General features: G+C 43.8%; 3 protein-coding genes across 5 annotated transcripts; all 3 read right to left on the bottom strand.

The window, feature by feature from the left end:
* Positions 1-48,114: 48,114 nt before the first annotated feature.
* Positions 48,115-65,785, bottom strand: slc6a5 (solute carrier family 6 member 5). Its single transcript, XM_070959801.1, has 15 exons — positions 65,717-65,785; positions 63,882-64,029; positions 63,056-63,187; positions 62,769-62,942; positions 61,111-61,261; positions 60,298-60,430; positions 59,281-59,415; positions 59,075-59,178; positions 58,431-58,555; positions 58,136-58,248; positions 54,605-54,736; positions 54,172-54,271; positions 51,361-51,461; positions 49,835-50,002; positions 48,115-48,460 (listed from the first exon to the last, which is right to left on the bottom strand). Exons 1-15 carry the CDS (start codon positions 65,783-65,785, stop codon positions 48,305-48,307), a joined length of 1,941 nt encoding a protein of 646 aa, XP_070815902.1. The 3' UTR covers positions 48,115-48,304.
* A 5,490-nt stretch (positions 65,786-71,275) lies between these two features.
* Positions 71,276-121,440, bottom strand: prmt3 (protein arginine methyltransferase 3). Its single transcript, XM_070962074.1, has 16 exons — positions 121,396-121,440; positions 121,019-121,145; positions 120,510-120,592; positions 120,374-120,423; positions 120,103-120,208; positions 119,506-119,671; positions 118,869-119,010; positions 116,531-116,596; positions 115,215-115,336; positions 111,700-111,799; positions 98,416-98,494; positions 92,211-92,398; positions 89,153-89,239; positions 81,081-81,131; positions 80,198-80,285; positions 71,276-71,535 (listed from the first exon to the last, which is right to left on the bottom strand). The coding sequence occupies exons 1-16, from the start codon at positions 121,415-121,417 to the stop codon at positions 71,426-71,428; spliced, it is 1,587 nt and encodes a 528-aa protein (XP_070818175.1). The 5' UTR covers positions 121,418-121,440; the 3' UTR covers positions 71,276-71,425.
* Positions 121,441-122,710: 1,270 nt separating this feature from the next.
* Positions 122,711-129,414, bottom strand: htatip2 (HIV-1 Tat interactive protein 2). 3 transcript variants are annotated; one of them, XR_011602124.1, is made up of 9 exons: positions 129,185-129,414; positions 128,583-128,772; positions 128,383-128,490; positions 128,021-128,158; positions 127,836-127,897; positions 126,572-126,811; positions 124,447-126,398; positions 124,294-124,355; positions 122,711-124,172 (listed from the first exon to the last, which is right to left on the bottom strand). XR_011602124.1 is itself a non-coding variant. In XM_070960971.1 (7 exons), exons 1-6 carry the CDS (start codon positions 129,307-129,309, stop codon positions 126,595-126,597), a joined length of 840 nt encoding a protein of 279 aa, XP_070817072.1. In that variant the 5' UTR covers positions 129,310-129,413; the 3' UTR covers positions 125,180-126,398; positions 126,572-126,594. The 3 variants fall into 3 exon arrangements, 2 of the variants coding, with proteins under 2 accessions (XP_070817064.1, XP_070817072.1); XM_070960971.1 differs by lacking the exons at positions 122,711-124,172; positions 124,294-124,355 and having other exon boundaries at positions 125,180-126,398; positions 129,185-129,413; XM_070960963.1 differs by lacking the exons at positions 126,572-126,811; positions 127,836-127,897; positions 128,021-128,158; ... (1 more) ...; positions 128,583-128,772; positions 129,185-129,414.
* Between the last annotated feature and the right edge of the window lie 14,765 nt (positions 129,415-144,179).

Here is a 144,179-nt window from a genome sequence, read left to right as displayed (position 1 = left end):
GAACAACCATCATCTCTGAGCTTTTTAGCCTCGTTTGGATCACTGTTTTGGTTTTACAGTACATTTATTTTAGGTTTTAGTCTCTAAAAGTCGATGGAGCATCTTGACTAGTTTTCATTTTTGGCACATTCATCTGACATTTACTCTTTGGCTTTACTTTTAGCAGCACTTTCTGTCTTCCTGTCTACTATGATTACATCCTCTGCTGTGCACAAACAATACACTTTTTGACAAGAAGGGGTAATGAATAACCATTTAACGCAGATAGCGTCAGACTCCATATTTCTTTCGCGATGCCACAAGATTCCATACAATGTTACACCTCTAATCCAGATTCATTTTTACGCCATCAAATAAATCAGTTAGTAAGTTAGCTGCCCAGGCAGTAGGTGCCTAGAGCCCAGAGAGCATTTCCAGTCCAAAAGTTATATAAAACTGGCTATGGTCAACGGTTAAAAGACACTAGTTTAATATTCAACGCGTTTTTTTTTTTTTTTGCTGATCTATTTGAAATGAAATATGGTCTAAATGTGAAAGTTCAATAAAAGTCTGTGAAACACCTGTCTGGTCACTGTTGACCTTTGCTGATTTCTAAGAGGAAAAGGAGTTAATACAACTTCAAAAACCATATTCTTTATCTACAGAGACCCAGCAATTCCCTCATGAGCAACAGGCAGAAACCTCAGGCAAAGCCAGGCTCTGGGTGGGCGGCCATCTGCCTCCACCGGTTGGGTTAGAGCGAGAGAGAGAGAGAGAGCGAGAGAGAGAGAGAGAGAGAGAGAGAGAGAGAGAGAGAGAGAGAGAGAAATGCAATTACAGGTAACAGTGACAGTTCTAATAATAGACTCTTAATGACTGTATATGCAGTATATCATGCATAGTATATACAAATTATATATTTATGTATGTGATGTATGCACGTATTGGGAACAGATAGTATATGTGCAGAAAACAGCACTGTGGATGTAATAATAATGGAAGTATGACTAATAGCAGTAGCAGTTGCAGTGGATGTCCTATACATTCTGCTTAAAACATCTGTCAACTGACTGTATGCAGTAACTCATGCAAGTAGATCCTACACTGATACAGTATGTATTTCCACAGATTTCCCTTGTTACATTGAAGTGTTTCAACATTATGTCTGTTTTTACTGAAGCACATAGAGAACTTTCCCACCGTAAGCAGCACTCGACACAAAATAGCACATTCAGGTAAGATTTTCTCTCATAGCACAGTGAAGTGAATAATTCACTGAAGTGCCCTGCGTGTATGCCAGCCGCAGTAAAGGCAGGTTTAAATTCAAGGACTCGCGATGTGATTAAGTGCCATCTTTCGCATTTTTGACTTTTATTCCGCCTGAATTGAATCACCTGCTTCTTCTTCAGTTTGTGACCTTTCCCACAATTCCAAGAGAAATGCTGGTGTGAACACAAACGCTGAGAGCTATGAGTGATGTAGAGAGAGAGTGTGAGACGTGATTCTGCATGAGAAAAAAAAACAAATGAAACTCATTTGGACTTTGCATTTGACTCGGTGTCCTGCCTCTCTGCTTTTAGCCCGGCGACTCGGTCGGTAACTCGCATCCCCGTCCTCCAATCGCTGAGTCAAAGAATTTCTTTCACCAGAGAAAAACAAACAAGGTTAGCCTGCGAGAAAGCACACTTTGATTCAATGGGATTGATCAAAAATCCTTTCGACTCCTGTTGATGTATTGTGGTCATTTTGTGGTATAGGGCAATAAAAAACTTCCTTGTGGCCAGAGGTTACTTTGGGATTAGTGATCTGGGGGAGCCCTGATTCACAGAGACCTGCAGGTGGGCTGATGCTCGTGTGCAGGGGCAGCGGTGTGGCTTTAAACTGAAAAGACAGTTTGTAATACCTGATTCGATCTGTAGTAAATTCTAAAAGATATCAATGACTGGCTCCTGACAATCATTTGAGGTCAAGAATTCTGGCAGCTAATGCTTTAGCTTTGGCTACAGTATTTCTTTTGACCTTGATTTTATTCAATGGACACTTTCAGTCAATGTCTGCTGTTACTCAGTAGGACATGATTTCACAGAATGCTTTTACATGTATGCAAAATATGTCAACACTTTAAAAGTTTGTATTTTAAAGCAACAACAAACTTTCATTTTGAGTTGATTTTGGCGCCCTCTGTGGACAAAAGCAGCAGTTTTTCTACTGCCTCATCACATAAAGAGCTTGATCTTGCACATGCGTGTGTTTTAGAAAGGAGTGAAAAACGATTCATTTTTGATAATATTTCTTTTTTAAACACAGCTGTTTGCTTGATGAGGTAATGTTTCTATTCGTGGCTGTGTGAGATCAAAATCTGTAATACGACCATACCGCTCATCACACATAGACTATATGTAAGAGCACAACTAACAGGTTCAGTCAGCGGGTATAAGAATAATTTTGTTGTTGTCACCATTCACCATATTACATACAGTAGAAAACAGCCAGTTCAGGATTAGTATTGACAAATCCTGCAGTTCTCTCCATCCACTTCTTTTTGTTCTTTGGTCAATTCTTTTCTTTTTCTGCTCCAGAATCAGCCATAGCCACAAAATTAAACCTCATGAACTACATTGTTTAAGGAAAAATGTCCTCCTGCTTCCTTTTAACTGGCAAACTGTGAAACTTTGCAAGGGAAAATGTAAACATAAGCTCTCCTGGTTTGTGTGCTGTAAATCGTTGCATCTTATTTTGCAGGGATCAGACCCTGAGACAGGTATCAACCAGTTAATAATAACTATATAGAAACAGCCAATCCTCTCATTGATGGTCTCATTTGCTAATGGACTGAAGTCATATAGAGGCATTACTATTAAACTGAGACTATTGTGGAACAGAATAGTGGTTAATGTTGGGGAAAGCATCCATAAAGTGCTGGACAGTGATGTTGAAGGGCAGCGTGTGACCATGTTTATACTCCGTGTCTATTGTTCCAGCCCAGTGAAACCTCTATTTGAGATGAACCATGACACTCCCAGCACACAAGAGGCTTAATGTTTACGTAGCGAGGCTAAATGTTTGCTCTCTGTTCCATTTCAGCTGCCTGTGTGATTGAGGCTTGAAGCATAACAAGCGAAGGGGATAATTATCCATACGAGGAGAAGTTGGGTTTCAAACCTACCACCCCCAAGGGTGCCCACTGAGCGAAGCCAAAATACAGGCAGTGTGCAGTAATGAAGAACAAAATATCAAGCTGCAACACAGTGCAACAACCTCAAAGGCAGAAATATGCGTATTACACTGTGAATGAATGAATAGTTGTTTTGGTAATCTTCACCAACAGTGGTGGGGTTGTAATCACATGTCTAACACACTGCTATTTCACTTTTTTAATGGATTTTAAGGTCAAAGTTAAAACAGACTTAGTGAGTTTCACATCAGTTTCGACAGAATTATGCTATAATCTGTTGGTATGTATTAAGGATACTGTGCCCTCCGGTGTCAGAACATGCATGAGTGCAATGGTCTCTAACAGTGTGTTGGAAAAAGGACAGAAAGTAAAGCACGTTAGCGTCTGAAGGTATGCCATGTGTGTATACCGCAGGCTGTGTCCAGGTCAGACGCACCTGTCCACAGCAGCAACCTCCACAAGTAATTTGTCAAAGCACCTGATTAGACAACGTGATGGTGTTACAGATAATGGCCAGAATGTCTCAACCTCTCAAACAGGCTGCAGCAAGACAAGGTCCTGACACAGCAAGCTGACCACATAAAGCAGGCTGACACTTCCCATAGCGGCACATTTTCCATTATAACTCGCACTGGAGCCGACCACAGAGGCTACAGCGAACGGCCAGCTGACTGCTAGAATGTGTGTATGCTCTGCATCTGTGTGAGAAGAAAAATCTAGTAAGCAGTCTGTTTTCATAATCCAAATAAACAGCACAGAGGGGCAAACAAAGCAAACTAGCCAACCGTTCAACCATTCAGACAATATGTTTTAACAGTCTTTCTATATGCTTTGAATACAAATAGTGAATCCATCTGCTGAGAAGTCGCAGTTGGCACTGAACCATTTTGTTTTTGCTCATCATTATCTGCTCTTTTGTTCGTGTTAGAAGACAAGACAAGCAAAAACTAAGGAGAAACTTCACTAAATGGATGAAAGTTAACCCTAACAGCCAGAGTGCTGCAACCAGTTCAATGTGCGCAAGTGGATGAATGCCGGCCAATCAGAGCCCACAGCACAAGCAGTGTTGATGGTCGGCCACAGACACTCAACAACAGCCGACATGTTTGTCTTTTGGTCTGTGTGTGTGTGTGTGTGTGTGTGTGTGTGTGTGTGTGTGTGTGTGTGTGTGTGTGTGTGTGTGTGTGTGTGTGTGTGTGTGCTTTTGTTGGTATGCATCAGAAGCATTAATAAATATTCGCACAACATGCAAATTAGGAGCTGGTAACTGGTAACAATCTGTGGCATAATCTGAGGTTTGTGCTACATTTCAGTGGCCTGTCATCTGACTCATTTAAACCTGCATTCATCTGGGGTTTTGTTGTTGTTGTTGTTGTTAGTTTTCTGGCCACTTGGGGGCAGCACAACAAGCTGTAAACACAACATTGGCATATTATTACCATATAAAGATGCTATTGGCACGATGTCAGTGAAGAGTGGGTTATGTCCACAGAGCAGACCTGGAGCAATGCTTCACTATTTCCCTAGCTAATTACGAACTTCTGATATTTGGTGCAGGGAAGGTGGCGTACAGTGGCTTTCCAGCGGTGTGCTGCATCTGAAAATGATCTTGATGATCAAAACTGTGAACCTGCAGACCATAAAACAATGGGTTAAAAGGCAGAAAAAGCTCCATCCTGATAAGGGTAACTGCAGAGTCAGTTGTTAATTCTTTGAGCGTTTATCGCTGAAACCCACCCCTTTTCACTTTGCATTTAGTAATTTAATCTATTGCTAATATTAAACTATCGGTTAGAGCGACTTTAAGCTACCATGTTTGCATATATTCAGGGGCGGATCTACCGGGGTGGCATAGGGTGGCAAATGCCACCCTAAAACAAACCCTTGCCACCCCTGCTGCCACCCCAGTTGGCGGCAATGAATTGATAGAAAAGTCACAGCAAATTTAACGTTTACGAACGCGAAGCTCCGATGTCCGACAACAGTGCATGCAGCACGAGAGAACACGAGAGCGGCACGAGACTCCTTTGATCGGAGGGGCGCGAAGCAAGAGAGCCAGGAGTCAAGGACGAAGACACCAGGAAAGAGGTTAAAAACTGATTATCTATCAAATAACGAAAGAATAAGGAAAGCCCAATATGAGTACACGTGTGATTGTGGTTTTGAGATGACAAAAATCCAATTTAAGAACGTTATTATAGGGCTCAGGTCACGTCTTTTCATAGAATATTGGCTCAGACGTGGCTTGGGGTTAAAAGACAGGCCGGCACGCCGAGTCCATTTTTTTGTCTGAAAGTTAAAGTTAAATTCGACCTCATGTTGTGTCATTCATGTTTAACCAATGTAGTTTTCACGCATAATTCAAGCATAACACAAGTATGTCCAGGCGCTCATATGGGCGTGTCTGGGCAGTGTACCGTTATCTCGTCCAAGCATACGGAGAAACTCCTCTGTTGGAAGCACTTTCAGCCTTATTTCTGCTTGCTATTGTTCTTAGCTCTCGTAAAAGGACGAAATGCAAATAAAACAGTAAAATAACACTTCGGGCTGCTCAGCAGAGTCCTCTGTGGGCGCTCTGCTCCTTCATGAGACGGAGCGGTGAAACTAACTGTGGTTACGCGGGACGCTCAGCGACCTGCCCACATTCACCATAGAAACACCAATGATGATCCAGAAGGAAGTAAGCCCAGAGATAGATTATTGCATGAAGAGCGCTCCCTCTCCATTCGAGAAACCCCCTCCTCTTTATGTAAACAAGAAGGACCTTCGTGATTGATCTCAAACTAACGCAGAGTCATAGGAGGAGACGTTAGCAACGGTTTTTCGGGCTGGAATATAACTTTTGACTACAAAAAAGTAAAGCTAAAAAATACTTTATAATTTAGCCAAGTTTTTTTTCCTGCTACTCTTTGGCTGCTAGCTCGCCGAGTTTTTGTCGCACAGTGAGGAGGCAGACATCTTCGTGGTCAACACACTCTCTGCTTTCATATGATACCGGGCTTTTGTGGTCTGCGTGAAGTGGTGAAATCAGCAGATGCAGTGCCATTGACGTGCGCTATTTTCGTGCTTTCGTTACATGCACATATAATTACACATATTGCATATTGCACATATTTCGTGGGGTATGAATTGTGTTTCGTTTGTGTGGCAATGCTTGGTAGAGGCTTTTAGCTGAGTTTCTCCCCGTCATTCTGGTATGCTACAAGTTAGGACTGGTGCTTCTTCACGTGAGCATTGACCGTCTGAACTGCACGCATGTCACGCTGCCCTGCAAAGTGATTTTTAATTAGTCACGGTAATACCGTATACCCCGGGAAAATGTGGGGAAAGTTTGACGGTATCCAAATTTGGATACCACCCAACTCTACTTTGCAGGTATGTATTTTTGAGTATTTATACCCTTAAGCTTTAAATAACATTTTGTGATTTGTTGTGTGTGTGCTGTGAAAACATTTAAAGGCATTTCGAGCGTTTCGCGAACATTTTTGGGGGGATTAAGTGTTTAATTAGTATATTGCCGCACCAGCTAGCTTAATTTCGTCCTCTCAGCAAGCGGCACTGGATAGCACCTCCTATTTTGATTTTGAACAGTCATGGACGACAGTGAAACCTTTGTTTTCCTATGTACATGTGCATCTTAAGGAGCCCCTAAAGTTCCATAAAAAAAGCTATATACTGTGCTCAGCGCAGGAGATACCAAAACGTTCCCTCATTTAAGCTAGATGGATAAAAGTACTATACCACTGTGAAAACAGTCCACAAGTCCTGCACTGAAAAACTTAAGCAAAATGTACTTGAAAGTATCAAAAGTAAAAGCACTCATTGTACAATAAAATGCTCCCTCTCTGTGTTTTACTATTATACAGGATTAATATTATTGCTGCTTTAACACTAGAACTGCCTTTATAATCCAAATTAGTTTGTTTTATAAACTACAAGCCTGTCATTCTCTGACTTTTCCTAAATATGTATTTTGTAGGGTTTTTTTTAAGTTTATAAGGTGCTTAAATAAAGCACAAAAGATTTCTGAGCATATACCTCTGACCGCCACAGCCGTAAGACCGCAGTTGAAAGATTATAGATTTTGCAGGGTTGTTTTCAATGGCTATGATTTTTTTTCCCACATGAAAATTAAATCTTAAGAATAATATAGCACATGCTATGATATGATGATGATATAGTAGAATAAATGTTACATATTATCTATTATTATAGAGTGTATTTCAGCAAATTATTCTTTTTAATGGGGGATGTGAAGCAGCGGCAAAAAAATAAAATAAAATGAACAATTAAAAAAGCCTACTACTAAATTGACATTAGACATTGAAAAGTTTGTGATCCTGCTCTAGGCTGTGATATTTTGTTGATTTATCATAATTTCTGGTATGACAAAATGCAGTCTTGGTGTGCTGAGCACAAACAATGGAATTACGTATAATGGTCTGGCTGACGCGCGGCGCTTGGAGGGGGTGCTGTAATGCTGGCAGTCCTAGTTTTAATGTGCATGTTTTGTTTTACTATTGTAGATGTTTAAGGTTGAGATAATTTTAACTACTTTATATACTGTTGTGTAGGCTAATCTGTAAGATCATATTATTGTATTGTTTGATTAAACATGCACAAAATGAGCTATGCTGTGTCTTATGTCTTCCCATCATGTATGCGGCAAAATTTTGGTTGGCTCAACCAAATCTCACTCCAAGGTTTTTTGAAAAGTTGGCAGCCCTGGTTATAGCTGATGATTTTTTGTTGTTGTTGTTAAGTGACAGCCCTACTAACTATACATAGCCTATAACGTTAATGTTAGCTTGGACTGACATTTTGATTCATTGATTCAGTGTCTGTAAAGGGAAATCTAGTAAATTTACTATTTAGCTGTTATAAGCATGACAATGTCACATGCTCTCTGGGATCACCATCACATATGAACACTCTGCTGCTCTGAGATGAATATCTCAACATCTGGTGACTCTTTTTTGTATTGTTTTTCTCATTCATTTCTAGCATACACTGCATGGATTGGTGATTAATCCATGCAATGTATGCTGTCTTTAATTTCTTTTGTATTTAAATTTGTATTATGTATTAAATCTGTAAATTTTGGTATGTTTAAAATGTGACACTAGTGTAAATAGTGTAAATACTACTGAACATGAAGCAGTGTTGTTGCTGTTGTTTTTTTTAAATATATATCCTATCTCTTATATATTGTGTTCTATGAATATCAATAAAAGCAATGTTCAGTGCCTCGCTTAAGTGCCATGACCAATTTATTTCCATTGTGTATGTATGCTGACCTTAGTACAGTCCATTGATCATGGGTAAGATTTTCTTTAGATTTTTTTTTCTTGTAATGCTGCTTACATTCTGCAAGCAGGAATACTTCAGTGTAAATTATCAATTACAAACTACGATAACTTAAATATATTTACATCAAAATAGGTTGCCACCCCTCAAAAATTCCTGCCCCCCTCTTGCCACCCTATAAATATTTTTCTAGATCCGCCCCTGCATATATTCATCCTTACTTTTTTTAGCTAAGCGCCACCGACAGAAACTCAATTTCATCAATAGAAAATCTAACGAAAGTGAAGCTGCACTCCATGCCCACACGGTCTGATTGACGGGACATTTCTGCAGACTCACCATGCACAGAGAGCTTCACACCAAAGATGAAGGCATGCCAGATAAAACAAGAACGTCTTGCAGCACAGCTCGGAATAGGCAACCAAATTAATATTGACAAAACAGCTCGTGTGATTTCACCAAAATGTGTCGAGACAGACGATGCATATTTATGCTAATAATTATGCTGCGCTTTCTGCAAGTGTTGCAAGTAATGAGAGCATGAGTTTATTACAGATGCAAAAAATCAGTCCGACGGACTCTTACTGACATTTTACCGCCTCGGGCAGCACACAGAAGCACTGCTGCTGTGTGGAAATCAATACAAGTCATTACCATTACTCTAATGAGTGCTTGAAATGATGCAGTGAGTTGGTATTTTAACCCACAAACTGTGGTAGTGCTTATGCAACCGCATCTGTAGCTGCATATAAAAAAACACGATACAATATTCAATAAAATATTGTTGCGGGTGCAGCTGGTTTCATTCACATCCCTTGCTGGTAAGGAAAAAAAAAAGTGATAAAATGCAAACATAAAATTGTAGTAGACATTTCTTTGAAAACGCAAACTGCAACGTTCTGAGGAGAACAGCAGCAGCAACAATTGTCCACCCATCAGGAGGTTTCGGAGAGATTACCTCGCCCTCGAGAAGCAACTGCAGTACATTTTGCACACCAAACTCTGCTGGTTCTTTGCCTCTTACAATGTAAAATGTCCTCTTGATATGTTAAGCATTCCCAATCCCACACAACATGGCTGACAATTTCCGGTCGTGTGCACGGGGCATGCTGTACTCAATCAAATGAAAAGAAAAAGCCAGCATTCTGGCTTTACATGCTAACTGTAGATGTAGATGTCAGATAGACAGACCGTCCATCTCTGCAGTGGGACGAGCACTGCGTATTAGTCTTTGGACAACCGCAGAACATGCGGTTCACTGGTTAATATAACCCTTGAAGTGACCTTCAATATGTTTGAAAAGTCAGAGAGACGGCAGGAACGCAATTTAAAGAATGACATTTCTCATTAGCAGACACAAAAGATGCATCAAGAACAGGGAGAGGACAGCCAGTGACGGCCCACAGGACCAGCCAGTTCCCCCAAATGGACCCAGAAGGACATCTTTACACTTGAAAACCCCGTGCTGAAAGAAGCCACAGTGGTTACCATTTCCTATTTTAGCCATCAGCAAGGCTCTTACAGATAAGCAGTGGGGGATCTGATGTGGCCAGGTCGGATCTCGAGGCAGAATTCAATCAAATCTCAGTAGTAAACATCTTGGTACAACTCTACAGTTGGATATTAGCATTTGTATTGTGCAGCTCTGTTGTTGACCAAAGCTGCTCTGGCTTATCTGTCAACGCAGGCTTGTCAGGTCTGCACCTCGCAGCGAGTGGCTGCTGGTGCTTCCCATTCAGGGCTGCAGCGCTGGGAGCGCACACTGGCCTGGTTGGGAGCTCAAATCTCAGAGCAAAAGGAAGAACAGCATCCGCTCCACTCTTCTATCGCAGCGCACACACACAAACACACGGATTCACCTCCGAATGCTGCAACAAATACTCAAAGAAACACATTTCCCTCCAAGCTAGTCAACCCCAGCACTAAGTTAACAGCTTTGTACCCTTCAGCTACAGTAAGGAGAATGTCAGCTCAAACCCTGCACAGTCCTGCACAGTGCTTGGCTGTTTCTTCTACTCCCAGTGTGTGTTTAATGGACTGGATGTGTAGTTACTTAAAGCTTTAGTATGAAAACTGTTGTGATGGCATAAGTTTTTGTTTGTAGAAAATGAGACAATCCCTTTGAAATTTGGTGTTGCTTCACGCCGTCATCTCTGCTGGTCAGAGCTGCATTTTTGATGCAACTATTAGCAGCCACTAAAGTCTGCAATTTCCAAATCGTAAGCACAGGAGCTTCAATATAAAGCACATAGAACTGAGTCTTGTTTGCCTTGCCTTATTCACTGCAGAGTTTATTTTTCCCATGGAGAACCGGAGCCATCCTTTTACAGGCAACATTATTTTTCTACACTTTTTGTATATAATGTACATATTTGTACGTAGTTGATTCTATTTTGTATCTCTTTCTATTGTCTATTTATTCTAATTTCTGCATTTCCTTCTTTATTCTTGCTATTTTTGCTGTATAAAACAATGTAATTTCCCTGGTGTGGCATTAATAAAGTTTTATCTTATCATACATCTTATCACACATGGATTCAAAGCAGGTGTTTTTCTTACTCAGGTCCTGGTAGCTGGGTAAAGTTAATCAACTTTTCCTCTACTTTCTTTAAAGGTTGATTAATCAGGGACTGGTTTTGGTTCTTCACATAGGTGAACATCCGTATTTCTCAGCTTCACTGTATCGCGCTGCTGGGGGCCTTTTGCGTCTTTGAGTCGTGGTGTGTAGTTTTTGAGGTTCGATTCAAAAGGAAATGCGTTATGTCTCGTCTCCAGTGTGAGCATGAAGGCGAGAACAAGCAGCACCCAGCACTACAGGAGAGCATTAAGACTAAGAAGTGACGGTGTTAAGATACAGCTATTGTAATAAGAGCTGTGTCCGTAAGGCTGTTTCGCCGCTTCGGCTGTGACTTGCTCGTCCCACCATTAAAAACAGAGACCAGACAAGAGTCAAGTCAAGACAAGAGTCAAAATATTTCTTCCAAAAATCGATGAGTTTTCATTTTCTGCCTTGTGCTGATTGGACAGATTCAGTTTTCTTGACTGACTTTTAGCTTTACTCTGTAAAAATGTTGCGATGCTTTTCTCAAAATACCAAGAACAGATCGCTGACATTATTGACCTGCTAAGTGCGGGAAGCAGAGAACACACTTCCATTGTTTCTGTCTGGAGGGTTACTGCAGGAAGAAAGCTCATAAATACCGAAGACAGGCAAATCGATTATCTTCGGGGCAATTCAAACCCAAATACTGAAAGAGATCTCGTCAAACTGAAAAGTCTCACCAAGAAAGTGAAACAGCTGTTAAAATGATGCATCATTTCAGGTGAAACCGCAAGGACGTTTTTGTGGAGGCTGTGACTTTAAGATCTGATTAAAACTCTCCAGAAAGTGCTTCTTTAAAGAATACACCTTACAGTTTTCACTATCACACATAAAGATGGATATGGAGAGTAATCTTCACCCAAGTTATTGTTCAGTTTCTGTCCACTGGAGGGTAATTTCATAAAGCATGCTAAAGGCCATGATTCAGCTTGAGAGTACTTGAAATGTCAACAGAACCCATGTAATGACAGTACAAATCAGGTTCAGCATAACCTTGAGTGATAGCAGCATAAAACAAGCCATTGAGCAGGGCCGGCTGAATAGGTAATAGCCTCATACAACCTGGCAGCTGTGGCTTCTGATTAAAAGCAACGTCCACAGATGATCTGCTGCGCTTTACGATTGAGATGTGAGTGAAAGTTTGCCTCCCTGAACTTTTTTTAGTTAACAGCTGAACATAAAACTTGCAGAGAAAAAAAACCTAAAGGCCAAATGCAAGGAGTGATCAGCCTTCCAGATCAGAGGCTGGATACTGGTGCAGAGGAGTGTGCACTTTTCAGCCAAACATTTGCTGCAATTATCTCAATTTTACTTTAATGGGCTTTAAAAAACCCCAACAGCACACCGCTAATTAATAATCTGTAGTATTGAAGGTTGGGCCAAGGAAATGCACACACACATGATGAAAAACAACAACAGCACATTGTTGCCGCTCATGGACCTCCCTCTGTGCACTGCTGCACACTGCAGAAATTATAGGAAGAATGATTATAAATTACAGCAATCAACATCCTTAATTAATAGTCAGGTTCTCCTGAAACGAACACAACAAAAACTTGAGGGCTCCCAGCCTGCAGTTGGATGAGGATGATAACGGCTGGCTGACATGTATGAGTCATGGCAGGTAATTCCGCGGGGCCATTGTTTGTTTGACAGCAGCATGCTCCCTCCAACTGCTCCTCTGATAATGGTGTTTATGTACTTTGGCTCCACAAAGCAAAGCAAAATGGCCACACTAACAATCGAGGCAGTGGACAGAGCCAGCCAGCGAAATGGCACCAATTCATCCCCAGAGGACTGAGAAATCAACAGAATTCAGCACAATGGTAATCACTTATCTTGATTAGGAGCTACCGTAAGAAGACAGCCAGGTTGCATCATTATTTGTGAGGACTTCTGCTCCAAACACGCGTGGCTCTTAAAACTGAGGTTCTGCAAGGTGTAGATAACGTCTGCTTGAATGATAATGTGTTCCCATTCATGCAGGCAGGAATGTTTGTGAGTGAAACTTGTTTACTAAATGAAATCTACTATTCAGACAAATTTATGGGCCCTTTGGGCGGCACAACGACAAGCACAAGCCGCACTCAGAGGGTTATTTTCCTGACCTTGAAATTTGTTTTACCCGTCAGAGTGATGCCCAGCACAAGGTGCACGGGGAGAGGCGCAAACAGCTGAGAGGTTCAAAGAGCAAAGAGAGTTCTTTGGAATTTGGCGTCTAACACAACATCAATCTGCTTAACACTTCACTGAAATGAGGCAACGATGCTTAAAATGTAAATAAATGATTAAACACTTTCCAGCCAGATTCAGTCAGTGTAAGAAAATAAGATGTAATACAATTAAAGGAACGTCGGTAAATCAGTCTGCATTGATCTATTAATTACTAAGAGGGATTCTTAGGGAATGTGTTATCCACAGCTGCTTCATATGGTATGAGAAGTTTCTCCTTCAGTTCATTAAATCTCTGTGGCCATCTGAGGCCAGCAGGACTCATATGTTAATAAATCTGCAGCCTCTGATTGGACCTGTGCAGCACCAGAGTGCAGTGATATTTAAGCAGGGCCATCCACTGTGCTTACCTTGATTAAATTACATGCAAATGACACGAGGCTGCTGCACCTCCACACACATCACACGAGTCCATCGTGACTTGATATTCTGCCCATTTGTGCGGGAGACCAGAGCTCATTAGTCTTATGTTTCCTCCTTTCCAGCTTAAAAAGAAAACTATCAGCGGCTTATTTTTGAAACACATCATGCAGCAAATGCTGTTGTGACACATTTTAAGATATGATGTAACCATTCATCATGCAAAATACAGAATCAGAAGAGAATTAAAGCTAAATTAGCCTTGGACTGATGTGATTATACATATAACCGGCTTCACCTTCTTACTGTTTATTTCTATCATAGCTGTGCAAATTAACGAGGTAACGTTGTATTTGGTGGGTTGTGCATCTGACTGGCAGAACTATGACACAACACCAGTCATGAACATGAAGGAGTCTTTATGAATGTTTATGAAAGAGGTGGAATGCTCAAAAAACACCTGTTTGGATCATTCCACAGGTAAACAGGCTCAGTGGTAACAGGTGAGAGTATCATGATTGGGTATGAAAGGGGCATCCTGTAAAGGCTCAGTCATTCACCAGCGAGGATGGAGCGAGGTTCACCACTTTGTGAACACATGATTGGATGAAGGATGTTACTGCATGGGCTCAGAAAACTGTTTTCTGCTCATTTGTAAATGATTGCATTAGGTTTTAATTACCTTTTACACAGTGTCCCAACTTCTTTGGAATCGGGTTGCAGGTGACATCGAGGAAAATATTCATGACACAGTTATACTGGTCTCACGTCAGCCATTGCCAAAACCAACCACACGGACGTGACAGTTAAATGTAATGTTGACACAAAGCTAATCAGTTTGGGTTTGATAATTAGACCTGTGATGGCATGTTTATGACAGGTCCTGTTGTCTTGGTTAATATCAGGATGGCACAACAAAGATGTTCAAACAATGTCAGCTTATCATTAAAAATCACATAATCGACCGAATGACACTGATTGATTTAGCAGTTTAAACAGTCCTAGATGACATAGAGACTTCTCCCTGTTCCTGCCAGGTGTCATGTCCTGCACATCCCTTCAAACAAAGTGTTAAAATGAACTATTTGCCTTTGGCTGCAGCTCTGAATCATCCAGACAACATGATTTCCTGGAGAAGTGATTTTAAACTGCATGATATACCTTTATGATTTTGGAGCATTAATGCTGTGGAATAAATGTTCAGGGTTAAGAAACAGTAATTGTATCAATAGCCTAAATAATTTGCCTGATAAAACAGCAACAAGTAGGTTGAGTGATGTTGGAACATGTTCCACTCGACATTTGGTCCATTGGAAGTGAATTACTAGTTTCTTTGTGACTCAACCTTGTGATCTTTTTCTCTGTGGAAGAAGAGCTCTTGCTTTTGCAAGAAAAGGTCTCATCCTGAAAGAACCAAACCCTCCATTCGATGGGTTTGACTAAATGAATCCCTCCTTTGTGCACAGAGTGTGATAAAAGTTCCACACATGAAACTAAAAGTTACTGAAATGTTGCTGAGGTAATTGACATCACCTGGTTTCATTCAGACATCTGAAAAGTTCACCGTTCCAACAGCCCGTCTCAGGTCTTTTCACTTCCAAAATTTCAAAATAAAGTCTCACAATGACTTTGAACTTTACCAAGTAGAGCCAGAGCCACAGTGACACAAGGCTCATCGTTAATAGTGGATCTAACGATGCAGTTTCTGGGAGATCAGAAAGAGACAAAAAGTCGCTACGGTCGCTTTAGGATAAATATCGAAGTGTCGCTCTAATCAATGCATGCAGGAACTTCAAACAAGCAGGACTTAAGACCTTACGTCTGTGCTTCATGTGTCTGATGCTGAGTCAGCAGGCTGGCAGGAACCCTTTTCAGAAGACTTTGAAGCCACTGTTTTCTCCAGATTAGGAGGCATTTCCAAGCCAAGAAGAGCGATTTCTTTCTCATTATCTCTTACCTGAAAGGATCCGTTACACTCAGGGGGGCGGTAACGTCTCTCTGAAGGCACCATCAGTCATGTAAATGTAAACAGAAGGGGAAGCCAATTGACTGATTGGCAGGAGACCCAAGTTTTGGCATCACTGCTGAGACTTAAGCTTGTCCTGTTTATGGCTGCGGAGCTGGCATTGACATTTTAAACAATGTCACGCAAAAGCAACTGCATGTGGCTTCGTTACTTCAGAGAGGCAACAGGAGGGTTGACCACAGTTACCAAAGTGCCTCACCAGCAAACCAGTGCCTGTGTTCCAGTCAAGTCGCCATTTTCGAGCATAATGCACAGGAGCAGCAGTTATTTTACATTTGGATACGAGTTGACAAACCAGCTCTTAACGATTCAAATCAAAAGTTTGAATATAATAAAACAGCAGGAGGGAAACGCTGGACAATTTGATGGGAAGACCACAGCGCAATTAATGCCCATTTTGTTAAAAAATGAATTTCTCTTTGCAGCAGCTGTAATAGTGCATCTGGTTTGCCGCAATTTGTAATATATTCAAGGCAATTATCTATGAAAGTGCTTTGAGGTCAGGCAGTACAAGGTCTGGGCTGAATGAGGACACGACTGTCTGAAAGTTCCAGATCAACTTTCCTGTGAAAGTTGAATTAGCAGGATTATCGCCTGAGCTGTGGGCACAGTTTTAAAGTATTAAATTCGGTCTTCTCATCCATCTCCTCCATGTGGATAAGACTGAAATGCTTCAGCATTTCAGTATTTCTCATGACAGCCTGACTCCCAGAGCATGCACTTAGAATAAAAGGTGCTCTTAACATTCATAAACGTGCACTCACAGTGGACAATCCATCATAATCACAGGGGCGTACTGTACATAGCTCAGTGGGCACAGCAGTCTCTTTCTATCTCAGCTGCTGACATTCAAACAAAGCACTGGCTCCTTTACTCCTCTGCAGGATCCCAATGAAAAACAACAACAAATGAATCACAGGCAACAGCAGCCCACTTTGCTCCCTTCACAGCATATAAAATGTCAATGCGCACAACAATCCCTTACAGTGATGGATGGGCTGGAGTCACTGCTCTGTTCAGAGCACAAAGCACCGACTCCACCTCGCACTACCTACACTTTTCACACTTCTTTGTAAATGTCACACGCAGGTTTCATAAACAGATGTGGTTTCATTGTTTAAAAAGATGACCCAAGCTGAAGGTAACTGCAGCAGCCAAACAGAACGATGCAGAAAGCTCCATCGTAATTTTATGTATATATTGAATTTACGGATCGACAAAGCTGCACCTTTTGCCGATGTGCGCCCATTTTTCCAGTATTATTTGCCTTTTTTGTTTTTATTGTAGTAGTTACTGGTTAGAATTCTGTGCTTTCTCTTTCACTTCTTCTTTTCTTATTTCCTTGTGGGATTTTAAACCACACAGCCCTCCAAATGCAAACAAGGAACGCTGCACACGGCAATGTGAAAAAGCTCCACTTCTACTTTGTAGACTTTAATGAAGAAAAGTAATATAAAAGGCATAAATCAGAGTACATTGCAAAGTTATTTGCAAAGATTTGGCCGCTGGATCATTTTTACAGTCTCAATCTGCCCTAAACTGCCAATGATGCCACTCACTTTGCAGAGATAATCTGTTGCTTTCTACTAATTTACGTACTGATCATGTGAGTGTCGAGTGTATTTCTGAAAATCCTCCTTCATACGATGAACACGTTATATCTCATTTGTGCAGGCACAGGGATTTTCTGACCTCTGGATGGAGCCAGGCTAGCTGTTACCCTGTTCCCAGTCTTAATGCTAAGCTAAGATAACCACATGTCTCTGCAGCTTTATATACATATCAGAGAGTGGTTATCTAACTCTCAGCAATAACGTGAATAAGCACATTTTCCAAAATATAAAACTGCATCTTTATTGTTTTGCTTGGCTCTCAAATGTGTCAGAGCACATTGATTTAATGGTCGTCCTGAAGAGACACAGAGCTGCTGTCGGTTATACTGTTCTAACCTATTTCGTCATGCATGCTTATGATGGTTGCAAAGCATGTGCGACGATTTTTACTAAATTTTCAAAGTTTTGTTGCTATAGAGCGACCTTAAGGAGAATTGATACTCTACTTGAAGGGCTAGTTCACCTAAAGTCAAACAATTCTATAAAGTCCAGTTGCTTTGACTCTGTTGGCATCTATGAAGACGCTTCAAAGCTGGAGATCTGAAAACCTTTGTACATAAAACTGTAGCTATCTGGAAGGCTACACACCACATGGTGTGTTTCCTTTTTTTGTGACTGTAATCATTTTCTTCTTTTGGCTGCACATTACTGTAACTCTCAGTAAGTCTGTTTAACTCCTGTTCTTCAACTTAGTACCAAGGAAATTAATGGTATGGATGGTCAACAAGCTCACCCTCGATGGAAATCTACCAATGCCAATGTTCTGCAGTCAAACAGATGACCACACTTCCACTTCTGCTTTATTTCCCATCATTGCTTTGAAGACGGACAATTACAAAGTGAGACTGACTAACTAACCCTGCACTGTGTGTAATATGTCGTGAATTATCAAGACACATTATCGAGGAAGCCACACCAGAGAAAGAACATTAGGCATATGGTAGGAGGTCCTGCTATTCCTATTTCAGCAATGTGGAGATTGTAATTAGGTGTTTGGCAGGCTTCTCTCTGGTGTGTTCAGCAGGACATCATTGTCAGAGCCGGCTACTAATGCAAACCATCTCCGGTGTGATTTCCTATTGAGGACAGACTCAATAGGAAATCACACCGCTGCTCAGTTTTGTCAGTCCAAAGTGTTTTTTGACACATGAATTTGGATCATCATGCAACAGGAAGCTTTTTAATAGAACTGCTTTTAGGAGGTCAGTCACAAACTCCAAAACGGATGAAGCACTTTACCCGATCCAAGTCAGAACAGTTGCTGCAGAGCGTGTCTGAGAAACTGGTGTCCAGTTGATGCACACTGGAGTTCTCTGGCCTGAATGGCATGAAAAGAATTTGCTGGCATGGCTCTTAAAGGCTTTTCAAGGTTTATTGGACCTAATGATAAACAAATAGTTAGTGTGTGTGTGTGTGTGTGTGTGTGTTTCTGTAACAATTAGACATATGAGTTCACTGTTGTACAGCCAATTTTTGTAATGGTGGTGTATGCGGGTAAAAAAGTTATATCGGCCAGTGTATCACACCTCTGGCAGCTATGCCAAAAAAACAACACCTCACAGCCCAGCGCTGTTTCTGGTTGCTTGGTTTCCAAAATACACCGTTCTGGTACCAGAAGTCCATGTGAGCAGGGTCTTGCAAATATATACCCACCAAATTTGGCTATGTTACAGTGGTCTGGATTATTGCTGATTCCTGCTAAGTATCAGCTCCAATTAGCAGCTTTCAAGCTGGCTTTGGATGAGGCGCCGATTTCGCTGATTATGCCGCATCAGCCATCACACGTCTGGCATGAGTCCAGTTTATGGCAGTCTTAGGCCAAGCCTTTTTCATTACATGGGTCCTAACCTGGTCAGCTGACGAATGGACAAGACTTCAACTTGAAATTTTCTTGTAATGTTTTTTTTTTTTTTTATCAGCAGGAAATTAGGAGACATGTAGTGGGGCAGCAGGGCATCGGCTATCATTGTGTAGGAAATTAAAAAAGAAGAAAAAAACAAACTCTTGTGAGTCTGTAAAACTCATTTACACAAAACAAGCACCCTCTGAGGGCATGTCACTGCCAAAAAGAAATATATATATATATACATATGGAGGATCTTGTAGCAGCCACATATAGCTCTTGTAGTCTGGAATGAATGGTGACCCAAGGTTACTTTCCAACATTGACAGTCTGAGCAGTGATACTTAGCTTCACAGGATGCTACGTGGCTTTCTTGAGTTTAAACAAACACACACACACACACGCAGACATGCACATAAACATTCACAGCTACCCATAATATTTAAGATGTGGGAGACGTGAAAGGCACACAAAGGTAAGAGTTGGAGGCAACTCCTGCATACTTTCAACAACTCCTTTGCAAATGTGTGATGAATTAAAATGAGTAAAGGCAGAGGTGGTCCTGACCTTTAGAAAATGTATGGACACACAGCTAAGGCATTTATCATTTTCTAATTAAGTTATGTGGCAAAGGCATATCTTGTGTGTCCAAAGTCTGTAGTGAAATGGGTCTCTATCAGTACGAAATGATTACACAGCCATGTTTAATTAATGAAAATATGACCCAAGTGTCAGAGCTAATATATCAAAAAGAACATGCTATAGTCTCAGACTAGTCCATGGCCAAGGATGAGGAGGCATTAGCTCGAAAATTTTATAAGAGCTGTATTTTTCTGCTATGTCTGAATTTCTCTAATTGAATTTTAAGTGGCTGTATCAGGTTTTACTATTTAAAGGCTCTTGGGATTTTCTGTTTTATGAAACTATATAGAAAACTGTTTAGAGGGTAAAGATTGAGGGAAAGTAGAAAAAGAAAAAAATCACATGCACTGACTGCGATAAACAGAAATAACTTCCATATTTCAATTCTAACCAACTGGAAAGTGTTTTCTGTTGCAAATGATTTTTTGTGTGCAGTATGGAACAACTTTTAAATGTGCAACAAATCACAAGTCACTGATGCTAATAATGAAACAAATAGATATGTCATTTTGGGTTTGTTTGAGCGTTGGATGTTTCTCTGACTGACTGGTGAAGGATGCAGCAGCTGGACACATCAGAATTAATGATGACATTTATTTGTATGCTGTTGTTGAAAATGCTGTGTCTGCTCAGCCATGTTGTCCACATCATCTTTTCATTTCAAACCCCCAACAGCAGTTCTGCATGTAAATAACACCCACATCTTGTACTGTATGCCCACTCCTGTCAACGACTCGCATTGCCATTCTTCCCTCAAGTCTAAGCAATAAATCTGTCCTTTTACTAGATTCGGATCCATCGCACTGCTGTTTAACCAACATCAAATTAATCTCCTTGACTTAGACACAAAGATTAAAATAGCCCCTCAGTTAATATAAGTTGTTTGGATGCAGATTCGGTGTGTTGCTGGCGAGTGAACGTACAGAATCCCAAACAAAAATCACTAGAAATCAGACAAATCTTCAACATTATAGTCAGCTTTCAGTTAATAGGTTGCTTTGATTCAACTCTGGCTGTTAATTCTGTGCAGTTATGCTCATCTGTAGGGAAAATCCTGCCTGTAGTTGATTTCCATGCTTAGCTTGCTAAGAAACACCTGAAAGTATCTGAGCTTTTTTTAGTGAATGTACAAATCATTTGCAGGTTTTATTGGCGGCACACACCGACAGCTTACGACATAAAAACACCTGCACCTGTTTTTTTCTATGCAAGCCCACACACCAGAGGCGTGAAGAGGCAGGCAGGCATGGGCAGTCATGCTGTAATACACAGTAAATTGCACAGACTGGATAGCTTTCTGTTTCTAGCTTGCTATACACTCACCAGATTCCAATTCGTTTGAAAGCTATTGCTGATTTCTTCTGTCCCACCAAAGTAGCTGCTCAATCAGATCTCAGAAATTACAGGGTGAAGCTTGATTGGTAACTGGCACAGACCTCAGGTTGCGGGCCAGTGTTTGCTTGAACAAATGGATTGTGGGAATGGGCTAGAGAGGCAGAAAACCCTGCAGGTGCAGGAGACACTGTAGTAGTTTTTGATAGAAAGAAGCTCATGATGCTGCTGAGGTCAAGCCAGGTAAAAGCCAGCTGTTCCTTTAAGATCCCATTACATTTTTACTGACCCTTGAAGAAGAGTACACGCTGTGTTGGAAAACAATCCTAAACTGGGTGGTAGGAGACAGTTTAAAGGGGATTTTAGCCGTGGCGATACCTGTCTCTGTCTGTCTTTTGGTGTGTCCAGACCAAAACGTCCATTTGATTTGATTTGATTGCCATGGAATTTTGAATCCAGGTGATTTTGGTGATCACCTTATTTTTAATCGTGTTGATGACTAAATACCTGCAAAAGCAATTTCCATCTGCCTCATCTGTACATTTTAGCACTAATTAGCGAATGTTTACATGCTAACATGCTATATGAACTTGGTAAACATACCTGCTAAATCTCAATGTGCTAGAATTGGAATTGCAAATATTATAGCATGCTAAAGTTAGCTATTAGCTCCGAGCACCACTGTCCCCAACTGCAGCATCACAGAGGCCCTTGTGCGTCTGTACACTCAGTCTTGCTTAACCTGTAGAAACATCACATATGCATCCAGCATGTCTGTAAGCTGTGAAAGAAAAAACACAGCTGTGTCTGCATAGTAGCACCAAAACTGGCTAAAATGAGACCTGTGATTTCACACCTCTGAATATCACACCAAACTCATAATTAAGCACAATCAGATGAGTAATGGACCAGAGGGGGAGTGGCTCTGCACTGAGAACAGCCTGGTGATTCTGTTAACACAGAGGTCAGAGTCTACGACCTCTTTTCCACACGGAGAGCGCTGACACGCAGCACAAGTGGCAGTTAATGGAGAGCACAAAGTGTACTAGAATCACCTAATTTTCCCTGCAGTAGTCTGTAATCAGTATAGCATCATCTCAAGCACACAGAATTATTTAGCCATCGTAAATGATAGGTTACATGGGAAGAGAACAAAGAAAAGACAACAAAGGAAACTAAACACAGAATGGAAATACCTGATTATCCAAAAGGGTACTCTAAGTTATTTAACAATGAGCTTTTAGTTTTACATCTGTTCCTGCATTGTAGCACACACACACACAGGAGTACCATGTATGAATGGTAATGTTAGTTATGTATCGTAACCTCGGATTCTCTGAGTAGGCTTGCCACTTTAAGAGATGTCACTGTACATGAGAGGACATGAAGATTTTCTTTCACGCCCTTGTACCCTGCATGGGCCCCTCAGGTCCACTCCTAACTGCATGACCTGAGCTCTGCTCCCAAAAGTCAGCAATTTCTTCAGCTAATGCTGGATCTGAACCTCTCTCCACACACCAGCACTGGAAAAGCAGACTATCTCTCCTCATAACACACTGTTGAAGAAGGACTATCATGCCCTGGAACTACTGCATTAAGCAGGTCTAACCTTTCTAAGTGCTCACATTCAGCATATAGGCCCACAGCCACTGGCCTATCACCCGGAGGTAGAGGATCGCGTCATCCAGACACTTTACCCACGAGCAGCTGAACCGTGGTCGGGAACCGAGACATGCTCGTGTGTTCTGGTGCAATCAGAATGATCGCTAAATTCTCCTCCTAAATGTGTTCTTCTCAAAGCAAGGAATGGGAGGAGCAGCAGACGCATGTTGAGGTGCAGGAGCAGCAGTGTTTGCAGGACGCCTCTTCTTCGAGGGAGCATCTCAGCACTTCTGATGCCAAGATGAACATTTGAGAGAGACGAGATGTGTCCTCCTGCAGACTTACAGCCACAATAAATGTCCTTACATTGATATCGCTGCTAGTCATTCCACAGGATGTCATAAAAAGGCTAAAGTCTGGCCAGCATGGAGCTTGGAGCTGCTGGAAATTGTTTTGTTGTAAACATGCAGGAGAGGCAATTTTTCTAATCCAGCCATTTATCCGTCCATTGTTACACTTTAAATATGAGCCATGGTGTTCAGATCTAGAGTTTGCTCTTCTGCTGCAATCATGAAACTGTTATTGCTCTCTCCACAGACACATAAAACCAATATCTAACTTGGAATGGATTTTTGTTGTGCTCGGTACAAATAACTAATGTTTCCCTATGAGGACACTTTAGCCAATCTAAAAAAAAAATAATAATACTAAAAGCCGATTTTTACTGATGTAAACAAAAACACGTCTCTAATATTTGTGGCTTTTTCCCCAAAAGCTTTGATACAGAAGATACATCATTTGACTATAACTGAGGCCAAAAAAAAAACAATTTGATTCAACAGTCCCTGTCACAGCTCAGTTAATGAATAACTTAAACTTGATCCAAAGCAGCCGAGCACCACAGTCAACAGCCGACCAGAAAATACTGTTTACCTTTACTGTGTCTGCTCTTATTCTTCAATTCTATGGGAAACAGACTGAAGTAAAGCTTGTGGACGTGATATCTGCTTCATGGCCGAGTACTGTTCACATCTCAGGGCTAAAATGAAGCAGCATCCTAATTTAAAATTACTGCCAAACTATAATGCATTGAGGCAATTTCCCCAACTCTCCCCTTCTGATTACACCATATCAAACAGACCAATGGCACTTAGTTTCATGACTGGGTATGAAAGGGGGGTCCTCGAGTGGGAGAATTTTGCACCAAGATAAAATTTGGAGGAGCTGCCGTCATTCACGTGGCAAAGCAACATGTCTATTAATGGTAAGGATCTCAAACTGCAAAGCAAATGTCAGTTTTTCTTTTAATAAGACAGTGAACTGGTGTGTGTGTGTGTGTGTGTGTGTGTGTGTGTGTGTGTGTGTGTGTGTGTGTGTGTGTGTGTGTGTGTGTGTGTGTGTGTGTGTGTGTGGTTGAAAAAAGTTAAGTTGCTTTAGACAAAAAGTCTAGAAATTAATTTGTTGAAAAAAAATGGATACAGCGCATTTTATGAGGTCGTTATGGCCAGCAGATTAGCAAACAGTTAGTTAGTAACACAGCCAGCAGACCCTGGGCAAGACAGTCTTTCAGAACCAGTTTCTGGACACCTGATTAATGTAAGTCCAACATTCAGTCTCCTTTTAGCTCTAGTTTGATGCCCATCAACCAGAAAAATATCTGGCTCTTCAGCAGCTACAGGCTCCAGTTTCTTCACAAGCTAGTCAATAAGTGGTGCTGTGCAGGTTGCATACAGTGGATTTATCAGAGCTGCTGGACACGGGCTTGATGAGAGGTGAGGCTGAACCTTGAAGTGAATTTGCCGTAAAAACAGTACAATGAGCTGAAAGAGGCTAAAAAGCTAAGCAGAGCTGCAGAGCTGCAGAGCTGCAGAGCTGCAGAGCTGCAGAGCTGTTAATTCTCTGTGGGTTTATTACTGCGAGCGTCCCATTTCTCTTTTAATTAATGTCATCCATATGCACCTATAGATCTGTTTTTCCACACTTTTAATTTAACACCAATAAACTGAAAGTTTCTTTCAGGTAAATAGGCAACTAACCTTGAAAGCCTGGTCGAAGTCATCAAATTTCCATTCCTCTCCTCTCGTCAGGAAACCAAGCATGCAGATCAGGAGTTGCCTACGGTGTGTATGCAGCTAAATATGAATTTTGTATCCCATGTGTGTGTTTGTGTGTCATTGTTTGTGCATGCTAGCTGTGTGCATCTGTGTGTGGAGAATGACAGCCTGAGAAGAGAAAGGGACATTCCTCCTCACTGCTCGGCTCAGTTTAGATGTGGGTCCTCCAAATTACTGTCCTCGCCGCTGCATCTCAGCCCTCATCCCGGCTCTCGGCTTTGAAAAGGAGGGCTAACGGTGCGCCAATTAGGCTGGTAATCTAGCTGACATTTGTGTTCACTGTTCTGGGGCCCAGACAGAATCAAGAGCTCAATTTGGTGTGTTTGAGGTGTTGTGGCAGGGTGGGGGTGTTCACTTACACATCGATAAATGAGAGGGGGAAAAAAGGAAAAACTACCAGCAATGATGAAACCAGCATTAATAACACTTTCAAAGAGGGAAAAGTAGCTGGCCAATGCTGCTTTTTCTCTTCTCTGTGTGATTTATGTTGATGACTCAAGATAAGAAAACAGCAGCACAATGGAGGACTGATTTCTTGTTTTCCCCGCTCGTGCCCTGTTCGATAACTGCACAGCGAATATGATTTTCTGAAATAATTTAGAGGAGTCCTGCATAATGAGACGGAGAAGAACTTTAAAGGAATATTCTGATATTTTGGGAAATTCAATTCTGTAATATCATCTCTGTTCTGTAGAGATTGATCAAAGATACGTGACGTCCACGATGGCACCTCATTCACTCTTATGAAAGTTGCCCACTGGGCCCTGGAAAAGCTTCTGCAGTCTGTGTTTTCACGTTTTTGGGCCCATAGGACGTGCACACTGGAGTGCTTCCTGCTGCCTTCCCACACATGAATGGCATCAACATTACAGTTGTTATGATTGTGTGTGGAAAAGCTTTGGGGCCAGCGTGCATTCACATGATGCTGCTACGCACCTAAGTCACCTCACAGCACAGCGCCATAACTGGGGGGCCAAGTTAGCACTGAGGCTAGCGAGCTAATCTGCTCATATTGTAACATCCAGCTGACCAGCATTGTGGGAACTAATTACATGGCCTAGATGAGCCTGTTGGCACACTGCTGCATTATCCTAGTGTGTTACCACCACTTGTTGGTCAGTGGAATAGCATCAAACCATTTGCAGGTCTGTGTCACCCCTGCAGGAGCGCATGTGCATCCAAAGGTGCGTGCATGACATCGAATCCTCCACAGGAAACCTTGAAGTGTTCAAAGCAGCACAAGGTTTGCTGTGCATGTGGCCCAGCCAGCCAGAGCGCGACCAACACCCTCAGTCTCCATCAGTACGTGACCATGAGAGTCTCCAAGCCATCATACTGTGTGCTAAGCTAGGTTAAACACTGCCTGCATGTCTCCCTGTGCTGATTGAGCTGAGATATAAATCAATAGCTTGATTTGTATCATCTAACGCACACGCTCACACGCTTATTTCCCAAAATATTGGTTTATCCTTTGACTGCTGAAAGGGTAACACTGCAGAAGGAGACATTTGCAATCATAATGTTTGGTTGATTGACTGTTGGACAAATGAAGGCTTAGAAAATCTGCCTTAATGGATTCAATTAAAGCGTGACAGCTTCAGGTGCAGGAGATGGAAAATCTAACTTTTCTCACTGAGGCAAACCAATTTAAGTTTGGCATCTGATATTAAAAATCTGAAATGCAGCTAATTGGATAAAAAAAACACTCATGATCATAATTAATGGACAGAGGGACAGGATTTATCGGTATCATCACTTGTGCTTCATGTGTTTAAAGTAATTTTACACCCACATGGCATACAGCAAGTATTTCTTCTTTTCATAACAACAAAGCGTGGAAAGCTTTCCGAAGACATCTAATCAAACGTAACATCCAAGAAAGAAAAGAAGAACTTTGGTTTAAATGATGATCAGGTCTTATAAAGATCACCAGCTGGAAATCAAACATTTTCTATGTTTTCAGTTCTTCTGCCTGTTTCCACCGATTCTGCCAAGTACAGTACATCATGAAACATGCTTTAAAAGACTGTATGCATTTCTTAAGGAGGCCAAAAGATAAGACACAACTTGATTGATTCATTACTGAAAAAGGAGAGATAGAAAACAGACCAAGGAGTACAAATTGATGGAAAAGATACAAAATAAAATCAACTACAGGGGGCTATGCATATTCTATATAAAGAGTAGAAAGAAATATTGCCAAAATACAGTGTCTATGTAAGTCAGGCTGAAAAACCTCACTCTTTTCGTCACTGAAGGGGGAAAAAAATTCATTCTCATACCAACAGAAAAAGATTTGATTGACAAAACAAAGGAAATGCTTCTCAGTTTGGTCCAAGAGTCAAAAGAGGAAACAAAACGAGGCGGAAAAGAAGTAAAAAGTGATGAATATTCCAGAGCCAGGAAGCGAAAAGTCATCAAACAGGAGACAAGCATCAGAAACAAGTGACACAAGCGAAAAAGGAAATGAAGATCTCCGCTGGAGCAAAGCCACGACAGGCAGTTTGAAACATGACAATGGCCCACATGCGCAGTGGCACTGATCAACCTCCAGCTGAGGATAAGACACCAAATGGATTCACATGTCTCCATCCAAGCCTGATAATGTATCAGCACATCTCATGAATAAAATAATAAAGTCCCAGAATGGGATTCATAGGCTCATCCTCATGGATATACGAATAAAGAGGGCTGTCCTGCACACCGCAAGTTCAAACACACATAATGCCTACCAGATGATGCTGATCGTCATGATAATTAAGTATTTCATCTGACAGAATAATCGAGTGAACATTGGCATTTTGTGTGGCCTGTATTCATGTGTAAATTAGTTTTACATGGCACCATCACCCCACCCCCGAGTATGTTTGTAGAATTTAATTTTGCAAACAATATGACTGATGAAATTGCTTTCCATTTTACAACATTGTAGCCGGTATAATTGGAAGAATATACAAGTGTATCAGATGCTTTCTCTTGCCTGAAGATGTACATCAGTCCCAGACGGAGGAGCTGGAGCATTTCTGATCTGAGGAGCTCCTCCCAGGCCTCCTCCTGCTACCATCAAGCTGGGGCTGCTGGTGGTGGGCTGAACAAAGTGCTGGGAGGCTATAGCAACAACCCACTCCATAACAACTGGCACAGCAATTCAACACAGAAGGAGCTATTGTAGTGAAGGCCAAGAAACGGGGGCCTATGCATTCTGCAGTGTGAGCCATAAAGCATTGCAAGGTTTTCATTTTTCCCATGTACTGTGAAGATTAGCAGATATCCATCAGGACACAAACACAAGAAATATGGTTATTATGGCCGGGCAAGCTGGCATTTAATCGTAATCACATTCCACAATCTAAAAAATGTGGTCTTTTGTCTACATTTTGAAACACCCTGCAGACTGGAGCCAGACTTGAAACCACCTGTACATTTCTCCATTTGCACCATTAAAACACAATATTGCATTAAAGATAGTTCTTTTTTGGCCAAGCTCTTCATCCATCCTGCTGCTGGCTATAAGTGATGCTGCATTATTTACGTCACCCGAGGAAGAGCCAGGTCAAGCAACAATAGCCACCTGGATGGTTACATCACTCTGCTGTTATGCTAGTCAGTGAGATTATGCAAGTAAAAGGACATTTAATCCCCGTAATTTGCCTGGAAAGTAGATTGTGGACACCTTCAAGATTGATCTAAATCTAAAAATCACCAGTTCATCCTTCTCTAACAGGCATATTGATACACAACCACAAATCCAGACCCAGTTGTGTTCAATTTACCAAAAGCTGCTACATTAGCTACTTGACTTTGTACCCCGGCTAGTTTACATTAAAGGAGACTCATTACTGCAGATTTGTTTTCATGCACTGGACCCCCTCTGACTGCGGCTCCATGCATATCATCACACGGCTGAAGGTGTAAGTTCAGCAAACATGGATAATGGAATGGTGACTTTTGCTGCTTTCATATTTCAGAACAGAAATGAGTGTTGACCATTTGCGTTTCGATACGTTCTTCTCATCTGCAGACATCATCTTTCCCTCGCCGCCATGATTACCATCGCACTAATAACACTATTTGTTCAAAGAGGACCTGGTTTTCACATCTGAAGCGCTCTGTGGGACCACACAGTGTTTTGTGACGGGCCTGAGGACTGTTTCCTGGACCACGCTCAAGTTCAGTATTTGGGGTCAGAGAATAATCTCACCCAAAAATCACTTGTAATTCATTGAAACAGTGTGCATGAGGCACAGTCATCATCATCCTTTATACCTGCTTCAACAGCTATGGTGTGACTGGAGGGTTTTTAAGGTCCAGCTTACTGTATGAACAGCACATCTGATTTTATTTAATACTTTATAAAGAATAACTGTGATCTCAAATATATCAACTCAGGGTCTATCAATAATCGGCCTGTGCTTTAGTACTCTGTCATCGCTCGGTGTGCATGTTTCATTTTTTCTGACATTTAAAGTTTTCCGTCGTCAGGCTTCATAGGACAGGAGGGACAATCTACCACTGCAGTGACACTGCAGCCGCAGATGCCCATTCATCTGGCCTTTTGTTTGTCCTAGTGAAAGTCCGCGTCATTGGATCGCAGCCCGAGTCATTTGTTACTGTAGCGTTTGCTGTGTGAAACCACGAAGCGTGACAGCCCATCTGGACCGGGCACAAATCAAAGAGCCCATAATACAGCAGACAGATGTTGTCCTCTGTCTGCCCACACGCCTTTCTGTGCTGATGCAGACAAATATTTGATTCCATTCACACGTTCGGGCTGTGATGGCGAGAAATAATGTTCCAAGACAAGGTAACAAATTACAGTGTAATTAGCACATTTCACACAGTACGCTCAGAGCGCATGATGTTTACTTCTACAATTTCCCTTCAGGGATGCAGCAATCAAATTCAATATATGCATAATCCAAACTCCACAGAGGGCTTTCAGGTGAAAACAAACTGCCTGGTAGACGTAGTGGAGGTCTTCTATTCATGGTAATCTGCACGTGAGCGGCTGATTCCACATCTAACACTGCACCCTGCCTTCCTTAACGAAAAACATATGGTCAACATTTATGTACTTTTTTGAGTGGGAACTAATTATTTTTCCATCTGCTGGATTTGTGTTTTGACAGCAAGATGTTGTACTTCTCAAGCTTCATAGAGTGTTGGCACAGAGATGAGGTGGTAAAGACAACGCAGTTTTCTTGTCACAACTTTTATCTTATTTCAGGAGCTGCTGCGTGCCCTCCAGCTGGCGTTATGCAGTGGATCGCAGCAGACACACTTTCCAGCAAGTGTCAGGACTGTTTAAGTATGGCGGAACGTAAACAGAACAGGCAAACACGGGTTCAAATTTTAAGCCAACTGCTCTCACGCTTTTCCATTTTATATTCACGAACCTGAGCGTCTGTTAAAGGCAGAACATGATGCTTATGGCTTCTGACTGATATGGGACAGAGCAGGTCTTTCTTGTTAGTTTGATTTATGCCACATTTTCTGCATTAGTCCCTCCGCCTGGCTGGTGAGTGGACAAAATGTTTGTTAAAACATGCTGCATGGTGCCCTGAAACAAAACTAATTGGATTTTTAATGCAAGTTCATTTGAGAGCGATTAAACGTCGGGACTCCGTGCTGCTCAGATCATTGGTGCCCTGCGCCTCACACGCCAGTCAAGTAAGCGCAATTAGCAATTCAAACTCTTAAAAGTGATCCCTGAGACCTCTACTGTTTATGTGATTTGTCTTTTTTTGGACCCGTTTTTGAAGGCGCTCTGATCACTATTTGTTCTTCAGTGTAATATACTGAATACATCTGTGCAAAATTCATTGTAAACCAAACAATGAAGTCGTGTTCTGTTGTTTTGAGTCCTGGATGCTGTTTCCTGTTTGCAGTCATTGTTCAGCTGAAGTTAGCCGGCTGCTGGCGGGAGCTTCATATTTTCCACACAGATATGAGAGTCACATCAATCTTCTCATCTCGCTGGCGGCAAGACAGTGAGTTAGTGTCCAAGAATTTCCTAAACTGTCAAACTTTTGCTTTAACCCCGGCAGTAAGTGTTCGCAGCCCAGTCAGACGACTTGAGGCATAACTTTAAGTCCTACTCTGACATGATTGTTTTTAGTACACAATCTAAAAGAGTTATCACAAGAAACTTTGTTTTAAAGAAGGGCTGCTCCATCTATGTTCTTTCACCACAATAGGAAAGTCACCTGCACACCTGAACCTGATGAAATCTATAACATAATGACATCATGTGACCAGAGAGTCCATGTCTGTGGGCGAGTCAGCTTTCCTTAAGAAGCTTTCCTCTTTACATGGAATTGATTTACTGGTTCCTTCTGTCCATTTCAAGCCCCTGTGGATTACAGACAACTGACAATCAATAAGATGAAAGCAACATGTAGACTGTTTCTATCAGGATGGTCTCATTTGTCAACAAACAGAATCTTTTGCCTGCAGAATTACTGGAAAGATGTTGTCATGTTAATGCCGCCGCAGGTGTTGTTAGATTTTAGTATAAAGGTTTATTATCAAAGGCATCGTGGCTCCATGTTTATTTCAAACAACAGAGAATCACTGTTCTGATATTTCCTTGCCTGGCCTGTCCCTGTAAAGCTTGTGCTGTCTGAATAGAGCATCAGTGTGAGACCACATGAACCCGGGTTCAAAGGTCTGCTGCTGCATCCAAAGAAACCACCACCATGTTTGGAGCCACAGCTGTAATTCCACTTGATCCACCTCTGTGATCTGACGAACGCCTTCACTCACCCATGTCTTTCACGAGGGCAAGGTCATCGATTTCTCCTGCTCTGTTGTTGCTGCTCAGTACCAGACCATAATACACAGCAGCTAATTCTAAGGAAAGACACACACTTCAGTAAAGCCCCAGGCTGGAGGGAATTGGATATTGGATGTTATCTCCCTAAGTTCTGGACCACACTGTGACAAATTAAGGCTTTCACTGTGCAGCAGCGATGAATTCAAGTGTTCCATCAGGACATGTGACATCATATTGACTTCCAGTGATGAACAGGAGTAAAAATTGTTTTACTGTAGCTGCATCTCTCACCAAACAATGTCTGAATCCACTGCGGTGTCGCTTTCATGGTGGTACATGCGAGGTTGCAGGGAAATTGATGAAGAAGTCGAATAACAAAAGAAAAGCCGACACAAACAGAAAACAACTTTGTTTTCAAGTGATTTTCTACCGCGAGGTTAATGGCGTATAGCACAAAGTGAAATAATGACTTGGTCTTGGTTAATTAGTTTCCTACACGCCTTCCTAACAGTTATTCAGCTCATCTGTCACTGATTCCTCTTACTGACTGCTGTGAGATACTCAGTGCAAACACAGATGGGCGTGTTGACGTGCACATGTGCTTACTCTTCTCACCTCCAGATTATTATTAAACTGTCGCTTGCATGTTAGCATAGTGTTGATTTCCTCTTCGCTCCCTCCTCCTCTATGACACAGGTCACGCAAACAGCATTCTCCATTTGGATAATCCCAATTAAGCCCTATTCCAAATGGAGCATTTTCCAATCAAGACATGAGATTATGGTCATATTATTCTCAGTTTGGGTTTTTTTAACCACAGTTTGCAACACATGGCTTCTTGTTGGTTTACAGGCAGCTCTGTGCGGCGCCTGTCCAGCAGTTTGCAAGACCAGGGTAAAGACGCATGCACAAAGAAACCCACCAGTCAGAAGGAGAAACAGACCTACTTGGATTTCAACAGGTTCCTAAACCTGAATATTTTGTGCATGTAAATGTAATCATTGTCACTGTACCGCCATCACTACATCAACTATAACAACCATTTCCTCCTTTGTAATATCGCCTTCCCTCTGCATTGCCATCGATATCTCTGTGCTTTTCCTGTGGAGGATTACAGACAAACAGTTGCGACAGCTACGATATGCAGCCTTGCTTCTTTTTATCTTCCCTGACTGCCCCGACCAACCGGCAGTCACCAGTGCAACAACAAGAACATGATCCCTCGCTTACAGTTCTGCTCGGACCACTGACCAATCCATCAACAGCAATCGCACCATCACCACCTCAAAACGTTCAGGTGAACCTTTTCGTTCAGCGTTCTCCTGCTGTTTATTTACCAGTGCATCTTCCTCAGGTGACATGCAAGTGATGTCATCTGTCGCTGATGTCAGTCAAAAATATCAAATAAATAATCTTTGTGAAGAAGAGACATGATCCGCAGACAAACCCGTGGATCTCATGGGCATCGTCATCGCCAAATAATCCTTAAATTACCGGAAAAGGTAAACAAATAATGTTACTCCAGCGTTTTTTAATATGTAGCATCTAGCCATTGCTGTTGTCATCAATGCCTGTGCACTGCATTGTGGGATATTTGTGCCAGTAGTACCCAGTGTTTTCATGCTGAATTATTCACCAGAAATAGTCTGCACCTCACATACTATTTTTTTCAAACTGCAGCTTTGGATGTACGAAAAAATCTCTCATACCAGTTAAACCAGCAGACCCAGACTGGAACAGACCCAGTCCAGCTTGGTCCCATCAGTCATGGTGATGCCAAAATCTTATTCATAATCGGCTCAACAGCTCATGTGTCCCCGCCTTAAGAATGGATTCTTTAGTCACAGCAGACATTTTGCATTGCTGATGGGAGTGAGGAATCCCTCCGTTTCCTCTCAATCAATACTGCTTTGCATTGAAAACAAACAGTACGGCAGCCCAAACATCACATGGCAGCCTATAGTGCGCCTGCTTATTGAGCTGTCTAGATTGCAGATGGCGGCACCATAAAACTAAAAGGCTGCTCTTGAACACAGCATCAAATAATCATCCTGCTGAGGCCATTCTGTGGATGGAGAAACTGATTGAAGTGATTTGCAGTCAGATTATTATTTCCACTATCATGGTTATTTCTCAGTATGTCCTCTGGCTGTGGTGGGAACGGGTGCAATGCTGACCAGTACAGAATATTACATTGTTTGTTTTAATTCCTCGCACAGATTAAAAATAGTGGAGGCGCCGTCATCAGACCATTGTGTATTAATTAACCGTTGTTTACTTTCAAACACACGTACTCGTGAGCACGCTGCCAAGGCTTTTCAAGTAGTGACAAAATTGCCAGTTCCTGTTCCAGAGAGGGAATGCTCTTGTTTTGCCAAAGCAATTTATTTTGAAAGGCTCATTAAAAAAGGATAACGTTGTTATTTTCTCAGGCACTTTTTTTTTTTTTTTTCTCCCCCAAACACTCCCGCCTTGGCCTTGGAACAAGCACGTGAATTTCCACGTCTAGTTAAACTGACCAGCAGAACGTCAAGCAGCCACCGTTATGTTGTGTTCTGTAGGCGCAGACGGAATAACGGCTTTTGGAAATATGAAAAATGATTCATTGATTTGTTCACAATATGAAAACAGTCATGTGGAAAAACAAATTTGCAAAAATACTCCGTGTAAGCAGAGCTCATTGTTAGCAACAATGTGCTGCAAGTCCTTGTGTCAAGCACTCAGACTGTTACTGTAATTACTGCAGTTTGCAGCAAAGCAGAAAGCCTTAGGTGGCACTTCTTTTATTTTCAGCAGCTCGTGCCATTCTACTGACAAAACCACTTTATGATCAGCACAGCTGAGATTAAATGTCCCCTGCTGTCGGCAGCCACGGGACAAGTTCAAACGCTTCCTCTCAGACAAAATGACAGTGGAAACATTTAGATAGAGTCATATTTCAGCGGAATCATCCTGTAAATGTAATGATGTTTTACAGCTGCCTGTTCTCGATCTGCACCTGCATGAATACATCCTCATAAAACACACCTATATAAAATGTAAGCACAGGGTTTCATCTTAACATGATATAGCGCTACGGTCCAAATTACAGCATCACGCTGCACATTCTAGTCTGGTTTCAAACGTCTCAATCGCTGCCCACATGAGATTTTTCAGCGATTCAAATCAGAACTTTGTAGGCAGGATTCAGAATGGGAACGCCATGAATAAACACATGAATAAACATCAGCTGCTCCTATCAGGCTGTATTCTGCTGCTCCGGGATATTTAACTCCCAGTTGGACTTCATCTTACATATGTCATTTTGATACAATTAGCTCATTCTGCTGCACATATAACATGTTTTCACATGTGCTGTATTTCAGATGTGATGTTGCAACGTTATGCAAGTGTTACTGATTTTGCAGAGACGGAGGCAGGAAGCCCTTTGTGGTAACACTGCACATCATTTTAAGCATTTTAACACCAAAGGATTCACAAAACCTTCCAAATATTCCCCATCTGCCCACTAGACTTTATTCTTGTCATGACGCTTGTCGAAAGCCTCTCAGAGACAAACCTGGACTACTTCACAAGTAATTATTGTAAACTTTATGAAACCTAAATGCTTCAAAGCTGAGAACATTTTTCACCGTCACTGCCGATGATTGCAGCTCTGCCAGTCAATTTCAGGTTGGAAGGACGCCTCAGATCGCATAATTTGGTTTTGGTGGGGGAGCAATCTTTTAATTTGCATTTGGATTAAGGACACCTTCTTCAATTTTCAAGATATTGCAGGAAAATGCTAATGCATTAGCTACCAAGTAGCTATGTGCTCTGGTTTGACGTGTCTGAAGCTGCCTCAGATTAAGACACACTAGACTTTCTTTATCTTTGCACACAGTTCAGAAAACAACAGCAGTGTAAAGACAGCGCTGACCTCCACAACCGCTTCGCACACGGCATGCCGCGATGGGCACATCTGCACACTCTGTTCTTATTACTAAAGGAGACTCTATTTGGGATTTAATATCCTCTTGTCAGCAGAGCAGGTGCAGTCTGTTGAAGGGCTGTATTACACACAGAGACAGACCTCAGATGTCTGTCTCTCTATAGTTGGATGAGTAGCAAACATATTTTTAGATATCTGAGGTGCTCTGCTTTCTTTAGGTCTCTTTAAGCAGCTCACAGGTGGAACAAAATATGGATGATGGAAGTCAGCCCTGAGAGTATTTTGAAATGCTGAACTGGTTGCCTGCATTAGTCATCAAGCTATTTGCAATGCAACAAGAACACAATCTAATGCAGCTTTAATGCTCGTTTCAGCCTTTGCAGCTCACCGTCCGCACAGTTCTGCACTTCCATGACCGTCACGTCCTGTCAGTCCTCGAATGAATTACCAGCTCGTGTTTCAGTGGTAACAGGAAGGTTAATCCTGCAGTAGTCACAGTTTCAAGCATACTACAGCAGTATCAGAAAAAAGTACTACAAATGTGTACACCTTAAATAATTTGAAAGATAAAGAAGAAATAAGATGTAAATATTGCAGTGAATCTCCACAGAAAATGGATTATCTGCGGTTAGTTCAAGTATCAGTTCAACCAAATTACAAAGATATTCCACAGCAGCGTAGTGAAAGCAAAGATTTTACAAACTGTGTGCAGACCTGATTAGTTATAGTCCGTAACTTCAAGTGAATTACATCGTTTGAACCATCTCATAATAGTTTTTAGTTTTAATTTAGCTATTTATCTACTATTTTTCCTCTCCGTCTTATCATTTTAATGAGCATTTCTATTTCCAGGATAATCTTTCTGGGGACCAACGAACGTAATTAAATTATGGTATATTATTTAAATTGCATCTATCCCTCAGGTGTCGTGGCCTTCACTGCTGTGTTTCTGGTCAGAGGTTGCTTGTAAGTCTGTTGATTCTAAAAACTTTCAGGCTTCCATACTGTTGAGTTTATGGCAAGATGATCTATGCAGTAATGCAGAATAACAAATACATGAATATATAAATACCAAACGTGAAAATATGTAAAGTTATCTTAGGGATAAACAAAGACAAAGCATGGAGGAAGATCCCACCAAGGCAACACAACGGCACTACCTTAGATTTGCTACGAGGAAGCACAAAAACCTCATTCAGAAATCACCGATATCTGTAGTAATGCACTAAAAATCCAGACATACAACATATTCATGTAGTCAATGCACATCATACCATTCATACCATTCATACCATTCATCTAGACGGAGGCGGTAAATATTTGAAAGACAATTTGTCTTTGCGTAAAACTTCTTTTAACAAACACCATTTTCCACAAGTGCATTACCTTTGAAGGTGAAACACCGGCAGTTTAGGCCCGTCGAGCGGCTGTGGCTGGCTCAGACACGACTTTAACAACAGCAAGAGGAGGGTGAACAGCAGAGACCTGAAGGGATAAGGGAGAAAACACAGTGATGTATTACACATGCTAAAACTTCACGGTAGCTGTAATTTTTCTCAAAGCTAACGCATGAATCATTGTGTGAAATGATTGATGGGTTCAAATCCTGATGCTGCAGATACTCATTTATCTTAAATCCCCAAAACACGCTTCACTTTTTCAGAAAGACCAATGAGAAAAAAATCCCAATGAGAGACTGTGTTGAGTTGCAGAAGCTAGCAGATTAGCGGCTAACCCAAACATAGCATTACCACAAAACACTCTTGTGTTGGTAGCCATCCTATCTTTGCCAAACTAGTTTGTGGCTTCAAAGCACAGCAGAGGTCATTATATCTTGATTAAGAGACAGATGAACTAGGAGAGGTTGAATATGAAGTTGCTATGAACTGTAGCTTCCCCCTCATGCTGTATTAGCATGCTATGTTAGCATGCTATGCCAGCAATAAACCTTCACCTGGTGGTTAGCATGATAGCTACTGGGCTACTGCAGCTGCTGCTTCATTTCCATGTGCTTCATGATGTTACTGACAGATTTAAGCCATTCTTGTACATTAGTTCACCTCACACAGTTTGCAGCTCCATTAGGTGAAAGCAGCAGCTATATATACACCACAAGATGGCTGACTCTTTATCATTCATCCAATGGGGGTTAAGCACCTCCCACCTGACCTACTTCACCTGGAATGCTCCACCTCCATCAAAGAGTTTTCAAAATAAAGTTCACAACAACATGTTTTCACCATAAATGCAGCCAGTCACAGAATTTTCTCACAAAAACAAGGAAATCACCTAAAATCTAAGCAAAGAAAACATAAATATTGAATACAATTAAATTCTGCAGCTGTGTAGAAACAAATTAAAGCTCCCTGAGAGAAGGCATTTAATTGGACATGGTCAAATAAGAAGGCTACTTTTTCAACTAGGCTGCTTGCTCAGTTTATTTGTAACTTTAATTTAAGAGCCTCTACCGATACTATTGATCCAATCTAGTCGTTAAACATACATTTCAGAATGTTTCCCAACACTGTGAGGATACAAAAATGGATTTAATATGCAGTATGGTGTTACAACATGATGCTCATGTTCCACTAAGTAAATGTCACTCATTGATTTCCGATGCACATAAAACAGACAGAGAATTTGTTTGCATGATACTGCAGCTTCTACGCAATAGGATCCCGTCTTGCATTTGATCTTGAACACCCACTCTGTCAATTCACAGATATGTTTCATTTGTTTGTTTATCCTGATGCTTCTTAATATTGCACTATCCCCTCTGCTGCTCTAACACTGCAGATTTCCCTGCTGTGGGATTAATTTTATCCAAGAAGAAAAATCATCTGTCTGATGCTCTTGCACTGTTCATTTTCTGATGCTCTCAGTTATTTTGTGAGTCTTTTTTGCCCACTTTTCCTCAATCTGCCCTGTCAACTTTTACTTCAGGTGATGATTTCTTACATGTTGACTCAAGAAAGAACATAGTGTGTTTCAGACTTTGTGGAAATTGCTTGGTCCTTTTCTTGAAGACATGTTTTAATGTGGAATGGCGTGACTAGTCTGCACAGAACCCCAAACTCAGCCCCATCCAACACTTTCAGGATTTCAGGACTGGAACTGCAAGCCAGGTCTTATCAGTCAGTGTCAGTGCCCAACTTTGGGACTTGTGACCAAAGTCTCTGCAGCTAGAATCCAAAATCTTGTATAAAAGCGTACACAGAAAAGTGGAGGCTGCAAAAGCCCACAGTTTTGGGGTGCAATGTTTTGATGTCCGTCTGATATTTAAGTGGTGATGGAGACAGGAGGGAATGCAGCTGCCTCTTAATATTGGTAAGCCCTTTGCTTTGGTTTTTCCTTTAGCTTCAAAAGTGAGAACCACCCCTTTTCCATTGTTTCCAAATATCAAGAAAGCCTTTAACCCCTTAGCAGGATAGACCATCTTATGTTATCAGACATAAAGGACTGCATTAGATAATGTGATCATACGGTAGATTAAATGGAGGCTGGAGGCTGCCATGAGAAGTAGGTGACCTTGGAAAAATACCAAACATTTTTCTGAGTAAAAGAAGTGCATAAGTGGCTCATGATGATGTGGAATCACTGTTGACAAGGCAGTTAAGGAAAGCTCAGAAGTGAGGCTTTTCTGTTTTGTACTGTTTTGTTTATGTGGATTAGCCTTGGGGTGTCCAATGACTAATTGCTACTGGGAGCACATTTCTTTCAAAGCAAGAAGCAGAGATCAGAGACTGTGGTGTCCTTTCGATGAGTAGGTTGCATTATTTTTCAAGCTTCTGCAGTAAAATGTAAAATATCTTTTCCAGACCTTGATTATTAAGAAATCAAAGGATAACTACGTGTGAATTGAACGCAGCTGCAGCGACGAGCTAACAGCAGCTCTGATGAGCTTTTTAGCCTCTGTGAGCTCATGTTGACGAGGAGCTGTGGACCACAACAGAGCATTCGCTGCTAAAATGACAGGTATTTTTCCCAGGAGATGGTGAAGACCAAACCAGAACTACGAGGAGATTAAATATTGCACTTTAATTCATCAGATGGAAAGAAACACAAATCCAGATGATTCTAAATGATGCTTCATGTCTGTTAGCAAGTCATATCAACTTTACATACGAGGATATGTCAGTGTTGTGTTTGTTGACCTGCCCTCAAGTGGCCAATAAGAGTTCATGTGCTATAGCGTACTCTTATGATTGGCTGGTAGGTGACTGTTAAAACTGTATATTCTGTAACATTACATAACAGGACACCTCATACGTACAAATGGCTGATGGTTTTGGACAAGTGCCATAACGCAATCCACGGTGTGCTTCAAAAGTAGACCATGCTGTGTGTCACTATGGCTTAAAGGTTTGCAGCTCAAACAGCCAAACAAAAGACAGAAAGGGAAGGAAATGTTTGCCTGGCTGTCGATGAATCTGACAGTAGTGCAAATTAAAGCAATGTTTCCAGAGTGTCTCTCATAAATGATGCCCTCAAGTCAAGGAGAAACACTTAACACAACACTGGCTTTAAAATGTGTTTAGACGGGGCAGCTTTCTCTAACTCACTGCTATTTAATTACTGAGCTCATGTTTTAGGAGCAGAACGTCAAATAAATACGCAAATGAAGAAAAAAGCACATAGATTAGCAGCACTCTACTATCTGCAACAGTGGAAGGGGGTGGATAATAGAGCTATAATGTTAAAATTTCCTCTTTTTTTGTCGTTTGTCATGTTTTGACAGTCAGCCAAAATTCGACGCTTTAAATTTCAGCAGTAATGAAAGCAGAGTTCACAGCGAGAGGCAGGAGAAACAGGTATAATTTAATCATTATGTTGCTGTCAACAGCGTTCCTATTTGTCATTATAACACAGAATGGGAAATTTAAAAGCGTACCATCATATTTTGCTTGGCCAGCTTGTGAGTTCTGTGCTCGTCAAGGTCGGCTCACTTCCTGCCGTATCTCATCAGCTTTCGTCAGCTGATGAGATAAATCATGAAAGAGTTTCTTGTCAGCTGAATACAGGCAGGAAACCGTGTGCCGGGTCTTGTGTCTTCGAGCCGAGGGCCAGGCAACTTTTAACTGATGGTGAAGTAAACAAACAGGCCGTCGGCGGAGAGACTGCCGCGGTCAGAATGATAAATGTCTGAATGTCACCACCTGCAAAAAGGAGACAAAGTGTTCTTGAACGCATCAAACTTTATTTTTCCTTCCCGCTGAGATCTTTGATCTTACATTCGCAGGTTGAGGAGAGAAGGACAGAGCTGACAGTACAGATGGCAGCACTTTTCCTCAACCAAACTTCCAGGTCTAAGTGCTTTCAACAGACGGTAAATGATGCTGTAGCTTCAAACAAAGAGACTTCCCCCTCTGGTTCGTAATAATTGCGCAGTTCTTCTGTTTTCTGAAGCTTTTGAGAGTATCCCCCTGGAAAGCAAAGCACAAATTCCTCTGCAAATTACCACCTGATAATTTCAGTCCCACGTTAATGTGTTTAGATTAAGGTGAACTGCATCCCTTTGGTAAATAATGGAAGTTTGTGTAATTTAGATTTGCAGCTTTTTTATCTTTTAGCAAAAAAAAAATCCTCCATACTCTGTTCAGCCTCTGGGTGGACTGTCAAACAGTCAATACTAATTGTAGCCAAAGTGGAAAGAGCTGGAGGTATTTTGTGTAAATTCAAGAGGCTCATCTAGCTACTCAGAGTGAACACCCCCAGGGCCGGCAAGTGGTGTATGCTGAATGCACAATTGCACCCCCATGACTTTTTTTTTTTTCTTTTAAATAAAGGAAGTTGCTGGGAGCCATAAAGCCAATCAATGGCTCTGGCCCAGTCCAGGGGGCCCTCCTCAACAGTCCAAGCCAGTCAACACCTCTCTGACCCGGGGGGCCCCATGTCAATGGTGGGGTCACTCATGTGAGCACACCCTGCGAAAATGCTAGCAGCTAGCTGTCGCTGCTACTTTGTTCAGTCTAAAGTTAGTGAGCAGAATTGGTTATTTAAGTAAGTTGGGAAATAGATTTGTTGTAAATGTCAGAGATGTTGAGTAACAGCTTTTCACCAACAGGCAGATTGAAAACAGCGAGGGTGAGTTTGAGTATGTTTTTAATAAAAGGGTCGATTTGGAAGCTGTGCTGACTTTGTGTGGCTTCGGCGTCTGTTTCGTGCTTTCGCTCACTGTGGTCGTCTAAGTCGCATATTGGATCTGCAGCTGATGCGTTCTGACTCTTAAGCTGTAGGGTGTAGAACTCAGGAAAAGACGCAGTGCTTTCGGTGTTCCATGTTTCAAGCTTGCCTTTGCTCAGTGTGATCATATATCAGCCTCATCGCCGTCTGTATCTGCTGTACTTGGACCCACCTGCTGTGCTCTGCTAACCAGCTCTCTCTTGTTCTGTGTGTGTGAGTGTGACACTGAGTGTGCAATGCGTGGGGTTAGTAGTGGACATGGTGCCTGACAACATGAACAGTTTAGTCTAAACTCTGTCGTCGTCCGCTCTTGTAATTCTGCATCTGAAAAAAGAAGTCAGTGCAATCATCTAACCCATAGTAACTTCATGCACGGTGTTCAAAACTGTGTGTTTGCTTTCACACACAATCCTGACATAAACCTTACTGATCGCGGGAATGTTCTTGCTACATTGGGCTACAAAGTGTTGCCATGTTGTCCATAGTTATGAACAGTATATAGATACAATTTGTAGTTCTTCATCGTTCTTGGCTCCAGGCAAAGCAAGCTGGGCCCCCAAAGAAGACCTCGCTCGGGGCCCCCTGTTGTCTAGAGCTGAACCTGAATACATATTTGGTGAATAGTCTACGGCAGCTAGAGCTAGGCAGGAAATATCAACAGATAATGAGACGGATAATACAGCATAGTCAGAGTGTTCTGTTGTAAAGCAACTCCGCTGAGGGTGCAGAAGTCCCACATTTACCTCTTTAATTCAGAGGATCCCCTCACGCTCTGAGGAAGAGTCTCTCCGCTCCTGTTGGGGATTTCTGAAGCTGAGGATGGTCAGAGAAGAGAGAAAATGAGCTAAATGTTGGGGGTTTTCTGCTTGATGCTGGACTGCAGCATCACAACTCCAGCACAGAAAAGCAAATGATTCTTAATGCTTTGTATGGATGTGCAGTAAAAAGAGAGTCACTCTGATTACCGCAGCAGTTTGGAAGAAGGGTGACGTGAAACTATTAACTCCTGGTGTGTTCAGAGTGCTGACAGACATGGATGTGAACTGCACTGATCCTCTTTTTGCTATGAATCATTCTTTTACACGGCCAGATGTTCCACATCAGTCTGAAGGCTTTAATGTCAACCAAAGGCTAAACAAGGAGACTTCAGTGATCATACACAGATACCTGCACAACCCATGACAGTGACATGATCCTCAGCTGTGTTTAGTGCTAATTAGCAATGCTAACAGGCAAATTTAGATGATGGACTTGGCAAATATAAATGTAAGATTTACAAGTTAATTTATGTTCAAGGTTTACAAGTTGAGTTAATTCATGTATTTTAGTAAATTGTTAAAATATATTTACAATGTTTGCGCAGTTAACTATTTACACATTTCCGTTTAAAAGTATTATTTACATATTTACAAGTTACTATATTTACAGCAGCATTGTTAAAAACAGTTAAATAACTTACTGGATCTGCCTTTTTAAGTCTCACACATTTACCTCAGCCATGTCCTTTAGCTTCTCATTGGTTGGTAACAGACATGTGACTGCTAACAAGGAAGTGTGACCGGAAAAATGTAGTTGTGAATCTGCTGTGGTGTGGATATCAGTAAAGTGCTGCTTAAGAAAATATCCATCTCCATCCTGCTTTTTATTTCCAGCAAGAGTGATCCAACCACCTCACATCGAACCCTCATGTTACATAAACATTAGCATGTTAGCGTTTATCTAGTGCACCTTCTGAAAGCTTTTTCTTTGTTGCTGAACGCCCAGTGTTAGTTTGTACTGATAGTATTGAATTATATTCTGTAATAAGACAGAATTAAGGTATTCAACACATCAGTTACACTCATTTATTATTTTTCTTCCTTTTCCTAACAACTCAATAAGCCTTGACGCCGTCGAGGCATTGAATTCAATAAATCTTGTCTTTCTGCTTCCCAGTATTGTTAAGGGACTTCTCACTGTAGTCTATGATATACTGTACTAACCAGCGTGCTGCATGCAAATGAATTTAAATTGCAAATTAGTTTGACATGAAATATGCAAGCTCGTCTGCCACAGTTGGTGGTGTTCAGCAGCACGTGCTTTGTACCAACAAACAACACGCCTGCAGGAGCATTCAAATTGTCTTTTTTTTTCCAATCGCTTCCTCTTTGATCGTGAATTTCCAGCAAACAACAAACAGTATGTATCGTTTCACAAAGCCATGACGCCGTCAGTTACTTTGCAGCCGAATATAAAAGCTGATTGACAGGCCACAGAGGGGACTGATTGTCTTAACCTAATTTCCTTGTCGTTATTGTTTATAGCTCCACTTACAGCGGGGGACCTCTCCCAAAGAAGCCAGACACCAAAGAAAACAATAACATTTATTTATTGATTCATAGGTTATACATTTCATGATATAATAGCGATATATTATTATTGGCAAAGATACTATAATCCAATTGCATTTCTATACATAAATACAAAATCTGAGGTAGAGCCTCAAAGATTGATGACAGTGAAAATAAATAAATGCATTTCACATATATGATATATATATATTTTCTTTTTCTTTTTCTTTTTTTTTTTTACATCTCACACCGATTTTAAAACATATTTGTTATATATCTAGTCTCTACTTTCAAATCAAAGGATGTCATGGGCTGTTGGAGGCACATATCTATATCCATAGGCAGCAGTACCTCACATGGGACACACAGAAATATATGACATTACTCAAGTAATTAGAAATTTAACCTATGCATTCATAGGTCGGACGATAAAGTGCCCAAAAGACACAACAGACATAACAATAGGAATACTGTTACCATATGGGACAGACGATAAGCTATTCTGTGATGTTATTTTCGAAATACATACAATATTCTACCATTAGAGGACATCTATAAGGCCAATGGTTACCTGAAGATGTTTTGTAACGTATTGGCAAACATCAAGGAGCACTACATGGGATATGAATGGCAGTATCTCAACCTCCTATACGCAGATGACACGCTCCGTTTTTCCTCTCACGCTTGTTTTGTGTTTCCACTCCAGCCTTCGTGTAAGTACTCTTTCTTTGGTTACCTATACTGCCCAAGGTTGACTTGCAGGCAAAGCGAATTGACAGTTACTTTTTCTGTTTGTTTTTTTTTCTTCTTCCTCCTCTGTAAGAAGGACAACAGCAACCCACTGTTTCGTAACATTATGTAGAACGAAAAGCTCCCTAAAGTAAACATGCACGGACTTATATTATTGAGAGAGAAAAGACAAGGATTACTATACATGGACATTGAGTTACAGCAACACAAACTGCACATGCAAGCTCTTCAGTGTTATATTTATGAAGCAGCGTGGTTTTAACTAAACCCTAATCTATCTTTTTTCATCAAAACAAAAGCAGAGAAGCGCAGTAGAAATGGAAACACAGGGACACAAAATGCTATTCGTCTGTAGCCCTAAAGGAAATCATTAAAATCAATCTCAGGGAATAAAAGGCTCTCATCGTTTAAGTCTGACCACAAAGCGCACCGTCCGCCGCCTCCAACACGTGATTCAAAACGCCAACCTGCTCCTTCAGCCAGTCCTGCACTCAACTGAGCGGTTGGCACTGGATTGAATTTTTTTTTTTGGAGCTTATCAGGGTCAAGTTTGTTTTACCCAGCTCAAGTTCACAACCGGTGGTCTGATATCCTCACGTCTGTCAGAAAAGAGAAAGAGGACCATCAGGCCGAGGCATCCTAGGAAAAAAAAGTCCTGTAAATCTCCTCTGCTTTTTCCAGCGACCTACGCTGAGACGGGCCATGCAAACATCTGATTGACAGTTAAGTGGAGTGAAACGGATACAGAGACAAACACACACACAGGCACACACAGACATACGTTATCATCACATTTGAACAAAGAGAGCTAGATACACTAAGTCTCAACGAAAGCAACACTGTGGAGCAAGCAAACTAGTTAACAGCAGGGTTTTTGTGCTCATTAATTGATTATGTGTCGTTTTCAAACCTCTGAAATCACATCTGTGCTATCTTCATGTCAAGATTATGAAAATACATGGCTTAGAGAACAAGTAAGGGAGACCCTTAAACCTCTGAGCAACTGTTATTGCATCCATACCTGCAGCCTCCATTTAAAACACTCACCAAGTCAATGCATGCGGTGTTAAAAGCGCAATAAAGCCAATCAGGAGAGGCGTCAACATGAAAATGCACATCCAACCAGTCAAAGTGTGGACAGGGATAATTGTTTTTGAGCAGATACATGGTGTTACTTTGTAGGTAATTGGTTGGCAGCCCACGAAGTAAAGGTTGGCTGCCTGTCAGGTCACATTTAAAGAGGCTGCAAAGCCAGTCGGCCGCCTGCTGAGCTGCGCCGGACTGTTGCTGCAGCGTAACATCTGCCGATGACTTTTACGGCCCCAGAAACATGCTCACTGCAGTTCATTTGCACTGATGGCGTCTTAACAGCTCTCCTAAAGGATATACGTTCTAAGTCACAGTAATCTGACTGATTCAGATGCACCGCAGCGTGAGCACGGTGGCCAGAGAGAATTTTCTGCATGTGCAAATAAAACTGATCGATCGATGCATCGACGGTGGCAAACCTAATTGAAATAACTACATTTCACGTTGATTAAAAGGCATTCAATATTAGATTTTTTCAACCTTGACTAATTGTTCTCATCTATGTTTTAATGAAAAGCGAGATACTTGATTTGGCGCTGCGCACAGTTGGTCAAACGAGGTTAAACCAGTGAAACGTCCTGCATAATCATCACGAGGCGCATTTAAGCAACAGCGAGCAAAAAGCAAAGTGAAGCTGCGTCGAGGTCATCAGGAAGTAGCATCTGATTCTGATCCCTTGCGCCACACTTCCAGACTGCTTCCAATAGCGTTAGGATGGCTCTACTCTCTGTTTCCTATGCACTGAATGCTGTTATTCCCACAGCTACCGGAGTAGTCTGATGGAATCGAGTATACCTGAGACCCTGTTTTCATGAGGACACACAGAGAAGCAAGAGGCATAAGCCTGAAATGGCAAAGAGGTCTCCGGAGCTCTACCACAAACATCAAGAGACAAAGTACACTTCCTGGAAAGGAGGAGGCCTTTTTTTTTTTTTTACTCTAATCCTTATCTACTCACACGTAGCAGCGGCTCCTAACATGGTGTGGATGCGACAACACACACACACACACACACACACACATGACTTGAGTGTAGTTTTTTTTTTTTTAAAGAAGTGACCACTTTGTAAAAGATCTTACACAACTAGCAAGAGAAACATGAAAACACACGCACACACTCTCAATCTCTGTCTTGCTAACTCTCTCCTCTGCCGGAGGCTATACATATATTACTGTATATGTATATATATATATATATATATATATTTATATATTTTATACTCTTACTCTACTGATGTGATGATGCACATTGTAAAGATGGTTTTCACAGATGGCTTGACAAGTTCACAACACATACAGCGATAAATGCACCATCTAAACTATAAGCACAGAGTGACTATCAGGGCAGGTTTTCAGGACTTAAAAGGGTTAAATGGCGACATTATCACCTACTAAAGGAAGGAGAGACTACTCTAGTGGCTTCCTATGTTAAGGAATGTGCTACATTCTAGGATAATACAATAGAGGAGAACAGGAATACGACTCAATAAATAGACAAAGAGAGAGGGCAATACAGATGGTCCCTCAGATTCAGAGAAGAGTTGACTGAGCTTCTGTCACACCGCAGAGTCATCCAGGCCAAAGTGAATCTACTGCAAGTGGTAATCAGGATGCATTTGCTACTCTACAGGGACGTAGGAGGCACAAATTGCAGATCGTGTAATCTATTTTTGACAAAGCAAGAGCGAGAGTGAATATACATATAGACTGCTGGATAGGAACAAAATGTGATACCGGTGCATACTGTGTTTATTTCTCTTTTTTTCTTCCAGAGGCAGTTGATATTATTTGTATTGCAGATGGAATTTTGTACACAGATGGAACAAAACACAGATCCCCGTCGAGCTCATCGAACCGTTGTTTCTCTGTCGCTCAATTTTCTTTTTGTTTTCTTGCGTCTGCTTGCACCAAGATGATTCATTATCTCTACACACAAATATGGTGGCACGCGCACACACAAACGCACAAACGCACGTACACACAGGACTCCATAGGGAGCAGCTACGGTGAGTCTAATATTGCGAGTGCAGTCTGAGCTGTGTCATTTTATGACACAATTTTTCTCTTGGAATAAAGATCCCTGGAAAGGGTTCTGGAGTAATCAGTGGTCATGTGTAGGAGGCAATGATAGGCCATTTACCGAGTACAAAGCAGCAGCGGCGGAGGAGGAGACTCCACCTGGGCAGCCACTCCTCCCTGACAGAGGAGAGGGAGTGGTGCAGAGGAAACCGAGGAAGAGGAGAGGGAGCCCGTTTCCTCACGAAACAGGGAGGAAGACGGGAAGCAAAGAGGATGGCGTACAGACAGGAGAAAAAGGGAAAGAGGAGGAGGAGGGAGAGGAAGAGGTGGAGGTCGCCCAACTCCGGGTGCCCCCTGTAGGGGGTTGGAGATGGCGGGCGAGGTGCTGCCCGAGAGGCTGCTACTGGTAGGAGCCGAGCTGGAAGTCCTTGGGGGGCAGTTTGAGGCCCAGGGAGTTGGTTCCCAGAGGGTCGATCATGTTCTTGTAGCGTTCTCCGCGGTGCTTCATCAGGAAAGGACCCCAGTCGGGCTGAGGGGAGCAGACCAGCTTCAGACGCTGCAAGAGGACAAGCAACACTGTAAACACTGCGTTTATACAGGCCGAGGTGATACGTCCAGTCACATCCGTGGTGCAGGACTGTTCCCTCCCACAGTATCTGGCTTGTTACTGCTCTTACAGTATGTGTGGGATTTTGAACTGAAGGAAGAGGAAGCAAGAGGGAAGTTTAGACAATACAAGATATGTGTGGACAGAAATGAACGTGCAAGTGGATGAAAACAGCAGCATGCACGTGGACTGCATTTATAGAGCAATTTTATCCAAAGAGCTTCGCGATAGGCATCTCATTTCCCCAAACACACACATACTCACCCACCGACAGCTACCATGCAAAGCAGAGGCCTAACCATCAGGGTCAACTGGGGTTCGCTTAAAGACACGTGGACATGCGATGGACCACCAATCATACGATGACCTCTTGCAGATGTTTTGCTTTAAGTGACTTCTGTGTGGTTTGTTGTCGTGTTTCGTAGCAAACCAGCCTCAAATATCGAATATATACGGATCCCCAGCACCTTCAGTCCACGTGTCCACCCCAAGAACAGAAAACCGACCCCCTGTCTGACAACCCCAACTGGCTTGAACGCATTGATGTGAGAAAAAGAGCGTGTGACTGAGGAGCACAGTTTAGTCTCTTTATACCAAAGCAGTATATACTGTAAATGTACCTGACTATAAATCTTAAGGCAGCTTGCTGATGTTCCTGCTTATATTCTATTTACTGCTGAGTGCTCTTTACAATCCTCCTGTTTCCTCCTGTTTGTGCTTCATTTTTTTTCCTTGCATTGCCAACTGTGTCCTCCAGTTGTCTAAGTTTGTTCCTCATCAGAGTCAGAAATGAAAAAACGTCAAATTTTACAAAATGCAAAGAGTTACGGGGCTTTTTCTTGTAAAACATCATCAAAAAATGTGGGCTGTTTTGCAGGAGCGCCACACAGTAACGCCCTAATGTGAGTGGAAACTGTGATGATTATGCATTTATTAGAGCCGGGCAAAGAAAAGAAATGAAAATGTAAAGTTGGAGGACGAGCTGTGATGGAGGCTGCTGTCAGACCTGCTGAAGGAACTGAGACGTTAAGGAGAGAAAGCCACGATCATCATCATCCATTAATCTGAGCATTTAAAAGGGAGCCGCTGGACTCCGAGAAAAATGTCCAAATTAATACTCAGCCAGCAGTCCGCCTTCCCCTGCTAATGAGCAAAGGATGGCACGACTGATCTCTGACTGTGCCTGTGTGTGTGTGTGTGTGTGTGTGTGTGTGTGTGTGTGTGTGTGTGTGTGTGTGTGTGTGTGTGTGTGTGTGTGTGTGAAGCAGACAAAACCTAAACACACGTGAGAGTGTCTCATCACGGCTTTGTCTCAATGACTACCTCGATTAGGGTGCCGGGGGCGAGGTGCATCTTAATGACGAACATGATGGGGATCCAGATGACGGAGCAGATGACCATGAGCCAGCCCAGAACCATGGACCAGGTGGGGTAGGTGTAGTCCTCGTACGTCATCACCTTCCACTGGTACAGACTCAGCCCCAGGATGCCCTGCGCAGACCAGTGAAAGAAAGAAAGACGTCCCTTTATTCGCCACACCACATAGTACATGCACACACGCCATGCTTGGTGAAATTCTTCTCTGCCTTTAACCCATCCTGGTAAGTCCTTCCTCCGCGGCAGACCAGGAGCGGTGGGCTGCCAGCCAACAGCGGCGCCCGGGGACCCAGTTCTTTTCCGTCACCATTGGTCAGGTGGTGATCTTCAGAGGGAGGTTTCATTTAATGGAGGATACCCCAGGTGAACACGGGGAGAACATGCAAACTCCACACAGAAAGGCCCCTTTTTCCTCTCGAGATAAGGTCATGATGGAGGACGCCCTCAGTTCGCCAGGTGGGAATTGAACCCGGGACATTCTAGCTGTGAGGCGACAGTGTTGCCACTGCCCCACCGTGCCACCATGAGCAGTGAGTACAAAAAAAGGGACAGTGAAGCAAGGAAACGTACGTTAAAGAGATGCATTCTGTGTTAAATTCAGATGAAATCCTTACTGGTGGGGATAAAAACAACGGTAATTCTTAATGGCCCAAATCTGTGTTCCCAACTGTGCAATGCCTTTATGCAGTAAAGTCTCGGCTCACGTAGCCAAATCCCCCGCTCCATGCAGAGAAGGCGGTGGATGACAGCGAAAACGAGAGCTTCCCTCTCACCACATGAGCAGTGAGCACAAAAAAGGGACAGAGGTGAAAAAATTCTCCCTCCTCTCTGCAGCGATGGGAAACAAGCAGAATAAAAAGAAGGCAGACAGAAATAGATTAGCCTGAGGTTGCGCATCAATGAGCTCCCACAGGAAATGTGATCTCCCTGGAGAGCAGCAGGATGACCAGCCGGCCCGACCGCGGCTCCATTTGTCATCGTCACCTCTGTTTTGGAGCTACAGTGGCTTCCATTACAATTACTAACATTAATGCCGGCCGGTGTCCCACAGTGACACGCAGGTAAACACTGCAGAGAGGAAATTACGGCTTCTGCTGCGCAACATGTGACAAATAAGCGGCTGTGATAGAGGAAATGCATATGTGCGCTTGCAGCAGCCGAACTGATGTTGCGCTAACCGTTCGGTTGTTGCTGTTTTGAAAAACACAAACAACTTGAGACTCTGTGACATGACGGGAATTAGGAGGAAGAAATGATTTTCGATTTCAGTGTAACAGGAGCAATTTCTTCCCTGTTCCTTCCCAACTGCAAATCAATGAACTTGAAAGGCGGCGGTGGCGGAAATGGAAGCATTTTAAGCTGCACATGTCAGTGTGTGTGTGTGTGTGTGTGTGTGTGTGTGTGTGTGTGTGTGTGTGTGTGTGTGTGTGTGTGAGAGAGAGAGAAAATGAGATGAGCAAAAACAAATATACCGTCAGAATGGTTGGAGTCACAAAGGCCCAGCAGAGTCTCCAGAATCGGTTTGGCTGGAAACCAATCATCATTTCAATGTCCTCGCAAAACCTCTGCAGACCTGCCGACAGGAGGAAGACAAGAGAGGAGAAATAAGGAGGAGAAGTGAGAGAAAGTCAGAAAGAGGAGGCGCAGAGAGTGACCTGGGTTTAATAAGGTTCTTTAAAAAAAAAAGAAAAAGAGGGGGGCGGCAGATTCAATCCATCCTTACGAGTGTGTGTGTGTGTGTGAGAGATAGAGAGAGAGCGAGGGGGTGAGAGAGTATCAGTTTCTGTCGTCCCCGGGAAAAGCGAGGGAGCAGATGGCTTCATTCCTCTGCTGTTATTGACGGATAACAGTGAGTGACATGAAGAGGCAGAGTCACACAATCATTTCAATGTGTCACCTGTACTGATGCTCCGACAAACCGGAGGAGAGCAGTTTGCTCTGCTCCTTGCTAACAGGCCCCTGACACACACCTGAGGTCTCTGCCTGTGTGTGTGTGGGGGGGGAGGTGGGGGACATGTACATTACAACAGAGACATCTAGTGGCCACATCTGGAATGACACACAGCAGAGGAATGAAGGACTTTTTACACTCCAAAAGACAAGAATTCAGTGTTTTGTCCACATTGTTTTCATGTCAGAATAGAAAAGTACAGTGGCCGACAAGGGCAAACGCGCCGCAAACGGCAAAACGCTGCAAACACAGGAATGATGCAAAGCCAAAAACACATGAACACATAAAACAAATGCAACGCTGCAAAAAAAAAAAAATGTTGCAATCACAGAAACGAAGCAGAAGCAAAAACTTACAAACACACGAAACAAATGGGAAAGAAAAATGCTGCAAATATCAAAACACACACAACCCCAAAACAACTGCAAGAGACAAACGCTGCAAATTCACTCCACAAAACGGAAGTGCGCCAGGCCACTAGGGGGACTCGACCGGAGGGATGGACCGGTCCTGTAGGACCAGACCACAGAGATATAAAGAGTAGACGCCGCATCGACCGCTACTGCCTATCGGCGCTGACGAGCCGTGGGGCCGCCATCTTGGACCGGTCACCCGCTCCACTCAGTGCTGTTTCGTTTCTGTGATTGCAGCATTTTTCTCTTGCAGCATTTTTCTCTTGCATTTGTTTTATGTGTTTTTGGCTTTGCGTCGTTCCTGTGTTTGCAGCGTTTTGCCATTTGGGGCGCGTTTGCCCTTGTCAGCCACCGTAGAAAAGCCTCTGAAATTATTAATTATACACTTGTTAGTATTCAAAGTACTATTAAAAAAAATTCTACAATCAGATTTTTAACCCATCATGGCACAGGTGAAACAACTGGGAAGAGACTCTGCAGCAGCACTGTTTGCAGGTTGTTAAGAAAATTAAAATAATCCTATTTTGTGCACCTATGACTTTTTTTCTTTCTGCCGTGGTGTCAAAAGAGGTATCGAGTCACAGTTTTTATACTAGTCGTGTATCAAAATGTAAAATCCTGATATCATGAAACAGCATTAAATCCTCATGTGACCATAAAACTCTGCTCAGATCCAGACTGAGCTCCTTTTTAAAGAGCCGCTCATTAGTCATGATTTGCTTTATGAAGCCTGTAAAAGTGATTCTATACTGTTATCTGTGGCTCTGGAGGAGCTTTGTCGCGTGTCTCATTTTTGAGTTTTCACCGAAAGCCAGCGTCACAGTTCTGATGGCTTTTTATCAGTTTTTCTCATTTTATAACTGTTTTCTTTTATAACTTAGTGATTTTATGATCTGTTTATTATTTAGCTGCCTTCATGAAGCATTTTTGTAACATATTATTATTATTATTATGGCTCTCTGACTTTTCCTTTAGTGTCACCAGCATTTAAAATACATAAAGACGTCCGTGCTTCCTGCAGGATGAACTTGAATTGGAAATTCTTTTTTCATTTAAGTTTTTAATATTTGTCTATTTTTATATTTTGTACTTTTATGTTTTTCACTATCACTGCATTTCTGTCATTAACTGTATGTGTTTTAGCTCACCTGCAAGCCAGATTTCTATTATTTTGGGATAATAGTGATGCTGAAGTTGATATTTGAGAGAGCTAATTTTACTGAGGTTGTTCATGCTGCTCAGAGACATAAAGAGTGACTTCCTCACAGTCTTGTCTTTGCTGACCTCCAGTGGTTTAACTTTCCACTTGCTGCAGTGATGAACAGGTGGACTCAGGACATGAATTTATGAATCCTACAATACTCTGCTGCTGATTGGCTTACCCTGATATTCTTAACCTACTCCTAACCAATCATCACTCCTCATGTCTAAATCTAACCAACCCAACAATGAAGGCAATTGACACTAGCCAATCAGATTCTCAGTACAGCAGGTCAACAGTGAAACGCTGCTTTTCAGCTTCATATTAAGCTGTTTGTTTACCTCGTGATCCCTCTAATGTCTCCTATAAGAACAAAACCATCAGCATGTTGCGCTTATTGACTATTGAACTTTAACTCTGCACATTCAACTTTAATCTGCATCTTAATTCTAATCTATTTTTCATCCCGTTTTACTTATTTTTTATTTAATACAGCAGCTTCTATGCACATTTTTAGAACAGTGTTTTTGTTATCTACCTCAGCTTACTCAGCTTTGTGTAAATTATGTGTATTTTATGATGCATGAATTGCTGCTGCGACGCTACAATTTCCCTTAGGCCAGTGATCAAGTGCTCTAGTGACCTCTAGTGGCCACTAGCAGGGTTTCAGGCTTTCAGCCTAATTGTTTGAAGGTCGAGCGATAGAGCAGGATCTCACCGTAGAGGTAGGAAATCCCCACCAGCTCGAAGATGGCAATGATGACCAAAGAGTAGGAGGCTGCGTATGTGTCCACCAGCTGCAGCATGAACATCCCACTCTGTCACAAACACACACACAAACAAAATATTACACAGTTCAAGGCTTTTTCCTGCAGTGACACCCCTCCTCCTGCACGTTTCTACACCTCCGACTCGTCCACGGTCTTTAACTTTCGCACTGACTTATACCAGATCATAAGAAATGAAATGAATCCTGCTCTGAAGCTCCCTGGTGGGATTTTAATAAGCCTCAGCCTCTTGTTCCACTCGCTGGGCCTGTCGTCTGAAGGCCGCAACATGCAGAAATCTGTCGGCTTATTCAAAGACAGAGTCCCACGGTGCGGCGAGAAAGCCAAGCGTCCCCCCTGTGCGGCACCAGCGTGTGTTTTTACCTCTGTGATCATGGGAAATCCCAGGATGAAGAAGGAGACGCAGCAGACGAGGGTGAAGAGAGGTTTGTGTTTCCTCAAGTATTTGGGGAACTCGTCGGACACAGAGGTTACGATGGTCTCAATGGTGGCAAACTGGAAAAGAGGTGAGTGGGAGGAAGGAGGGAGGAAATGAGAGGCGGTGTGAGGAGAGGGAAAAGCCATGTTTAATGATGAAAGATATTGAATCACGACACTGTTCAAATCTGATTTTGCTTGCAAAAATATCAGGAATCATATTAGATTCTGTTAAATTATAATAAAAAACCTGCATGTAAGGCTTCAGGCTAACTGGAGACACATCCCAGCAGATTCTGACTGACTGTCTGAAAATTGTTCAGTCAGGCCAGTTTGCAGCAGCTGAACGGCCTCCAGTCAGCAGGTTCGCCTCGTTTGCATCCGAGCAGCAGCGGCTGTCAGAATTCACCATCCACTGTTCGTCTCCAATTCACCCAACGAACACATTTTCACTGTTACTTCATTTATGTCCAAAACAAAGAAACAACATTATCCTAATCCCGAGCAGGAGAAGATTTGTAAACAAATCAGTGTTAAGGATTTCGATTACGATGGAGCCTGCTGACAGGTGAAGTCTGTCCGCAGATTAGAAAATGTAGCATGGCGGTAAAAGGGGTTGAGAGCCCAGAGGACGGCGTGGATGAAAACACAAACAGGCAAAGTGAGGGAGGTTGGTAAACTCTGTGTGTGTGTGCTGTGGAGACACATTGGCAGTGAGCTATCTGCCACTTCCCCGCTCCTCGCCTTCCTCCTGAGCTCCCAAAACTAATTTCCCGTCAACATCCCAAGCCCATTACCGCCGCGCTGCCTTCTACAACAAAGCCACCAGGCCTCTCCTCTGAGCCGCCGCTGCCAAGGCAAAGCAACATCATCATTTACTGTTACTGTTGACTCGTGTCTTAATGTGCCACTGTGCCCTCTGCTCCTCTGCTCGCCTCAGAAGCGTCACGGTGCACTTGAAGGAGCTGGTGTTTTAGCTGGAGCTGTTTGCCCGGGATTGTACCTGGAGGCGCTCGGGACCTCGAGAACGTCCCGGAGACTGAAGTGTTTGTTCGCCCACGTTACAGGAGGAATGAATCAGTGCGGCAACTGACAGAATTAGACTTTTGTAAAGTGGGTTCTACTGAAAAGGGCTCACGTTAAAGCTGCTTTCATCGATTCTTTTGGCATCTTGGGGACGGCAGAGCAAAGCAAAGGCACAAAGCTGACACGCCGGGAAGCGAGTATGGTGATATTAGCACAAACAGCTTATTTACACACCCAGCAGACACATTATCACTCATTTCGTGTTTGTGGCGACCTGATCGATGGCAGCTCAATATTCTCTCTCTTATTAGCTTTGGTGTCCACCAGCTCCTGAGGGAAATCTCTTTAGCTGCTAAATGCTCCATGTTATTCATTAGCTAATTGCTAACTCCGCCTGTTTGCTGTGTGGTTGTTAATAAGAGCGTCTTTCCTGAATGCAGCCCGCGTGCCGCCGAAAACCAGGTTTACGAGAGCAACTAACTTTCTGATAATTCACTCTGGGTTTGTCTCCATGAGCGAAACCTCTCACATTACGCTCATCTGATTCAATGTTAGTGTAAAAACATTTCTTGTTGCAGCTTTAAAAGTGTGTAAAATGATGGTTTGCAATATATTTCTCTTAATCAAAAGAATTTAGAGCGTAAACAAGATTCAAATAGATGCTTTTGTTTTTAAAAGGAGTCTGGTGTGTTTGGATTTAGCAGTCAGAGATCATATTTATCGCCTGTAAAAGCTTTGTAATGGTACTCCTAGTGGGTGAAATAGCATAATTTGAGCAACCTATTGAGAGGTGGCAGACGGTGTAACGTCAAATTCAGGACAGACTGCGATGTTGACTGTATTTTATTCTGAAGGGTCTTTCGTCTTGTCCTTTTGGTTTATTAGGAATTAAGATGAACAACTGCTCCAAAACTGAGATGATCTGCAGGAGAGTGTGCCACTGCAATTATTATTGATTTTAATAATATTAAATTACAACAGATTCATAAATTGAGTGATGAAAACAATTTGAAAATGTAAATGTTAAAGCATAAACTCACTCTGAGTTTATGAATGGATCATTTAAATCAAATTTTAATCTGTACCTGCTTCACAGAAACCAAAAACTGTGACTAAAGCAACGTATTTAGACAGAAAACAGTCAAAAACGTCCTCACCCACAGTCTGATGATGCCTTCAAACACTCATTTGGAGCTTGGAAGCTGGAACCGCCGCACATAAATGTAACGTAGGCCTGCTTTAACCACACTTAAACTTAGATTTACTTCAGTCTTGTTCCAAAACTTTAAGGTCAACTTAATCTCCCTCACTCCAATCACAGACCCCCCTCTGCTCAAGTACCCGGAGAGCCCGAGCACTTCAGCTGAAATCAGTCGCAGTGGGTGGCGTGTACGGGTAATTATGTTAATTGGGTCAATGTGCGCAGCGTTTATACATAGCTGGATGGTGCTACTAAAGTTCAGTGTTTACTTTGGAGCAAACAAAAGTCAAGAGACTCTAGATACTGACACACAGACTGTTGTGAAACACAGAGATCTTCAACAGAAACATTATTTTCCTACAAACCATTATCTGAAAAGTGGCAGGTAGAAATGCAAACTGAGCGGTGACACTCGTGTGTATGATTTCACTGACTGTATTCAGTGTATTGATCTAAGACTAATCCAACCCTTAAAAACTCAAAACTTAGAGCTCTGCGTATGAATGTTTCTTGACTTTAGCACTGAATCAAATGAGTATGCATCATGTGAAAGTAGGTTGTTTGCAGCGGCAGACCCACAGAGAATTGTTCGCAGCTCTGCAGCTCTACTGAGCCCTTTAGCCTCTGTTAGCTCATTGTTTTGGTTTGTTGTTGTTTGCTCTGTCTGCCGGATGTGCAAAGGTGGGTAGGTTCGGAAATCATCTGCCCCCGAGTGGCCAAAAGAAATCACTTTTAAGAAGCAGGTTTGTTTTCTTGCCCAGATCTAGATGACAGACTTCACATCACTTTCATCCTTATATCCATTAAAGAGTGATCAAATCTGTGGTTTGCTTAGCTCAGATCTGACAAGCAGGAGGTAAACAAGATCAACAACTGCAGCACCGTCGTACATGTTGTTCATTCCTCTTTTAACATGCGCTGGAAGGTGGAGTTCTGGATTTAGGAACAGTTAGCGTTAGCACAGAAGCTATTTCTGGACAAACTGAACAAAACAAGACACAATGTGTCACTTAGAAAAACTAGAGTTGTTGAAGCTAAGCTAACAGTTTCCCTCTGCTTCCAGTCTTTGTGCTAGGCTAAGCTAATCACATCCTGGAATCATGTGGTACAGTGAAGAACTGTAAAATATCCTTACTTAAGACTTCCTCATTTTTATTATGGGGACATATGATAGTTATAGATATACAGCAACGCGCGCGCACACACACACACACACACACACACACACACATTGAAGGAGCAGTGGTTACCATGGTATCCAGGCCAAGAGTCAGGAGCATGAGGAAGAAGATGATCGCCCAGAAAGGTGACAGGGGGAGTCTGGTCAGAGCTTCTGGATACACCACGAACGCTATGCCTGGACCTGACACACACACACACACACACACACACACACACACACACACACACACACACACACACACACACACATATGAGGGTGCGCACACAGCATCTCCACAGCAGGTAAAACCTTTTAACTTGCTCAGGTGTGTTTCAGTGAGCAGCGCCGGCCCGATGCTGCTGCCTGCTGGTTCGGTATCTTACCTTCGTCTGCCACCTTCTCTATCGGCACTTTCAACTCATGTGCCATGAAACCAATGACCGAGAAGATGACAAAACCAGCAAATATACTGGTGGCACTGTTTGTACATGTCACTATAACAGTATCCCTGCAGGGGAAAAGAGGAAAGAGAGAAACAGAGGATGAATGAGCAAATATTTGCTTTAGTTACTGAAATAATGCAGCAATAGTAAAAACATGCTACATATAACACGTGATATATAAAACGATGAAGCTCTTTTATTTGAGACAGGTCATCAGTCTTGTGTACACACAGATAAGAGATGCAATGGCGCCCTCTGGTGGCAGGAATATATACTCTGCAAATAGGGGAATTTATATACCACATATTTGAACAAATTTCACCACACAAGCCCAAATATTTTGTGTTTTGCAGGAGTTTCCAATAAAAATACTTTTATAGGTTTTGAACTTAGTGAGAGTGTGATAAATAAAATATGTTTCCATGATTTTAAACAGAGGGGGAACACTTTGAGAGAAAATGAAAGAAACACTGAACTGCTGGCTGCAAAGAGTGCCATTTATTACTGACATTTCTACCAGACATACAGATACAGTGTCATGTGTCCACGGTGCCAGAAGCATGGTTTACCTTTTGTGTGTTTACCTGTAGCAGTTATTGTGGAACTTATTGTAGGAAGAGAGAGTGATGAGGCCTCCCCAAGCAGCCGACAGAGAGAAGAAGATCTGAGTGGCTGCATCTTTCCACACCTGACGGAGAAAGAGAGGAAGAGCTGCAGGGTAAAGAGCCGGAAAAGACAAACAGGGCAAAAAGCGCATTGCGGTTGAATTAAACCAAGGGCCGTCAGCTACCTTTGCATCATTCAGCTTCTCCCACTTTGGTGTGATAAAGTAGAGGATGCCGTCGAAGGCGCCGGGGAGGGTCACTCCTCTGATCAACAGGATGACCAGCACCACGTAGGGAAATGTGGCGGTGAAATAAACCACCTGAGCAGAGAGGAGACAGGTGTATGCATGACATATTCATTGGACTTTTAGACATTTTCCCAGTCATTATAGCATCAAACCTAAATTTAATCCAGCAGCTCCAGCTTTGACATTTAGATCATGATCACAAAGCAAATGTGAGGTTCCAGAATAAGAGGTGCCAAAACATTTCTGTAGCAGCGTCATGAAATAAAGTAAATACATGACAAATGATGCAAATCTATTGGTGTAATCTAAACAGTTTTAGGCCAAAGGAGGTCTCTAAATGTTAACAGTGTATGTCACATCTACGTCCACAAGAGGGCAACATTATACAAGGATTCACTCTGAATGAGCTCTCAGCCCTCGGTGCAATAAGTGTGAGGAAGCCTCCATCAAGCACAGATGAAACAGTTCTATACAGTATAAAGTTATTGCATCCAGCATGAAGTCTATCCCACAATCCACTGCAATGCAAAATCATTGTGGTTAGATGGTGCAGGCGGGCAAGCTAAGGCTAGAACTCCTGTCCACAAAGTCTGTTAATTATCTGCTTTCAGTGCCTTTCATTGGCACAGCTGCACTGTGGACAGCTTGCAGTAAAAAAGGTTTCCATTATCACACCATTCAGGCTATTGTGAAGTGATAAATAACTGTACGTCTAAGGGTAAAAAACAAAAGCTGACATTCAATGAAATACAACTTGATATACACACACGTCAATTTACAGATTAAAAAAATCTCATTCAGAGATGAGTGAATCTGCACATTTGACTAACTTAGCGGTGGATGCAGAGTGGAACAGATCATGAGACCCGACCCAGGAAACACCACAGTTTTTCCTCCACAGCTGGCCAAAGGTGCACACTGTAGACGCCATCAGAGGAGTCTGTGCTTTCTTACCTTTCCTGATGACTTGATTCCTTTGGCTAAAGAGGCATAAACGATGAGCCAGGCCAGGAGCAGACAGCCTGCCAGAGGCCAGCGGATGTCTCCTGGATATTCAATCCCTTTAGAGATGTGCAACACATTGTACCTGCAGGTGTGATTCAAACAGCAAAACTCAGCCTGAAAACAGTCAAGTAACAATGATGTAATGTAGACCAAATCATCTGCAAACTGCAAATTCTTCATTTCATCAAGATCTTTTTGTTTATTGTTGAATCCTGCACGTCTTCATTTTCTCACTGAGATTATCTTCCAAGGCAATAAGATGATTTCAGCCCGTCTCAGCATAAATCATCTTAATTCAAGAGATTGACTTATTCTGCCTCAAGATTTTATTGAATGTAACTGAAACAAGTCGCATTTGTTTTGTAGTCTGTACAAGAGTTGTAGCTGTAGCACCTACTGGTAATAGTTTCACTGCAGTAGCAGATTGTTTTAAGAAAAGGTGATTTTTAGCAGAATGTATTTTGCAGTAAATTGTGTTGTAAAAGTCCAGTTTTGGGGGATTTCGGGAGAATTTTGGTTCACACGTGTGCTCTGTGAAACCCTTTCAAGAGCAACAGGGCTGATAAATTTAAAAGTAAAAATGAAATTATGACCAAGCCTGGTCTTAGTGCCTGTGCACCTTTAGCTGCAGCCAGATAAAGCTTTTTGAAAGGCCTTAAAAAGCCAAACATCTCCACGAGAAGGCTGAGAGTCATATCAGGTCTAACTTTGTTTTCTACGAAGCTTAAATTCTCCTTCAGCTGTTTTTCATGACGCACTCACTTGAAGTACTCCTCACTGGGGCTGACGTAGGTCTTGTTGCCGTCCACAGTCATGTTTATCAGTTTGGTCAGGTTTCCCACAGCGTTTGCGGACAGACAGAAAGTGGAGTTCTTGATGGAGGTGATATTTCTGTCCCGCAGGATGCACGTGTCTGTTCCAATCAGAAACCAACACACGTCAGCTGGGAGAGACTGGCAGAGTGCTGCTGTGGGACAGAGCTTACTGTGGGCTCAGGCTTTCGCACTGAAAGCGAAGCTGGAGCGAACAGATGGATCTGATTCGGAGAGAGGAGGACTGACAGGAGGCTGCAGTGTGGATCCTCACTGAGAGTCAGATCCAGCTGTGCTACATTCAGATTTTTGTTCTTTTTGATGTGTAGCCACACATTAATAATCTACGTCTCATTTCATATATGTTGGGAAATGAATGATAAGAAAACCTGCTTTGCTTTTGGCACTTTTTAGTGAAGACACACCAAACAAAATGTGGAGATAAATTAGCTTTTTTTTTTAGAATAGGACATTTTTTTTTTATAAATCCTGCATAATAAATGCAGATACAGAATGTATGTACAATTTCTTCCTCCAAATTCAAGACAAAATACTGACTAAAACTCTCTCCAAACAAAACAATTACTCAACCAATCAGAGACAGTTTTCTGTAAATAAACAGCATTGTGAAAATAAATAACACAAACCATTGATCCTAATGTGATAGCACCACAAAACATGGCCTCAAAAACTGCTTTTTTAAATGCAAAAATATGAAAACTACAGTTTCTAAACATAAGTTTTGCAGGGCTTTTGTGTCCAGTTATAAAAACATTTGTACTATTTCGTCCACCTGCTCCATGAACACATACGATGTGACCATATTAATATATTACAGGTCACATAATTCAAATATTAATTACTTTATGGATGATTTGATTATAATTTTAAGTTACCTTCTAATGCTTTTCTTATTGACAGTATCTGTCCTTTTTCTTGGGATGAGAGAGTGGTCGAGAGGCCACAGTGTTGAATGGGCCTGTAGTTCACGCAGCAGCCGGCAGGGGTCAGTCTCGGGCTCACTGCAGCACTGCAGCAGCTCAGCCAGTACAGTAAATTTGTCAAGCAAGCAGTTTTTGTGCTGAATTCACAGAATTGCTAAAGGCAAATATTTCACGAAACGAAGGGAGTTTCGATATTTATTCGACGCAGATCGGCATCAGACACCTCCGTGACTCTGCACGCACATTTTCCCACAGTCAAAACCCGCAGTTTCATTAAAAATCAGACTAAGACAGACTGCTTCCCCTGAATACTGCAGCTTCATCGGATTAAAAACGCAATCATCTGACGTTATCACAGAGAAGAAGAGCGGAACAAACGGAAAATGCGTGTTTCTGCGCGCGCGGGCCCTCCTTTCATATTACCGGCCTGTCTCATTGAAGATGGAGCAAACAGATGGAGTGAAGTGCTCTGAATTTCAAGTGTTTTTGGGAGTGAGAACACTGCAGAGATCACAGGTCAGGATTCATTATACTGCAGGACACCTCGGCTGAGGCAGTCATGACGCATTGCGCATTGAGGAGAGAGGTGCTTCTAGTGTGTGTGTGTGTGTGTGCGTGCGTGTGTGTCTGTGTGTGAGTGAGTGTGTGTGTGTGTGTGTCTTACCTAACAGCAGCATGTCTTTGTCCTTACATTCCACCGTGTTCCACTCATTCCTACAGTTAGCCCATGGCAGTGAGCCCTTCAACGAAGCGAACAGGTAGTACAGTGTCCAGCACATTATAATATTATAGTATATGGCTATCAAGACAGATATTATCAACATGGCAATCCCGCAACCTAAAATAAATAAATGAGACGAAATATATAAATTACTCTTAAGAAAAGTAGAGAACCGGTAATGATAAGAATTATTTTTGAATTGTTCTAGTGGATCAGCTGTGGCAGGTTACCTTGCAGAGCTGGGATGCATTTCCACACTGACACGGGCCCCTGGCTGGCAAACTGGCCCAGGGACACCTCCAGCAAAAAGATCGGGATCCCGGCAATGCCCAGCATTGTCAGGTAGGGGATCAAAAAAGCTCCTGCAAGGAAAGAGACAGCAGGCTACAGAGCGCAGCTACAGAGGCAGCACAGCCCGAAACTAAGCTTTAAAAACAATAATAATGATGAGAAGAAATGGAAATTAAGATACATGTAGCCTGCACGTGTCTGCGTGTCACCTGCTCATATGTAAACAACACACAGTATGGATCATTACATTGATTAATGAATTAAAATCATCAATTATCTGTCAATGTCAACTGAACAAATTCTTATTATTATTATTATTATTATTATTATTATTAGCAGTAGTAGTTGTACAGTTAAATAACAATAATAATAATAATAATAACAACGATAATAATTGGTTATTATTGTTACTATTTATATCAATAGTATTATGGTGGGTCCATATTATTATTATTATTATTATTATTATTATTACTACTACTACTACTATTATTATTATTATTATTATTATTATTATGTGGCAGTTTTCACGTCTATCGAAATTATGTAAGAATATTATTTTGTCTTTTTTCGCTTTTTTCTATGAGATTAATCACTGAAAATAATCTTCTTTTTTTTAAAAATCACAGTATTTGTCAGACACACTGGAATACACATATCAAGCAATAAGATTATATAAGAAATAATTCAAAGCCGACTTGAAAAACGAGGCAAAATTCGATTTTCTGAGCACACTTTTCGTTTGTCTCTGTTAAAAACTCTTACCTCCACCATTCTGGAAGGCAAGATAAGGGAACCTCCACACGTTCCCCAGTCCCACCGCATAGCCAACCATGGACAGAATAAAATCCAGTTTATTGGACCAGTTTCCTCTGGCCTTATTCTCATCTCCCCCTTCGTCATCATCTTCAGTCTAAGAGGGAAAAAATAATATAAATTCATCCTCTAAGATAAAAACTCCACTTTAGTCCCACCAGACTCCAAGTTAAAGCACCAGAAAAATAATAATAATACAGCTCTGATTCTGGGCCTGATTTAATAATCAGTCAACAACCACCAACGAGATCCATCCATCCTCTCTTTAGAAAAGCACACACACATTTTACTGACACAAAGAAATCCTGATACATTCATTTTAAAATAAAAATAAAGGCCATTTGCTGAATAAATACCCGATTACTGGACTCCCTCGCGTTAATTTCATTCACGATTACAGATGAGGTTAATAATCAGAGTTCAGCCTGTGTTTTAAACTCATCTTCACATTCAAGGGCCCTTTATTACCACAAAGCCGCTTGAAAAGATCCAAAATCTCACACGCAATGATAGAAATGAAACCTTGATGGCCAACTGATAAAACGACAGAACGCTGCCAAAAATGCGTAATTACAGCTGCGCCGCAGGATCTGAGCAAATTCATAAAGGGAGCTGCGTGAACGTGCATGGGAATGTGTGTGTGTGTGTGTGTGTGTGTGTGTGTGTGTGTGTGTGTGTGTGTGTGTGTGTGTGTGTGTGTGTGTGTGTGTGTGTGTGTGTGTGTGTGTGTGTGTGTGTGAGGGGTGGGGGTTCCCTCGCGGGGATTGGAAACAGTCCGCAGTCTCATGTGATACAGTGCTGCCCATCAGCCGGATAACACCTGGGCTTCTGGGCCGTACCAAGTGCGTCTGCTGGGAGCAGGGAGCACCGAAAATACCGCGAGAGCGTGATTTAATCCTCGTTATCGTTAATCGAGGTAACGTTGGAGGCTGGGAGCAGAAATGGGTTCATATGTGAAAAAGACTAACAGTTTGGTTCAGGACTAATGTTCCCTCTGCTCATCTGATAATTCACCACGCTGTTTCCTAAATAATGCTCCCGTTTTGTTTCAGAGATGTTTAGCTGACATAAGCGGTGCCATCAAAAAGTTTTGATGGCACCTCAGATTGGTGCAGAGGGCTCGGGACGGGACGCTGCGCAGACCAGGATCCACCCACAAAACTGGTCCTGTAAAGGAACGCGTCCATGCTAACATCTATGTGAATGGGTGGGCTGGTTCTTTACATGCAAGAATGCACAATTTATAGCCACATTTTCTGTCCAAGCTTAAGGTAAATGAACCACTGTCACGTGGCTTTGTGGCAATATTAATATAAGAGATGAGACAACAATCATCAAATCACTCACTCCGCGGTCTTTTCGGGGTTTAAAATAAAAACGATTCTCAAAGCATTTGGATAATGAACTATTGGTCAATGTTAAGGCCTCATAATGATTAGACTCTTATCTGACTGTCAAGCCACAAGCATCCACTGATTCAGCCCGAAGTTGTCGGGCTGCAATCGAACACTTTTTACGCACAAACCAGCTTCTACAGAATCACGTCGCTTCAGCTCAGCATCACAGACTCTCCATCACACATCAGCAGATCTACTAAAGCTCTGCATGAAGGTAAGAGCATCCAGAGGTTTGCACCTTCCCTGTTTGAAGGCAGCAGGTTAATCCAGGCAGCTTTCTTATCAGCGCCACGCGGAAACATCCACACCGCACCTGCAGCCTGCCTCTCCGCTCTCAGACCAGCCGCCCGCGCTCCGTTAAGGAAACGGTTCATTTAGCTGACTTACCCCCGTCACGGTGCCGGGCTGAACAGACGTGTTCCCATCTGTTCCCAGTATGATGGTGGTCTGACTCATAGCCGTCCAGTTGGCCGCGGTGTTGTTCTGCTCCGCGGTGGCCCGGAGCGGGTCGCCATACTGGACGGACCCCGCGCGGGCCGAACCAGCGGAATCCTTCCTGAAGGCCGAGTTGGCGGCCACGGATCCAGGGACCGCCGGTGGAGTGCTTTTAAACGTCCCATACGCTTTATTGCTGTCCAGTTCTCCCGGTTTATTTTCCGTGGGACAAAAAGTTTTGCTCTCATTGCACGGAGCTGGCGGCTGAGGCGCCGGGTGATGGTGAGGGGCGGCCGGCGGGCACGAAGCCGTGTTGTCCGGTTTGTTTGTTGTAAGTCCCGCAGCTCCGTCGGGCTGCTGCGTCGGGATGTAGCCGGTAGGAGCGCTGGCCGGCTGTTTGGCCATTTCTCTCTGGTCAGAGAAATCCTGGAACATGAGTGACAGATCAGCAAGACAAAAGGCAGCAGGACGGCAGAAAGCGTGAAGCTGTGAGGCTGCTGCAGCCCATCTCTGCTCTGGGACTAAAAATGCTCACTCGTCTTTCTGCACCGGTTTTCTGCAGCATGTTCTGGCTCTGGCTGCTCTGTATTTTCAGCTCACAGTCCACCGGGTGTGTTGGTGTCTGTGTGTGTGCGAGTGTGCGTGTGTGTGTTGGAGGGAGGGGGTTGCTTTGCTTCTCCAGTTCTCGCTTTCTGCAAGATTCTTTAATTTTACGCCCCATTTCCCCCTCATGTCATTCAGCCACACACATCCACTGATTTTTATGGGCAATAGACAAGCTGCTGCGGGTCTCTCGGTAGCTCCGCTTTCCCCGGCAGGCATGCAAGATCACCGGCGTTACAGCAGTGAGCGGACCCGGGGCGGCGGAATTGCAAATGACTCCCTGAAATTTAGCTTCGAGGGGGGCGGGAAAGCAACCGGAAAAACCTCCAGCTTCCAAAAGAAAGGGTGGAGGTTTGTTAAAAACAAAAACGGATTGATTAATGCTCAGTTGTGTTGTTAATTAATGAGAAGAAATAACTGCACCTGGCTGCAATCGTTTCCGTTTTAAAAGAAAACGAAAATATTAAAAAAAAATAAAAAATAAAAAATAAAAAAGGAAAGATGGATTAGCATTTAACTTTTGGTCAATTTTAACTTTTAAAAAGTCAGAGCACAGTCTTCCACAAGATGCAAAAACAGGCGGATCGGTGACCAAATGAAGTAAAAAAAAAAAAAAAAGTTTTTCATGTGGAGCCGCGGCTGCATTTCAGCACCGTGGACAGCGCGAGCACCTCAACGCGCCAAAGTGCTTTAAATAAAGTGTCAAATTTCCACGAAAACAGCTCAGAAATACTTCATAACAGAGTCGAAACCGCAGGTGGAAAGGTAAAGAAAGTGTTTTGGGATACTTACCATTTTTTGCAGGTCCCTGCTGGCAGGATGGAGAGAGCTGTAAAAAGACGTAGAGAGGACTGGAAGCGGACTGGCTGTAGCCGCGCAAAGCACCAAGTGCAAAGCTTTTCTACAGCTCCGTGGGAAAGACCGGAGTTTGCGTCAGTGCAGAGCAAGGTGCCCTTCGCGTGACATTTTCTTGATAATAGGAGTTTGATAAATCATTGGCCTTGGATTCGGATTTTTAAAGGGACAACCGGTGCCAAGAGGACGGGGGCGCGTGTGTGCGTGCGTGAATTGTGTGCGCTCTGGTTACGCAAGGTGCACGCGTGAGCTCTGGACGTACCCTTTCAAAGCTGATTAATACACTTGTCTCCAGGGATGTGCAGGATGCTTCCACACAAACACAAAATACATGGACGCATCCCACACGAGCACACACAGCTCGTTTGGGACAAAGATTTTTACGTCTGGGCTATAATTAGGAAAGATTTAACACATCAGAATGCGTGCGGGTCTAAATACTGTTTGCAGTCTGCTGAGTCTGGTTGCTTTGGTACAGTTAAAATTACAGTAGCCACTGATGCACTTGCAGTCCAAAAGATTCTTGGTTTTATTAAAGAAAAAAATAAAAATCCTGTCTTTTCCGTCATCAACATTTAGGCCTGCGAATGCGAATCAGTTGTCGAAGTGTTTATTTAAGCTGTTAAGTATCGAGGAGGGCTGCTATTCTTTATTATACACACATATACCACAAATGTAATTTTGACAAGTTGTAAAAGTCAGACTGTTAAAGACTAAGTGCTACAAATGGTCTGAACTATAAATAGTTTTTTCCACTTGACGGGTTTTACGCACGGCGCGCTCCAGGCTCTATACGTTCCTTCGTGCGTCACCGATAGAAGCATTGATCAAGTTAAAAAAAAAAAAAAAAAAAAGTGGGCGAGGTCTTTATAAAGCTACTCATTTGTTAAAGTCTTACGCAAGAAGGAGGCTTCTTTTTTCTGAAATCACGTGCGTCAGGAGGAACCGGAGCCAACCACTGGAGCCTGGGCTGGAAGCGGTGACAGCGGAGGGGAGAGAAAGGTGCCATACTGGAGATTTTGAAACACTGCATTGCGCATTGTCCAAGGCTCCCTTTGCACGGATAATGCACGTGGAAGTCCTGTGTGTGGTGATTTATCCAAAAGCTGAATCACACGGGCGACCTCCTCTGAGTCAACAGTTAATGAGACCTGATCAATTAGAAACAGTTGTATCATGAGGCCTCCGTACAGACGCAGTGAGCGGAGGAGGAGCTGAAGACAAAGCACACACACGCACGAACACACACAGACACACACACACACACGGGAGGGGATTTAATTTTTAATTTCGCATAAAACGTTTAATCTTGACGCATCGCAGCCTCATGAACATATTTTTTGCTAAATAAAGCGAATAGCTTCGGCCCTCTCCTCAGACCGCTCCTACGTTGGACTCTTTGGTCAGAGCTGACAGTCCAATTAGAAACGCGTTAATGAAAATAACCAGGTGGGTGTGTGCGTCGTTGCTTAGGAACCACGTTGTTTAGGTAGCCAGGCTACTGCTTCAGAACAGAAGATGAAGAAAGACAGGACATAGGCCTGTAATAATAATACAAATAATGCTAAACTATAATGCTAACAATAATAGGAATAATAATCTCAATGAACCGTTGTCTGGCGGAATGTCTAAAATCTCACAACCATTAGCCTATTTAATGGACGTTTTCATTTGAACAAACCGTTAGGATAATAACACGCAACTGTTCAGCCATAGGCTAACATTAAATAACTATCATTCTGAAATATGTTTATCATATTGTTGTATTTTAACGCATTCACCCAGAATAAGCCCAATAACAGTAATAATAATAATCAGTAATAATAAATAATAATAATTCTGAATGTGATTCTTATCCACAGGCTCATTAAAATCATGTGTTCACGGCGGGTTTGTACTGGATTTCCTGTTTTAACCTGCGCTAAGATGGGGGGGGGGGGGGGGGGGGGGGGGGGGGGCAGTGTCCCAGCTGGGATCCTGTGGATACTGCGGGACACGCGCAGTCCCAGTCGCGGCCCTTCGCTTGCTATGCGCGCGGCGCTCCTCCGCTTGTAAATCTCCGTCCGTTCCAGATAAGAGGCTGAGGCGCTGCATTAGCCGCCGCCTTGAGTTTAATTACATTGTCAACAGAGAATAATTGTAATTGATTTCTGCTCGTCTTCTGACTGCCCGTGCAACGCGCGCGCACGGGCACGCACGCAGGCACACATACACACATCTAGTTTTGATCTCACGACAATGTTTGACTCAAAGTAAAGTGAACAACACGGTTTGCAGAGCTTTACACACATGCGGCAACACAAGGACAACTTCCTTCAGAGACAAAAGGCACAACAGCTGCTAATTATTCTCAAAAAGGTTTTAGTTTCTTGATTTTAGTTTCCAACTTTTTATCCTTTTTGGACAAGAACCGAAAAAGCGTCGTTTGTCTGTGGTAAATATTGGCTGGACTCTAATGTTTGTATTTTTTTTATTTGGACCAGACTAAGTCCTGATGGAGGAGCTGAACAAACCGCCTCGCGCTGGGGTTTCTGGGTGTCTCCTCGTGCTCGTTAATTACAGGAGCCCGTGTAATTAATTGATCACTCCCACTGTCGCCTGAGTGATAAGAAGCCGCAGCCATCTGAAGCGCCTGGAAAGCAGCGATTCAGCGGAGGAGGAGGAGGTCATCCGGAGGCCCACGGCTCCCATCACCATCATCATCATCATCATCATCATCATCATCATCATCATCATCAGTCCTGGCTGACAGCGCCTTCACACTTTACAATTCAAGTTGGGGCGATTTGTGCAACTGCGTCAGTAAAAGCAGTTAAATAATGACTGTTATTGGAGAGGATGGCGCCTCTTGCATTCATGCAGCTGTTCCCTTTTAAACAAGTTAGGAAGCAGCTGACAGTGAGGTTTTCAGGAGGTGTTCAGGCCACACCAAAGAAAGAGTGTCTGAATCTGCTAATATTCAGATTTTTAATATAAAAAATCATTTCCTTATGAATGATGGATGGAAATGGACAGGGTTGTTATAAGCACTTTTAAGATTTCAAACAAAACGATAGTCATGTTTCAGCTTTTTCAATTGAATTCTGGTCAGTTTTATCAAAGGACGCGTCCACACGCTTCTTCACTTAGCAAACATCACGCAGCTGCAGGAATTCTGCATGTTCTGCTTTCAGAAAGTGTGTGCAGATGCATGTCGCTCATGCAGGTGCAGCATCGGGTAGAACATGAGACTGAAGGGCTGACAGATTTAAGACGCAGCTCCTTTCATTTCCTCCTTTCAAGCCATCGATCAGAAACACGCACAGAAAAGCCTGACGTTGTGAGCGTATGCCCGACTTGATGTCAGCACGCAGACCAGACTGTATGAACATAAAGGCAGAGAGGACACAGAAGCAGTAGAAATACATCAGAAGAGGTGACTGTCAAATCACCAATAAGACAGGCAGCGAGCCCCACAGTCTGCTCCTCCTCCTCCTCCTCCTCCTCCTCCTCCTCCTCCTCCTCACAGATGACTACACTTTCTCAGAGTTCAGGATTCATCATCTCAGGCACAGAGGGAAGGGAAAATCTTTAATTGTAAGCAGAGCTGCTCAGTGAAGTATGTAAAGAGGCTTCAGTCAGCCCTTTTAAAGCTTAAATTCATTTCGCATTGTCCCAGTAAACTCATGGAAGATGGATGACGCCCTCGGCGAGATCTCGTACGGCTCAAAGTAGGACAATAAGGAGGAGAATATGGAGGGAAATTAAGAGGAAACATTTTAAGAAAGAGCTGGCACAACTTCCACTTAGTGTTTTTTCTTTTGTTGTTTGTTGATCAGGCAGGCGGTCTGAACCACTCCCAGAAAGTGTGGTTTGGTTATTCGCAGGACATTTACGCTTAAAAGAAAGATTTAGGCCTTGCTTCACGTTGAAATAATGTAATTATACATAAACCAGAGATCTAAAAACCTTCATTTTCATCCATATTTAGCCATCTGACCTGCAAATCATCAAACCAATGAATTTAATCACGTCACCATATGATTAATAAGAAAACACCCACAGGGAGAAAATCCTCATCCAACAGTTTTTTATTAAAAGGCACAGAAACAATCAAACGTGAAACATCAAATCAAGGGTTTCAATCTATCCAGCTCCCACAACACGAATGGTCCGCACAAGCTCGGCCGTACTGGCGGGATGTTGCACCACGTGATGATGACATCACTGCAGGCTGTAAGTCAGCTTCCTGTCTCGGAGGTCAAAGGTGACCAACAGCGAGCGCGGGTCCTTCTTGTTTTTCCGCACGGTGACTTTTCCCTGGAGCTCCTCCCCTGAGGAAAAGAAGAAAAGCAACACTGAGGCAGCCACGTCACCGGAGGGTCCCTCGTCCTCCTCTGAGCGACGGTGTGATAATCACTGAAACCAGCTGCTGCTTTTTGGCTCGGTTTCGGCACACGGTCGCCATCTGCGCTGCCTGATTAAAAGTTCACTTTGACTTGTTTTCAGCTAGAGAGAAACTTCACACACAGGAGCTTATGAAAGCTGCTGAAGATTATTTAAAGCTCGTTCTCACATTAAGGTTTCTGAATGTTCAAACGGGACAAAAATGTGAAGAACTGAGAGAAAATCTAACTATCGCTCAGTGAGAATCAACAAAAATAAACACAAAACAGCTGCCGGCAAATAAGACTGAGACAGACCTGAAGCTGGTTTTTACCTTGACGGGTTCTGCTCAGGTGAGAACTGCAGAGTCTAAACTGACTGATCTTCTTCATTGAGGCAGTCCATGTTTGCAATATGAGAAGAAATGACTGAAAAATGTAAAATACTGTGCATATGAAGATATAACGCAGCTGTTTTCATGTCTCAGGCTCAGACGATATGACTGTATTGTTCTGTATGGTTCACAGGAGACACTTCTATTCGAACATGCTGTCTGGAGACTGCACTGTGTGTGCAGCACATATTCTTTAGATACTGAGTGGAATCATCTTATTTTCTTCACTGTCAACAAAACGCATGAAAAGACCAAAAACCAACAATGCTTCAGTTCCTCTCTCAATACTTTCTGACTTTCTGACCTTGCAAAATACATCCTTTCATGTTTTAAAGAGGCTCAGTGATTTCCAAAAACAGCTGTACAAATGTTACCCAAAGCAGAACATTTCAGCTGCATCTGGTGTTCTAGTGAGTATTTTTTGGGGGGCAGGGCAAAGGGCAAAGGGCAGAGGGCAGCACAGGTGGCACAGCAGGTAGTGTGCGTGCCTCACAGCAAGAATGTAGCTGGTTCGATCCCCGGGTCGAGCAGGGCCTTTCTGTGTGAACTCTGCATGTTCTTCCCGTGCATGCTTGGCTTCTCTCCACGTACTTCAGCTTCCTCCCAAAAACATGCTCATTAGGTTAATTGGTGACTCTAAAATTGTCCTTAGGTGTGAGTGTGAGCGTGAATGATTGTGTGTCTATATATATATGTTGCCCTGCGATTGGCTGGCGACCGGTCCAGGGCATACCCCGCCTCTCGCCCAATGACAGTTAGGATAGGCTCCAACCCCCCGCAACCCTGAAAGGGATAGGCGGGCATGGACAATAGATGGATGGATGGAAGGTGCATGTGGGACTGACTCACATCAAACCACAGCGTGTGTGTTGGTTTGTTTGTTTGCTTGGTTTGTTTTTGAGTTGAGTTTCCACGTATGTGAAGTTCACTCTCAGCATATGACCAGAACTTGTGCGTCTTTGCATCAGACTTAAAAAACCAAACACCAAAAGGCAGAAAACAGCTACACTCCCGTCAGACGTGGGTCAGTTTGTAATCTTCCCGACGCCCTGCAGCAGAGCAGCGCTGCTGAGCTCAGGCCTCTGCAGCATGAGAGATCATGATGTGTGGAAAAGCAATGTGGTTTAATGTATGTTAATAAGCGAGACTGTTGGTGAGCGTGCGTGAGCGCAGAGCTGCCGAAAAGCTCCAGATGGCAGCGAGAAGGAGCGAGCGCTTACAGTAAGACGCACGAGCGATCGGGAGGCCGATGATTATGACGCATAATCACTCTGATTAACTTCACGTTTGACTGCTGGAGGTAAATGAATGTTTATCCACACGGCAAACAAGCATCCTCTCACCGCCACCCTCCACCCTCCAGCCCGCACCTCCTCTCTGCGCTACGTGCTCTTCATCGCCGGAGGTTAGAGGAGGACGAGGAGAGAAAACGCTGACTGAGGCGCTTTCTCCAGCGAGGCGTCCGCCATCGCTGCTGTCACGTCTCACTCGTTACCATGCCGACGCCGCTGTCATTGAGTCTTTGCTGCTGGCGCCGCGCTCTGGGTCTGTCGGTCCACTGCAGAGATGGCAGACGGACGCAGCGTTCGCACTGTGGGCGCTTCTCCGAAAGCAGGAACCAGAGCGTGACGAGCGAGCGAAACTCGGCGATTCTGAAACAACATCAGCACATTTCAGATTCTGGAGCTTTGGTTTGCGAAGCTGCTTGAAGAGCGTATGAGGAAAGTGCATTAAAGCTTTATTAATAACACACTTCACAACAATGTCACAAAGTGCTGCACTGCATTTAAAGCCAACACTCAGCAGCTAAAAAAACACACACACAAACAGCACTGCAGCACTGAGCAGCACACTGCTCTCCAATCCTACACTGTTATTTTAATGAGCCTTTACCAATGTGAAAATCCATAACGATAACTGGATTCTGAACTAGAAAGTTCTCTCAGACCTCCACCCACAGTCCTTATCTCAACCCAAACCTCTTCAGGGTGCAGGAGCAAACAGAAACACTCAGTTTGAGACTCAATGCAACACCTGGCCAATGAAAATAAACCACAGTGACGTATCTTGTGTTAAGTCCCGCAATCCAGCTGCTGTCTAGTTACTACGCTGGGTAATTATCTACATAATCCTCTTTTTTATACCATGGCTTGCACAAACTATGCACACTTCCACATTTGACGTGTAAGACTGTTCAGGCAGGTTGTTCCAAAGCCTTGATATGATCCCATTTAGTGCTCGCTAGACCTGTTAAGAGGGACCTGCCCAAAGATCACAGGCTGCGATCTGCCTCCATTACTGAAATATAACTGAGTAAGCCACAGCACACCTCGAAGGTAATTAGAAAAACTTTAAAATCGATCTTAAAACACATTGTTCAGTGTAAAGAAGCTAAAATGGAGGTCATGAGTAGCTTTCCTGCAGCATTAACTGCATTAACTTTATTGGCTGTATTTCATGAAAGCTGAATGAATGCGGATCAGATGACAGACATCACTGGAGATCAGACAGCATGGTTAGAGCCTTGACCAGCTGCTTTTCGCTGTAGCCAACACATGGAAAAGATGCAGCTGGTGATCACAGTCTGAGAGAGGCCGTCTGACCCTCACTCCATCACAGACTTAATGTACCGGGTCAGTGGTCGACACTACGAGGACAAGCCAGCTGTAACAGAAAAGGGCACCAGCACACATGCCTGGTTTGCGTTTCTGTGTGTCTAAACACTGGTGATGCGTGATCTGACTTAAAGGATCCTGATGGAAAAAAAGAAACATTTCCAACTGCAAAAAGAAAAATCCACCACAATCGGCCGGTGGTTTCAGCTCAGCTTCAGTACATCCGTTTGACTGCTGGGCATCTGCTTCCATGTCTGTACCAATTCTGGATGCACTCTTCTCCTCAAAGGTTATAAAGACTCCCACAAACTCGCCAAACTATCTTTGCTTTGCTTAGTTTAAAGAGAATTACATCAGGAGCCTCCATTTCTGGAGAGAGCAACAAGGCCTGACGCTCACGGGAGGCGGCAGACGGCTGCAGTCAAACTCAAGTTGGCTAAAGGCCGATAAAAGGTCAAAGGAATAATTGCTCGACCCTTGGTGACCTTCTCTTAAAGCATGACTGAGAAAAAAAGAGGAGAGGGACCAAAGCAGAAAAGTGTCAGACTGATCCTCGTGTTCACATGAAAGTACTGAAACATACCGACAGAGCAGTCGAGGTGCGACTACAGCAGCTCTGCAGTAATCAGCCGAGCAAACTCCCCATGGAAGAGGGCCTCAGTGCCTTCAGTAAACCGGCCACTCAGATGCTGCGAGAAAGAGTTAACCATGTGTGGAAATGAGTCGGGAAGTGAGCCGCCATGTCGTACATCAACATGCCAGTGTCATTAAGCACAACCAGGCCTGCAGAAAGCTCCTCGCTCAGCCTTTCTCCATGAAATTACACTGGAAATACACGGCTCGCATTAGTGATTCATTTAAACTGTTGTCATTTACATTTTAACCATTTAGCTCACGCTCTTACAGGATCTGCAGCTCCACACTGAGTGCGGGGGTGGACCGGCTGCAGTGCTTCAACACCAGGGCTCATCATTGACTCCCTTTCACAGACAAATAGCGTGATTTTCGTTTGACTGCTGGAGATTGGTTTCAACTGACTTTTACCCGCACTTTATGTCCCCATTAGAGGTGGTACCTTTGCTAGACGTGGGTTCGGGCAACTCTGCCTGCGCCAGAGTCCCTTAGCCTGATGGTACATTTAACAGGTTCACTCAGGTGGGGATCAGATCTGTCATCTAAATAGCAAAAGCATCTGGATGAAGCACAGGAAAGCTGACTTCACTTCGGCCTCCTGACACTGCAGTGATGCTCTTGCTCCAGTCTACCTTCATTTGATCTATTTTTTCCTTCTCAGGCCTTTTCCGGTTGGGGGCAGAGCTAAGAAGCAGAGCCGATGGGTCGTGCATCCCCAGCAACAGGACACGAAAGCAGCCCGTGTGTTGAATTACAGTCCTGAAGAACTTGAAGCTTGGCTCGGCCGCTGCTGTGTAACAGCTCAAGGACCTTTGGTGCTCAAAAAGGGGGGGGGGGGGGGGGGGGGGTGCGGAGGGGAAGAGTTGTTTAAACTCAGCCCGGACGGGTGAGGGCGGGGGAAAGAGGAGGTCTGAAAGGCTTACAGCGCCGCTCGGGACAGAGGAGGTGAGTCACAAAAGTGGGTGGGAGCAGCCGCCACCTGACTGTCCAATGAAAGCACAAGAAAGGCCCTCGGCACAGGTAACCAGGCCACTGCCTCACCTCGAGGATCATGGGACTTTCTCGCCAAAAAAAAAAAAAGAAAAAAGCGTGACCTCGTTTCTCTGGTAAAAATCGAGTAGGTGCCGTGAAAAAGGGCCCTCCTCTTCAATGCACGAGCTACACAAACACAGCAGAGCATGACAAATGATTCGCTGTTTAATTTATTACGCTGCCAGCCGGGAGGATTTGCAGGGATGTTTTGTTCCAGCCTGCTGCGTGCCTTCTCTCTCTTCCGCCGGCACCTCCCACAGAAGCGCAGCCTCAGAGTTAATTACTGCTGCACTCATACAAACACATCAAATAGGATTCGCTCGCCGCCGCGATAAATCACCACAGACAGAGTCGGTATTAAAACAAACCACTGGATGTTTATGCCCGGCCCTCACTACAGCTGAAGGTGCTTCTCAGTCAACACCCAGGAGGAGAGGCCAGTGTGTGTGTGCGTGCGTGTGTGCGTGTGTGTGTGTGTGTGTGTGTGTGTATGGGAGAGAGAGTTCTGTCATCTTCAAGGTGACTTTAGGAAGTTTTCTCTTAGAGCCAGAAGGGAGTTTAGTAGAGAAGTACGCAAGTACTCTTGTGAATTTGAGTGTGTTAAGGAGCAGTGTGGTTGGTGTGTATGTGTGTGTGTGTGTGTGTGTGTGTGTGTGTGTGTGTGTGTGTGTGTGTGTGTGTGTGCATGTGTGTGTTGTAAAGTACACTAAAGGAGACTAGCAGGAAGCTGGTGAATGCTGTTAAAAACTCAATTTCTGGTTTACGGCCCCTGGAGGAGGCTGCGGACTGTCAGGGTGCCGGGGTGGAGCGAGCACATCAATAACCTGCCGCTCACTCGCTCGCTCGCTCACACACTCACACACACACACACACACTCACACACTCACACACTCACACACTCACACACTCCTGCCCTCACTTTGTTCTTCCTTTAAACTTCTGGTCCTCACTCTGCTTGGTTTACACATAACACACACAGCCTGGACGTCACGTTAAGCTGGAATCAGCTCCGTTAAACCTGGCTGGTTCTGAGCTCAAGCTGTGAACGTGTGTGTGTGTGTGTGTGTGTGTGTGTGTGTCTTGGCTAATGCTGTAACATGTCACTGTGGCCTAGAGTAACCCCAAGAGCCCAGATGCTCTGGAGAGAGAGTTTAAGGATAAAAGCTGCTTTAAATTTGCCTCTGTGTGTGTGTGTGTGTGTGTGTGTGTGTGTGTGTGTGTGTGTGTGTGTGTTACATTAACAATTTTGTAAGACAGCATCTGAGACACTTAAACACACTTGAATTTGTGTTTGAATCTTTACTATACAAGAATGCGACTACTTTAAAGACTAAAGTTTAGTGCCCCCTACAGGCAGCCATGATTATCACACTGCACGAACCGCAAACGAGTGATATGGCGTCAGTCCCTTCGCAGTAACGAAGCCCAAAATGCAAAATCTGTTCTAAACGTATCGCTCGAGGACGTCTCATGAGGCCATTAAAAATCAAAAAAAGCAAACCCCGCCAGCCGGTCGCATTTCAGTTTTTGACGTTTTGGCCTTAAGGTGGTGTTAATGCAGTGTTCGCCTTCTTGGGAGAATTAAGGAGCTCAGTAAATGTTATTGCAATCTGCAGAGATTTTAATATTTCTGTTGATATATTTTTTTTGGAAACTTTGGCCTGACGGCAATACTGACAGCAAAAGGGGAAATTTTCAGCCTGGTGGTGGTAAAAATGTTAAATTACAGTAAATTCTTAAATTAGTTAGTTAAATTAATTAGTTTAGTTTATCTTGAAAAATCGAAGTATGCCCCAAAACTGCCCCTAAAACGAGTCAAAATACACATAAAAACAGATAAAGGGGGCAAATTTCAGTGACGTGTGTGTGTGTGTGTGTGTGTGCATATTCATACTGGTGACAAGTGTCTTAGCAAGGTGTTCACCCACCACAAGCTGCCAGAACAGCTTCCACGCTTTGTCAATTATTCCGTCACCTGTCTGTGTGCGTGTTTGCTTGCATGTACACAAACACGCAGGTGAAACGGGTAACACAGGTCGACTTGATGCGCCAGATAGTCAAATGAAATGCGTCTCTGTTTGCCGCCTCCCTCTTCTGTACCCTGTTAGCACACTGTCGTCCTCAGCGCTCACATTCGGCTGTTTATCTGACCCAGCGCAGCGCAATGCCCGCGATAGCGTTTGAGCAGCGTCAGAGGTTTTGACGTTCTTATCGCCCTGGCTGCCACTGGCGCGGGCTGAGCTTGGCTAAGGGCTGCCTGATATCTCGCGTCTCCTCCTCTCTGCGGGTCATTTATTACAGTAGGCTCCATCTAGTATCTGGTCAGCGAGTGGACAGCCGGCCACATGGCTCATCCATCCTCGCATCAGCAGACACCTCCGCGATAACTGCGATGATAGCGCATGCAGAGGGCCAGAGCTTCCAGCAGCAACAAACACAGGATATACATTTGTGCTGTGGTCAAAGATTCGTGGCATTTGTTCTGCATTTCGTTAAATAAAGCTTTAAAGTTCACTGATCAAAAAGGCTCAGAAAGGTCCTTGCTGGGATAGACGCTCTGGAACACATGGAGTAGAGCGTTAATGGATTTATGTTTCCAACTTCTTTGGAATAAACAGAAGAAGAAATGGACAAAACAGCTCAATGCTAAAACATTAGCACAAGAGCGGCACAAGTTGAGAAGGCTGTCAGTTACGCAGTCAAATCAATCTAAAGTTTGCTGACATGAGCTAACATTAGCCACGCGGTCATACTACCAAGTAAAATCTGTTTGTTAATTAAAGACAGCAGGAGTGTTTTTATTGCTAATGATAACTGGAATGAACTTTTCAGTGGTAAGAAGAGAAATGTGCAATTTCCTCTTTCTTTTAACTTAAAGTGTAACGTGTCAGACATCAGCTAGAGAACTTAACTGATATTTTAAATACTGTACGGTCACAGATACAGTGAAGCATCTCCATATCAGAACAAGGTTTTGTGGATATTGTGATAGTTTGGTAGCTGTTTGCGGTCTCGAGACAGCGTATCGTAAAGTCTACAGCGGGTTCTGTAAAGCGTCAGAGTCCTCATATTCACCACAATGGACCTAGACATGGACGCACATGTGGGTCTGCACATGGGGTCTTTGGTGCTTGTGTTCAGATGATGCACCTGAAGCCGTGCACAGTCATGTATTTTGGGTGACTCGCCAATACGCTGAATGCTAAGCTAAGCTAAGTAGTTATACTGTACTATCAACTGTCATGCATGAATGTCCTGAAAATGTTTCAGTTGGATTCATTCTTTGGATTTGTCCAGTTGGCTTGTTTGATTCAATCACTACGGTAAAAAATATATTCATGTTCACGCATTAGCATTAGCACGTTAGCATGGACCAACATCCGTTAGATGTTTGCAAAAAGTGACGGGAGACACTCATCATGTCACATTTGCTGGAGAAGTAACCTGCAGAAGTTATTTTGGAGAACATCCCAGCAGCTACGCCAGTAAAGCTTTAATCTGCTGATGCAGTGATTCTATAAATATTTCGCCGGTCAGTTACAAAGCGCTCCTCTTGTAACTTGTCATGATTCAGAGGCCTGCAACCGGCTATCAGATGAAGTTTTACATGCTGTCTCAGATGGCTGAATGTGATTTGTTTTGATCCCTCGCTGTCTGTGTGGGTGACAGATAACGGGTGTCATCCAGCCCGACTACATCTCCACCACAGACAGATTACCTGCCGCAGCTCGCTGACGCACCGCCGAGGTCCACAAGAGGACGACCAAAATCACGAAAGAACGCACACAAAGCAAACACGAAACTGAACTCAACACGTGAGCTCTTCTCGGCCTACAAATCTGTGCATGAGCGTTGACAAAAGTAGACAATGTTGCTCTACGTGTAAATAAAAACCAGTGTGGCCTTGTCATGTGGAGGCCTGTGTGGCTCACTGACCTGCTTGCACTGAGACAGGCCTCTCCAGCAGGAAGACAGTCTGTTTCCAGTGTGTCTTTGTGACCTGAGGACCCGTGGAGAACATCACCTGGAGCGGTTATACGTGAAAAGAAAAAAAAAAAGAGCAAACACATCACAAACCAGTGCTGTTAAATCTCTCTAAAGAGCTCAGAAGACTTTGCAGCATTTTGCAAAAACAAAAAACTGGATGCTTAAGCATTAAAAATCTGTTTAAGATGACATTACAAAATCTGTTTTAGTGAAAATCTATAAAAATGTGAGCCTATGGGAAAATGTTAATTAATGACAGTTTACATGCAGCAGTGATGGAAAAGAGCCAATTCAGAGAACCCAGAAGGACTCAAGTATTAATGTCACATTCCCAGAAAAAACACAAGGAAAATGTACCGGAGGTCCTGAAGGAGTCTGGTTAATTAAAATTAAAACAAAGATTAAAATAAAGCTGCACAAAAGCTTGGAACTAGTCCTCTCTTTCATGCTTTCTGTCCCAGTCAATCCACTCCCACAGTTCTGTGTCTGTATTATAAAGGAAACCTAACTGACTGTATTTATGGAGCAAACAGATAATCCCGTTACATTGTTCCAGCTTTGGCTCCCAGAGATGGAAACTTACTGGACCATCCATATGCAGCTTGAGTCTCAGGTACAATAGGAAGTGCAATCAAAAGGCACGTCTGTGCTGCTCACAGAGCTTGGCATCGGCTGTTCCAACTGGCCGGCTCTGCTCGGTAAGTGCTTATATCAGCAGTCGGCTAGGACGCCCGTCGATTGCCAGTGAACGCCTCAGGGAGGAGGAACACGCTAAAGCGTGAACATAATTGAGTTTCCGTTAAATGGCTTGGCTGTTGCTGCTGCTGCTTACCTTGTTGCTGCAGCCTTTGTCAAAGAAAATGTCAAAGTAGCCGACAATTGCCTGCAATGAAATATGAGGGGCGTGTTAGAATGTGACAGTACAATAAACCCCTGGATTTGTTTGACTCCGCTGCGACTCTGACAGGCAGAGCTGAGGCAGGGGCGGGAGGCACAACACGTCTCAGGGTTTTAATGAGCGAAATAAGCCAAATGAGCTGCTGCGTTCGGGAAACAGGCAGTAAAAACAGACTGCGAGCAAAATGTGCTGTTCAAATATTTACAGTTATCTTCACAGTTACTCTTCTTTACAGCGGCACCTTAAAGGAGGCGTAAGAGTTCGGCTTGTTTTGCTTGCCATGCTCACCGTGTCATTCGTGTGTGTGTGTGTGTGTGTGTGTGTGTGTGTGTGTGGTCTGGAGATCCGTATTGGCCGCCCTGTTACAGATTCAGTGGGTATCGATATGACTCACGCAAACTTCAACCCTCCTTCCTCTCAGAAGCAGCTTCTCGTTCAGGCTGAGTCGACAGCAGCTCCCACGTGCCCCCCCTCACCTCACCTGGGACGCTTGTCACCGGACAAACGAAATAAATTATGAGGCCGACAACACTGAGGCAATTTTGCTGACGATAAAAAAAAAAAAAAATCCATCTCGGCACATGAAATTAGCAAAGGTGGCTATTCTGGTGTTGCAGCATCGTGAAAACGCTCAGCTCAGAGGAGGAATCGGTTCAGGAAAATAAGCACTAATGTGGTTTTGGTCCAACTGGATATGAATGTGTGTTCATCTGAATAATGCCCACCACCAAGGGAAAGGAAATTAGACAACTGACAAATCTTTGCTCTCAGGGAGTCCATTATTATGCTGATAAGACTAAAAGAAGAATAAACCAGGCGGTCCGGAGCTTCATCAGGCCTTAGATGTGACCAGAAATGACAAACTTCTATAAAATACGCCGTTTGCCTGGAAAGGACACACAGAGCGATAAATACAACTGAGTGAAAACCAATTCACACATCTAAAACAAACTGAGGGAAAGTCCAGGCCGGAGGGCCTCTCGGTGACTGTTAGATATGTGAGGTAAAAACCACCCCCCAGGCTTGTTTTACTCCCATTTCTCCCCCCGCTGGAGGAAGAGAGGCACTCTATCAATCTCAGGCCCGCACTTGTAGTGGCAATGATGCAGAACTAATAGCTTTTAATCCTGACGCAGCTGACAACTTGGAGGCCAGCTCTGTGAGACAAAGAAGAGCCGAATCGATGCAAGAGAGGGGAAGAGGGAAAGAGAAGGGCAGGAGAGAGAGGTACAGACAGGAAAACGGAAAGAAGGAAGACATGGGGGAGATGAAAGGGAGGGAAGGAGCAGGGTAGGGTTCGGAGGAGTGGCTGGAAAATAATGTAAAAGCTGGGGAGGAGGGTTTTTTTACGGGGTTTTTATTGGTTTGCGTCACTCGGAGAAACAGAATACGGCACCATCTGTTCACAGCTTCTGCAAACGTCTCCCAAATTGTATTTAAATATCTTCTGCCAGTAAAACTGGCTAATCTTGAACTCACACCGCATCCACATACAGTAGAGTACACACACAAAGATACACACATGCAGACTCGATAATCACGATGCCGTCAGAGGCTTCAATCAACCTTTATCGACTCAGACAGGCAGGGGCGGCGCCACTAGCTCACAGCTAAACCGCCAGAAAAGAACCCAAAGTGGATAAAAGAGCATGTCAACCCAATGCAATTATGGCTTTTAATGAACGCTACAGAGACGCTCGGTGCTGAGGTAATTAGGAAATTAGGCGTAATTACTCGTCAGGCGGAGCGGATTCACCTCTCTCAGCCGGAGAGGCAGAGATCATCCTCATCGCGCCTCGCTGATGACAACGCCTCGTAAGCGAGATTGATTGTCACTTCTGCGTCGTGCAACTTTCACACTGCAGCGAGACGGGCAATTAAAATTTAGGCCACAGAGTGAAACTTGCAGGAGCGGTGGAGGAGCTCGGCGCCATTAAAATCACATCTGAAAGAAAAGAAAGGAATGTGACAAAACACGAAAGATGTGAAAGTGTTAAGATGAGCGGTGAAGACCTGGATGACTCACACTGATGTGGATTAAACCGGACTGAGAAAGAGACCATTTGGGGCCATTTGAATGAATTTAATGACAGCTTTTATAATAAATAATAATAATTAAAAAAAAAAACAATAAAACAGCAGGGCAAGATTCGAACTTCCAGATGGGGACTGAAAAAGGAGTCTCTGCTCATCTGAAGCTATGTCCACCTTTAAAAAAAAAAAGATGCACTGCGATGTTTTGTTCCCGACTCAAGCACTGAACTGTGGAAAGTGATAATTACTGCGGGGACAGATGCTAAATATCCTTAAAGCAGCATTAATTGATTTTGGGCCACCAGGGAGCAGAAAAATATTCCAAAAAGCCGACAAACGTACAACCTTAAAAACACCTCAGCTTATAAAGTCGCTAACATATTAGCATCCATCAGACAGCAGAATTCAGTCTTGCTCCCGTCCACCTGATGAAGTCTAATTTTCTTTAACCTCAGCTTGTGTACAGTGGCTTATTAGAGGTTGTTTGTTGGCAGGAAATCAGGTTGGAAACAGTAAACGAGATGTATAACCAAAACAACGATGTAAAGGAGGCTAAAAAAAGGGTTGGTGATACTTTTCTCATTTCTGCTTGAATTTACTGTCATTATCAAAAATATTAGCGTTTCATTCTGAATTTATGTAGTATGCACGTACCCCAGCACATGCTGAAATAAGGGAAGGACGGTTAAGGGTGCAAGAGAGACAGACGGAGGGAAGAAAGGACGAGGAAAGAAAGGGTAAAGTTAAAAAGGCGAGGTGCACACGCACATCCACACACCAAAAACAGGACAAATCAGAATGAGCGCTTTCCATTCTCATCAGCGTTTAGCCTTGGGCCCCAGCTCTGTCTGTGATAAGTGATGATAGTGGGCTCCCTGACGGCCCACGGAGGAGGCTCCGCAACACTGCAGCTCTCCGGCCCCCTTTCTCCAGGAAGAGCGGGGGGAAAATTAATAATTATCATCATGGATAACACCAACAGGGAGCAATTCATCATCGCTCCCCTTTCGCCCGGCTGCGTGTCAGCGAGCCGCGTGGCCCGGCCAGATACTATTATACAGCGGTGGGGGGACGTCGGGGGGGGGGCTGAATGGAGGGAGGGGAGGGGCGCTGAGGGGGAGGCAGGGAGGGGGCGGGAGAAGAGAGGGCTAATGCGCTTTTGATGGGGTTTATCCAGGCGTGGAGGCTTCAAGCACGACCACCTCACGGGCGGCTTGGTGTGAATTCCTCCCCTCCGCCTCCCCCGTCTCTCCCCTCAGCCCCTCCACCCGGCTCCGTGCTCCTCGCTCGTGACGCCTCTTGGACAAACACGCAGACGACCGCGCTGTAGCAGTTGGAGAGGGTCCAGATTCGCACAGTGCAAAACTGACGGCGGTTTGCTGCATCACTGACTTCTGCTCAGGTAATCTCAACTGAACACAGCTGAGTTCAAGGCGGGAGAGAGGTGGCGTTTGCAGCGACACACATGAACACGTGGAGATCATCTACACACACAACTTAGAGGGAACTTCAGCTTTGTCAACCTAGATGCGTTGTCCTCATTTATTCTCGTTTTACAGCTTCTGGTTTGTCTGATTTGGGAACTCTGGCATCAAGGCACGGGATATCAGGCCATCATAAAACAAACAGGAGCACACACAAGAAGATGGTCTGTGTCGGCAAAGTTTCCAAACTGCAAACCTAAAATGACCCTGTGCACTCTCCACTGAGCAATACGAAGGGAAAACAGCCCTTTCACCTGGACTCAAAGACAAGCGTGTGAGATTTATGTTGCATATAAGTTTTTTGAAAGTTGTTGGTGGCAGGCGATGCCCCTCTTAACATGAGTTTAGTGTGACATTTGAAATCGTGTCATTTAAGATCCAGATTAGTTTAATTAAAGCACTTGCTGTATTTAGTTTATATTCAAGCATTTGTTTCTTTGACTTCTTATCTGCTTTGATGTCTAATGACTTCATCACAGGTAGAGGTGCTCTCATGTATGAATGCACATGAATATTAAATGTTCTAATGATCGATACCCAGAATTCACTGCTGATAAACCAGCAGAGGAGAGAAAGTCAGTCCTCATACACTGTTCTGCATCAATCATCTGGGATGTTCAAGCTTCCAGGAGGTTCCTCTGATGAACTTATGGAAATTACTTTGGTGTAACCGCGACCCACATTCCTCATGTGGCCTTCAGACAGCCCTCAGTGCGCCTGAAGTCGATGCATCCGGCTCATGTTGGATAATAGGGCGATAACGAAAGAGTGGAAGTTTTCTTGGTTGAGGAAAAATTTATTCCCTTGTTCAAAAGAAACCCATCTTGTGTCTGTGTGGCTTCTGGTCTGTGTTTGCTGCTGCTGTCTTTGTAAACACTGTGGTCTATGTCTCCTGCACAGATCTCTCTGTTGAAGACTTCAAAAACTGGCACAAATGCTGAAATTTCTTAAGCTGCACAGACGCTGGATCTTAAATACTCCCACAACATAACTGAAAAAATCCTCAGAGTGTTCAAATCCTCCACACTCAGAGGATTTTTCTGACTGTGGGAGTCCAGGTCTCTGGGTTTCAAAACCTGGTTCTGGCACCTTGATTGTGCATTCCTGATGTGATGGACAGCAACACCAACAGCGTGCCACACAACACAACATAACTCTTAGCATAAGCTTCCAGCATGATCAAACTCCTTATGGACCTGATGAAGCTGAACCATCTGAAATTCAGAAGGTGGACTTTGCAATGAAAGAGTGCACCACTGATTAAGCACATGGACATCACAATGGACAGTAAAGAAGGATCGTCTCTTCCATTTCATGCCTTCTTCTTTAAAACAAATCTGCACCGCAACAAAAGCAGATCTGCAGCAGCACTCCTTAAGACCTGCAAACAGACTTTGATGTGTAAAATCAGCGTACACCCCCTTTAACTTGTGGGCTTGTGACATAATTCAACTTGTTTACAGTCAACTGGAAATAGTCTGCCGTCAGCTGACACCCAAATCTGAACGCTATGCTTACTGATACACCGCTGAGAGTTAAAGAGTGGATTTTTCCATCAATAATTCCCTCCTTAATGTGCTGAAAATCGTCCTTGAAGATGACGAGTGCCTGCCCTGTCAGTCCAGAAGGCCATTTCCCCCCACACAATTTAAATTTGATGGAAAGCAGGTTAGAGATAGATTGCAGAGACGTTTTCTCTATAGTGCTACAGTACTGTAGCTACATCAGCAGCAGTGAGACAGCGCTGTTAAAATTAATTACAGACAGAAACTTATTCTCTCCTGCCACACCACCAGCATACATCATTTTCAGCCTTTAGGAGGGAATGAGGCATTTTTGCTACCTGTTCTACAGCTCAGGTAAATGGACCATTGAGATGTGGGGGCTAAAGCTAAAAAAAGCAGGGAAATAGACGCGACGAGAGGATTTCTGATGCAAGTTTTAACGCAGGTTTGAGCACATATATATCCTGTATGTGGCTTCACGGTGTTCAAAGGCAGACACAATGTAAACACGGCGCAGAGCACGTGAGATGTAAAAGGGAGGCAAGGAAAGGAGCGATAAAAAAAAGCAAGAGTAAGAGGATTTGTCTTGTGCGTGAATGGCGCAGACGCAGGGGTTGTGCTGTTCATTTAATGCAAGGTTAGGCAGGCTGAGCTGATGAATGGACTGTCGACAGGAGAACAAAAGCAGGCGCTCCATCACAGGACAGGAGGCGCAGCAGCTCTCCCTCACCGATCCCCGAGCACTGGTCCAGGAGCGGTTTACCCTTCACACATCCTAACCTTAACTACTACAGAGGAGCTGTGACCAGTGCTGACTACAGATCAGTATCTTTACGGTAACGTCAGCCTACTCCTGCAGGTCGATAATCCATCTGTAAATCCTGGGACAAGCAGGCTGGATGAGGGAGGCGAGTATCTACAATGTGCACAAGTGATACCTCCACGCAGAATATCTGCATTATAAAAGCCAGAAACACCTGGATAAATCGAGTCTGATAGCACGACTGTGCGATAAATCCTATACATCAGATACTGAGACACATAAGTACGCTCCTGCATGTCAGCACAGCTGCTGAGGACGATCAGAAGCGTGAAATAGCAGGGAGAAAGCAGGGAAAAGTAGTTGTGTGCCTAATAAAAAAGAACTGAAAAAAAGAAAATTACACCTCTGTAATATATGATCCCTCTGCTCAGCCCATCTGCTTTGCTGCAGCCGACCGCTAACATGACTGGACTTATACCCCAGAAATAGAAACCGGACGTTTTCAATTACAGAGCAGAAAAGACAGAAAAATGAGAGGATGTTTACAAATCCCATTAAATTCAGTGGCCTTACCCAGGGAGCACAGGCCAGATAATAACCACCTATTGATTATCCATTAAACCGATACACCAGACAGTGCAGTAACACTGCAGAACACAAAGCTGCTCCAGCACAAAGAGCTTTTTTAGGGACAGATCACTTCTCACAGGCTGCGGTAGTGAGGCTGTTCTGTAGTCAGCCGGTCGCTGCCGGTTCCACAGAGAGAACCGCAGCTCAGACACGGGAAGGGGGTGGAAATGTCTGGGGGGGTTGATGGTGGCTGCCAGCACCTCACCAAATAGACTCATAAACCATTCTCCATGCTTTGGTGCCTGTGGCTGACCCTCACTGAGGACACAGTTCAATTTTGCATCGTGGCCGCCCGTCAAGCTGACCTAAACGCCACAACTCAAAGGTTCAGCCTGGTTTCAGATGAGTCATGTAACGTCTCACACAGGACTCATTACTCTTACCTTTCATTAAGAATGGGCTAATTAACAGTGTTCATTTTAAGTGATGAAAACAAATGACTGGGATTTTGGACAGAGATGCATGAAGACGGTGGAGGAGCTGCTGATGCACGGGGATAAATTATCTTTCTTAGAACATGTTTTACTAAACATTGTTTTTATGCCATGTTCTGAAAATTTGTGCACACAAATTATTAAGTCATGCAATTTCATTGTTGTAGCACCACCAGAACACTAGATGGATACATTGTGCATCATCAGCTAATACGATTCATTCATCATATGTTTCTTTTAAGAGTTGCACTGAGTGGAAGACTTGTGTAGCATTACAGAAAATTAGCTTTCATCTTGCACATGTTGCCAGTAAATACTACCAGCACCGCAGTCCTGTAGGATGAACATCAAGTAGGCCAAGGTGAACGTTCAGGCTTCGTGTTGACTCCACAAAGCCCAGCAGGCCCAGTGTGTTTTTTTAGTTCCTCCAGCAGAGATGAAAGACTTGATGTACAAGTAGGAAACATAGAATAACTACGTAAAGGCAACGCACCTCTTTAAGGCTGCAGTGTGAGAGGCAGGTTTGTGTGTGTGTGTGTGTGTGTGTGTGTGTGTGTGTGTGTGTGTGTGTGTGTGTGTGTGTGTGTGTGTGTGTGTGTGTGTGTGTGTGTGTGTGTGTGTGTGTGTGAAAATGACATGGCAAGCAGGCTGTGGACATTCACTAAATCCACGAAATCCAAAGTCACATTAGCCTCACTGCTCTGATTCGATCTGAAACTCTATTAAACATCCAACTGACAGACATCCTCTTACATACAGACACATAATCCATCAGCGCGAGCTGACTGATGTCTCTGCTGTTTGTGCCGCCTCGTTTTTTTCACACAATATCTCTGATAGATGACAGGCGGAAGCAGTGGATGTGCAAACTTTTGTTTCAGGTCATTTTTTTTAGCCTTTACTGTTTAACGATGGACTAAATTTGATACAAAAAAAATAAATAAACAGACTTTTTCTTCAAGATACGTTTATCTGCATTTGAGATCTCAGCAACATGACGTGCTGATCTAACACTTCTCAGCCTCATTAATTAAGCCCTAATATCACATAGGAAGAACTTCATTTTGAGGTTAACAATTTCACAAACTTCCGCACAGCAGTAGTATTATGGATGTCTCAGCGAGTGAGTGTGTAGTGTTTGTGTGTGTGTACTTACTGTGCAGTCTGTAGTGTTTGTTATCTTCAAGCAGAAATCTGATGCAAACTCCAGCTCGGACAGACACACTCTGTTACAGTCAATCGTCTGTTGAAAGTCAAAAACACACACACGATGCACAGCTTAAAACAAGAGAATGGCAAGAAGTGATGAAGCAACACAACAAAGTGAACAATAAGAACAAATGTACTGCAGGGCAGAATCCGCAGTATGTTGAATTTTTCTGTGCAAGTGACATTTTGTCCTCAGATTTTCAACAGAATAACAGAAAACATACCAGTTTATGTTTGAGCTGAATCCTTTTGGATGAAATGTTTCACAGCTTAACATTTCGTTTCCCTTCAGGCTGTGACAGTGATATTTTCTCTGTTACAGGAAACTTTATCATCACAACTTTGATTTGATGTCCTGCATCCTGGCCGCTGCTTCTTACATCAGTTATGATAACATTTCCCATAATAGGTCTCACAGGGAAATAAGATTGGCCAGAGGGTCATACAACTGAGTGCACCCCATAATACAGTAACTCCTCAATGGTAAAGAAAACCCTGAGTGTGCAAAAGTACATTACTGTTAGTACATTCACAAACTGGACAACATGGTGGATGGAACGACGTCGGTTAGGAAGCAAATGCTGCAGCTACTGCTAGCCACAGAAACTCCAACTGAAACCTTCATCTGGTGGCGCTGTTTGGAGTCCATACAGCACAGGGGTGGGGAGTATACCTGCTTCATCACCGTCATGGTGTCGCGTTCAGCCACAATGTGGATTTTGCAATACTGTCATTCCCGTCATAAAAGTTTTAACATGTCAAAAATAGTGTGCTTAGCTGTGGCTGCAGGTAGAGGGCTACACACGTACTCATGGAACTGGAGTTACAGCCAGTAACTACTTCCCCTCTCACTATAACACACAAAGATGTGGAAGGTAACATTACACACGACGCACACCAGTTTCTGTGTTGTTGACTGCAAGAACCAACACAAAAGTCTTCATCTACTGCCACCGTCCGATGAAGGGGACAGCCAGTGGACTAACTCGATGGAAATGTCCCCACAACAACAGCAACTGGAAAACTCTTAGGCTAACAGTTGTAACGTTATGTGTGCTGTAATGCTTTGGGGGGCCGATACAATGCAGGATTCACTTCAAAACTGAAGCTAAAGGGCAGAACAATGCGTCTTCAAACTTAGAACCTCCACTGTATCCTGCTGGTTCGTCAGCATTAGCATGTTCTGTGGCTAACCGGGCTATTAGCATCTATTGTACGCACACACAGTGGAGCATGGTTGGAGTATTTAATAGACAGTTAAGAGAAACTGTGTGATTGTTGATCCTCATTTGAGGCCGGCAGGATCACCGGAGTAGTAGGTTGGAAGTGGAAAACTGCTTTTTGCACGTTGCTTCTTGCGTCGTCTCACACAGCCAGAGCTAACGTTAGCGCCACACTGCGTACTGCAAACCAAGCTCAGCTTCGTTGTTACAGTAAAGCACCCTCTGCTGCATCAGTATGTGTTGCTGCTGTATGTAAATGTACTCTACAGACATGCTCCGTGGTGCACTGACTGGCCAAATCCTACCCCTGGTCTAATGAATCACACTAACTAACCTACATTATGGGGCAAAACCACATAAATAGATCATATTAGGTCATATTGCCCATTCAAACGTACGTATGATCACATGCCAATCACAGATTGAGCCTTTTGGAGAGCATTTAGAGCAACACACTCTTTCTAAACTGGTAAACCTACGACTCTGAACATGAAACACATCACATGAGACATTTTTAAAGCACCTTCAAATGGTTTTAAGTTCAATATTTCTCAAGTTGAACATTCCCATCTGTTATCGCCGAGAAAACTCATTTGTTTTGCAGGAATTTATAATTCCATCAAAGGGCTCTCAATTTTACGGAATAGCAGCCAGCCTTAATGGAACGTTATTGGATCGTATCAACAGGAGGCAATAGATGAGAGTCCATGTAATTTGGGCAGAGGGGCTGTCTATTTGTCACTGGAGGGGAGAAACTATCGATTAGAGGATTCAAATTCCATTATATCAAGTTCTCCCCTCATTCATCACACCCGCAGATGGGTGGAGGACATGCTGCTTAGCAAGCAGGCCGACCGGCGGAGAAACACGCGACGGCATGAGAGACAAGAGGGGAGCACATTCGTACGCAGAGAGACTCAGCAGAGGTATCTGTGCTCTTGGATGTTGGACCGGGTGTGTTTGTTTTATCTCTGCAATGTGTGTGTGCTCTCCCATCAGCCCAGTGAAAACCGCTCTATCCACGGGGGGCTGAGAGTAATGAAGTTTCCTTAAGAGGAACTTAAACAAGGATTAGACAGATCAATCACCCAGCGCTACAGCATCAGCACGCACGCACACACACACACACACGCACACACCTTCAGGGCCCTATCGCTCTCTCTCCACAGCTAACTCCTGCGCTCCTTCTCTGTCTATAGCCTAACAGCTTGGGCCCCTCAAACTCAATTTCTACTCTTTGTAGCTTCCAAGATCCTTGTACATCACAATCAGACTGACACATTGGTTTGCCGATACAGGCTTTAAATATCAAATACTGGGGGTTAGTGTCATCAGTCTGCACTACAGGTTTAGCCTCTGACACTTTAAAAATATTTTATAATAATGGCTGGTCAACTGTAAGTCATCTGTGAGCGCAAACCCAGGTTCAGCACAGACCATCAACATCACCCTTTAAAGGAAGAATGATCCCTCAGCACAGGTTGCACGTCAAGCAGTACAAAAGAGAGATTTAGTCTCGTCTGCTTGTTTAATTTGAATGATCTTTAGAGGCCCGACGGTGAACACAAAACAGTACTCAAATCAAAAATTAGAGAGGAAAAGTAGATTTAAACTACCAACTGATTTCATGTCTTACTGTACTTTCACATCTGGTGCTTTTATTAGATTACAGGGTTTGGTCAAACATGTCATTTCCTTGCAGTTTCTAGTATCAGTTACTGGACTCCCAAGCCACGGCACTGGAGGCTGAATGCTGCAGAACATAACCTAAAGCATGTTTACCTGTATGACTGTAGGTTCAGAGATGAGTGTGTCTGCTTTCACCACTTCCACCACCGCCTCAGGCACCACAGCCTTCTTCATGCACGCCATGCTGAAGCCATAAACGTCATCCCAGAATGCAATGCGGTCCTGGTGCTTCTGTGCGTCTCCAACTGCTGCCAGGCTGATGTTACAAAGGTCTGGATAGACTGTGGAGGAAGGAGAGGAGCAGAGAGTCCAAGAGCATTCATAAGGTCTACTGACAATGCACTACACATCTACAGGAAACAAGGACACCAAGCAAACGTCTCACAGTCCATATTTTTGGAGCATCAGAAAGTGCGGTCTGAGGGTGAGCAAGGCCGCCCGGTGAGCGGCGAGTGAATCCTTCAGGGATTCGTTTGGCTCTAAACAAAAGATCATTAATCATAACTAAAGGAAAGGGTGGGCAAATTCTGGTTCCATAAACTTCTACTGTCAGTGCCGAGACATGCTTAATATCAACAAATTTAATGGCTTGAAAACCATCCAACAAATTTAATCAGAGAACGCCTCAACATCTTGTGGGTGTGGAGCTCTGCATCAATTTCACAAAGCTGCTGTAATGACTGTGTCCATCACGGGCACAAAACGTGGCCTGACGACCATTTCGTCCTATTTTCATACTTCAAATTGTAATAGTTTACACAGTGGACACTAGATGGCTGAAATGTGGACAAAGCACGAGGACACCTGAACTCAACAAACTGCTGTGACAAAGTTGGAGGCAGCAGACGGTCTCACTGTACAATACAAAGCAAAAAACAGGTGGGATCACAGGAATGGACCGGTCGCATTCACATATGGTTACTGTGATATTTGATAAACAGATCTACACACCAGTTCCTCCTCTGCGTCCTGAGGCTGCGATGGGGTGGACACTATTTGCACTATGAGCATTAAATAACTGACACTTCACTGGCACTCCAAGTTGACTGAGTCAAATTTCTCTGCTGCACAGAAAACGGCCGCCTCATCTTCTTCTTTAAGCAGACACAAAAGCCTCATCCCTTTTCCATTATCCCCTTTATTACTTCAGGTAGGCGTGCTAATGAAAGTCGCACAACATCGATAATAACGTTACTCTGCCTGCACTTGCTTGAGCTCTCTCAGTAACGCTGATGACTACCCCTCACGGTAAACACTGAAGAAAAAACATGATCCCGGCCTAACGCTGATTCATCACTTGAGGTGGTGGAGATTCTGACTTGTTGGGGTGCCTCGTGATTTGCAGTCATTTTGGAAGTCGTGCCAGAAGAGTTAAACACGTGCTTTCACAGCTGACAGCGTCTCCGTCACTTCAGAGAAATGGCTGCTGCTGAAAATCACCCCGGCTGTATTTTGGTCAAACAAGTTTCCGCACCTGCAGCCTCAAAAAAGCCATTTTTCTCAGCAGATGGAAGACATTGGTCAGTTACAGGGAAACTTGTGTTTCTAGTTTAATTTTTAATCTTTCTTTGAAGATTGAACTTCAGCAGTGATTACTGTCACCCTTCATATTACATAACGCTGCCGACTGAATGAACATTATCCATGTCTTAAAATGAGCATTAAACATGAACCTTAATGTCTTTTCTTTGCCTTTTCACATCTGAATAGACTCCTTTGTACAGTTAATATGCTTGGTGATTAAGTCAGAGCTGAGATGCTTGCAGCCATTGGTATCCCTACTGTGAAGTAACATTAGCTAAAACAGAGGCCTAGGGCCTAAACCAGAGTTCAGAATGCACCCGTGAAGGATATATCAAACTTAATATCTTAACATACAACTTGCTGCCACTAATAATGGAAGAATCTGAGAGGTTCATGACAGCAGAGACTTGACCATAGTTTACTGGTATGGTAAATACACCTGACCAGGGCATCATGGTAACTTCCAGGGAGGAATTAATAAAGCAATACAACTTCCTTAATGCAGACAGGCTGAGTATAGCTGGGCCATAACGAGTGTTATCCACACACATGACAACATACAGGGCTGCCAACTCTCACACAGATCTCACGCCACACTTCTTTTCTCACGCTAACTTTTCATGTTCAGGTAGTGTATGCATGGTTATTGGTTTTAATTTATGATCTGTTAATCAGGATCAGGGGTAGTGGTAAGTGCCACCCCCCTGTGCAGATGTGCAGTGTCTACTGCACAATAACACCTGTAACGAGCTAGAATCAACAGGCCTGCTGCTTTAGCGAAGCTATTCTTAAAACTTCAAAATAGGATGAGACTGTGAGGTATCAGCTGAACATACTATAACGCACAAATCACAGAGGGGCCACCGTGGAGTCATTGGCTAAATGGAAGTTTTAGTCATTTAATGATTCTTCTTTTTGGGCCAAAACTACTTCAAATGTATGATAAGGTAAGAGTAGTATTAAGTAAGTAACAGTAAGAACATTAATCAATCAATACTGTTCCTGTCTTTTGAACTGTATGCATGTAAAGCTAACAAGCTGATCAGTTTCCAATGCAGCACAATATTAACGTGAGCTTGCTCCTGTCATTGGGTGAGCACTGAAACAGTGTCAGTGCATCTAGATTTTAGTTACGGTGATCCATATTTTGGCGAAACAACGAAATGAAATGAAAAATATCTTAAGGATAGTAATTACGCAGAGGATGGGAATCCACTTTAAGTACAGTGAAACCAAACGGCCCCACACTTTCACAGCCACTTTTTCTAATTTTCAAAATAAAAGCCTTCCAGAGAGCCCGCTTTATTTATTTTGCCTGGAATGTGTGTTAGCTCTCAGAGTCACGTAACCTTCGACACATCGGACCATAAAACGTGTGAATGGATGGTGACGGCTCAGTGATGGGCAACTCACGGCCTCTCGTTATTAGCTGCAGCCCGGTGGTGACCCTGTGAGTGTCACCATACCTAATGACTGTGCACACACACATTCACACACACACACGCACACATGCGCAAACAGCAGATTTGTCACTTCATTTTACTCTGATTACTGAACCAAGTGAGTAATTATGAGGGCCAGGTGAGAGGAGAGGGAGGGCTGCTGATTGGGCAGAATCGGGACAGGCCCGTCCGAGAGACGCGCTGATGAAGAAATGGAGACAGAGAGACGAGGAGGTGAAGGACTGGGGGTGCTGTGGTGTGGTGTGGATGGAGAGAGAAAAAGATGAAGAGGAAGAAGGGTGGGGGTACACAGGCCTCCCCAGATTCATGGCTTTGACATCTGCGTCCTTCTCGACTCGCTGCTCACAGCCCGTTTGTCAAGCCCCCCCCCTCCACCCACCCACCCACCCACCTTCTTCTCTTCCTTTTTCCATCTCCCCCATTGGTCGGCTGCGGAAGAGGGAAAGACGGTGTGAGAGGGGGCACGGGACAAAACAGATCCCTTTTCCCTGGACGCTGTGCTGTGCCAGGCGTGCGGGGACACATTTAAGGATGAAGGGGAGGTTAATGTAGTGGGGAGAATGAGGGAGCCGCTGTAACTCTCCACTAATGTAGCTTAAACACACATACAGCAGCAGTGCTGCAGGGCCGGACTAATAACTCAGCACAGCTGTGTGCACGCACACGCAAAACCTGAACGTAAACTCAGGAGGAGAAGCTGATAAATCTGACGTGATAGGACGAATGCATTAGGATCAGTAAATGAAGTTGTGGGATATATCTATGTTTTGGATATTGCGTCACGGTGCAGTGTGTCCGCACTGAAAAGGAATATTTGCTTTGCAGATTTGCACATAAATGCTGCCTGGGGCGTGTTTACCTCTGAACAAACATGGAGTAGCCTCCACTCACAGCGAGAAACAAAGTGAATTTTTCAAACTGGCGACATCTTAGCATCTTATGTAAGCAGGGTTGAGCGATTTGACGAATATATCGGCATTTGGCAGAGTCCAACGCCGGTTGATTTCCATCATTTTATGCTGCTAATTTAATGGTCTGCCCCCGAAGAACGAGTCGGCGACAGACTCTAAAACGAGCTAACCCAGCACCACAGTCACATTACACACCCACTGAGCCGAAGGGGAACCGGCGTGTAGAGGCAGAATATTTTCACATCGAATTTGAACAATCAAGGGTTTATTTTGGCTTTTGGAAAAGCAGAAAGATCAAACAAGAAGGTTTACTGACTTTTATTTTGTTCTGTCATCTCTGAGTGAAGTGTTTTTCACAATAAGGTAACAAGGTAATTAAGCGTGTGTAATCACGATAAGCTTAAGCGAACGCTTAGCGAACGCGCGTCTCCCGTCTTAAAATTACTGTGGGTTGTTGGGCTGACGGTGGTCGGTTTGGAAAACATACCAAACGCTATCCCTTACTGATGCAAACTTACGATTTCCAATGAAAGAATTATCTCATTTTTACATGATTTCACAGAGATTAGCTGCAAGAACCAATGACGTGAAATCCAACCATGCAGGTAATCAAAATAAAAGCATAATGTGGATATCAAATAGCATAATTTAATAATGTAAATCTATCAAAACAGAAAGTCTGTGGTTCATCAAACTTAAGGTTTTTCATATGAAAGTAATGCAAATGAAGGTTGGCCAAACAGAGTTCAATATTCTCTTCAGATGTGATAAAACCTAACAGAAACAAAAAGGAGCCACCCTGGAGGGACACATCATTTGTGCTGAGAGTATGCACTGTGTTTTAGGCTGTAGTGCTTCAAAAACAATCTTCCCATTCTGATTTCATGTTCCCATATCACAGCGGCATCAGAGGCTTTATTTTTGTTTTTGAGTGTTTTCATTTCACTTCCTGCAGAGCTGGCCGGCAGGAGATGCAGTGAGAGCAGCCCGAGCTGGAGGCGTCGGGGTTAAAGGCTCGTGACCAGCCATACGCTCTCCTATGACCTGTCACTTTCTGCCTCGCTCTGGCCTGTCCAATCTCCCTCACTAACAGATCTGTCTCTGTAGGTGTGTGTGTGTGTGTGTGTGTGTGTGTGTGTGTGTGTGTGTGTGTGTGTGTGTGTGTGACCTCTCCCTCCTGCCCCAAGGAGCAACTAAAGGCAGTGTGGTGGAACCGTTCCTTAGTTGGGTCACATTTGACACAAGCCATTAAATCTGGTCAGTGGCAGGGATGAGGCAACCCAGGAGACTGACACACACACACACACACACACACACACACACACACACACACACACGCTAAACTATCATCTATCCAGGATCTCGTCAGTTTGACTCCTGTCATCCATGTCACATCTTTTGCTTTTCTTTAATGGGTTGTTTTACATCATCTGAAATAAGTGAAATGTGAAAAAGAAGAGTAAATAAAACTTGAAAGTATAGAACTGTCACCACTGGCAAACATCAGATGGTGGATTTGTTTAAATGGATTATTGATATTCGCAGTAGAAATTGGAAATATGTGGCTTCAGATCGCTCGTGAGTGTCATTTATTAACTCACAATTCTTAAAACTGGTGAAATTCTTGTCAGTGTGCACCTCAAAATAGAATTTCCATTGTCAAGCAGGTTCACAACAAAATTTCCAGCAGCATATCAGGTCACACCGGCGTCGCCACGCTTAAGCCGAGCAGCTAATGAGGAAGAACGTGAACCCAGAGCCCAAACTCAACCACTGCGAGCTGCCCTCACTGCCGTCCCTCAGGCCGGCCACACAGGAGACATGCTGTCTTTAAAACAGCTGTGTGTCGAGCTGAGGTGAGCTGCTGGCCCTCCCCCGCTCAGTTCGTTACCCCACCTCTGAGTCTCGCTCCGACTGGAAGGCTGAACTCGTGAATTCACGCTCAACTCATTTTTTACACTCACGTAAAAAAGAGGCTTTTATGTGAGAGTGAAATCTGGTGTTCTCCCTGGTGAACATCTGGCTTCTCATGTGAATATCTGTTTGTATCAGCTTGGATTGTGTGTACTGAGTACTGCTGTGTTTGATGCTTGTAGTGACGTGTACAATCTGACACCCAGTGGGAGACGTGTTACTTCTAATATCCGCAGGGGGCTGACAGCAACATGTTTTCCATGCAAACAGATGAAATCTGGACTGAATCTGACCTCAGTATCACACTGCACGCTGTGACTGTTTAACGGCAGGAGAAACCGCTTTCACAGGGTATCAAAACTCAGTTCATATCCAGTGTTTGTGGAGAATTTAGTCCAAAGCCAGCTCCGACACTCGCCAACACATTTAATGTAAGAATCCTCTGTGCTACCTTGAGTTGTGTGGTGAGGAGATGATGTGACCTACCTGAGCCCGTGTCAGCCAGGTACAGGTCTCTGGCGTACAGGACAGAGTCCAACATGGACTCGAACAGCAAGAAGTAACCCTGGAAATAGAAGAAATACACATCATCATCCTGGTATCTTCTGGAGCAAGTTTAATGGACGAAGGGCGAACGCAGCAGTCCGTACAGCATCATCTGGCGTCTTGACAGCTAAAGGCAGGTAATAAATGCAAGACTACAGAAGCGCAAGACAATTCAATTATTTTTTAATTCAACGTCACCAACGGTGGAAATCTGAATTAACCGTGACTGTGACTCAAGTGATGTGCCCACGTGGTCTGCCGCCCGGCATCCGGAGGTTTGACCCTGGTTTGACCTCGTGTTCTGCTCCAGTGGACGGCACATTAACCGTGGTATTATTCCATTAATGCTGAAATTGAGTTTTGTCCACATCTTGTTGGCTTCGACCTGAGTGGCAGATACTGCTGACAAATGGCTTTTTCTGCAAGCTACCCCTCCAACCGACAGATCAACCAATCATACAAGGCCGAGCTACAACACTGGCCCCTTCAATATGGTGTTTGTGTGCACGGCATTTGGACGGGTTCCAACATATGGGAGGGCATATCTCCATCTGGGACAAGGAGGCGGCGCAAAACCAGTAGAGGCGTATTTTACTGTGACTGATGACCCACATCAGTCCTTTCAAAGCTGCGAAAACACTGTCTCGCTCCTCCAGGACCAAAAACAACCACTGATGCTTTCAGATCTGTGTTTCAGCATCAAAACAAGAATATGGAAAGCATAAGACCTTCAGGTTTCAGTCTGGATATTCAGTTCCCATCATTCAGTTTACCCTTGGCCAAACAACGTCCGTTATTTTGTACTTTGCATTGAGACAAGAGGAAGTGCTAAAGGTAAGTTCTATCAGGTAAGACAACCGACTCACCAAACATCTCCGAATTTGGCAACGATGGTAAACATTACGTCCAACGGGGCGACAAACAGTGAGTGCAACCATAATGTTACCAATAATCCCCCAGTGTACAGGAAAAACACACAACTCCACCAAGTCCAGCAGGTCAACGCTGATCCGGGACGGCGTAAACTGGACAGTTTGGGGAATGATTTTAAAATCCTCCTTAATTTTTTCTTCTACTGATTAACCTGTCAGCTTGTTTACATCCCACCAGACCTTCTGATGGCCAGTGTTTACAGCCATGTTCCATCTATCTCTCATGATGCTGCCATTTCAAGATCTAAGCAATTACCTTTGTGGGTCCAAAGTTATTTTAACCGATACACCCGATGGCCAGTGCTACAAAAGTAAACCCCAAGTTATAACAGATCAAAGCAATGAGCAAAAATAAAACTACGGCTGATATGAAAGGCATTCAGCCTGATTAAAAAGAATTTAAAAAGCATTTATCTACCGGTTTGTTCATAATTATAGAAGCGAGAATGTTTAGTCCAATTTTTAGGGCATAAAAACCAACATGAGGATGGCCTGTCTCTTCTTTTTCATCAACAACTTTTTAATGAAAAAGTCTCACTACAGTTCAGGAAATCAATATGATAACAAAATGCTTTATTAGTGCTGTTTGTGAATATCTGGGAAATGGCTTGCATCCACTACACTGGAGAGCTGGACCCACCTAAACACGACCTCTACAAGCAGCTCTACAGTGAGTATGACTGGGAAAATAAGATATAAAACCGTCTCTAGAGTTCTGTCCAACATCTACACTTTCTCTTCAGAGGAGGGAAAAAGGGACAAGGAGAGGTGAGAGCCAGAGCAGAAGGTGAAGAGGGAGTATGATGGAGAGGAGGAGGAGGAGAGAGGAAGAGCGAGAGTGATATGCAGTGGCCAGTGGAATAGCAATTCAGAGAGATAAGAGCCTTATTATTCAAATAAAGACAAGCTTTTATTGGAGAGAGGAGAGGAGAGCAAGCAGCAGACAAACGGGGGAAACAGCCCTGATTTATAACTCCAACTCCAAAATCGTCACCATCTCTGTCACAGGCCTGAGCTGATAATGATGGCAGCGATGAAGCTGATATACCCGGCTCATGCTCCGCGAGGCGATAAAGGGAAACAATCTCTCTGTTTATCGATAGCGGGCCGGTCTCGAACCAAAGTCAGGCCGCAGATCGTCCGCCGCTGACTGCTGCGGTCCGTCCGATGTCCTTAGCGGCGGAGCGGGTCGTTTCTAAAACCCTCACACAGAGTACACCGGCCTCGTAATTTAGATCCCAATTTCACGGGACACTGCTTCACTTGAAGGAAAGAGGATATGAGAGAGGGAGACGCCTGAAAGCAGAGTCACACCTTACTTTTATCGTCAACAATGCTCCAGGATTACTGCTCCCCGCGCCCGACCCCCCCTCTGCCTTCCACGTCCTCCCAGCAGCATGTACTCGCCCCCCTAATTTATACATCCGCAGGGTTAATTACCAGATTCACCCTCTACATGAAAAATCAGCGGTAACAATCCATCAGCGAGCATGTCCTCACTCCTGAGCAATCCTGAGCAATGTGTCATCGCTGAAAGTTTAATCAAAATGATGATGTCGCACTTTTGGGCTCTTTCAGCTACCTTAGACACCGACATGCTGTTTCTGTCACACCTGCTGTCCGTAAGTTGGACTTTTAATGGAACAAAGGTATCCTTCAAGCCTCTCAGTGCTGATGCTCCACTCATGAGAACACAGTGGTAAAATGTAATATCCCTCACAGTTTCACCAAACTGTCTAGAAACCGTCCAAAACAGAGACAGCAACATGTTTAGCCTAGCTTAGCACAAAGAGTGGAGGCAGGTATCACTAGCTAGGCTACGTCGAAGAGAACATTTATCATACTTTTACATATTTTTAACGATGCAACACATGTAGCACCTTTGGATTTGTTGGAGGGCGAGCTAGGCTAGCTGTTTCCTCTTATTTTCTAAGCTAGGCTAAAAAGATCATGCACAGAGATGACATTGATGTTGATCTTCAAATAGGCATTTCAAATACTGAAGTATTCCTCTAAGGGTGAAGGCCTACGATTTTACAGCTCTTCATCACAAAAGGATCTCAACGTATCTGCTGTGATTCATTCATCTTCATCTGATTTAACCAGACAGATTTACTAACTTTTTTGATACCATTTCAAATAATCCACTCATCGGTGACACGGACGGGCCGAGGTGTTAGCTGGAGGAAGCAGCTCCGTCTGCTGTCAGGCGGCCAGGCTGCTGCAGGCCGTGCTCTGCGGTATAGTCACTGTGCATTTCCATAAAAGAGACTAATGAAAACCTAATGAGAATGGGCTGGAGCAGCTTATACACATTAGCAAAATTAGCATATAAAACACATTCCCCTGAGTGGGCCATCACACACACACACATACACATCTACTTATGCACCAACACACACACACACCAAAATAAAATGGCAAATACACTTCTACAGCTGTGTTAGTAATGCCAAGAATTTCAGCCTTTTCACTGAGTTGTCACTTTTTTTTTTCCTACAGTGCTGTTTTAATGCCATACTGTAAAACACTCAGATTGGGGGGAAAAAAGGCTTTGCGTGCTACAATTCACAGATTTTCCTGTGCATCAACCCTGAGGAGACCGACTGGCTGTCAATTACAGGTACCAAGAGGCATTTTGGTACAAAACCTGCATCAGCAGTTTACACTTTCCTCCGCCCTCCAGTACCTCCTCGCTCCTCCTGCATTCAACATACGTCTTCCTCAATTACTGCAGATCATCATCACTTCCACTCCCAGGAGGGCCACAGCAAAATAAAGGAGATGGCGTGCATGCATGAATGTGTGTGCGTGTGTCAGTGTGTGAGAGTACTCCCATGCTTTACTGGATACTGAAGGCAGCACCTCTACATCAACGAGCCTCTCCTGCACTACTCTACGATCAGATGACACCAAATTAGCATAAACATATCACACACATCCACGTAATAGATTTTAGTGCGTTAACGCTTGGTGAGTGTACACTGTGCAGGCTCCAGCATTAGCCTAATTTCCATTTAAAGGCATGTAAATGAGAGATAGAGGCGAACGATGGTGTAGCAGCAAAGTAATTTGCAGTATAGCTACAAGGTTATTAGAAGCAGCGGCTCTTCCGGAATCATCTGTCTTCAGGAGATGTTACGATAATCTACGTGGCCAGTAAAACATTTCAATTACGAATGCAAACAATTTGAAAGAAAATGGCACATTTTCACGTTAGACAAAGTGTTATCGCGCAGTGTGAGATACGATGTAGCCGTTATCTTTGTCCAGTTTCATGCTGCCAAATTTTTATTTCCCGGATCTGATTTGTCAGGGTGGAGAAGCCTTTGAAGTTGCGTTCAGACTGAATGCTGAGTGGATTTTTACCAGTGTTTTGCCTTCCTTCTTCGTTCCGAGGGGACAGACGTTAGCTGTAAACTAGCTAGCGATATATGCAGCAACCCTGCGTGCAGGTTATATTTGTGTGAGGTTATTCAGCCTCTGACTGTTTCTACAACTGACCAGGATCTCAAACTCTTTCTATGAATTTCCTCTAGTCTCTCTTCTTTCAAGTCTTGAGAGAGTTTCAATAATAAAATTACTGTTTCTGTGACTGGAGTCTGGTGGCTTTGGTGACAGTGATACGGTGGCTGTTTCTGGTTAAACACACACTTAGAATATCAATCTGAGCCTACAAGCAATTTTGCCGGACACTGCAGCCTGTTTTGCAGCTCCAGCGCTCTTGCTCAATACTGGACCAATTTCAGAAACAGCTGCAACGACATGGGAAACAGGATCCATGAGCACAGACATGTGGAAAGGCACCATTTTTTTGGAAACCTAATGGAAATTTTGGTCTGGATGCATCTTTAAACAGCATTTAGGTCATTGTGGGAAACCAAAACTCTTCACGGAAAGACCAGAGCTTAACTTACGACTCTTGAAACTTTGAACCAGAGAGGGCAGCTCTTTAGCAGCTATTCAGCTATTCTCTCTTCAATACAGTCGTTGCCTAAATACTTTTCAACAAATAAACAAATTAAAAGGACAAAACATAATTAAATGTCTTGTTTCTACAGGTTGTTGGGAGGTGTAATTAGGGGAGAACCTCCATCATGTCCGAAGCAGATGTCATGACCACATAATCATATTTAAAACAAGTCATTAACAAACACGTGAATCTACTGTCTGGACTTTGGGAACAGCAGCCTCACATGGAGTCAAAGTCAGTCAGCAGCATTAAAGTAAAGCAATGTTTGCCTTTGTGCGCCTTTGAGGAATAAAAAGTTATGGCTGCGAATTCACACACACACTATAAAAATCCTAATATACTTGTATTTGGCAGCGTACTTGTCCAAGCATCCACGGGCCGTTATTAAATTCATCATCTTGAGGGAACACGGAGGCCATTTCTCTCCACCAAAACAATGTCAGCTGAGTGATGCAGGATTATGGTTTTGGGTTTATGAGGATGTCTGTTTGAGGGATACATCAGGTCGTCCGGTTCATGTTGTGCATGTCGCAGCATTAATCAAACAAGAGAGCGGTTACACCTTCCCCTCGGATGTTTTGACCAGATGACAGAAGTGCAGCATTGCTTTGCAGATACATCCAGTATACACTACTGCACTGAAGTGCATTGTGGGCCTTTATATACCACCATGGCTGCATACATAAGCCTATGCTTCACTTATCGTGCGGGGAAAGGGGAAAACAGTTGCATAAAAACCAAGAGTTACATGAAACACAGAGACAGCATAGACACATTTCTGAAAATGTAAGTCTTTGATCTCAGAGATAGATGGTTGACTAATGGACAGAATGCTTTAGAAATCCTTCGCCAGCAGGAGGAAGCAGGTTTTCATGTGTGTAAGTATAAAATTGGGTGAAAATAAGTTCAACTAAACCTGCGTCTTTTAAAAAAATCCAAACATCTTTAAATTAAAATCACCAAATACTGAAAATGATGAGCCTGTGCAGGTTTAAAAACTTGATAACACATCATCGGGTTAAATTTGGATTTTAGCAATAACAGGTGCAAAACAAGCCCTTTTCATGTTCTGTTTTCTTTGCATGAGGACATAATTTACTGTAAAAAAAAACAGTCTTTGGTTTATTTTTGCAGCAGGAAACAATCCCTTTTAGGTGTGAATCTGGGTGTTTTTGGTGGGAGTCTGTCAAAAATTAAAATGATTATCCTTACACTGTACATACTGAATTACCTGGGCTTCACCGCAGCACCAAAAACCTGCCAAATAGCTACAAATTGGACGTATTAGTAGGATTGGACTTTTTGCTACACTGGCAGCTGGCTGAAAACCACTTCCTGAAGGTCTTGTGGAAGTAAGTACAGCTAATAAATCCTCATTAGAACATGGACACACCTGTGGCACTGTCACCGCGTGTGTGTGTACATTTGTGCATCTATATTGCATCTGAGTGTCGTTTCTCTGTGCGTGTGTGTGTTTTTGTGTGTGTGAGTGTGTAGCTGTGACTGACAGTCAGTCGGACTGAAGGACAGGATGACTGATGACTACCGCCCTCTTCTCGGGCAGGTGAGTCTCCCAGCGCTGATAATGAGGCTAAAGAGGAAGAGCTGCCATTAATTTGACTTCACACCTCTACCGCACACAATGGTTCGGACTTTGTGTGTTTGTGCGTATATGTGTGCACCAGAGATCCTTGAAAACTATGTCCACCTCAAGGGAAAATATCAGCGTCGGGGACACAAAGAAAACCTCCACAGCGGAGAAGTTCCACAGAGCTCTTTGACACTTTTCTTGTTCCTTTCACATTTCAATGACACAGACTGAACGCTCGCTGTCGTTGAAGACCACTTTGACATTCTGGGAGAGTTTCTTCAAGGTGAGTTAGCACATACCTCAAAAAGCTCACTGTTCAGGGACACTGGCCTTCGCCTCGTATACAAACTGTTATCTGGACGATAATATATAAATACAGGCTCATGTCCACAGTACAAGAGTACATATTTCTTTAAGGAAAAGTCAACACTTATTTATGTTGTAATGAAGGTCAGAAGGAAAGACTCAGAGAGCTTTATGTACGTGGTAGTTAGATGATTTAAGACACTTTGTGTAGTGTGGGCTGAAAATCTGCTGTCATAACGTCAGGAGAAAATAATTCTTAAGGCAGATGTGAAAATGTTCCAGCTCTGTTTTCACATCTTCACTGATGTTCGTCCTCTTTATTTCAGCCAAACCAGAGTTAGAGGTGATTGTTGGAACGGTGAAAAGACAAACCAAGGAGGTTTTGGTGAGTTTTGTTTTGTTTTTGTCGAGTTTGAATGAAGTGTGTTTCACGGTGATAAAATTACTGGTTTTGTGAATGGAGTCTGGTGGCTGAGAGATAGAACAGCTGTTTCTGGCTAAACAAAACATCTTACTCTTCAACCAAAAGGTATCTCTGCAGGGATCTCTTCCATAATGTCACCAGAAACTTATTTAACAATCTGAGCCTGTCAGTGGCAAAAAGGCTTTTAGTGGACTCACACTGACGGCACTCAAACGCCTGGAGGGATTACACTGCAGCCTGTTCTGCAGCTGCAGCAATTTCATTCAATACTCAAAAATCCCATTAGTCACTTGGAAGCACAAACATGGGAAAACAGGGTCCATAATGAGATAATAAGAGGAATTCCTCCCATTTGTCCAAGACACTGAAGTCCTCTGGGACTCATGGACCAGTGCCAACTGGAAACTCTGCTTACAGTGACACTTGAAAATGTAATGTGTGGATCTTGTAGAAGACATGTTTATGCTGAAATAATATACAAGCAGCACGCCTCTTGTTGCATTGGTTAGCGTGTTGGAGTGGACTTTTCCATTAAGTGCAGATCAAAAAGACAAACTTGTGGTTTGTGGCTAACATGAGATTCTCATTTTAAGGTTTTGGGTTTTTATACCGACTAAAGCCAACAGTCTACTTTCATGTCCACATCTGTGCGTCCGTGCCATTAAACACCATCAAGCTAGCAGTCCCATCACCTGTGATTGATCGTGGAGTGACAACCTTTATTTAGCCTTTTGGGAACTGGGCTCCCCTCCTCCCCGTCAGCCCCCCGGTCTCTTATCAGCTCTGGACTGTTTGTTTTTCCGTGTGCTGAGAAAGAGGACCGATCAATGTGGTGAGTTATGAAATGACAGCGGTGCCGCTGAAGGCAGTCTCTCAAACACTGCCACAGCAGACAGACTCTCATTTGCCCCCTTCGCCACCGCCACAGATACACCACATTCATCACCCATCTCTGTCTATTAGCCGTGTGACCACTGTCCGTCTGCTCGCTCCAGCAACTCAGCGATATAACCCTCTCTCTTCCATAATTATCAGGTATCTTATTACTTCAAGACAAAACTTGCAAGGTTATCTCTGTTTCTATGTTGTATTTTTTAAGCCCGGGTCTTTTTTATCATCATTTCTGACATCTGTTGTTTATGGCACCATTTCTTCTGGTTACGATGACAATTTGCATACAAATAATAATAATAACTGACAGTCAATGACGAAGCACCAATAAATATGTGAGTAATAAACATCACCACATAACAATATTAAACACTGGATCCTGTAAAAATGGCCGCTAAATTTAGATGAATTATTTCCTGGATTACAGAAAGATGGATGAGAAGATCAATCAATTCAGTTAATTTGTTAGATTGTGAAGCTTTTTATGAGTTTAGGGTGTCATTGAGATCAAGATCCTGTTTGAGAATTTACGTCTCTATGCATCCAGCCCAGAGGTACTGCTAGCTCCGAGAGATGTTAGCCTAGCTTAGCACAAAGACTAGAGGGAGCGGAGAAATTATTAGTCTGATTTTAAAGTTAAAACCTAAGATGCCTTCCAGCAACTCCAACACTGTCTTGTCTACACGTTGTCTCTGTTAGCTGGTTAAAATGTTTACAGTGAGGATGGGATGTGTCCTCTTTTATTGCAAACTGTGATTCTCCTCTCTTATTCTCTGCACTGCATTAGTTTGCAGTCTCTGTGGAATTAATATCTTTTTAAAGTCCCAAACATTTTTCACTAAATGCCTTCCACTCAATAAAGACGACTTTCCAGGCCAGAGAGCCACATTTTCAATCACAGCACACGTGATGACAGATGAATGTGGTGCTTTGGCTTTAAAGGAGTGATGCTTTTCTTTGCCACAGTAAGCCCACGGCTGTCTGATCCACAGAGCACAGATTTGTGGACCTATTAATTTGACAAATTTCAGATTAATTACGCTGCTCAGTGACAACGGAGTCACTGACTGTTTCTGCTCTTTCTACCTCGATATGCTGCAGTGTAACTGTGTGAAAGGTGCTCGGTTTCTAGTTCTGGTCTTTCCTTTTTATTTTGTCAAACCAGAGGAAGAAATACAAAGCATGCGGCTTATCTGCACAGCTGAAAGGCTGAATATTAACCTATTCTTAGTTACAGAATTCCCTCCTGTGCTTCTTTGCCATTGCTTTGACCCACTTTGGCCATTCTCTGTTGCAGGCCTTAGCAAGCCTCTAATCCGTGCGTGTGTGTTCATTTTCAGCAAGGTCAGGTGACACCAGAGGCGTGCATTAAAGCCAGGTCAGGCCAAGGAATTACACCCTGATCAAAGTCACAAAGACACAGCAGTTTGATGCTGTTTTGCCTCCAGGATTTGGCATGTTTACAGTACAGGTTTGTACATCGTGCAGGGAGGAACTGTACAAACAGACTTAGACAAGAATAATCAAAATTAATCAATGTTATCATCCTTGAAATTTCATTTCATGGCTGATTTGGTGACATCCACAGTTCAGTCCCAGAAATCAGGAGTCAGCAAAGACTGACTGAGCGGTTATCTTGTCAGAAATGCAAAAAACATGCATTCTTTCAATAAAAAAGTGACTCAATAATCGTCCTTTTCCATCATGCCGTGAGCAACCGTGATCTGATTTCACGTTGCACAAGCAGTGCCATAAACAGCAGGGCCTCACCGGAGGAGGTTATCTCGCTGAGGATAGGACTGTCTGACGTGGCAGTATATATTGTTCCACAATTGGAAAACCTATCTTTAATGTTGTGCTCTATCGTTTATTTCATTGTGTTGCAAATCACACTCCTTACTGCAATATTGTGGCAGGCAGGAGCAATCAGCAACATCAACCCTCAAAGACGCAGCAGTGTAATGCAGCCGAGGCAAGACATGCAACCGCCACCTTACAAACGCTAAAAGCATAGAGCAGCATGTTCTCAACAGAAACATCCCAAATACTAACAAAAAGTAACATTTTGGAACATAAAACAGGAAACTTGAGCTACTTAGTCCTGCACGAGGCATGCTGGGAAATGTGGTTTGTAGCATGAAGGCAACACAAACAAACATGGAGGAGAGTGAACGCGACACAGAACAGGAGGAGGAGGAGGGGCTAAAAGAGGGGCTACTTCTGCGGCATGGACGCGTTTAGGTGTGAAAATTATGCTGCAGACCAAGACGCAAGAATCGTGTCAAACGCGGACCAGCGCCCGGGGACCCATTTCCATCTTCGTCACCATTGGTCAGGTGGTGATCTTCATGCATGTTTTTAGTGGGGGTTTCTTTTTTTTAAATGGAGGATCCCCCAGGTGAACACAGGGAGAACATGCAAACTGAAAGGCCCCTTAAAGGGCAGCAGGCACCAAAGGCATGGTGGACGACACGCCCACAGCGCCCCAGGCGGGAATCGAACCCGGGACATTGAAGCTGTGAGGCGACAGTGTTTCCACTGTGACACCTGTTTGGATCACTCCACAGGTAAACAGGTTGATTGGTAACAGGTGATAGTGTCATGGTTGGGCCTGAAAAGGGGCGTCCTGGAAAGGCTCAGTCGTTCACAAGTGAGAATGGAGCGAGTTCACCACTTTGTGAACACGTGATTGGATGAAGGAGATTATTACACGGACTCAGGAACACTTCAAAAACTTGTCGGTAAACAGTTCATCTGCTCATGATCGCATTTTGGTTTTTTTTTTAAGCTTCACATGGCGTCTCAACTTGTTTGGGATCGGGTTGTTACAGCTCGCAGCGGCAGCTCCTCCTCGTTCCATTACTTCCTGTAATATTTAAAACTGATCCACTGTCAAAAAAGGCTGCAAACGGCCACCGCTGACACATTTTAGATGAACAGCCGCTGTCAGCGCCAGCCTCTCTGACAAATGCGCTGCGTTTCCTGCGACTGCTTCACAATAAAATCAGCTGAGCGTTTTTTATGTGAGCGAGCAACAGTTGGAAATGTTTGGTTTGCATTAGCGGTAAATTAATACAGCTACGATTCGACTGTACCAGCGGGTCAATGGCCTCAACAGTGAGGCTGATATCAGTGAGATCGAATTACAAACAGTGATGCCAGATCATATTTAAGCATTGTTTCCTGTGAAGCCAGCGTGGGAACGGTGCCACTGCCAATGAAGACGACTATATCAAAAGGTAATTACTGCTGAAAGCCTTTGTGGACGAGAGGGAAACTGCCTCTGAGCACCAACATACGCGGTCAAATTACATATCTGAAATTAAATTAAGGCATTCCGATTAAAGGTTTTGTGATTTTAGAGATTCAGTGGACTCATGATAGATCCCCACATGGGATTTCCTCTTCCTACTCTGACTGTATTTTGAGGAAAATAACCTTTTATAAAATATTTAGGAGACTTAGTTCAGTAAGAAGGTAAAATCTGTGACTTCAACAAAACCTTAAAACACAGCATCTGTGATTTATATGACGTACTAAAGCAGAGTCATGACATCTCCAGAAGCGCTCTCAGGTAATAAGACACTACCTGGCTCCAAGACAAGGCCATTAAAGTTTAATACAGTCTAAAGCCATTTACAATGACCAGAAAGTCTACTCCGCTGACAACTGTCATTTTTCCATTTTACACAGGCAGATTGGAGGGCAGCTTTTGAAGTTCTGGCCACTCTGAGAAATGTCTGCCATTGCTGCCGTGATGAGAAGTGACTGGAGGATTCTTAGATTTATTAGCGCTCTGTGAGCTGGTGTCATCAAAGATTACGTGCCCTATCCTTCACTGCTCCACCGGCACGTCAACCACCGAATTTCAATTTCCCCGGCGAGAGGATGGGAAGGCTCTGGCTGGCGACCCCTGCTCGTGACCCTGGGGTTTCGACGATGGATGGGGGAGGTGGAGGGGGAACAGATACGGGATGCTCATGAATTAGGGATGACTTCAGCGGTGCGTTCAACTTTGGCCGTCCCGCCTGTATCGCCGCGGAGAATCTCCCTGATAAATGGGCGTCAAGGCGAAGGAAGACTGCTGTTCCTGGTTAGGTATTCAGAGGAGCTCACGGTCAAGTTTAGCCCCGTTTAAGCCATGTTTAAAACATGCATCATTGCTACTGGCACCTTGGACTCTGCACTCTCATTGGCTGGTAGCTGACCAATCCGAGACAAAGTTGAGCATTTACATTTTGGTATTTGCATGTATGTGTTTGAGGACCGTTAGATGGAAGATAAATGGAAGTGTATTTATAAAGCGCTTTTACAACACAAGTCTGCATTCACCCTTGGCTAGGCCACCTGTCCACTACAAGGCTTTTAACCATTCGCACACACTCACACGAGGACACAGCATCGGGGGCAATTTGGGGTTGAGTATCTTGCCCGGGGCCAGGGATCAAACCGCCAACCTTCTGATAAGTGGATGACCGCTCTCCCTCCTGAGCCACAGCCACCCCAAGATAAGCTCTCAAGATATTTTCACAGCACACACGTGAGCAAAGGAAAGCACCTCGAGGCACGAAGGAGCCGGCTGTTACTGCAAAGTGACGATCTTCAGTGTACTGAGTGCATATAATGCTGTGAATTGTATTTGTAGAGGCCTACTGAGACTAAATTCAAGGTATGATGTTATAGTTGACTTACTGCATCAGGAAAATTCAACACATTCCAGCAATGTCACAGAGAGCAAACGACAAGGAAAATATAACCCCTGCCCTGCAGAAATGCCTTTAATCAAGCAACAACATGAGGTCTGGGAGGCCAAACATGGACCGGCTGAACCCTCACGTGCATGTACAGGATTCAATAATACTTCATGGGAATCATGCAGGAGCATTTTTGGCGGAGGGATGGCCTCCTGAGAGTTAGTCAGCTGACACTTACTGAGTCACATCCTCAGCTATCAATATGAATTAACAGATCTTTGAGCTGGAACTGAATCACGTCATTAATTCACTGATTGTAGGAGGCTTTAAGAATAGAAGGCTTTGACCTGACTGGCGCTCCTGCATTCCCACAATCAAACGGCTGCAGTATGCTTATGGAAATATGTACTGACCATCCATTCTGAGATGATGATGTCCACCTTCTCCACAGGGAGGTCGATGTCTTCTATGCGGCCTTTGATCAGAGTGATCTTGTCCTCCAGCTGGTTGGACCTGTGGGAAATGCAGGAGTCTTTAAAACATGACTACCTCCAACAAACCAAAGAGATTGCCAGTTACTGTTACTGTTAGAAAAGGTGGATACTACAAACACTGCAAATCCCAATTATGGCAGTTAATTTCTGTCATACTAAAGGAGAATTACTTCATTTTTGGCCACCTGGTGGCAGAGTAACAACCTGTACACACAACATTGAAATTCAGTCGACATGGTGACCTTGTCAGCAAACAGTTGCCGACAGACTACATAAACAACAGACACAGAGTAACAGTAGAGTTAATGCTTCAGGCCGCTCGCCGATTTTAAGCCCAATATTCACTTTGCTTTTAGCTCTGCTTTGGTCTCCACCGATTCCTGAAGCAAATGTGTGCTTGTTTAGCTGCTAAACGCTCTAGCATGTTGACAGCTGGTTGTCAGCTTGGTCTGTCAGTTGTTTGGTGCCGGGCAGGCAGCGTACAGTGGCTTTATTGGAGCTTTTCACTGACAACAGCTGCCTAATGTGAGCAGAAATGAGCTTGATGATGAGATGTGGGCCATAAAACCAAAACAAAGAGCTCACAGACACTAAAACAGAACTGCAGCTGGGTGAGGATTCATCATTGGAGTGATGCCTTTCACTTTACAGTTATTTGATGATGTGTACCATGATTTGACATTTGACTTCCATATATTTCAGTGCATTTATTCAAACTTGTCAAAATCTGTAAATCCCCATATTCTTTTCAAAGTACAGTGTATTTCCAGCCTGTCCTGAGCTGTGTAGCGAGTGTGGAAGGGGGAGAAACTGTAACCGTGGACCTGCAGAGGTGTCAGGCTCAGGTAGGGACGGTAAGATCAGCGCTGCTGTTTAAATGATCCTTCCTTTCAGACCGGCCAGTCTGGGTATCAATCTCTGTGAATATTCCATTATCATGACAGCTAATGTTACCGAGGACAGAACAATTACTCACAGCGGCCCAGAGTGCATTTCTGTGGCAGCGATCCTTATCTTGAACTGTCTCTCCCCTCTCTGCTGCTCTGCTATCACCTCCTCCCAGAATCCAACACCCCCCACACCTCTCACCCATAACCCCCCCCACCCCCTCCACCTTCCACAAGAGGGAAACACTGTAATCTCATTATTGGGGTAATTTAGAGGACAATGTCAGGACTCTGGGGAGAGAGTCAGTATCTGTGCTGCTTTGTGTGTGTGTGTGTGTGTGTGTGTGTGTGTGTGTGTGTGTGTGTGTGTGTGTGTGTGTGTGTGTGTGTGTGTGAGAGAGAGAAAAGGGAAAGAGCTTGTACATTTCATCACAGGAAGCCAGTGTTTGAAAATAACTGCTGTCTTCTGATGGTGAATCGTCGCCTCTGTCATACAAATGAGTTTCTCGCTCATAATTTATGTTTGTGTTCTTATCAAAGATACACGCTTTGAGACACATGAATGGATTTTTGGTTTTTTGTTCGCTTCTTGTTGTTGTTTCTTTCAGGATTTACACAGTAAGGACAAAACGGCAATAAAGCCAATAATTTTCTTTCACAGCGTTCATTTTATGAATCGATATGGGAACGCCTCCCGCGTGACCCAATCAGAAGCTCAAATGATATTTCAGCAGCCCTCATTGGCTGGCACTCGTCACAGCTACGTCAGTAGCGGATAGGGTCCTCCTCCTCCTCCTCTCACTATGGCTAATTTTGGTGAAAGGTAGCAATACTTTTACTTTGGAAAGTAGCAGTATTTAACTGAACAGGTAGCGTTAGCTACCTCACAGCAGGTAGCAATACCTCAGGAAAAAGTAGCACTACTAAGCTAGCGGGGAAATAGCCAATTAGGGCAGGTGTAATGTCATCTAAGCTTCTGATGATGTCTCGTAGGAAGCGTTCCCATAATGAGACACTCACGCTAATCAGAGAACCGGGGTTATATCCATAACTTTAAGATTTACAAATGGAATAGGTTTTCAGGAGTTGGTAAACGTCTTCAACAGGACAACTAAACAAATTCTAAAATTAATTAGAGCTAAAAAGTTTTATTTTAATCATGTTTTTGGGATGATAAAAGAAAAAAACTTCAGCAAAAACTTTTGGTAGGTTATCTGGAATTACATGTATTCATAATGTGTGTGTTACAGGCTGGTTGAGCATTCAAGTCAAATAATTACAGATTAACAGCCACAATCTGATAATCTGTCTACCTTTAGCTCATATCACCATTAAAAGTTTTATTTTTTCCACTTTGTTGTCACAATTCAAAGCATTCTATTGGATAATCCATCAATTCCAGCCATTTAAAAATGTATTTGGACATTATCCATTAAGGACGCGACTGTGAAGGGAAGAAGTCACATCCAGCTTTTCATTTAAACTTTGGCGACAGAGTGGAGACAGGAGATGGATGCTCCTGCCTAACCAACAGGAGCCACTTTAATTACAATCCTGATATTAACATCAAGAGGAAGTCACGGACACACAAAGGCCAGCCACATGCGCATGCACACACATGCAAAAACAAGAGCTTTAAAATCACAACCGAAGCAAACAGAAGATTTAAAGAGACCCCGAGGGCGGTGTGTGTTCCTGTATGTAAGTGCGTGCATGTGTGAGCGTATAGGGGAGGGTACACATCTCTCTTCAGCTGAATCTTCACCGCTGGCGAACCTGCAACGCAGCTTGCATGCCAACACACACTCCAACAGCGAGTCAGTGGGCTGTAAAATTAAAACGTCCTTTTCCTTCAGCAAACCCCGTTGTTTTGCTTATACGACACTCTCTTACATAACGGTAATAATAGCAGTCATAATGGCCCCTAACTCAAAAATGCATTTTAGAGGCAGGGGTGTGATAGAAGACGTGGCTGCAGGTAGACGTAGGGACAGTGGAGGCTCTGGTGGTAAATGACTACACTGTGGAGAACAAGCTGCTGGAAAACTGGAAACACACAGCACCTGAAATTGGACCGAGGACTGCGTTAAAAGGTACCAACAGGAGGTCATCTACATGTCTGAGTGCACGCGGCTGCAGGCGAGGGGTGGATGAGTCAGACCGCAGGTGTAAATTACGTGCATTATGGCCACGCAACTGACAGCAGCTCTACTGAAGTCAACCAGCTGCAACAAATAAAAGGTGCCTGGAGGTCACACAGACCTCTACTCCCACAATCCTCTGCTGCACAGCGAGGGAAGAGGACCCGTGTACTCTCTCTGTGGCACTCCAAGGACCGCCACGATGTGCGAGGCGAGGGTCACATGATTGACTGAGCTAATCTGCTGCTGAGTGAAAGACAAGCTGCTGCCGAGCTGGAATGTTTCATTGCTGCGAGCATCATAAATGAAAATCCACCAACCTCCAATGCATTTGTTTTGAGCCACCGACATATCTGAAGAACATGTTTTGGGTTTTTTTGTCTTGTGTTTTGCGTGTGTGTCTCACCTGACTATGTCCATGGCCTGGTAGATGATTTCTGATTGGTCGACCGCTATGACCTTCTTGGCCCCAGACCTTGCAGCGAACATGGACAGTATGCCGGTCCCACAGCCTACATCGAGCACCACCTGCCGGATGGGAGAGAGAGAGGGGTGGGGGGGGGGGGGCGGATGGCTTTTAAAATGAATTCAAGCAGCTACATCAGGACAAAATGAAGCCGCTTTAGGTGGCGCAGCGCGGACAAGGTCGCTGATCAGAGTCCACACAGCGTCCACAGTTGATGTTTTACTGCTGGAGGGAAGTTTTGTTAGCACCAGTTTGTTTGTTAGCAGATCACAAGCAGCTTGTGCAAAAGAATCATGGAAAACAGCTTTTGGCCAAACTGCAGCGCTGCATCCGTGCGTGTTTTTAAGGATTGCATGATTTTACAAAGCGACGTTCAGCTGCTTTGATGGAGTGTGCGTGTTCGCCGTGAAGAGCCTTTCTTCCAAGTCCTCTGGTTCCTTGAGTAACTTTGTCACTCTATTCACTGGCATTGTCGAGCGAGTTTTTAATCATCTCTATTTCAGGTTCTCGTAGGCTACAGTTAATTTGTTCATCTTCACCTCCGACTGGTGTTAAATGACCGAAGCACAGCTGCAAAAGCTATGCACGCATCTATATGTAACACTGTGTTTATGTGTCCCTATTTAAGCATCTTCCCTGTAAGCATCCTGCTGGCTTTATGGGTTCACAGAGGGTCGCCAACACACTGCTGACTCGACACAACTCCTCGCTCCTTTCTCCATCTTTCTGCACCCCTCCATCTTTACGGAACTGAAACGAGAATATCCTGTTTTGTTCTCTATCTACCACTTCCTGTAGAAGGTGACACTTCCCTCTGCAGAATGTGTCGCTCTGACAGGGATAATGTACGTTCCCATCAACACAGCCTGCCCCCCTCCTCTACAGCCTCATCCCAGCACTAACCAGCAGCCGCCCATATAATGGATGGTCATGATACAGGCCACTGCTTCCTGCAACTAAAGGCAATGGAAAAGAGAGGGGTGGGGGGAAGTTGGGAGGCTTTTTTTGGTGGGGAGGGGGGTGTTGTTATGGGTTCGGTGGTAGATTGCGTGTGTCTGTTATCAGCACTCTGCAGTCGACATTCGAGGTGCAAATAAAACCACAGTGTTTTAAATCAGACGCCTTCACATTATTAATGTCTGTCCTGCAAAATGCAATCACCTTTTTCTGCTAACAGTCCAGTTAAAGCAGCTGCCTCGCACATACTGTACACACACATTAACGCACGCGGATCTGCATCCGTTCAGCCGGCTCACCTTGTCTCTGAACACTTCAGGGTTGCCGTACATGAAGTCGCGGTAACTCTCTGTGCGTACTTTGTCCTGAGGAGAGAATATTCAAAAAATGAGAAACAATACAGAACTTTTCTGAAGTAACAGAGTACAAAGCGAGGAAAGAGTACAACACGTTTATGTGTGCAGTGAAAATTAGAATATAATGCAGGGTTTCTGAGAGTTAAGGGACGGTTTATGAATCACTTGCATCCTGTATTGGGATCCTTATGCTGTAAGTTGAACTGCACACTGGCCTTATCACCCGCCCTGGGAAAACGATCTCAAGAGCACGACACGTAAAGCCTTTTCGGCACAGGTGAGATAACAGCAGATCAAAACCGGCTGTGGGGGATTCTTGGAAATTTCAGCGCAAACCTACAGGATTAACACAACTGGGAGCGACCCTGGTATTTTTCTAGAGGAGGGTCAGGTCAGGACTCGCTAATTAACCTGCCAATCAAATCTGCCCACAAACCCCAGCACCTCCTCTCTGGAGGAAAAGCTACAGAATCTGCTGAAAGGACAGTAACGGCACAGTGGGACCGAGGAAGTCTTATTTGATACTTGGTTTGAACAGAATCTGGAGATCCTGGAAGATATTTACACAAAGGAAAATCATTTGTTCTGTGGACGTGATGACCAGAGTCACTCACTGTTCCCTGCACCCAGCTAGAGCAGTCAAATAAGCTCCGATACTGGTGTCATTTAACCATGTTGCAGCTTTAAAGGCCAGAAAAACACATATTAATGTTACATCACAAACTGCGATAAGTCCTTGCTGATGGAGCATCATAACAAAAGACTGTTACTGTAATCAATGAATCTTTCAGCTCTAATTACTCCAGAGGTTCCTATTGCACAAAAATGTCAAACAGCATTTAGACTCATGGTTGAAAGATTTGGGGAAAACGTTTAATTGCTATTTTTATGACCAACAAAGCAGCTGAAAATCACGTGATGCTCCGGCTTTGTGGTGTTGTGATTTGTCAAACTTGTCTGCAGACAGTTTCACCTCGTAACACTGACCGAAATGTTGAACATACGCTCAAACTGGTTGATTTGGCCAACTCACACTGCTGGTGCTTCACATCAGCTTCAGCTAGACTCTGGACATTAGAATCATGGTTTCATGTTGTCATGTGTTTTAAAGAAACACATGAAAAAAATCTGTCCGGTAAGACAGCGTGGTGGAAAATGGGACGGTTAGGCTCAGGAGGTAGAGCAGGTCCATCGGGGTTGGCAGTTTGGTGCCCACCTCCTCCTGACAGGCCAGCACCCTGCGTGGTAGCTCGCTGCCAGTGGTGTGACGGAGCGTGCATGAAAGGGTGAATGAGCAGCAAAAACTGTGTGAAGCGCTTTGGATAAAAGCACGATATAAATGCAGCCATTGAAGATGAAGGTCAGAATTAAAACTTGCAGTCTCTTTCAAATCTGAATTTCAGCATAAAAACAACCAAGAGCTCAGACTCAGTTGAGACGCTGAAGGTCTCCACTGATGGAACTCCTGCGTGGGCTCGTCCTGCGAGGCCACGTGAGGCCGGTTTACTTTAGTCATCAGGATGATGTCGCCAGTGACATTAAAGGTTGATCCATTCTGAACAGAAGTGACATAAATCTAACCGAGGAAACTTGAAACGCTCCTTCATACACACACACACACACACACACACACACACACACACACAGAGTGCGTCAGAGGTGATGCACTTCACGTCAACCTGTGAAACAGTTGACCATGTTCTACTGCAAAGCCCCCCCCCACCATCACGTGTTCTTGCCCCCCCCCCCCGAGGCTCTGATGGAGTTTACAGCCTGACGCACAAACACATGACGCAAAACTTAACAGTGCTTTGCACCAATCAGGACAGCCGACAGGAACATGTCCAAGCACTGCGGTGAGTTGAGCAGGAAGGGAGGAGACAGAGCTGACACACCCCCCCACCCCACCCCCAGCGGCCCCCCCAGGCTGCTGACACTTTGAGCTTTCAGCACTTGAGCAGTGTAAAAATTAATTTCCACGTTTCGAGCCTCCGCCGTGCGCGCTGGTGTCTCACATGAGAGCTCAGCACTTATTGCTGATTTGTCACTTTGAGGAAATGTCTTGTCCTCAGTATCAATGTGTACATAAAGACGATCGCTTTCACTTACAGGCTACATCAGAATCTTTCAGCCAAGACGTACGCTGATGAACCCATTTTCGCTCCGCAGAGGCTGCTGCGCCCGGCGGGAGAGACTCTCAAGAGTGTAACGAGACCTGCAGGCCAGGTCAGTGTGTGTGTTGTGCTGTGTGTGCGCGTCAGTGTGTTTGCACAACTCAGACCTTCAGCATCTCCTCGTGGATGCCATAGTGGCCGTAGGAGCTGAAGTAGGCCTCGTCCTCGTCCTCTCGGAGCTCGGCCACGGTGCCCAGGTTACCAGATTTGCCGGTTTCTGCGTTCAGTACCAAACCCTGAGCCAGAAGTCTGAAAGAAGACCGGATTGATCTGCGCTTAACTTCTCAAATGAGGACATGGGACAAAGACGGCGGCCAGAGAACAGAAAGCACACACAACCTTCATGCAGGACGTAGCAGTAAATGGAGGAAGCGGGAGGCATTCATCTTTCTAACTGTCTTCCAAGCCCCAACCTCCCTCTTTCTGTAATTTTCCCTTATTGCCCCCCTTCCTGCCCCCCTCCTCACTTTAACCTCCATGCTGCAGTGGAATTTTCCTTTCCCTTTTTTTTATCTTTCCCTTTCCTCCAAACTTCTTCCACAAGGTACTCTACTTGTTTCTGCAATACTGGGTTCACTGTGTCCCCCTGCTGGTGTCAGGAGGGTAGTGCAGAGGCAAAGCAGCACACTGCAAGCTCTCGAAGACAAAAAACAAGAAAAAAACTACCAAAGATTGACAAGAAATAAACTAACAGGACAACCTTGTGGTTCTGAAAACATGTGGTGATGCAGAAACATCACTGACTTGAGTTTGTGCAGGTCATCCATGGCTCTGGCCAGCGCCTCCTCTGAGCGACGGGCTCTGTCCTCAGCTGCCTGTGCCCTGTGCAGCAGTGCATCATGGGACTCGGTCCCAGACGACTGGCACGTCGACAGGCTCGACCCCCCGCTGCCACAGAGCTCCTCGGGGTCTGCCAGAAGCACAGAGAGGGGGAGACAAACAGGGGAGTGAAACATGTAGGCTGAGTGTGATGACTCAAAACAGGTTTAAATAGAAAAAGCACAGATTTTGTCACCTGAATCTGATTTTTTTTGGGGGGGGGTTTGGAAGGCATCAGTATACTTCAAACGAAGAGCTTGTTGGATCATTAAACCGCATCTGAAACCCCTTCCTTGACACACACTCGTCAAAACGTGTGCAGCCTTATCTGCATTTTCACAACTCAAAATCTAACCGGGCCGGAGCTGAGATCCAGGACACACTGATGACGAGCACCAGCATGCTTAAACGTGAACGTGTGAATTTCTGTTTTCAACATCTAGAAGCAGACACATCTGATGAGACAGTCACTCCTCAGAACTTAAATCCATGTAATGAAACTGAAAGGTGTTGCTGCTGCACCTGTCTGCAGCAGGGGGTCGTCCTGCAGGACCGGTCGCAGGAAGTCCTCGCTCTCCCAGGGTGAGGGAGCGTCTGGCAGCCCCGTCAGACTGGACACATCGCATTTCTATCAACACAGATTGGTTTAGAAAGAAAATCCATCTATTCTTTCAGCAGATGTTTCCTTGGATTAATGCTCCTTGAACACAAGGTGCACACAAATCAGAGACATTCAACAACACAAAAAAGGTACAAACACCTTAAATCACATCTCATCACAGGCAGCACTTACCGTTGACCGTATGAAGTTGATCATCTTTATGTAACCGTAGTCATCTAAATCTGAAAAGGAGGGAAAGAAGGTTAAGCACCACACTGAACAATCCTCTGGTTCTTCAGTGACTCAGAGAGCGTCGGCATCTACTCACTGTGTCTTCTTATCAGGTCCACCAGGTTGATCTGGTGCTCAGCTGTGCAGTGCTGCAGGGTGGCAGGCACAGAGCTCAGCGACCTGCAGCACAGAAACACACAGGCAGGGAAATCTGGTTCATTCAAAAGCTGAAAACATTACAAACATAACAGATTCACTGGCTCCTCGCATAAACCTATAGTGATTATGGTTCTTAAATTTGGATTTCCAACCAGTGTCCATTTGCTGTGTGTCACAGTCCTGCTTTGACCTGCTTTTGGCTGCAGAAATGACATGAAAACAAATCATACTGTGACCATTTTGAGTCAAGATTTTAGTGGGAATGGTAACTTATGCTTTTCATTTTCCCTAAAAGACATATAAATAATCTGGTTTCTGTGCCACTATTATTTCTGCACAAAACACTTACACATTTTGGCTGCAAGCAAACATCCTCTAACCTCCAGGGACGTAACAACAGCATCTGAAATAGTTTTTAATCTACTGTTGTATATAAAGTCATCTCACCTGTCACAGAACAGACAGGTAACGCTGGCTTGCTGACCCTCCTCCTCCATCCACTGCCACTGCTCTTCGTCTTCATCATCATCACCGTCAGAGAGCTCGGGCATCTCCTCAGCAGCTCCATCACAGTCTGTCAAAACAGAAGGTCATTACAGCTGCAGGTGAGCCGCTGTTAGCATAAGCGAGCTAAGTACGTTGAATTAGCTTTAGCGGTTCAACCGTTACAGCTGAGCGACAAGCTGCTAACGCGTCGTGCAACGCAAATACAGACGCAGTTCATTAGTTTTATACACAGAACAAACTATCGTTAGCTTAATTAAGCCCCTGCTTTTTTAATAACTTTAGTTTTGGGGTTTTAATCTACTATTTACTACACTCACGTGGGTCTCTGTATTCTGCCATGATGTCGCCTTGGTTTCCGTGTACTTCCTGGTGACGTTTGCTGACGTAAGAAGCGCCGAGACAGAAGCGGTACTTCCGGATTAAACCACAAGATGTCGCCAAAGTTAAAGTTATGACACGCTCGTGTACTGCAACTCGAATACTGCTGATGTCACACATCTTGCTGTCCAAGCAGGTGGAAAGTACAATCGTGATTCAGTATTTATTGCATGGCAGTTTCTGTCTACATTTATCTTCTAACCTGGACCTAGCATAAGACAGAAGGGACGTCCACACAGCCACCATTTATGTTCTTACAACAAAACCAAATCAAGCAAACTATGATGTCTTCAGTCAACAATCACAGGTGAAGCGTGGGCGTTAGGCGAAAGGGAAATGTCAGTGCTTTAACTACCTGTAACAGGCAGACAGCCATCTCAAAACCACCCAGCATAGACAGGCTCCAGCCAGGTGAATCCTTCAGTGAGGGGGGAGGGGCCGGAAATCAGGTAAAACCTGAATCAGAGGCAGAAGTAGGCCAAAACAGGCGCTATCATACTGCTCATTGCTGCGACATGATGGCTGCTGGCACAGGAATACTCTGATAAAGACAGAATGAGGCACAGTATAATTTGAGATTGCTGCTTGTAAACAAGGAGTAAAAATGAAATTCAGTGTGAATTGAAATGCATTTTTCTTGTTTTCAAGGCACTCAAAAACTTGTTGCTAGTTGTTTTGATGCAACACCACCAGCCTCCTAATAAATAATAAAGCTTGAATCAGCCTCATTTTTGGGGAAATGCATATAAAAGTATTCACAGTTGGTTGCAGATCTACATGAACTGCTGTGAGTCACAATGTGTCATAAAGGTCGAGGGAGAGTGAATGGACTATCATTCATCATGAGACAAGAAGAACTACTCTGTGCGATGCTGATGTTGCTCAGTGTGTACTGGACACGTATGTTGAATAGGTAACGGTTTGCTCACATGTTATAGCATCAGAAAATGGTGCTGAGTTATGGCAAATTAGTTTTGCTTAAGGTTTTGAATGCAGAACTTTCACTTGCAGTATATTTTCACAGTGTGGTATTGCTGCTTTATTACTCCCTTTTATTTAAGTAAAAAAACCTCAATACTTCTTCCAACACTGATCATCTCCATGTGAGAAACACAAAACCAGGACTGCTTTCATCAGCTGCTATGAAGACAGCTTCAACATAATGTTGAGATATGAAAACTTAGTGTGTATTCACAGTAAATGTTGAATGATTTATGTAAGTCAGTCTTATAAAGACAAAAGAGGGAAAAAAGTAAGTTGTTAGTGTTATTTATTCATAATCAGACCCTTTCTTTTTAAAAATATGGGTGGTATCACATCTTAAAGTAATACAGAGGTTAATGCATCTGTTTAACCATCCAGGTGTGCCTCCTGCTGGTGTTGACGTTTCCCAAAGCAGCATCTCTCAGGTCAACCTAAACTTCAGCCTGATCCTCTTCTCGAGGACTTCAGACATCCTTTTCACCGTTTCCGTCCTCTTCTGCTGGTTCTAGCGTTGGAGGAGAAGCTGTGACTGGCTTGTTTTGTTCCGGGAAAGGTGCATCTGCTGAGGTTTCAGACTGGCCCTCGCGGTCTGATGGTTGAGGCTCCACGTCTTGGCCCTCCGTCTGCACGGGTGAAGCCGACTCTGTGCTCAACTCTCCAGTAACTGAAGGGGCAGCTGATGAAGTGATACCTGTGGAGTTCGGACTAGGAGGAGGGGTTGTCCCTGCAGATGTCTGAGTGGGAGCGGTTTCATGGTGTGAGCGGTTGTGAGCAGGGAGACCATCATGAGCAGGAAGTCTGTCGAAAGGCTTGAATTTACCTTGCACAGACGCTTGTGCTCTGTCCGGCGATGCAGGCTGCCAGCTGCCGGGCTGGCTTCCTCTGGAGTTATGGTTAAGACCAAACCCAGCTTTTGTTGAATCACCGCCCTGATTCTGGATTACAGATGGAAAACCAGATTCCAAGAACTTCCTACCTGCAGCAGAACTACCTTGAGGTTGTGGCTTTTCCAAAGCAGGCTTGATGCGGCGGGTGTGGGCGTATCCTCTTGCTTCAGACATCACATCACCGTTGTAGACCCTTGGACTCCACAGTGGATAAGACATGTGTGTGTCGACTTGTCCTGCTGAGCTGCTGGCAGGAGACCGTCCCCTCACGATGGTGTCTGTCTTTGTGGGTTTTAAAACTTTTTGCAGCGTGTTTGCTCTGTCAGGATTAAAGCTCTTGGGGAAAGCATAAACTGGCTGATACTCACCCACGTGAGGCTTTCTGTGTGGTGCAAAGCCCACTGAGGCTTTGTGCACCTGAACAGGTGAAGCACCTCCTGTCTGCATCGTTCTTGTGTGATAGACGCTGGGTGGAACCTGGACTGCACCAGTGGAGAATGCAGAATTAGAGTTTCTTTGATGAATCTTCTTGTCTTCAGGGAAAGGGAACACTTTGTTTCCAGAGCGGTTGTACACCACAGAGCTTCGTCGTCGTGCAGCTGAGCCGACACCAGATTTTAAAGGGATGACTGGAACATTTTTATTTTGTGTTTCGGGACTGACAGGAAAACGGCTTTGAACACGTGATGGTTCAGAGTCGGTGGTGTGATCTTCTCGAGCCGGGTAAACTCTGCCACTTGCTGCAGGGATTCTGAAAATAGGTGGTTCACTCCATCTTTTATGATCCCTGTCGTCACTGTGGACTCCAGCCGGGGCCTGTCCTGCCTGGACTCGTAGGACATAACCTATTGAGACAGAACACATTGACGGATACTGTACAGATTTTTTCAGAAAAACAGGCAGCCAATCCTCAGTTACGTTGGAAAAGTATGTTAAAATGGTGCACTTTGATAGATCATTCAATACCTTTCTGCACATTCTCGCAATTCACGTCACGGTCCAGCAGCCAAAGACAAAACACAAACAGCCTGCAGAGGAAAGATCACAGGTTTCCAAAGTATATTTAGACGACCGTTCAAATCAGGTGACACCTGCAGCGTGTTGACCAGCACAGTTTACCTAAAATAATCCATGGGACGCATTGTTAGGCTTTTTTCCGCAGCACCATACCCAATACCACACAGCCAGCACACCAGGCCACGACCGTCCTGTGGGAACAGACCAGTATTTAAAAACTCTCAGCAATGACAAGCAGATCGACTCGGCTGCTCCTCATTTTAGACTAATTGCTTCATGGCCAAGATGGCAGCACCCAAAGCTGCAGGAGGAAGAGGACGCTGTGTGTTTTCCCCCGAATAATGTGAGCTTGAGCTCAGTTCTCCTGCTCTGCGTCTCCTCTTGGGAGTTAGTGTTTGTTTCTGTGTTTTGATGAAAAGCTGAAGGAAGCTGCAGCCGTGTCGGGACAAATGTTTTCATATTTAGCATCTGACAATAAAACTGGTCTTCACTTGTAAAGTATAGGGCTTTATTTGCATGTGTGTACCTGAACTCATCATCCTTTAAGGGAACAAATGCAATCTCTGATTTCTGGCAGAATCTGGTGGAACATCTTTGTCTGCCAGGCGTTAATATCATCGACAGCTCCGTGGCTGTGAGGCCATACCAGCACCATGAAACTACTTCAGCCATCATTAATTTTTTATTTACACCTGAACTTTTCCTGCTGTGACGTCAAAATATCTGCTGTCTAAGAGGTCTATCAGAGATGAGTGTCATCTGTTTCAAATGCAAAATATCGCCACGAAAAGCATGTTTTCACAGATCCTACAGACAATGTGACCGTGTAGCTGACCTGCTGATCGTGAGGGTAAAATGAAATCCTTTAAACAGTTCTCTGGAGTGGAGTATGAATGCAACCACATCTAGTCACAGGGGGGCACTGCTAGATCAAGGAGAGAAAAGGCAAGTTTATTTGAACATTTCAAACACAAGAATATCAAAATCAAATAGAAGATTTAGACAAATTATTACAAATTAAGACAAAGAAGTAAAAGCAGGAATGGAAACAGACAAAAAGCTTAATATTTTATAATTTAGTACGAGTTGAGAGTAGTTTATTCTGTAGTGACGCTCTGGTTTGTGCACCTTCACTTCGTCTATTTGACATCGCCGTCAGATGCAGCTTCATTTGGTTTCAAGATGATTTTTTGTCTTTTAAAAAGAAAACAAATGAACCAGAAAAAAAAAACATGCAATAAGATTCATCATCACAGTTCATCAAAATAAATCAGTCTAACAGAAGACCTTCAACTGGTAACATGCACGACCACCATTGAGCTTCAGAAACATGTCGACGAAATTAAAGATCAATAAAGATTATTCAAAGCTGTTCTGTTGCTGGAATTATCAATTGACGGCTTGATGTTAAATCAAAAATGAACAAATAAGATAAAACTTTATCCCACGCTGGGGAAATTAAATAAATACCCTCCTGTATGTTACCTGTAATATAGCTGAGCATAGATATTATGTGTATGCGCAGTACATGCAATATATACTACACAGATGTACTATATGGCACAGATATAAACAGCAGATATTAATTTTGATGCAGTGGCCATCATGGCAACATTCCCCTAAATCAAACACACACTTAAATATTTCTAATAATTTAATGAAAATAGGTTGAAAACATGAAATATTTCATTTTGTGTAGAGTAAACTTTAAAACGACGTTAAGGCAGTTACTCAGTGCAGTGCCTCAGGGCACAAATGATGAACATCAAAAAGGCTGGCGAGAGTTCCCTGATGAAAACATTACATTCATTACACACACACGATTCAAGAGCAAAGAAATTAAAGCCAAACACGACGTCTAGATGAAACATTCTGATAGCTTTGCGTGATTTTTCTCCATGAATAATCCAGCAGATCCTCAGCGAGAAGGACTTTTGAGGATTTGTCTTTCGGACAGCTGCAAAATCCATGACTTACTTTTCAAGAAAGTAAGAAAGATGACGGCGTGGTGAGTGTTTGCAGAGCGGCGTCGTCTCTGTAGCTGCAGAAATCACCTGAAAGGAGAGAATGAGATGAAGAGTTTGGAGCCAGAGGTCACGGTCAAAGAGCTTCAGGGCAGAAGAGAGGAGTCGTTTCTCTGGGAGTTCATCCTGTGGATCTTCACCACAGTCACCAGAACGCATGAATGTAAGAGTGCATGAGTGTCAGTGAGCGACGCTTTTCTCACCTCGGCGTATTTCCTGCTCTCTCTCACTTCCCTGCGCTGTTTCCCAGGCTGCTGATGGCTTTGTTCTCCAGGATCTCGGTCTTCTGCTCGGGTTGGAGCACCGTGTTTGACACCATCGCTTTTCCCACCTCTTGGATGGGGATGGCCATGGACGTGGAACTCACAGCAGACAATGCACGGAAGAACTTCCTGGCAATCCACTCGCCCGGCCGACTCTCCTGCCGGTCGACCAGCAAAACCCTGCAGAGGAAAACACAAAGGCGCTGATGGCTCGGTGACTGCACCGGGCTGGACCGGGTTACTCAGTGAACGACCACTTCCTGTAAGAGACGGGACACGATTTCTCTTTGTCGACTGATTCTCAATATGAAACACTTCTGTAGGTCAACGATTAAACACAATCAACATCATCTCATGTGAAAGGATGTGATCATGTTTTCTACGGTCACAGCTGACTTTGTCGTAATTTTCTATTTGATATGTTAAAATTTCACACTACACCTTTATGATCCATCCATGACTTGTAATTTTCCATTATGTTAACGTAGCAGGAAACAGCCTCTGGCTCTGTAAAGTTAGCGTTGGCCCTCCCTGAGCTCCATCCTCCAGAGCTCCCCGGAGCTCAGCAGGTGTCTGTCGGCAAGCAAAGACCCCCCCTGCTCCACCTCGTTGTCCTTCCTAACACTGAGCAAAGCCCCAGAATATCTGCACGTCCAACTGGTGAATCAAGTTTTTAATTCGACCAAACTTAAGTGGTGATTGTTGGGACAGTGGAAAGATAAACCAAGATGGTCTGGGGGAGTTTTATTTAGTTTCTGTCCAGTTCGAATCAAGAGTGTTTTACGACGATCTGCGAGGTAAAATTAGTGTTTCTGTCAGTGGAGTCTGGTGGAGACATCACGGCTGTTTCTGGTTGTTTTGGTCTGAGATGTTGGCGATGGTGTAACATCCAGTGGCACTGAATGCTGTATACCGAACCTTTAAAGTTTTGGTAGCCTGTCAAACTGCCAAATTATCATCAGGAGATGAGTCCATCACAAGCTCGATCACAGTCCCTGAACGATTAGTGAAGTACTACGTTTTGTTCACTTTTCTCTGCAGTGTACACTAACGGCAGCTATCAGATGCTATAATCCATCTCCACATTCCCACAATCCAGTGTTCACATTTGGTGTTGGCCGAGCTGACAGGATGTCGTTCCCAGCTGTTTACGCCACACTCTGTGCATGATGCATTCATGACTGTAGTAAATAAGATCACTCACCCCGGCCTGTAAATGGCATATCTGTCGAAACCCAGAGCCTCAATATCTGCTTCCACTTGTCCCTGGAAGAGAATCAGTGTCATGTTGATCCTTCAGTGATTGATGATGCACGCAGGGAAGCTTCAGCTGAGAACTAGAAGAAGACTTCAGCTTGCGGCGTGCATTAGAGAGAGGAAATAAACCACCTTGACTTTCAGGTAGAGGAAGTTGCTGTTTTTATCGGCTCCTCTGGACGACTCCAGGTGGAACTGCGTGCAGCCTCCTGACTTGGCGAGCTCTGCTGATTTCAGGACGTAGTCGTGATCGACGCGGATGAATCCTTCCTGAAATAAAAGAGAGGAATGACAGCAACTAGCATTAGAAAAGCGATCGAGAAAATTATCTTTATCATCTATTTGGCTTCGCTGGAAATGTTGGCACACAGCAAAGAAACTGCTACTAACAAACAACACTGTCTAATCCCATTAGATATATTGTATGTTAGTGGTTTTGCAACAGTTAAATCTTCATTAATTCACCCACATTGGATTAATTAAGTTTAGCTTACAACCCCTGCTTTGGCCCGGGTTGTTCCCAGGCAGCAGTAGCCCACATCATGGCCCTGAAAGGCAGCCGCGTGATCGTCAAGCTTCTCAAAGTCCACCACCTCTTGTACCTGGACACGCAGAAAACACACTGTCAAGCAAAACGTAAGTCTCCACATGGTGGATCTCAGGTGAGTCAGCTGAAGAGAACCGACCCACTAACCAGGTTTTCATATGCTTTGTCCTCAAAGGTGAGCTGTCTCCGTCCGATGAGAGTGATCTTGGAGAAGATGTTGCGCTCCAGCAGCTCTTGAAGCAGCACCTTGCCTGTTTCTCCAGAGGCACCGAGGATGAAACAGCTTTTATTCTGCTGCCGGAAGTTTTCCTCCAGCGTCTTCATGCTGTCGGCCATGCTGTGTGCCACAAACAGTTCAGGTAAATCAACCAAAGGTGTGTTCCAGGTAGGCCGTGTGTGCAAGAGTTCAAACATGCGGCGCAAGCACTGGTTTTTGGCATGTTTTCACATACTTATTTGCATAATTAATGGTGAGAAACGTTACGTTTTCCATAAAGAGATGGATCGTTAAATTGACAGATTTCATAAAGGGGTTTGGTTTGACTGTTTGCCCTTTGATCGACTTACGCAAGGGGACTTTTACACTGGTGGTCCGCGGGTCTGGGACCATTACAGCTGACATTAAACATTAATAATATTCGCATTTTGCTCAGTTGCATGCATCTGGTGTAGCAGCTAAGTTAACCCGAGTAACGTTAAGTCGGGTCCGGCCGGCAGATAAGCTAACACACACCTCCGATGTTCGTTACCTGCTGTATTTAACCGGATCAGGGTCGTCGAAATAAGTCAAAACCGCTGCAATGACAACAACCACGACAGTCAAGATCCCGGTCGCTTTTGCTAGATTAACGCCCAGCAGTTTCATAACAAGCATCACTGACAGCAGCGGTTAAAGCGCTGAGACACTTCCTGGTTTCATCTCCGCGCTCTTCCTGCTTCGCTGATAGGCTGAGCCAAACATCACAAATGTCGTCACTGTGTCGCTTGACAGACGCCGCGACTGGACTGCAAGGCTGCTTATTGTATGTTTTACTTATTTCCTATCGTGGTGATAAACCCAAGAGCAGGGAAGAGACTTTGAACTTCAACGAGCCCCCTTCTCATCCCCATTCACCAGGAGAGACACTGCGCATGCGCACATGAAGACCCCCCACTAGAATCACTGCCTTGGTCCATACTCACCTTTCACCCACTCTGGTTCCTAATAATTAATGTCCACCTCATCACACTCACCACCTCTATCTCCCAAAATTCAACTAATAATTCCCATTTTCTCTTTAAGAGGAATCTTTCATTAACAGTACATCAGTAATGTGAGAGAGCCTGACAGGACATAAAAACTTTGCGTTACCACGGTCTTCACTGGGGACAAAAGACTGATTCATGCCTTTTTTAACTTTCAGGACAATCTGTTTTATACTGGAAAAGCATAGAATTGAAGCCCAAGCCCCTCCTTACACAGACCAAATGAACTCTACACATCTCCACACACTTGTTTCTGTTACCCAGTGGTACGAATAGTCAAGTAATAGCAGCAATACTACAGTGTATTTAAGTACTGCATCAAAATATTCCAAAAATAAAGGTTCTTATAATGCAGAATAATGTATATGATAGTTCTGGATTATAATTATTGATGCATTAATGTGTCCACTGCTTTTGCACATTTCCACAGTTTTGCAGCTGGTAGAGGTGGAGTTTAATTTCAGTTACTTTTTCTAATGCTGGAAGGGTTAATAAAGTCTTATCTTCATGTATAATAATATGTTATATATTTGTTGGTTGTACTTTGTATTATTAATCTGAATGTTCATAGTAACTAAAGTTATCAAATAAATGTAGTGGAGTAAAGTATCTGCTGAGCAGGAAATGGAAGTACAAGTACATGAAAAGTGTCCTTAGAGGGAGAAAGCTGTTCAGGGGCGTGCTGGTCCTGGTGCTGATGGAGCGTTTCTCTGCGTTAATGAAAGCTATTTACACAACAGGCACCGTAGAAAACGCTCATCATGAAAAGCTTTTTGACTCTCTTTAGGACACAATGGATCATTTCTTTCTGAATAAGTTGCAAAGTTGTCTGGGATGGCAGCACTTGTGTGCAATTTGGTCAGGAAATTCAGCCTGAACCCAGAGTGCAAAGCAAACCCTGAAAAATGTCTTTGCCTTTTGTCAGACCTTCAGGGGGTTTCATTAGGCGAAAGCTCCGCACAAAGAAAGCAAGTCCAGTCACATGCAATGAATTCATCAACACCCCATGTTTTCAACACCCCTGCCACTTGGAACACAAGGCATCGACCCAATTTAATAGAATATGATGGAGCCAGGGATGATCCTTTAAAGATGTCAGCAGTAAAAGACAGAAAGAAAAGAGGCTGAGGTTGAGAGAAGAGGCCTTAAACTGGCACTCTGCTGAAATGAAATGTCGCCTCTTTGTTCCTTAGCCGCGGGTGCTAATTGGGCCTAGCCGTGGGGAGGAAAGCTGCCGCTGGGCTCCTGTCTGTCGCACCTGTTGAGTCATTGTCTCTCACATTGATCGGACAGGAAGTTGGAGTAAGAAGGCTTATGCCTCAGTGGGTGCGTGGCAGAAACGTGGTTCAATTTCCTTTTAGAGCTCCGCCGCTGGAGGTGGAAATACCAATGGTGGTCAGTGGTCAATTGCGTTTGTCCATTGATTAAGCTGCACTAAAGGACATATGGATCATAAAGAGCTGGTTTTCATTGGCTTGTTCGTTTTCTTTACACCTCAGTCACAGTCCCTCCCGCATTTCCTCAGCGTTGCACAAAATGTTTGACGGCTCTGTAACTGCTGTTTTGCAGCACTTCACCGGCTGAAATGTGTAAAACTAAAGCTCCAACTTGGAAAGTAACGGCTGAACCGGATGGATGTTGAGATTAATCCAAGAATCTGGGAATTAGAAAACAAATTTTAACTTAATTATTCGTCCTTAAATGTGGATACAACCCGTTAAAGTTCCAACATTTTCACGTTTTTTAAATTGTTTTCGATCACTGTTCTTTGTGTTTTTAGTGCAAAACGCTCACACTAAAGCAGCTTTTACTCAAAACAACTTGGCCGTCGATGGAGCCTCCAAACTCTGTATTTGGCCACAAACTCTAATTTTAAACATCTTTAAACAAACTGATTTTAGATTTGTCAGCATTTTCAGGCAACACTGGAGACGTCTGGCAGTTCAAAGTGTTAACTGATGATATTTAATTGCACTTTCTTAACAAAAAAGGCATTCAGGACTACAGCTGTGACCCAACCGGTCGAGGTGGACGGACGTCCAGCCAGATCCTGGTTCTGCTCGAACACAAGTTTTTCCTCACCGCCGTCGCCAGGTGCTCGCTCATGGGCGAATTGTTGGGTCTTTGAGCTGAAGAATGTGCTCTAGACCTGCTCCATATGGAAAGTTAAGATTTGGTGCTATATAAACAAAATGTAAGATTTGGCTGTGTATTTTTTCAGCTCCATGATCTGTATGGACAGATTTTACCTTATGATATTGTGCTATATGATAAATTGATTCTTTTATTAAACTAAAGCATGTGGATTTTCTGCAAAAATGACTGATATGACAGAATAGAATAGCTCAAAAGAATCAAAAGAGTGAAAAGAAAGGGACAGTTCACCCTAAAATCACTTTTTGTGCAGTGATACGATTCGCAGGCGTACATGAAAACAGTTCCTACGTAAAAGGTCTGTGCATTATCTTGAGTAATTTCCGGAAACAAACATTGTTTTTTGTAGTTTTTTTTATGCTTTGAGCAACACAATCCCAGTGCCATCTACTTCCATTATATTCGAGAGATGGCCGATATCTCTCACTGAAACAATCCACATTAATAAACAGCACTGCAGGTCAGAGGGGAAAAAAAGATTTGGGTTGAAATGTCCCTTTAAGGCACTTATGCCTTTGATTTTAAGCACATTTCCAAATAAAAACCTCATCTGTGCATGCCTACATATACACACATTTCACACACACACACACACACTGTACACAAACACAGCTTAAGGCTTAGGACCAAGCTTCCACAGACTCTGGAGTGTGATGCTAATGATGGAAATTAATGGAGCCTGACAGCACAATCTGCTGCCCATTGTCTCCCAATAAACAGCTTTACAGTCCACATGAGCCACAGAGGGGACGCTGAGAGCGGAGGCAGCGAGCGCAGGAGACAGGCAGGGTGGAGGGTCGGATCTCAGGGGACAGCGCTGATCCTGAAGTGGGGATTAGCTCAATTAGAGAGGCACTGTCTGATCAAGATGCAGGCCTCCATGGTACCTACGGTGCGTGTGCGCCGTGAGAGAAGCCTGCGTGATCAGAGCCGACTGTTGCCGTTATTTGTTGCTGCGTCTGCTGATGCAGCTGCTGAGAACAATCATCAAGATGATGCCTTTTGCTTTCCCGTGACCCTCTGCTCAGATATCCATTTATTGTCATACGTTTCAATGGTAATTAATCTCCAATGAGTTTTATCGTCCAAATGATGACAGATCCATGAATATTTCAGTGTGCTTCCAGTCAACTTGTTTTATCAGTAGAAAAAAGCAGAGTTTTAGATCAGTTCAGTCTAATTTAGCACGTTCATATGTGCAAAAAGATGCTGGGGGCTGAAGTTTACAGTAAATAAAGTCACATAAATAAGCATTAAATAAGTAATTATGGTGTAAACTAGAGTGCTCCTGTCGTGATTGTAATCTGTTTTTTTATCAGTACTTTTTCACCCACATTTCATCCGTTTTTAATACTCTTTTTGTTCAAATGTACTTTTTGTTATGCAGTTATACACAGCAAAAACAAATCTGACTTATTTTCTAAATATTAAGTAAAAATGATTGCCCCATATGTAGAATTAGCTTAAGTTGTAATATATTGTGGAAGTTTTTCCTCAATTTTTAAGGAGCCTCAGACCAAATTTAAAGGGGAAATCAAAAGTTTGAGGGCTTAAAAAGGCCACACCAGCTGCCAGATCCTCTGATCAGCTGTGAAAAAAGCGGCACAATAAAGCGAGTCCACAGTAGGACAGAGCTCAGAGTCTTCCTCGGCCTCGGCTTTGTCACGGGCTCAGACCTGAGGCTCAGACCTTCACAATATGTTTGAAGCGAAGCAGAGTATCAGCGGTGATGAGAGGAGCTTTCCTGCTCAAAGAGCCGCCGCTAAGCAGCAATGAGACCTGCTTTTCCTCCTCTGAGGAACAATGAGCTCATTAAAGGAGCAAACAGATTATGACTGTTTTTCAATAGATGATCCTAAAAAGAGTCTGGGGGACCCGGCAGCTCCCAGCAGGTAGAGATAAGACTTCACTTGCACATCTGGCCAGCCTGCTGCTAACTGCTGCTCCTCCATTTATCTGCCTATTTTAGCCTGTAATCATGTCAATTACTGCTTTAAATTTGTCTGCATTTAGTTTTTTTTCTCTCATTTGTGCACCTAAATAAGATAAGGTAACTTATCTTATCTAATTCAGCAAACACAGACTTTACAATATTAAATAAATGTTACATAAGAAGAAAGCGAACGTTTGATTTGATGGATTATTTTCTTGTTGAGACGTCTGGTGACCAATCAAATGAAAGCCATTGTTCATGAGGCACAACAACAGTTTTTTAATTATTTTTAATAGGATGAATTGATGCCTTGATGCATTATCTGCAACTAGAGTACGCGAAGAGTGGACACAACTGTGCCAACGCTGGAAAACGTCTGACAGAGGTCCTTCATTCGGAGGTAAGTGAAAAACAGTTCTGGGTTTTTGAGTTTCTCAGTGCCTGCAGACACTGACTGTGCATGGACACCCAGCGAAGTATTAACACAACCACATCTGTTTTAGGATATATCTGTGCTGTAATAACACTAAGATCAGGTGGACTTTACAAATGTGCACATGTTCAGTGAATGCAGTGTGTGCAGACACATGGTAGCATGAGTGTTTGTGAGGAGATGAAAAATAGGAAGCGGGAGACGAAGGAAGCGGAGAGAAGAACAGTTAGCCAATGGGAGGCTTCCTGCAACAGCACTGAGTCAGACTCAAAGCGCAGGTTACCTGAAATAAACTAGGAACAAACTGAGTCTTACTCAAAGCGCCACTGACTGAGACTGAGGATTAAAGGGGAAACGTGAACTTAAAGAAGGCGCAAATACAAACATTCAAAACATACTGACAAAAAACTTGTGCTTTGTCTTCTAAATGCATCCTCGTGTCTGTTAACTTTTGATGAAACTTATCACGCACCGAACGCGATCATGTAATTGGATCAACAGTGTGTCACAGCTTTTGTTCTGCTGCTGAGCTGCAAACCCTGGTCTGAATGGATGTGGATTGGCCTGTGAGTCCTTTTCATCAGTGTGGCTTTGTTTAAGTCAGTGGACTATTGACTCATTTTTGTTTGTTGTTGGAGGTGATGCGAACGTTCGTCCAGGTTTGCTAACCCTTTTTCAATATCAGACATATTTCAGAGGCGTCGTTGGTCTAAATGCTCTTTGACTTGAGTTTCAGGCCTGATGAAATGTCAATATTTCTGATTATCAGTTTTCATGTTCTCTCATCGTTTCTCTCAAAGGACTGATGATCCGTCGTGATGAGACTTTCCCAGGACAAAATTAAACTTGAAACACTTAAATCTGCGCGGTCTTGTATGGGGGTATAATAATGGCATAATACTCCAAAGCCTCTTAGTGGACATTTATGTTTGGCTTTGAGTTTTCACTATCAGATCTATTTGCTCTCTTAAATCTCCCCTTTGTGGCAGGACGGGTGAAGCTTAATGACTCCTTTGAACTGCCGGCATCCCCGGCGGAATGGCTTCGGGAATGTCAACCAACTAACCTTTAGTCTCTTTCCCACATCCAGCGACAGTGAAGGGCATGTAATACCCATCTTTCAATTCCTGTCCACCGCCGACGTCATAATCAGTGAATCATGTTGTCCATCACATCGCAAACATGAGGTCATTATCGTGATGAAGAGCATCGTATAATTCCCGCAGAACACACACCGACCACAGTTTTCCAGGGATCCAGCTAAAGCAACAACTTTGTTTCTCTGGAAGAAAAATCACAGAAAACCTCAAAATAACTGCAGTCAGGATGCTTTCATATGTACGATTTAACGGCCTTTTAGGCTTTTGAACCCCGTCACAGCTTTCCAAATGGCTTAAAATGCACAATGATCAAACTTAAAACATTTTTCTTTTTCTTATTTCACAAAGTTGTGACATTTTGGAGACAGAGAGCATCAAAGATCTGAAGTCAGCTGTAAATATTAGCCACAATATTTGCAAGAAAATCTAAAAAATAATGATTGCATATCTTTTTCTGTTCATATGAGAATTTTTGGATAATTTCCTATACATTAGCTTCTACAACGACCTGCCAAGATTAAAGAAAAGTGGCTCAAATTTCTTTGATCTACATCAAAACCTCAGGTGTTCATCTCAGGTGCCGTCTGGTAAAGTTAAACTGAGGGTGATGGAAATTCAATATTATCGTATGTTTTGGTGGAATCCTCATGATAATGACTGTTTCATCAATGATATTTCAGAAATTTCTGTCATCAGAATAAATAATGTCAGGCATGCCGTCATTAGTTCTTCAGGTTTTGTTGTGTTGATGTTTGTGGAGTTTTGACTGTTTTTAGAGAATTTTTCATACATTTTGCCATGTTTTGCCATCTATCTTTATCATATGCTTTACCTTTACTTACTTATCAGGGGAAAGCTCTACCATGTAACGCTCTCTTTCTGGTCACTTTTTGTGTTTCAGTAATGTTATTGATATTTGACAGAATGAGACTTCTGCACAAGGGGCATAAATGCTACCAGCTAACCAAAGCTAACGATGAATCCCGGCTGTTACATTGAGTCTCATAAGCAAATCACTTTTTTGTTGCTTACATTACATTACAAATTACATTAAATGTTAATTATGTTTATTCCAGCTTGGCTCTCATTTTCATAGTTTTGTTCCTCATCCCTGTCAGTAGTAAAAGCTTTATCCTCACCACATTAGCTGCTGAGCTCTGCAAATGTGGCGACTTGGTTAAAAATAGGTGAGATGTGGAAACATGTGAAGAGAGACAATCCTCCAGGTGAGCCAACAAAAGCAAACAGTTCAGTGATGACCCAAACGTTTCATTTTTCAGTTTACTCACCAGCTTTAACTGCACTTACTGTAATTGTGCACATTCGCGGTTTTCCTGCGTAATGAGAGAAGATTACTGACGTTTCAGGCGTGCTCACTTTCACATTTACCCCCAAATATATTGATTAAGATGCAACACAAAAGTGATCATCATGGAGGGAGTCTGGGGGACTGAAAGTCGGCTTCTGAAAGGTTCATCACATGAGAAGCAGATATTAGACTGTTTGAACGGTGGGAAATATTAGCCTGCTGTGTCTGGAAGGCCAGCCTGAGAAAAACATCGTCTCAGTGTGATGCTGCTGGCTGTCCTCTGTCCTTCTGTCTTGGCTTGTGGCTCTTAAAAAACCAGTTGAGTTTGTCTCCTGGACGGACCCTGCTGTCCACTGAGATCATGTCGGATCATACCGGACCCACCACAGCACAGAGACCTCCCTGCCGATGAGCAAACACAGCTACAAATGGCAGAGCTGGCTGGACAATCACTCGCTGAATGGAAGCTAATTAGCTGGAGCCTAATGCCAGTTTACTAACACCTGTATTAGCGTGCTCGCTCAGCAGGGAGCCAGGGCTAGCCAACAAGTGCTAATCCCTCATAAGCCCAAAGTACTCCTCCCAAGAACTGGCATTAGCATATTCTGCTCTAGCCAGCTGTTGTCAACCTAAACCCTGTGCAGACGGGCCTCCACGGTGATGTGTTGATGGAGAGGAGGAGGAAGACTTTCATGAGTTTGTGTTGGGTTACCTGTGCGCTCCCAAGTGCATCGAGTTAGGGGACAAAGAGTTTTTCATTTGCTTCCAAACTCTCGTTTTGTGAAATTCATGGGATCAAAGTAACACATCATGACAGCGCGCTTCCAGAAAAAGCTCAGAGAACAGGTGCGATGGAAAAGAAGCCATAAAAAAGGACCAACAAAGGAAATGCTGCACAGCGATCAGAGTTTAAACCTATTTCACAGGATGACAGTCATGTCAAATCGAGACATCTGTGACAAACACGGTTCAAGCTCTGGACCACGTCCTGGATCTTCTCACGTCTCACAAACCTCCATTTCCAGCCCCCTGGGAACGCCGCCATGTGTATGTGTTCACTGTCAGTCTCATTCCTTCGCTCTTGCGCTCTCCCGTCCTCTCCCACTGCCTGGGTGGTGGAGTGATTACCCAGCAGCCGTGCGCGTATCAAGGCAAGTGCGAGGCCAGTGTGTGTGTGTAAGGGATTAGCGAGCTTTAGCATTAACATCATGACTGGACTGGCGACATTCCCTCGCTCCGCTAATAATTTGAGGGGAGGAGAAAGCGGCCGGTCCATTAGCTCAGTCTGTTTGCTCAGGAGTTGGCCGACTCTGATCCCCTAATTTCTCTCACCGATTCCAAGAGGATCTCTGGCTTTTGTGACGGAGGGATGGGAAGATAAAGGATGAGACTGAGGGGCACATTGATTCAGAGATCACCGTCCTCGGGACATTCTGTACACTTACCAAACTAATCAGCGTGTGTAAACACAGCGAGACGTGTTGAGGGCTGGCGGCTAAAAGGCCGGGGTCTCCGGGGTTGATTAGGAAGAGCTGTTGATGGACCACACTCAGAGTCTGTGCGCTCTGATCTGCAGACCACATGCAGCTCGGTTCATGCGTCGCTCTGCTCGGACTCATTGTGAAGAGGCTCAGACTGAATCTGTTGTGGTCTCTGGTGGATCTACAAAATGCTGGATGGATAAATCGGGTGTGTTTCTTGCTGCTCAAATAGTGCCAGTCGTAACATAATAATCATAATGAGTTTACATGAAGCTTTTCTCACGTTTACTCCTGGAGTCTTTCCCATGAAGGCTGTAGAAAACAACAACGTACCCGATAGCTGAAAAAATTTTAAGTCAGTGGTAACCTGAATACTATAAAATCTGTGTAGAAATCAAGTTCAGATAACTGGTTTTGAGTCCCCGGATGCTTCATGTAATGATCTTTCGTTCATCCCTGATGCAGTTGTCACAGCAATGTTCCCCTCTCTAAATCTATAGGCGTATACGAATTTGGAGCAAACTTTTGAAATATTACACAAAAAAAGATCGCAAATTAGGCGAGTTTCCATTAACTGATTAAGAGAAATAAACTAGGCTAGGCAAAGCCAGTCACCTTGGCACAGTCTACAAGACAGAAGTGTCGTTGTCATCGTCGTCGTCGTCTTCTTCTTCTTGTCCTTCTTCTCTTCCTCCTCCTTCTCCTGATCACTGATTTGAGTTAAATGTTTGCTTCCACACTCACAGGAGGAACTTATTCATCAAAGCTGTTTCCATCTCCCATTGAATTCATTAACTCTTTTTAAACCTAAAAACTTTTCTGCAAATTGAGGATGTTTTTTCACATTTTTTCCGTTTCCATCAATCTTTTCTAACTTCACAATGTGCATAAAATGCATCGATGGAAACACGGCTTACATCATGTTTTTCTATATGTGCAAAAAGCTGATTAGAAATCCAGTAACAGTTTATGTGACCAAGAAGTCAGCTTAAGACATTTCAAGATGGCAATGAATGAAATGTCACACAGTGTGGTTTCATTATAGTCCAGACTAATGTTTGTCTTACCGATGTCTCTGTTGTGACAGGATATCAGATAAAATCAAATAAACAGCTTAACCCTGAATCCATCCCCATGCTTACAGGCACTGGCTCACTTTTAATTGGTCAGAACAAACATAAAAAATTCAGCTGTGGAGTGAAAATGAACCAAAAGTCACATCAGTTTGACTCACGGGGCTCGTATTATAATAACCCATCAATCATCGGATCCTAAGCCCCGTCCCAGGGGGATATTCTTCTGTCAGCTAGCAATGACTCAACATTGTCTTCATCTTAAGTGGACATCAGATCAGATGTCACTATCAATTCCCTGAAGCCACGACCTCTCCTAATACCCCTCACTGCCAATTAGGGGAAGTAATGGTAGCAAACCTTCAATGGCAACGCACAGAAGCTAGTTAGAGCTACACATGCTACCCTGCTAGCCGCTGTCAGTGGGGACAGGGGCTAATGGGCAATCACAGGGGGGCTTATGTTGCAAATCAGCCCCGATCCACGGGACTCTACAGGGGATTCCTGTCCAGAGCAGCCTGATTCTGGAGCTTATGATCCAGTAATGGGTGCTTTGGTGGAGATCTGAGAGGGCCCCTTGGGAATGTGGTGTCAAACCGGCCCAGGCTTCCTCAGGCTAAAAGGGGCTTTGATAGGCAAAGTAGCCTGGCATAGAGAACATGGAGGAACAGGTCCCTGCTGATGGGATGTGTCACTACTAACTTGCACAGGAGCAGTTGACTCCCTTGCTTTTACAGCCTGAACAGACGAGCTGCTATGTCAGTTACCAAAGCCTGTAACGCTGCCGCTCAGTCGCCAACAGCAGATAACTGGTGCGACGCTGGAGATGCATTCAACTCTGCAGCGTTTTCTCTCCGTGCTCTGCCAGTTTGCTTGTGAGACAATCTAATTATCAGCTTGTTTGATTTAGGTACTGATGTGAAATTCATGCAAACATCTGGGACTCACGTTTGCTGCCAGCATTGCATTCACGTTGCATGTTGTGGCACAGGCAAAACAAATGATGAAGACAAACTGATTCAAAGGCTGCAGCTTTGCAAGTGGATTCATCCTATTGTTTATCCTATTCATTCATTCATTCATTAAGTTCTGCATTCATTCATTCATTGGAGAGAAAGAAATTATCAGTTTGATCGCAGTGAACCTTTAGTCATCCCATGTGTCGCCCTGTTGCCACTGAGCAGAACATGATAGAGAAATTGAGCATGATCACCTCTCATTGCTGATTATTGATCATAATAATCCCTTAAAGGAAACACTGGCCCTGTCAGTGTGTATGCGTGTGTAGTGTGTGTGTGTGTGTGTGTGTGTGTGTGCGCGCGCGCGTATGAGAGGGGCATTTAGGCTGAATTACAGGGGTTTATGCCGTCTGTTCGTCCTGTCAGCGGACGGGTGGGTGTGTGGTGAAGAATGGGTGAAGGCAGGTGGTGTGACTAAAGCGAGGACTGGACCGAATTGGGCGGATGCAAGCTTAGCCGAGGGAGGAGGAGATGGGACAGGGGTGTCACCAGTCGACAGGGCCTGTCCGAAACAGCGGCGCACACCACACCCACCCAACTGTTCCTCTTTCAGCACCCTTCTGCCCATTTCTCCCTCTCTCCTTCTCTCGCTCTCTCCGTCTCGCTTTATCTCTCTCCTCTTCTCCTCCTCTTTTCTTTTCTTTTCAAAATGCATTGTTAACAAAACGGTTTACAAACCCTGGCTGGTACATTATCCACGACCGCCTCCTGTGAGATTGATTTAAGCAAATGGATTCAGAAAGGGAGGGAGCGATGGAGAGGAGGGGGGCTTGCATGGAAAGGATGGAAAAGGGGAAAGCGAAAAGGGGTGTGTTCCTCCGTGCAGCAGCTTTACAAAACCACCACATGGGCCACGTTGAATATTCCCTTTTCTCTGCATTTTGAGAAGCCATACATTAAACGCTCATTATACAGCCTTTATGTGCGAGAGGAGGCGCCGCCTCTGTGAGGGCAGGGCGGCTGAGGACGGACTATGATCTCCCTGCATATGCATGCATGGAGCATCTTTAGAGGCTTTCTGACATGTATGATATCATCATGACCGAGAGATTTGACTTTCATAAAGCCCGACTCAGGAAAGGGAGGGTGTGTCTGCTGCAAGGCTAATTTTTACGGTGCGAATCAGATTGTGTGTAATGTTTAATAAAGTTGACTTTTGGGGCTTTTCTCACAAGTTGGTACAAGTTGGAAAATTCGGCGTCCTGAGGAGCCAAAGACTGCATCCAAATGTAAGGCAAGCATAATGAAATCAAAGTAAGCATTTAAGAGAAGCTACCAGCATCTTTTTTATTAGTTTCACTGTTAGAAACCTGAAACGCCCAGAAGTCTGAGTGTGTCGGCCCTCGTCGGCCTGCGCTCTCACACACTCTCAGAAAGGACACACTCCAGCAGCGGGCGATTTTCTTTCACTTTTACTTTTCATTTGACTTTTTAACTGTATCATTTCACTTTCAGCTCCACTTTCACAGTCCTCTCCCTCTTTTTCCAACAATAGGATCCTTTTCGAGAGGTGTGTGTGTGTGTGTGTGTGTGTGTGTGTGTGTGTGTGTGTGTGTGTGTGTGTGTGAATGTGTGTGTGTGTGAGTGTGTGGTGGGGGGGCAAAGGTTGAACTGGGCATCCTATCATGATAAATCACTGGTTAATGAGGACTCCATTGTGTCCTTGCACATTGTGTCCCCCTCCTCTCCTCCCCCCCGCCTCCTCCTCCTCCTCCTCCTCCTCCTCCTCCTCCTCCTCCTCCTCCTCCTCCTCCTCCTTCTTGTGTCCCTTAGACCGCTACCTTTGGGTTGTTAAGCTGACACAGATAATGAACTGGCCGCTTTGAACTGTCCTCACAATATTGACTGGTTGCACACAGCAGATGTCTCGCTGGCAGAAAGCAACTGGTAAAAGCACATTAGGTTAACAAAGAGAGCTTTGCTTTGCAGGGGTGGGGACTGGAGAGGAGGTGGCAGAGGGGTCTGTGTGGGTGTGTTGTGGGGTGGAGGGACGGGGGCGCAGAGGGCAAGCTTCAGAGTTGACAGATCTGGGGGATTATATCAAAACAACACGTTTGTCGATTATATGAGGACGAGAAGGAGCGACAAAAAGAGGACGTGTTTTCAAAGAGCGTCCTCACGGCTTGTGTCCAGTTCTGAACCTGCTTTGCAGTACAGTAACAAAAAAGTACTTTAATGCAGTTAAATAAAATGTGGCACCAACTGATCTGCAGCAACAGAGTGAGAGGATGTTCGTGAAAGTGCATTCAGTCAATGTTTGAGTGCAGTGCACTTTTATATTTCTGATGTATTGTTTCTACATTTCCAGGCAGCCATTGGTTTGCGTTCATTTTTGGGTAGAAATAAATGAGCGGCCTCTTAAAACTGGGTAATCCATCTCAGTGAGGTTATTTTTTATTTTAAATGAATGCATAAGTAATGAACACTTTTAAGAGTTTGGACGCCTGCGATGGTTAAAAAATGCGCCCAATTGTCTGAAACACAACATGATGGTTTGTAAAGTGATTAGTTATGATGTGAAACGTGCAAAACGGCTGGCGTGGTCCTTTAAAGATAACAGTCTGAATCACAGTTTGGCATAGATGAGTTCATTTGGCCCATAGATAACAAAATGATTAACTTCATCTTCAGCCTGCCTCTCGTTATTGTTGTTCAGTGAATGCAGCGCGGCCTGCGAGCCGACTGGTTTCTTTCTGGCAGTGGGACGGGTGTCTAATGGGTCAATAATAAGCCGTGACTAACCGTCTCCCTGAGGAGCAGCTCGGCCAGACACACACTCACAGAAAGCAGCAGAAAGGTATGAGCCACCAACACTGATTACCATATAATTGCAGCCATTGTATTTGACATGGAGAATTAGTAGCCCGCTAGGTGGCTAACTGGCCTTTTATTCAGCCTCGGACTGGACAAAAACACACCCACACACAGACAGACATACGCAGCTCATTCTGGATGGAATATGCATTTATGTGCATGCAGTTATTTGTGCATGGAAACCTCAGATCTCCAAGTTTTGATCTTCTCAGAGAAACAAGGATTTTGAGGAGAGAGCATTTTTGAGCTTCTTGTAGGTGTTTTAAGGCAGAGGAGGAGCATCATTAGATAGATCTAGATATCTGAGGTTTCAATAATGGATGTGATTTAGATGATTAAATGTAATGATTGAGGGAAGGCTGCATGGACGAGAGGGCTTCGTTTCATTCAGGGAATCTGATATGAAACGAATACTTGAGCTTCTTTAAAGATTAAGCTCCATCCTCCATCACCTCTCTCACACCTGTTTCCGTTGAGCCACCACATGGAATCAAACTCGAAATGCGGAGAAGCATCTTTGCCGTTGCGGCGGCACGGTTTTAACCATCTGAGTTCAAGGATCAGTGTTCATACACACTGGATAATCTGCCATGGCCCATTCAAATTCCTCCTTTCCACTTTGAGAATTACACACGCCGCCAGTTGTGAAGTTGTGAGCTTTTCCCACAAGGAACCACGTCCTCAGACTTTGAGGCACGGAACAATTTGATTTGGTTTCTGGCATACGAGTCAAGAGGGTTAACAAGACCCACCGCCATGGAGTCCCTTCACCCCACGTGTGGCTAAACGATCACTTCCCTGCCCGCTTCACATCGCAACAAATCTCTTTTCATGATCACTTTTCACTCTTTTCTCTTTCTTGCCTGACTGGGTCTTTTTAAACTGAGAGGGAGAGGAGAGAGAGTCAGGGAGAGAATTTCTTTCCCTCTTAAAGGTTTTGTGTGAGGACGGCTGAGTGAGCGTCCATTATAAAAAAGGCCCAGACCACCACTGGATGACCCTGCTAGCAGCGACAAAACCCAATTGGTCACGGCCGCCAGCAGCTAATGGGCCAGAGAGGAATAGCCCTGGGTGGGTAATGACTGTATTCTCTGCCTTTCTCTTTACGCCCTTCTGGTGCCCTCGTACCCCCCACCTTACCCCAGCGGCCACCAGCCCCATTCCCTCCCCGTACCCCTGCAGC

The sequence above is a fragment of the Chaetodon trifascialis genome, chromosome 1 (assembly GCF_039877785.1).
Source record: "Chaetodon trifascialis isolate fChaTrf1 chromosome 1, fChaTrf1.hap1, whole genome shotgun sequence".
NCBI classification, from domain to species: domain Eukaryota; kingdom Metazoa; phylum Chordata; class Actinopteri; order Chaetodontiformes; family Chaetodontidae; genus Chaetodon; species Chaetodon trifascialis.
Note: the sequence above shows the minus strand (reverse complement) of the source record. Positions and strands in the feature narration are given on the sequence as shown.

Bases quoted from the DNA above. Each gene is read 5' to 3' on its own strand.
- slc6a5 (XM_070959801.1), bottom strand. From the start codon at position 65,785: ATGAGTCAGACCACCATCATACTGGGAACAGATGGGAACACGTCTGTT. The intron at 54,272-54,604 runs GTAAAAACACAC...TGTTTGTGACAG, and splicing joins GATTTCCCATGATCACAGAG to AGTGGGATGTTCATGCTGCA. The intron at 48,461-49,834 runs GTAGTCATTGAG...GTCCTCTTGCAG, and splicing joins CCCCCGGCACCCTAATCGAG to CGTCTGAAGCTGGTCTGCTC.
- prmt3 (XM_070962074.1), bottom strand. From the start codon at position 121,417: ATGGCAGAATACAGAGACCCAC. The intron at 121,146-121,395 runs GTGAGTGTAGTA...CTGTTTTGACAG, and splicing joins GGCAGAATACAGAGACCCAC to ACTGTGATGGAGCTGCTGAG. The intron at 120,209-120,373 runs GTAAGTGCTGCC...CTGTGTTGATAG, and splicing joins TCAACTTCATACGGTCAACG to AAATGCGATGTGTCCAGTCT.
- htatip2 (XM_070960963.1), bottom strand. From the start codon at position 124,469: ATGCGTCCCATGGATTATTTTAG. The intron at 124,356-124,446 runs GTAAACTGTGCT...TTTCCTCTGCAG, and splicing joins CGTCCCATGGATTATTTTAG to GCTGTTTGTGTTTTGTCTTT. The intron at 124,173-124,293 runs GTATTGAATGAT...CTGTCTCAATAG, and splicing joins TTGCGAGAATGTGCAGAAAG to GTTATGTCCTACGAGTCCAG.